Source organism: Zingiber officinale, chromosome 4A, assembly GCF_018446385.1.
Source record: "Zingiber officinale cultivar Zhangliang chromosome 4A, Zo_v1.1, whole genome shotgun sequence".
Lineage (NCBI taxonomy): Eukaryota > Viridiplantae > Streptophyta > Magnoliopsida > Zingiberales > Zingiberaceae > Zingiber > Zingiber officinale.
In genome coordinates this window covers 65,248,459-65,392,637 of record NC_055992.1, presented here as the reverse complement: position 1 = coordinate 65,392,637, position 144,179 = coordinate 65,248,459, and positions in this window count along the sequence as shown.

The window sequence follows — 144,179 nt, the reverse complement described above, 5'->3', positions numbered from 1 at the left end:
CCTGAATGTTAATACTTGACTATAAATGATTTAGAGTAGTGTTCCCTATATCATCTCACTATCGGTTTAGCTAACCGATTGATATAGTTAAGAACCTTCTACTCAAGGACGTTATTATACTTAGTTTATTTGGCACCAATACAAGTAAGTATAATAACCAAAAACCAAATGCCTTTATTTATATAGAGAATATGATACAACAAGTCCAAAATACAATCATTAAATGATTGGCTCTAGGGCTCTAGCTAACAGTATGGGATCACACGGCTGTGTGTTGCTCCTCCTCTGGACCGGACAGACGACCGTGAAGGATCACACGGCTGGTGCCAATATCTTTTGCTTGCTCTCTAGTTCGTTGATGATCACCTTTTTCGCTCCAAAAGTGATTCCTATCAACATCAATGCACACAAAGAGCAGATTTCTGATATAGAAGAGTAATTATATTGTAAATATGATAAGGAGTGCAAAAATGCATAAATCAATCATGAATAAAGTACGTGATTGTGCGTCAAAATATGCATAAAAGAGAATAAGATCAACGCACATCACCCCCTCATACTTGAACCTTTGCTTGTCCTCAAGCAAAATGCTGCAATCTAAATTCATGAGTTCCTATAGTGATTTATAATCCCTAGTGTAGTTGCCTAACTCTATCAACTAGTTTCATTAATAAGCATGATTGTGGAGTAACCTAATTATTATTGGTTGGTCCTAGGAAGATCGTACAGGTTTCACTGTACAAAAATTTTGTACAAGTGTCGAACCTTTCCTAAAACCTATTGTGTTCTTTAGAAATTAAATTCGGAATCACAAACGGAACTTAACATTATTGATTCCAAATTTAACTTATCTGTTTTTAGTGGTTTAGACTTGGATCACAAACGATACTTAACATTATAGATCCAAATCCACCTAGGTTACAAATTTAATTAAATATTTATTTCAGAAATTGGCTCCCAGGTCAAACATAGCGAGACACTTGACCTTCTTGGGTATGGGAACATCCACCACTGCCTCGACAAAGCCTCTTAACGAAATTCAATATTTAATTTCCTTATATAACCTTAGGTTTAACCAAAAGGAACAATCGAATCACAAGATCGAAAAATAAAATAAAAGAAACACAACTTCGAATTACAAATATGAAAATCTAGAATCTCTAGCCTCTTGTGTTTGGAAAAACAATTACTAGTTATACCTTTCTTTATAAGCAATAACCTCTTGATCTTTTACCATATTCCTCTTCTTATCTCGGACGTTGTGTGGGCAACGATCTAGCGGGATGAGAACCACCAACACCTTCCTTCTTGGAAGATTCAACCACCAACCTTCAAACTCCAAGGGATGCAAGAGCAAAGCCTCCTTTCTCTCCTTATTCTCCTAGCTAGAACCGGCCACCAAGGACTCCTCTAGTGTTGATGCCGTCGGCCACCAAGGAGGAAGAGAAAAGGAGAAGAGCAAGGAACTAGAGTCGGCCACCACCAAGGAAGAGAGGAGAGGAAAATAGAATAGAGTTGTGTAAGGTGAGGCACCTCTACCTCCTCTTTTATATTCCTTGGTCTTGGCAAATAAGGAAATTTAATTATAATTAAAATTCCATTATTCTCCTAGCCATTGGTTAATAAAGAAAATTTAATTAAACTTTCCTTTTAACCCTCATCATGGCCGGCCACACCACAAGCTCCAAATAAGGCAAGTTTTAAACACAAAATTAAAACTTCCTTATTTGTTTCTGGAAATTTGTAAAATAAAAATTTCTCTAATAATTTTTCCCTTCATGGTTGGTTATAAAAGGAAATTTTATAAATTAAAATCTCTCTATTAAAACATGTGGATGATTTCCAAAAAGGAAATTTTTCTCTAAAATTAAAATCTTCCTTTCAATCTACAAATAAGGAAAGATATCAAATCTTTTCTTAATCTTTTGTAGAAACTTATAAAAGGAAATATATAATTTTAAAACTCTCTTTTTAAATCATGAACATAGTTACAAAAAAGAAAAGTTTTATCAAAAATTAAAATCTTCCTTTTAAATACAAATAAGGAAAGATATCAAATCTTTCACTTAATCTTTTGTAGAAAGCTATAAAAGGAAAAATTTAAATTTTAAACTCTCTCTATTAAAACCATGATATCCACATAAGAAAAGATTTTAAAATAAAATTCTTTTAATTTTATTAGGGTCGACCACAACAAGCTTGGGCTCCAAGCTATGGCCGACCCCCCTTCACTTGGCTCATCCCTTGGCTTGGCCGACCCAAGCTTGGACTCCAAGCTTGCTTGGCCGGCCACCTAAGGATCGGTAGGAAGTGGGCATGTGGTGGATATAATTCTCTATATACAAGAGGCTACGATAGAGACCGAGAGGAGGAATTGGTTTTGGTCTCCCGATGAAATTAAGCTTCCCGTGTTCGCCCCGAACACCCAACTTAATTTCATCAATAATAATTCATACCACTAAAGAATTATTATTGAATTACCGCACCAATCCCAAATTACATTTTGGGCTCCTTTTTATTATGAGTATGTTAGTCTCCCTGTGTTTAAGATGTCGAATGGCCACTAATTAAATGAGTTACTGACAACTCTCTTTAATTAATATCTTAGTCCAAGAGTAATACCACTCAATCTTATTTTCATGTCGGACTAAGTCCACCTGCAGGGTTTAACATGACAATCCTTATGAGCTCCTCTTGGGGACATCATCAACCTAGATTACTAGGACATAGTTTCCTTCTATAAACAACAACACACATTATCTCATTTCCCAACTTATCGAGCCTTTTGATTTATCGAGCTAAATCTCACCCTTTGATAAGTTAAAGAAATGAATACTAAATATATGTTCTTGTTATTATATTAGGATTAAGAGCACACACTTCCATAATAACTAAGGTCTTGTTCTTTTATTAAGTCAGTACAAAAAGAACTTACCTAAAATGGTCCTACTCAATACACTCAGAGTGTACTAGTGTAATTTTATAGTTAAGATAAACTAATAGAAAATTACACTACGACTATTCCAATGGTTTGTTCCTATGCATCTTAGTCGTGAGCTACTGTTTATAATTTATAAAGAACCGATAACATGATCTTCTATGTGTGACACTACACACCATGTTATCTACAATATAAATTAATTGAACAACTACACTTAGCATATAAATGTACACATTTTTGACCAATGTGATTCTTTATTTCAAAATAAATGTTTACAAAAGTTAGGCTTTTAGTATACACTCTAACAATTATGGCCTAAACGTAAGTTCGTGTGCTTAGTGCAAAGAGTGGCTTAAGTTCTTCAAGTTTCAATTTCTGTCTTAGTTAAGTCATCATACAATTGAGTTCCTAATATTCCCGGCAATAGGCACTTACCTGTCACACACTTGGTTCATTTTCCTTAAATTACACAAAGTCTCAAAGGAGTACTCGGAATCAAGAGAAACATAACATTTATTTTCCTAATAACCTAACTTGGTCTCAAAGGGATAAATTATTAGTTTTCACTCACGACAACTATTTTTTAATCCCTTATTCATTTTTTATTTTATTATTTTTTTGGTGCTATACTATAGAGATGTAGCGCTAATCACAAATGCGAGTAAGATAAATGCAATTATAGGGATTTAGATTTTTCCAAATGAGCTGCCATGATCTGAGGTCATTCATTAACCAAAATGTAAATAAGAAATCACCATAGAAATAAGAGTACTAAACAATTTGAATGAATGATAACTATTTCAAAATGTATCTACTATTCAAGTATAAGTGAAGTGAAGGTAAGATCCTTAAGGTTAGGCCAAAACTCATACTTATCTCCGTACAATACTTAGCTTATTTCATGTTAGTAGAGATAGAGAAAAGAGGTATACTAAACATACTAGCACTATCTCTTCAATAGCATGAATTAAAAAATAAATGTGCTAGTCATTTTATTGTCGGACAAGTTAGCAGAAAAAAATGGAAGGTCTGATGCTCTTGATATGCCTCAAAACCATTTTTATTTTGCAAAACAAATAAACTGAAAAAACTATTAATAAGAAAAGAGATGCAATATGAAACTAACTTGAAAAGAAAATAATCCAAACAAACTAAAATGCAAGTAAGTAAAATGCAAGTAAGTAAAACAAACTAAAGTTGTAGAAATGAAAGAAAAGAAAATGAAAAAGAAACGACTCAGGTTGTGCAAACATAAACACCTCCCTCAGACCTAAACTTTTCATCGTCCCGATGAAATCAATATCGTTGATGTGGAGGTATATCACGGAATTCTAGAAGTTCAAGAAAAGACTTAAGGTGCCACTTTACTTCATTCCTCACAAATCTATGATATGAAAATAACTCATCGACATCACTTTGAATAAGTCTTATGTGTTGGATCGAAAGCGCTAGAGGGGGGGTGAATAGCGCTCGTGGCTTTCACAGTCAATTTTGGAATCGTAAAAGTAAACGCAGCGGAAAAGAAATAACACAAACACAGAAGACACGAGAAGTTACTTTGTTCGGAGCCTATCTCGACTCCTACTCGAAGGCCCGCGGTCGTTGACCGCTTTCGGTGGGCAACAACTATATAGCGCAAATCTTTTACAAGTGAATAAATACAAGTATTAAACTTTAAAAGATTATACCGACAAATACAAAGTTGAATGAAGTGGTTGTCGATTGTCGGAGTAGCAGAGTCTAGTTGAAGCTTTCGGAGCAGCGTACAAGATCACACGTTCTTCTGTTCGAATTGATGTTTTGATCTGCACCTCGAGGCCTCCTTTTATAGCTCTACAAAGTCTGATCCAGATCCCCAAGCTTCGGGATCAAGTTTGACTCGAGGCGGATCGGTAGATCGATCCCCTTTTCGGTCGACCAATCAGGTAATCTCTTCCTATCTGATCCGCCCGATCCTCTTGCTCTGCTTTGTTCTAGTCAAACTCCATCCGAGGTTCGGTCGATCGATAAACAGGTTCGGTCGACCGATAAGCTGTCCAGTCAACCTGATCCAGTCGACGCCCAACCCTGGTTCGATCGACCGATCCCGAGGTTCGGTCGACCGATCCCCTGGTCGAGCCGGGTCCAACCTCTGGAGATCTGATCTGCTGGTATGTGGGTTCGGTCGACCAATCCCAAGGTTCGGTCGATCGATCCCGGTCACTTCTAACTCTGCACAAAAAGGTTAGTCTCCTGCAAAACATAGATAGAACACAATAGATAATATGTAAACAAATGTATTGACAGCCTTCGGACTATCCGGGTCTGACTTCGGGTTTCCGACCAGAAACCCTAGGTCAACCCGACGCCTACTGTTCCCTCTATGGGGAACGCGTCCTCACCTACTCCACTCAAGAGATTTACCTGATGCCAGTGCGATCCTCCAGATCGATTGGACTTTTCGCCTAGGGTTACCACCCCCTAGGACCTAGGGTTACCGCCCCCTAGGGTTTTTCTCCACCTAGGGTTACCACCCCCTAGGACCTAAAGTTACCCCCTCCCCTCCCCCACTTAGGATTTTCCTCCACCTAGGGTTACCACCACCTAGGACCTAAGGTTGCCGCCCCTTAGGGTTTTCCTCCACCTAGGGTTACCTCCCCTTGGGACCTAGGGTTACCTCCCCTTGGGACCTAGGGTTACCACCCCCTAGGGTTTTCACCTGCTTAGCCACAGCTAGGACTTTTCTGAAACACTCAATCAAGCACGTTAGATCACAACAAGACTTAACTTTGAACCTTTTGCCATTATCAAAACTTGAGTTCGATCGTCGGATGCTTCCCGCACCAACAATCTGTAACGACCACCCTTCTTACTACTACTACTCTCTAAGGATGACCGTGTAATGACCCAATTTTCCCTATTTCGAGTTTTAAAAGTCCATAAAAATATTTGGAAATGCTTTTAAAATATTCTAGAGATTTTTAGAATTTTTTAGAGTATTTTTGCGTAATTTTTGGGAGGTCGTTTAGTATTTTTATGAAACAAAGGAAGTTTAGGCAAAAATCGTTGGAAGCTTGGTTCGAACCCACGACCTCAGGTCGGACGGAGCCAAGCCAAAACCGGCTTGACCAACTGAGCTAGGAGATTTTTGTTAACTCTATGTAGAAAGAATTAAGGATATAGTATAGTTTGGAATAAAACCCTAGTTATTAAAGGACCTAGTTCTTTTCCTTCCCGAGCCGAAAACCCTGCCTTCTCCCCGATCTCGACTCCGCGCAGCGCTCCTGCTCGGGCGACAACGAAGAAGAAGTCAGGCGTGGTCTTCGGCGCCGACGAAGTTTCTCCCGACCATCCTTCATCCGCGGGTGGTTGTCGCGACAGAGGAGAACTCGGGAGCATGAAGGAATCGCCGGGAAAAGTTAGCTACCCGAACTCTAGAAGCTTTCTTCCTCTCCTTTCCGGTTGTAAGTGCAAGAAACCCTAGGTAAGTACTACTCACCTGCAGTGGGATTGTTTCGGAATTTCCTGTTCTTTTAGTTCTGAATTTTTCTTTGAAGGTAGTGGAATTAGGGTTTGCTGCCATGTGTTGCTTGTTTGGTTTCCTCCTTGCTTGTTGAGATGCCATTCTCGGATTTTGCTATTGTACAGAAACATATGCTCAATTCTGTTTAGATTGGCTCTACCAAGTTGATAAACTAGAGTTGCTGTGTAGTTGGTTGTGTTGCTGTGGTAGCCTGCTTAGAGGATTCGTCCCTGTGCATGTGCAGATTTGTCCATTCCGGCTGCTGTTAAATAATTTAGAGAGAATACATTAGGAAATAATGTTTTTGAGAATTGCTCATTTATTGCTCGTTATGTATTAGAACACCTGAAGAAAGGTTGTTGGGTATTGCTCTTAATTGCTAACTACGTGTTAGAATGCTTTTAGAAGGAATTCTGAGTTATTCCAACAGTAATACGAGTATGAGCAGTATCCGCATAGCATGAACAACCCTGCACGGTTTAGTTTTCCTTGCCACTAAATGAGCATGCACAACTTAGTATACTAGTAAGTTTGGATAGATTATTTGTACTGTTTTAAGGGCGAGAACAACCTTATTATAACAGTTCAGAGTTAGTTTATTTTGCCCTACTTTATATCATGTTTAGAAAGTCCAAATTAGCTCTCTTTTGCTCTATTTTACAGCATGATTAGCAAGTTTGAATTAGCTTACTTTTGCTCTATTTTATAGCATGATTAGTAAGATTAGATTAGCTTTCTTTGCTCTTATCACAGCATGTTTTAAAAGTTCAAACTAGCTCTCTTTTGCTCTATTCTAGAGCATGATTAGTAAGTTCAGATGTGCTTCTTTTCCTTTGTTTTACAGCATGTTTAGAAAGTTCAGATTTGCTTTTCTGTTGCTTTGTTTTATAACATGCTTAGAGAGAGTCTAGATTTGTTTCCCTTGTATTGTTTTTATGGCATGCTTAGTTAATTGTAATCCTACACTTGTTAGGTATACCTAAAGGATTCCAATAAACTCTAATTAAGGATTATGAGAAAACTGAGTAAAAAGAAAAAGACCAAGATCTAGTTAAAAAGAGATAACAAGTAAACTAAAGTAAGAGGCTAGTACCCGACTTCCAAGGTTGTCGTTAAATAAATCCAGGTGACCAATTCCAAGATCTTGGCCCTGGTAAGACCAAGGTCTTTACCTCATAGGACTAGAGACTCGCTACCTCAGTCACTATTAGAGAGCGCGCAAAACAAAGATGGTACTAAGCCTGGGCCCAAAGAAAAGAAAACCAAAGAAGAAAAGAACAAAGAAAAGAGAAGAGAAGAAAAGAAAAGAAGAAAAGTAAAGTAAGAAGAACAAGAAGAAGAAAGTGAAAAAGAAATTAAAAGATTAATTTCTAGTATAAGGATATAAGAATATGAACAAGTTTATGCTTAGAATGAATAAAAGTTTAGTTCTTTAATTCTAAGCTTACAGTAGTTGTTTCATTACTTTCCTGTCAGTTAGTGAGCATGTTTAGTATTCAGTTTTATTCCTGTATACCATGAGTACATGCAGCTTTGCTTTAGCATTTCAGTTTCCGTATTATTGCATTACTTTTATGCACTTCAAAGTTTTTGTGAGATAGATTAGTACTTACTAAGCGTTTTCGCTTATAGTTTTGTTTTCTTTCCTCCTACTGCAGATAAAGGAAAAGCTAAGATATGAAAGGGAGTCGACAGGATGGTGGTGGTGATGAAGGTGTGTGATGACTGCGACTATGGAGAGATCCAGAGAGTGTTATCAAACCTGCAGGACCTGTTTGATTAGAGTTTATGCTTTAGTTCTTTTCTTTAACACTGTTATGAAGTTTGTGAGATTGTAGTTGAGTTTATTTCCACATATGCATTTAGTCACTTTAATTATTTGTGGAGTGATATAGTTGGTTGTTTTACTGTTATTTTTATAACTGCGTGGTTGTGAAAAATGAGTTCCAGCCGCCTGTGGCTGCGTATATATCTTATGCACTATGGATTTGGTCACCGGTACAGGGGAGACTCTGCTGAAATTTTTTGGTAGGAATTCCTCTGAACTGTGACAAATCTAAGTACTTACTAATAATAGCGTCAGTGACACTAGTAAGTAGAGTAGTAGTTAGGTAACGGTCGCCCTTAGAGAATAGTAGTAAGAAGGGTGGTTGTTACAGACCGTTACTTAACTACTAACTCTACTTAACCAGTATGATTAAATATCATATGGAAACCCTACCGAAAAATTTCGACAAAGTCTCCCCTGTACCGGTGACCAAATCTATAATACAAACATAGTATACGCAGCCACAGACGGCTGGAACATATTTTCCACAACCACGCAGTAATAAAAATCACAATAAAAACAAAGAAACTACTCTAGCAATAGCAATGACTACATCACTCCACAAATAATAAAAGAGACTAGCTAGACATGCGGAAATAAACTCAACTACAATCCCAAATTTAATATAACATTAACAGAGAACTAAAAGAAAGTCTTGACAATTTTGCCAGCTACTTCTGGATCTCTCCACAGTCCAGTCACCACACACCTTCATCACCACCACCACCCTGTCGTCTACCTTCATATCTTAGCTTTTCCTTTATCTGCAGTAGGAGGAAATAAAACAAAACTATAAGCGAAAACGCTTAGTAAGTACTAATCTATCTCACAAAAACTCGAAGTGCATAAAAGAAATGCAATAATATTGAAACTGAAATGCTAAAGCAAAGCTGCATGTACTCATGGTATATAGAAATAAAAATGAATACTAAACATGCTCACTAACTGACAGGAAAGTAATGAAACAACTACTGTAAGCTTAGAATTAAAGAACTAAACTTTTATTGATTCTAAGCATAAACTTATTTCATTTTCTTATATCCTTATACTAGAAATTAATCTTTTAATTTCTCTTTCACTTTCTTCTTCTTGTTCTTCTTACTTTTCTTATACTAGAAATTAATCTTTTAATTTCTCTTTCACTTTCTTCTTCTTGTTCTTCTTACTTTTCTTTTCTTTTCTTCTTTGGTTTTCTTTTCTTTTTTTCTTCTTTGGGCCCAGGCTTAGTACCATCTTTATTTTGCACGCTCTCTAATAGTGACTGAGGTAGCAAGCCTCTAGTCCTATGAGGTAAAGACCTTGGTCTTACCAAGGCCAAGACCTTGGAATTGGTCACCTGGATTTGTTTAACGACAACCTTGGAAGTCGGGTACTAACCTCTTACTTTAGTTTACTTGTTATCTCTTTTTAACTAGACTTTAATCTTTTTCTTTACTCATGCTTCTTATAATCCTTTATTGGAGCCTATTAGAATCCTATAGATGTATCTAACAAGTATAGCATTACAACTAACCAAGCATGCTATATAAAAATAACACAAAGGAAAGCAAACCTGAACTCTCTAAGCATGATATAAAATAAAGCAAAGGAAAGCAAATCTGAACTTACTAATCATGCTATAAAATAGAGCAAAAGAAAGCTAATTCAAACTTGCTAATCATGCTATAAAATAGAGCAAAAGAGAGCTAATTTGGACTTTCTAAACATGCTGTAAGAGAGCTAATTTGGACTTTCTAAACATGCTATAAAATAGAGCAAAAGAAAGCTAACTTGGACTTTCTAAATATGCTGTAAAATAGGGCAAAAGATAGCTAACTTGGACTTCTAAACATGCTGTAAAATAGGGCAAAAGATAGCTAACTTGGACTTTCTAAACATGCTGTAAAATAGGGCAAAAGAAAGCTAATCTAATCTTACTAATCATGCTACAAAATGGAGCAAAAGGAAGTGACTTTAAACTTTCTATACATGGTGTAAAGTAGGGCAAAATAAACTAACTCTGAACTGTTATAACAAGGTTATTCTTGCCCTTAAAACAGTAACAAATAATCTATCCAAACTTACTAGTATACTAAGTTGTGCATGTCATTTAGTGGCACGGGAAACTCAATCAGCATACTACTACATGCTATAATCCTTAACATAATTGGAAAGAAGCACCTTTCATGAAAATCGAGATATAAGAAGGGATACTGCTGTTATCAAACATCTACGCATGATATACTAAAGCATGTATCACTAAAATCTACTCATGTTGAATTATTTCCAATTAAGCAAAGTATAAGGAAAGGTTGCTTCTAGTGACAGTAAGGATGTATTCTGCACTTACTAACATAACAATAAAACTGCTCGAGTTTATAAAATAAACAAGCAACCAAATTTGCACTGCTATTAGAAACAACACTACAATATAAACGATTCTACACTTGTTTAAAGAAGCTAGACTAAGTTTGCACTTGCTAATAGGAAAAGTATAATCCGGTTCTGCACTTGCTAATAGGCAAAGTATAATCCGGTTCTGCACTTGCTAATAGGAAAACATAATCCTACTTTCTTAATTCTTTTACACATCATGTGCATTATATTTGCAGTTGATGTAGGGCTTCCAAAAATAGATATTTACGGGTTGTTTTGCTAATGTTCCTATAATGTGCTGTCAAGTTCAAATAGGATGCACTAAAATCTGTTAAACTTGAAACCTATACAAAACCTATTCGAAAAATCTGCTAGCTTCCATACAACCCGAACATGCTCATCAAGTCACCTGCTAACCGAACCTAGGGTTCACGGTGAGGAAACCATTCTAGGGTTCATGTGTGCTTCGGAACAAGGAGAAAAACAGAGTGATTCGGAGCTATCCTACCACAGGTTCGTAGTACTTACCCCATGTTCTTGCACTTACTGTTAGAGTGTATACTAAAAGCCTAGCTTTTGGTATAAATATTTATCTAGAAATAAAAATCACATTGGTCAAATGTCTACATTTATGATAAATGTAGTTGCTCAATTAATTTATATTGTAGATAACATGGTGTGTGGTGTCACATACAGAAGATCATGTTATCGGTTCCTTATAAATTATAAACAGTAGCTCACGACCAAGATGGAAAGGAACAAACCATTGGAAGGTCGTAGTGTAATTAGGTATTAGTTTATCTTAACTATATAATTACACTAGTACACTTAGAGTGTATTGAGTAGGACCATTTGAGGTCGTTCCTTTTATACTGACTTTATAAAGGAACAAAGACCTCAGTTATTATGGAAGTGTGTGCTCTTAATTCTAATATAATAACAATCACATATATTTGATATTTATTTCTTTAATTTATCAATGGGTGAGATTTAGTTCGATGAATCAATAAGCCCGATAAGTTGGGAAATGATATCACTTATAGTGTGTGTTGTTGATTATAGAAGGAAACTGTGTCCTAGTAATCTAGGTTGAGAATGTCCTCAAGAGGAGCTCATAAGGATTGTCATGTTAAACCCTGTAGGTGGACTTAGTCCGACATGACGATAAAGTTGAGTGGTACTACTCTTGGACTAAGATATTAATCAAATGAGTTGTCAGTAACTCGCTTAATTAATGGACATTTGACATCTTAAACACAGGGAGACTAACACACTCATAATAAGAAGGAGCCCAAAATGTAATTTGGGATTGGTGCGGTAGTTCAATAATAGTTCTTTAGTGGAATGAATTATTATTGATGGAATTAAGTTGTGTGTTCGGGGCGAACACGGGAAGCTTAATTTCATCGGGAGACCAAAACCAATTCCTCCTCTCGGTCCCTATCGTAGCCTCTTGTATATAGAGATTTATACCCACCACATACCTACCTTCTTACCCAACCAATAGGGGCCGGCCAAGCTAAGCTTGAAGCTCAAGCTTAGGGCCGGCCAAGCCTAAAGGTTGGCCTTAAGGTGGCCGGCCAATAGCTTGGAGCGCAAGCTTAGGTGGCCGGCCACATCATATTAAAAGGGATTTTTATTAAAATTATTTCTTATGTGGATATCATGATTTTAAAAGAGAGTTTAAAATTAAAATTTTCCTTTTATAACTTTCTACAAAAGATTAAGAGAAGAGATTAATCTCTTTCCTTATTTGTAGATTAAAAGGATGGTTTTAATTTTTGGTAAAAACTTTCCTTATTTGTAAATCATCTACATGTTTAAAAGAGAGTTTAAAATTTGAAATCTTTCCTTATTTGTTGATTAAAGGAGGATTTTAAATTTTAAGAAAACTTTCGATTTTAATCATGTTCATGATTTAAAAGAGAGTTTAAAATTAAATATTCTCTTTTATAAGTTTCTACAAAAGATTAAGAAAAGATTTGATATCTTTCCTTATTTGTAGATTAAAAGAGATTTTAATTTTTTAGAGATAACTTTCTTTTTATCCACATGTTTAAAAGAAATATTTTAATTTATAAAATTTCCTTTTTATTAACCACCATGAAGGGAAAAATTATTTGAGAAATTTTTATAAATTTCCGAAAGCAAATTAGGAAGTTTTAATTCTTGTGTGAATTAAAATTTCCTTGATTTGTGGAATGGTGTGGCCGGCCATTGTATTTGTAAAAAGGAAATTAGATAAAATTTTCTTTTTCATGGCAAAATAATTAAGGAAGTTTTTAATTAAATTTCCTTATTTGCCAAGACCAAGGATTATAAAAGAGGGGGTAGAGAAGGCTTCATGGTGAACAACCTCTATTATTTCTCTCCCTCTTTTCCTTGGTGTTGTGGCCGGCCAACCTCTCTTCCTCTCTTCCTCTTGGTGGTGGCCGAACCTTCTCTATTGGCTTGGAGCTCTTGTGGTGGCCGGATACTACTTGGAGAAGAAGAAGAAGAAGGAGAGATAGCTTGTATCCCTTGGAGCTTGGTTGGTGTTTTGTTCTTCGTCCTTGGTGAAGCTTCTTTGTGTTGGCCGAACCTAGCTAGGAGGAGAAGAAGGTGCTTGGTGGTTTCTCATCTCGGAAGATCGTTGCCCACACAACGTCCGAGGTTAGAAGAGGAATACGGTAGAAGATCAAGAGGTCTTTCTAAAAGGTATAACTAGTAATTTTTCTTTCCGCATCATGCTAGTTATTTATGGAAATGATACCAAATACAAGAGGCTTACGATTCTAGTATTTCGAATATGTTTTTCGAAGTTGTGTTCTTTTGTTTTATTTTTCCTTGTGATTTGATTGTTCTTTTCAGTTAACCTAAAGTTATTTTAGGAAATTAAATATTAGATTTCTATAAAAGGTTTTGTCTAGTCGGTGGTGGTTGCTCCCATATCCAAGAAGGCCATGTGCCTCGCCACGTCAGTACTGGGAACCAATTATGAAAATTAATATTTAATGGAATTAATAACTTAAGGTGATTTAGGTCAGTTCCGCAAGAGATCCAAGTCAAAACCTAAAAGAACAAATAGATTAAGTTTTGGATCAAACGTGTTAAGTTCCGCAGGCGATCCAAAATTTAATTTAAAAGAACACATGGTAGCTAGGAAAAGGTTCAGACCTTTGTACAAAATTTTTGTACAGTGGAACCTCTAGGCTTTCCGAGTATCAACCAACAATTGGTATCAGAGCTAGGGATTTGCCTCTGTGTATTTGGTATTAGTTTAATTATGCACATGTTATACATAATTTAGGCAGGATAATAGTAGGATGTGCTAACTTTGTGGATGCAGGATCCAACTATTATGGCTTATAGTTATTATGTGTGTGATTGGACCCTTGGACATGTCAAGGGCATTTTATTGTGTGTGCATGATTGTATTATAAAATACAGCAGGAGCTGTATTTAGTTTTATTAGGATTTTATTTTTTGATCTAGATACATGTACATTCCTTCGAGTAATATAGGATCGAAAAATGTAAAAATTCTATATATGTCACGAATCGAATCTTGCAAGGCATGGAACTTTTTGAGGACCAGAGGCACAGCAGAACAAGGAGCAAGATGGATGCGACAACTAGACCCGGTGGCAGTGGCCAAAGATGGCAGCAGCTAGGGTTGGTGACACACGGAGGACAACAATAGATAAAAGCCATAATAGTTGAAAATTAGATTTTCTATTTATTGCTTTTATATTGTACTGTGTGTGCATGTTAGTATACATAGACTAGTATAGTTAAAAATTCCTCGTTTATAAATAACTAAGTGGGAGAGGGATTTTTAAAAAAATCCCATAGTCTCCATTACTGGTTTGTAAATGATGCAAACAAGCTTGCGCGTTGGCTCTGAGTGCCTTCCTCCATAACGGATGAGCTTGTTTGTGGATCACTAGAACAGACTTCCAATTTTGGATGACTATAGGAAGTTAATTAAGAGCGTGTGATCTTCCCCAACGGAAGGGGCATAATCTTATTAATGGACTTAGTGTCAAGTAATGGTATACACTTAGGCATGTCTAATAGTATCCTCCCCATCGGAGTCAATGTTATTATTTGTGTGACCGAAGAAAACCAACTATTAATTTGTCAAATAAAAAGGTTGACAAGATAATAAAATTAAAAACCCCTCTTACAAATGTTTGATTTTGTATACGTCCACACTAACGTGGCATACAAAATTCACGGTGTTTGAGGTAATTTTATTTGTCATAAAGATTTATTGACAAGATAATTAATGGGTAAAACCCTCCTCTTACAAATGTTTAAATTTTGTATACGTCCACACTAACGTGGCATGCAAAATTCACGGTGTTTGAGGTGTTGGTGAATTTAAATAATATTGTTTGAGGAATCAATGTTATTTTAAATTCAAAGAGTTTTTGACCAAATATTTGATCAAAGACAGATCAACTATTAATTTTATTCGTCATAAAGTAAAGTTGACGAGATAATAAAATTAATGAATAAAATCTCCTCTTCGATTTTGTATATACAAAATTCATGGAGATTTTAAGGAGTTGATCTTGACCAAATATTTTTGTGATTCTTAGGATGTTTGTCAATCCCTAGTAGTCATACTATAGAAAAAGACTTAGTAGTCCCAATTGTAATGATTGGAAATAAGACTTGGACATTAAGGTAGACTGTCTTCTTAGAACTAAGAAAAATTTAGGTGTATTTAATTCATTAGTTGAAACATGTCTAGTGGTGTTATCTACCAGAACCTGAAGTGTAGATACAAGATGCCATTAATCATGTCTGCAATTCAGGGTTCCAGGAAACCCGACAACTAAATGAAAGGTAAATCACCATCCACATGAGCACTACTGTAAAAGTGGTAGTTGTTGCAGTGGGAGATGTTTATCCTTTGATAAGAATAAAATATGGATTTTAAGTAATTGTCTTTACGTACCAAGTTTAGAAAGAACCTGATTTCAGTTTCTAAACTATTATAGATATTGTGTCTATTTTGATAACAAAGATGTTATCAAGAAAAATAAGGAAATTATCTATTCTGGTATGATGGTTGACAATTTATAATCCAATAACTCCCACGATGCAACAAATGGAAATTAGTAACACATCTTCTAATTTTAAGAGAAAGCAACCTTCAGAAAAGAACCAATTATATCTTTGGCATCTAAAAGCTAGGTTATACTTGAGTAGGATTCATTGGTAGCTGATGAACTTTTGGGTTCATTGGTAGTGGAAATCTTTCCAACCTGCGAGTCTTACTTAGAAAGAAAATAACCAAGAAGCTTTTAAGGGGTATGGAGTCAAATATATGTTGAAATTGGTTCATTCTGATTTGTGTGATCCTATGACTATCCAGACAAGAGGTAGTATTGAATATTTTGTCTATTTTATAGACAACTATTCAAGATACAAATAAATTTACTTAATGTGCCGCAAGACTAAGTACTTTGATTAGTTCAAAGAGTACAAGGCTGATGCAGAGAAATGTTAAAGTAAAAGACACTATGGTAAGATCGTAGTGGCAAGTACCTCTTGGGAGAATTTAGGAGTCACTTATCAGAAGTTGGATTTCAATCCCAACTAACTGCATCTGGTACACCCCAACAGAATGATGTAGTAGAAAGAAGGTATAGAACTCTTATAGAATAATTAGATAGGTGATGAGTTATTCAGAAAATTACCAAATTTGTTTTAAGGATATGCTCTGGAAACAGAAGTGAACGTAGTACCTTCCAAAGTCATAATTCTCTACTCATATAGAGTTGCTGAATAGGCGTAAGCCTATTTTGAAGCATATTCGGATTCGGGTAATCCAGCACATATGAGAGATAATGATAAGTTGGATAGGAATTCACTTGTTTGTAAGTTATCCTAGATAAACAAAAGTAGGTTTATAGTCTTAAAAATCAGAAGGTCATTGTTAGACTGTTTTTTAGAAAAGGACTATATAATGAACCACGTGCTCATAAGTAAATTTGTTCTTAATGAAATAATAAAAGACATGTCTAATCTAGTACCAACTGTACAAGATGAGATACCACAAGGAAAACTGCAACACGTATCACAAATGATACACAATTAAAAAAAAATGCCTTGTCGTAGTGGGAGGGTTGTTAAGCAACCTTAAAAGATTCATGTTTTGGGAGAGTTTTTGGACTCGATGCCTGAAGGACATGAACCCGATCTCCGGACATGTGACGAAGCACTCCAAGATAAATATGCAGCATCTTGGTAAAGAGTAATGAATAATAGAATTAGAATATATGTATTCTAATAAAATCTGGAAGCTTGTAAAACCACCAAGTGGTGTAAAAGCCTTTGGGTGTAAAAGGTCTATAATAGGAAAAGAAGGATAGACAGGAAGGTAGAAACTTTCAAGGCAAGGCTTGATGAAAAAGGAAACTTTTTCACTGGTAACCATGCTTAAGTCTATCCGGATTCTTTTATCTATTTGGCAAGTGGATGTCAAGACAACATTCCTTAATGGAAGTCTTGAAGAAAGAATCCATATAAAGCAACCAGAAGGGTTCATTGCAAAGGGCTAAGAGCATCTTGTGTGTAAGCTCAATCAGTCTATGGACTAAGGCAAAGCTTCAAGGTCTTGGAACATCTGGTTTATTAAAGTAATCCAGATCTATGGATTTAGTAACCGGATAAGTCTTGTGTATACAAAAGATGTGATGGAAACGTAGTGGTATTTCTTGTACTATACTTAGATAACATTTTTTGTAGTTGGAAACAATATCAAAATGTTGTCAGAAGTAAGGGTATAGTTGTCCAAACAATTCGATATAAAGGACTTGGGAGAATGTATATATTCTTGAGATCAAAGTAATAAGGGATCGCAAGAAAAGAATATTTTACTTATCCCAAGCTTCATACATCGGAAAAATCCTTGCTCGTTTTAAGCATACAAAACTACAAGAAAGGTTTCTTACCTTTTCAGGATGGAGTAACTTTATCTAAAGATATGTCTCTGTAGACATCAAAGGAGATAAATGAAATAAAGGCAGTTCTTTATGCTTCGGCTATCGGAAGCCTAATATATGCTATGCACGAGATCAGAAATCTGTTTTGCCAAGGGCATAGTTAGCAGATATCAAAGTAACCCTGGACAAGGACAGTGAACTGCAGTAAATCATATATTGAAGTACCTTAGAGGCACTAGAGATTATATGCTAGCTTACAAGGCAGTTAATTTGGTCCTAGTGGGTTGCATGGATTTTGGCTTCCAATCGGATAGGGATAATAATAAGTCAACCTCGGGGTTTTGTGTTTACTTTAGGAGGTAAAGTCATAACTATGGAAGAGTGATAAGCATAGGTGTTTTTCTGAACTCCACCATAGAAGCTTAGTATATGGCAAGCCTCTGAGGTAGCCATAAAAGCTGAATGACTCAATAACCTCAAGATAGACTTAGATATGATTTCTGGTTTGTCCAAAAATTATTACAATTTATTGTAATAATGTTGGTGCAGTAGCAAACTCGAAGAAACCATAAGTCTATAAGGCAAGTAAACACAATAGAGCGCAAGTACCACCCAATACGAGGAATCGTATAAAACGAGGAGAAGTTGTTGCCGCCTAGATTACATCAGGTGATAACCTATAGATCCTTTCACTAAGGTCCTTAAGGCAATAGCTTTTGATGGGCGTGTTGAAGGGATGGGAATCAGATGTATGGCAGCAGATATGGCAGCTTAGTCTTTTAGTATAAGTGGGAGATTGTTAGAGTGTATACTAAAAGCCTAGCTTTTGGTATAAACATTTATCTAGAAATAAGAATCACATTGGTCAAATGTCTACATTTATGATAAATGTAGTTGCTCAATTAATTTATATTGTAGATAACATGGTGTGTGGTGTCACATACAGAAGATCATGTTATCGGTTCCTTATAAATTATAAACAGTAGCTCACGACCAAGATGGAAAGGAACAAACCATTGGAAGGTCGTAGTGTAATTAGGTATTAGTTTATCTTAACTATATAATTACACTAGTACACTTAGAGTGTATTGAGTAGGACCATTTGAGGTCGTTCCTTTTATACTGACTTTATAAAGGAACAAAGACCTCAGTTATTATGGAAGTGTGTGCTCTTAATTCTAATATAATAACAATCACATATATTTGATATTTATTTCTTTAATTTATCAATGGGTGAGATTTAGTTCGATGAATCAATAAGCCCGATAAGTTGGGAAATGATATCACTTATAGTGTGTGTTGTTGATTATAGAAGGAAACTGTGTCCTAGTAATCTAGGTTGAGAATGTCCTCAAGAGGAGCTCATAAGGATTGTCATGTTAAACCCTGCAGGTGGACTTAGTCCGACATGACGATAAAGTTGAGTGGTACTAATCTTGGACTAAGATATTAATTAAATGAGTTGTCAGTAACTCGCTTAATTAATGGACATTTGACATCTTAAACACAGGGAGACTAACACACTCATAATAAGAAGGAGCCCAAAATGTAATTTGGGATTGGTGCGGTAGTTCAATAATAGTTCTTTAGTGGAATGAATTATTATTGATGGAATTAAGTTGTGTGTTCGGGGCGAACACGGGAAGCTTAATTTCATCGGGAGACCAAAACCAATTCCTCCTCTCGGTCCCTATCGTAGCCTCTTGTATATAGAGATTTATACCCACCACATACCCACCTTCTTACCCAACCAATAGGGGCCGGCCAAGCTAAGCTTGAAGCTCAAGCTTAGGGCCGGCCAAGCCTAAAGGTTGGCCTTAAGGTGGCCGGCCAATAGCTTGGAGCCCAAGCTTAGGTGGCCGGCCACATCATATTAAAAAGGATTTTTATTAAAATTATTTCTTATGTGGATATCATGATTTTAAAAGAGAGTTTAAAAATTAAAAATTTCCTTTTATAACTTTCTACAAAAGATTAAGAGAAGAGATTAATCTCTTTCCTTATTTGTAGATTAAAAGGATGGTTTTAATTTTTGGTAAAAACTTTCCTTATTTGTAAATCATCTACATGTTTAAAAGAGAGTTTAAAATTTGCAATCTTTCCTTATTTGTTGATTAAAGGAGGATTTTAAATTTTAAGAAAACTTTCGATTTTAATCATGTTCATGATTTAAAAGAGAGTTTAAAATTAAATATTCTCTTTTATAAGTTTCTACAAAAGATTAAGAAAAGATTTGATATCTTTCCTTATTTGTAGATTAAAAGAGATTTTAATTTTTTAGAGATAACTTTCTTTTTATCCACATGTTTAAAAGAAATATTTTAATTTATAAAATTTCCTTTTTATTAACCACCATGAAGGGAAAAATTATTTGAGAAATTTTTATAAATTTCCGAAAGCAAATTAGGAAGTTTTAATTCTTGTGTGAATTAAAATTTCCTTGATTTGTGGAATGGTGTGGCCGGCCATTGTATTTGTAAAAAGGAAATTATTTTTAATTAAATAAAATTTTCTTTTTCATGGCAAAATAATTAAGGAAGTTTTTAATTAAATTTCCTTATTTGCCAAGACCAAGGATTATAAAAGAGGGGGTAGAGAAGGCTTCATGGGGAACAACCTCTATTATTTCTCTCCCTCTTTTCCTTGGTGTTGTGGCTGGCCAACCTCTCTTCCTCTCTTCCTCTTGGTGGTGGCCGAACCTTCTCTATTGGCTTGGAGCTCTTGTGGTGGCCGGATACTACTTGGAGAAGAAGAAGAAGAAGGAGAGATAGCTTGTATCCCTTGGAGCTTGGTTGGTGTTTTGTTCTTCGTCCTTGGTGAAGCTTCTTTGTGTTGGCCGAACCTAGCTAGGAGGAGAAGAAGGTGCTTGGTGGTTTCTCATCTCGGAAGATCGTTGCCCACACAACGTCCGAGGTTAGAAGAGGAATACGGTAGAAGATCAAGAGGTCTTTCTAAAAGGTATAACTAGTAATTTTTCTTTCCGCATCATGCTAGTTATTTATGGAAATAATACCAAATACAAGAGGCTTACGATTCTAGTATTTCAAATATGTTTTTCGAAGTTGTGTTCTTTTGTTTTATTTTTCCTTGTGATTTGATTGTTCTTTTCAGTTAACCTAAAGTTATTTTAGGAAATTAAATATTAGATTTCTATAAAAGGTTTTGTCTAGTCGGTGGTGGTTGCTCCCATATCCAAGAAGGTCATGTGCCTCGCCACGTCAGTACTGGGAACCAATTATGGAAATTAATATTTAATGGAATTAATAACTTAAGGTGATTTGGGTCGAACGTGTTAAGTTCCGCAGGAGATCCAAGTCAAAACCTAAAAGAACAAATAGATTAAGTTTTGGATCAAACGTGTTAAGTTCCGCAGGCGATCCAAAATTTAATTTAAAAGAACACATGGTAGCTAGGAAAAGGTTCAGACCTTTGTACAAAATTTTTGTACAGTGGAACCTCTAGGCTTTCCGAGTATCAACCAACACTTACAACCGAGAAGGAGGAAGGGGCGGCTAGGGTTCCGGGTGGAGCTCGAAATCTCGGTGCTTCTTCTGTGTCCGCGGGCTCTCTTCGACGGGAGGAACTCGGATTCGCAAGGTTCGCCGGAAGAAGCCTTCGCCGGCCGCCGGAAATGTAACGACCCAATTTTCCCTATTTCGAGTTCTAAAAGTCCTTATAAAAATCTAGAAATGCTTTAGAAAAATTCTAGAGATTTTTAGGAATTTTTAGAGTATTTGTACGTAATTTTTGGAGTTCGTTTGGTATTTTTACTGAACGAAAGAAGTTTCGACAAAAAATGTCCAAGCCGAGAATTGAACCGTGAACCTCGGGTGAAGCAGAGGTTCGCTTAACCAACAGACCAGCCGTGGGTTTGTTAATAAAACTCGAATCAAGTTGTATTTAAGCAGGAGTAGTTAATAGAAATATTGGAGTTATAAAGGGAGAACTTAGGGCTTGATTAGCGGTGACCTAAAACTCCCGAACCTCTCTTCTCTCCTCTCACGCTCGCAACGGCGCACAGCTGTGCTCTCAGGCGAAAGAGGCGACGGAACTAGGGATCGTCTCCGGCACCGGCCAGGGTTTCCGAGAGGTTTCCTTCACCTCCTTGAGGCCGGCTCGTCGAGGGGAGCACGCGGGCACAGAAGGATCGCCGGATTTGAAGCTTCATCCGAACCCTAGATTTCTCCCTTCCGGTTGTAAGTCCTAAAAGCAAGGGTGAGTTGCTACTCACCTGCAGTAGGAGTAGTTCTGCGATTTTGTCTTTCTTCTTTGCTTTGCTTTCGGATTCTTGTTTCCTTCTTTGTTTCCGGAGCATGCATGAAACCCTAGAAGTTTAGTTTCAGCAAGTTTTGGTTTTAGAACACCCCCAGAGATTCGGCTTAGATCTTTCTTTTGCTAATCATGGGGCAAGATCAGCCCTAACATTAAGTTCTTTAGGTTCTTTAGCTTCAGTTTGAGTCCCTTGCTAATTACCATAACTTGTCAACTTTCACCTTTGTTTTGTAGTTCATTACAGTAGGTCTTTAGTTGATGATTAATTGCCATGATTTGTCAGAGTTCACCTTTGATTCGTAGTTCATATCAGTAGGAATTAGTTGATGTTAATTGCCATGTATTGATTCTTATTTCTATTTCTTAGCTATTGAATATGCATGAGCAGACTTAATTCCTAGATTTATTTGCTATTAATTGGGCACGCACAGTTCTCATTGCTATTAGTTAAGCACCAGTAGCTTTTATTTGCAGATTTTATTTGTTGTTCCTTAGGTCTTGTTTTGCTGGAAACAATTCGTAATGTTAGGTTCCATTAAGTGCAGATTTTATTTGCTGCAGAATTTATTTTTCTTCCATACTATCCAATGAGTATGAGCAGTTTTATTTATGAGCATGCACAATTTGGAACGCTAGTATGTTTGGATAGATCTTTTGTGCATATTCATGGGCAAGAACAGCCACCAATTCATAGTGGTTTAGATCCTTTTGTGTTGATTTAGTAAGCATGATATTCTGTTAATTCCATGCAGCAATGATTCCTTTATTTTCTAAGATTCCTTTGTTATTAGAATAACATGAGCAGATTTTCTAGATTCTATTGCATGCCTAGTAGTTGAATTTGTTTTACTTTCACAACATGCTTAAGTTGTTCTAGTTTCCTATTTGCTATTGGAATAACATGAGCAGTTCCATTTTTATAGCATGCAGATTTTTATAAGTAAAGTATGCAGATTTTTAATAAGCAGATTTTCATAAGTATTGCATGCAGATTTTAGATAAGCTTAGTATGCAGATTTTGATAAACTTAATATGCAGATTTTTGTTAAGCTTTACATGCAGATTTATGTTAAGCTTTGTATACAAATTTTCAGTACGTAGAGTGTGTTCTAGTGCACCCCAAGTGCTTGATAAAATGCTTAGCTCAATATAATGCTACAGTAGGCATTTTAATAGCTCAGTAAATGCAGTAGAAGCATTTAAAATAACTTATTTAGTCTTGTTTCAGCTTATATGGGACAACGGTCTAATGGGTGGGCTCCCACAGTCGCCTCTAGGTTCAGATAACCTAGTTCTAGGTTCAGATAACCTAGTTAAAGAAAGGTAAGAAAATTAGCTATGAAATCAGTATTTTATTTTGGCACTGTACTGGATTAGATATCCATTGGGTTGGGCTCCCATAGTCGTCCCTAGGTTTAGATAACCTAGTAAACCCTACTAGACTCGGAACTTGCAATCTCGGGTTTAGTTAGGGATGCGCGCACAGCAAGTACAGTTGCCGGGCCCATCAACAGCATGATTATTATTTTAATCTATTATGTAAATAGTTTTCAAAACTTCACAAATTAGTTATGTGAATACAAGTTAGACTCAGTTTAGAATTAATTAGTTTAGCTTAGGTATCAATTCAGTTTCTTATTGATACACATGATAGTTATATGATTAGCTTTACATGTTAGCTTTTCAGTTAGTTTCTTCGCTATTTATGAGCATGATTAGTTGTACATGTTTAGTATTTCAGTTAGTATGATTCCTTTATTGGTTTATGAGCATGAGTAGCTATACATGTTAGCTTTTCAGTTAGTTGATTTCTTTGCTATTCATGAGCATGAGTAGCTTTACATGTTAGCATTCAGTTTTAGCATGTTTTTATTTATATACATGCATATCGAGTTTTTGTGAGTAGGATAGCGCTCACTAAGCTTTTAGCTTATAGATACTATTTGCCTCCTACTGCAGATAAAGGAAAAGTTAAAGTATAAGGAAGAAGGCGACAAGGAGATGCTGTGACGGTGTGTGATGTGTGGACTATGGAGATCCTTGAGACTTAGCTAAAGAACTCACTTAGTTTAAGAATTTGTTTAGCTTAATTTCTTATTAAGTTGATAAGAAAATTTTGTAGTAGGAAGTTATGTTTCCGCTTTTCATTACTTACATGATTTGATTTATTAAACTGTGTGGTTGTGAAAATATATGTTCCAGCCGCCTGTGGCTGAGTATACTCTGTATGTATTTACGGATATGGTCACCGGTACAGGGGAGACTCTGCCGAAATTTTTCGATAGGGTTTCCATGTGATGACTTTTATCATACCGGTTAAGTAGAGTTAGTAGTCAAGTAACGGTCATCCTTAGAGTGTAGTAGTAGCAAGAAGGGTGGACATTACAGGAAAGAAGCTCCAAAGTGGCTGCGTTTCCGCCCGAGACCAGCGACGCCGACGCACCCGAAGAGGAGAAGGAATAGAAATTAGGGCTTGGGAAGAAAATTAACCCTTTAAAACCTAGGTTTATTTCTGCCCTTTTCTATAACTTAAATTTATTTCTCTCCATATTGGGTTAACAAAACCCGCGTAGCTCAGCTGGTCGGCTGCGTCCGGTTGGGTTTGGTTCAGCCGGAGGTCACGGGTTCGAGCCTTACCTTCAACGGTTTTTGTGAAAATTTCTTTCTTTTTGTAAACATACTAAACGACCTCCAAAATTTACGTAAAAATACTCTAAAAATTTCTAAAAATCTCTAGAATATTTTAAAAGCATTTCCAAATATTTTTATGGACATTTGGAACTCAAAATAGGGAAAATTAGGTCGTTACATAATCTCCCCCTTTTTGATTATGGCAACCTAAATTCAAAGTTAAGTAAAAATAGGCATAAAGAAAGACAGTGATATCAAAAGCCTAAATAAATTTAGCATGAAAAACATATATAAAGCCCCCCCTTAATAATAGATCCCTTTTTAAATTTTCGAATTTTTTATTTTTGCTATGAATTTTTGCTTTGAATTTCCTTATATTCTCCCCCTTTACCATATATCAAAAACAAGGGAGTAACAGAGTGATAAATATCCTTAGTTAGTTTTGTGAAACTTCAACTTTTCATAATGAGTTTTATATTTTCAAAAAGATAAGCAAAAAGAAAGATAAATATTTAGCTAAAAACTACTTTTATAAGCACTTAGTCTTGTAACATTTTAGCTGAAAAAAAATCTTTTTCCTTTAAAAATAAGTTTTGAGAACTATTTCAGCTAAGAGAAGATAATAGTGATTTGAAAAAATAACGTAGCTAAAATATTTTTGAAAATCTTTTGAAAAGGAACAAAAGGAAATACTTTTGTTAAATCCTTGGTTTTTAGGAGGGGAGTTAATTTTTTTTTTTAATACTTAGTTAAAGTTTGAGAATCTTTTGAAAAAGAATACTTAGGAAAATTAGAGTATTTTATTAAATTCGAAAGGCTTTTTGAACAATATTTAGTTAAACTTGAAGAGCCTTTTCGAAAAAAAGGTTTGTTAATTTTCAAAAGATATTAACAATACTTAGTAAAAAAACAAAGTTTTGGAAGACTTAGATAAATATTTGAAAGAATTCCAAAATATTTAAAAGCAAAAGAAGGAGAAAAGGCTTTAAACCTTAATGCCCAAGCATGAGTTGAGTCAAATTGATTGCAAATTAACTAATTTATTTTAGTAAGGTATCAGAGCCCTAGTGTCCAAGCACGAGTAAGCCTTAAAAAATAGTTATTTTTCTAATTTTCCATCTAACCTATTCTAAGTTATCAAGCATGGTTAGCTTATGAGTGAGTGTGAGATGAAGTTTACTTTAATTTAAAAAATATATAAGTTAGAATTCCAAATAAGTGACCATTTTATTATTTTGAAGATTTAAAAATTAATTGAGTTTAGAATTTCAAAGAATTTAATAACTTCTGAAAAGGGTTTTGAAATTAATTTTTAAAGAATATTTCAAATGATTTCTCAAATAATTTTTCAAGTAGTTTTGAAATAATTTTGAAATTAATTTTTCAAGGGATTTTTCAAATGATTTTGAAATGATCATTTTTCAAATGATTTTACAAATAACTTTTGAAATAATTTTCTAAAGGATTTTGAAATCATTTTTCAAATGATTTTTGAAGTAAGTTTTCAAAGAATTTTAAAATGATTTTCAAAGTAAGTTTTTTTTAAGAAATAATTTTAAAATGAATTTTTAATGTATTTTCAAATATTTATGAAATGAATTTTCTAAAATATTTTTAAATAATTTTAAAAGTGATTTTTAAAAGATTTTAAAATAATTTTGAAAATAAGTTTTAAAATATTTTTAAATTGATTTTTAAAAGATTTTAATATAATTTGAAAATAAATTTTAAAAGATTTTTAAATAATTTTAAAAAGATTTTTAAATTGATTTTTAAATTGATTTTTTAAAAGATTTTTAAATAATTTTGAAAAAAAGTTTTAAAAGATTTTTTAAAAGATTTTTCAAATAATTTTGAAATTAAGTTTTAAAATATTTTTAAAATGATTTTTTAAAGATTTTTGAATAATTTTGAAAATAAGTTTTAAAAGATTTTTAAAAGGAATTTTAAAATATTTTTCAAATAATTTTGAAATTAAATTTTAAAATATTTTTAAAATGATTTTTAAAGTATTTTTCAAATAATTTAGAAATTAAGTTTTACAAAGATTTTTAAATAATTTTTAAATGATTTTTCAAAAAACTTTGAAATTAAGTTTTAAAATATTTTTAAAAGGATTTTTGAAATATTTTTCAAATAATTTAGAAATTAAGTTTTAAAAGATTTTTAAAGGATTTTTCAAATAATTTTGAAATAAAGTTTTTAAAAGATTTTTAAAATAATTTTTAAAGGATTTTTCAAATAATTTTGAAATTAAGTTTTTAAAAGATTTTTAAATAATTTTTAAAAGATTTTTAAATAATTTTGAAATTGATTTTTAGAAGATTTTTAAATAATTTTGAAATTAAGTTTTAAAAATATTTTTTAAAAAATTTTGAAAATATGTTTTAAAATATTTTTTAAAAGGATTTTTAAAAGATTTTTCAGATAAATTTGAAATAAAGTTTTCTAAGATTTTTAAAAATATTTTTAAAAGATTTTTAAATAATTTTGAAAATAAGTTTTAAAATATTTTTAAAATGATTTTTAAAAGATTTTTCAAATAATTTTGAAATTAAATTTTTAAAATGATTTTTAAAGGATTTTTCAAATAATTTTGAAATTAAGTTTTTAAAAGATTTTTAAATAATCTTTAAAAGATTTTTAAATAATTTTGAGATTTATTTTTAATAGATTTTTAAATAATTTTGAAATTAAGTTTTTAAAAGATTTTTAAATAATTTTGAAAATAAGTTTTAATAGATTTTTTAAAAGGATTTTTAAAAGATTTTTGAAACAATTTTTAAATTATGTTTTAAAAGAATTTTAAAAATATTTTTAAAAGAATTTTAAATAATTTTGAAAATAAGTTTTAAAAGAATTTTATAATGATTTTTTAAAGATTTTTCAAATAATTTTGAAATTATGTTTTAAAAAATTTTTAAAATAATTTTTAAATGATTTTTTAATAATTTTGAAAATATGTTTTAAAAGGATTTTTAGAAGATTTTTCAAATAATTTTGAAATTAAGTTTTAAAAGATTTTTAAAAGATTTTTAAATTATTTTGAAATTATGTTTTTAAATATTTTTAAAGTGATTTTGAAAAGTTCTAATTGAAAAAAAAAATTTTAGAAAAATATTTTTGAGTTAATTTCATTTGAAAAAATAACATTAATTACGAATTTAATTTGAATTTGAATTAACTATAATTATGAATTTAATTTTGAATTATTTTTACTTACTTAGTCATCTCACCTAATTTAAATTTTCAATCAGGAAATCCTATAATTTTTTGTGAGATGAATTAGGTTCAATTTTAGGATTATGTTTAACTTTGTGTTAGATTCATGTTTAGCTTTGAGTTCAACAAGTAGGCGTTTTTCGACAAACTTCTGGGCTATGGTGAGTCACAAGGACATCATTAAAGTAACCATACCTTCGAGGTTTTCCAAATAGTCCTACCCATTGAACTTAGTACCAAACTTTGGTCTAACAGTTAGGATCCATAAAGGGTAGCTTCGATTAGTCCACTTAGCCAAATGCACCAGGTCGAAGCCATATCTTCCTAGACATGCGATAACTAAGTTTCCCCAACGTACTATCATCCAATACTTCACTAGTACCGTGGGTCAAGTTAAACCTAGCCCATTTTATTCTATCTTTAATTACCTTGCCGAGTAGTCTACTCTTGGTTACTGTAGGACCGTGATCGTTCGATAGAGGGGGGGGGGGTGAATATCGATTCGAAAACTCGAGTGAAAAAGTACGCAGCGAAAAAGTAAATGAACACAATTGATTTTACTTCGTTCGGAGCCTGTGACGACTCCTACTCGAAGGCCCGTGGTCCTTGACCACTTTCGTTGGGCAATCACTAGCAATTCGAATGTGATTACAAAAAGAGTACAAGAAATGCTAATGAAACAAAACACAAAGCTGTATCGACAGAAAAGAAAACTTAAGGAGCAAGAGCGCGTTGTCGGAGCTTTGTCAGCGTCGCTGGAGCACAGAGCAGCAAAGCAATCTGGGAATTCTGAGAGTTGTGTTGTTTAAAGCTCCACCCCTGGGGTTTCTTTTATATGCTGCTCCGGGCGCCTGGATCCCTTCCGGGCACCCTGGTGCGACGTGGTAAGTCCAGTCAGGATGCTTCACGTGGCGAGGCGATGCAGAGGATAAAACTTGCCTCCGGGCGCCCGGACCACCTTTTTCCAGAGATTCCTTCTCCTGCAAAACAAGGTTAGTCCGAGGCAAAATATACCCTGCAACACAGATTGTTAGCACAATGAATTAGAGTATGACTTAGATTCCGTCTTTCCGAGACCGGAATCTAGTCAAGATCTCGACTTAGATATCCGAAATGGATCTAAGCCGGATCGACGCCTAATGTTCCCTTCCTGGGAACGCGTCCTCGCAGTCACTCCCCTCCAGTGACTTACCTCACTTACCTGCCAGACGTCCGGTCAGCCCGTCGACCCGTCTGGACTTCGTGCCAGCTATCCGGTCAGCCCGTCGACCTAGCTGGACTTCTAGCCAAGCGTCTGGTCAGTCCGTCGACCCGCTTGGACTTCTCGCCAGCTATCCGGTCAGCCCGTCGACCTAGCTGGACTTCTTGCCAGACATCCGGTCAGCCCGTCGACCTGTCTGGACTTATCCTGCACACTCGATCAGAGTGTTAGATCAACAATAAATCTAACTTAACCTATTTGTCATTCATCAAAACCTGGGTTAAATCGTTAGTGCTAACCGCACCAACAATCTCCCCCTTTTTGATGGAATGACAACCTGGTTAAGTTAGTGAAGACATTTGCAAGAAAAAAAACAGATAACATCGATATTTGGAGGTTTTTTAAGTTGGTTTGTATTTTCAATTGGTTTGGCTAACTTAACCCACCTAACCCTCCCCCTTTGACATTCATCAAAAATAAGCATGGATTAAGTAAGCATAAACATAGACTTCAGACAAAGTAAGGAATCATGTCAAGTTACTCTGGGGGAGTTAAACTTAGTAATTTATCTTTTGTAAAAGAGCTAAGTTTTGAGACAAGTTTAAAAGATCTATTTTTCAAAACTAGGTAAAATTGATTTTCTAAAACTGAGTTGGTAAAGGATTCAACTTTCAAGACTTAAGTACATAAAAGACTTGATTTTTTTTTTTTAAAGCTAGTTTTCAAAAATAGGTGTATATATAAAAAAAATCCAGATTTAAAGGCTAAGTTTTGTGAAAAATAGCTAATTTTTCAAGTATAGCTTCTAAGGTTAAGGTTTAAGAATAAGTTCTAAATTTCAAGAAAAACAATTTAAAACAGTTTTCAACTCTTTTCAAACATAAGCAAAATTTCAAAACTAAGTTTTAAAATATATTTCAAGATTTGATTTTAATTTTCAACACTAAGTTTGTAAAAAAGTTAAAAAAAAAAAACTTAGTTTATAAACTTACACTTAGTTTACAAAAATTAATTTTTGTAGAATTAAGTAAAATTAAGTAAAGTCAAATTCTCAGAACTTGATTTTAAATTCAATTTTCAAAACTACGTTAAATCTAATTTTGAAATTCAATAACTTAGTTTTCAAAAATAGGTTTAAGAAATTTTTAATAAAAATGTTTTTTTTTTAAACTGAAAAAAAATTTTAATTGACTCCTCCCCCTGGACCTGACATTAAATCAAATGTCTAACCAGTTAGTTACTGACTGACTTATCAAAAGATAGCAGCTTTCACTTGGTTAGTCAAGTTAAGGTCAATCTTAACTTGATTAATATATATTTTGTTTTGAAAGCCCAGACTTATGTCGATGCACTGAAATAAGCATCTTAAGTCTTAGGCAAGTGGCCTATACATCTCACCCCATTCTATTGTTCGGCAAACACAAGCAAGGTAAACCTAAGGTGTTGGTGAAATGCTCAAAAACTAGTCCTATGGTTACACGTTTTCTAAGGATTTTGAACTAGTCTAATGTAACGACCACCCTTCTTACTACTACTACTATCTAAGGATGACCGTTACTTATCTACTAACTCTACTTAACCGGTATAATTAAAATTCTCGAGGAAACCCTACCGAAAAATTCCAGTAGAATCTCCCCTGTACCGGTGACCTTATTCAACAATACATGACATAATATACACAGCCACAAGCGGCTGGAACACATATCAATCAACCACGCAGATTATATATCAAAAAGAAGCACAATACCAAGGAAAAATCAACTCTAACGAATACACGACAAAACAAACCAAATAATAACATGCACAAGTTCTAAATACGTTAAACACTTAAACCAAAACATTATAAATAAATTCTGGTTTAATCTTTTAGTCTACTCCATAGTCCAAACATCACACACCATCCGCGCCACCTTATCGCATTCCTTGCTATATCTTTTCCTTTCCTATATCTTCAGTAAGAGGAAGTGCAATCTATAAGCAAAATTTGCTTAGTAAGCGCTATCTAACTCACAAAATCTCGATATGCATGTACATATACTGAAAACTAAAACTGAATGCTCAAAAGGGAAACTACTCATGCTCATCTACTAGTAAAAGAAACAAACATACTGAAATGTTAAACATGTAAAGCTACTCATGCTCTTCTAATAGCAAAGAACAATAAGCTAATCTAAATAACATGCTAACATAAAAGAAAACTCAACTTGCTACTTTTAAAACAAAATGAAACTTATTTCATTTGTTCTAAACTTATTCTTTTATTTCACTTGTTTAAAAACTTCTTCTTTAATACTTTTATACTGATATAAAACTTACTTTACTTGTTCAAAAACTTATACTTATAATACTTCAAAATAATAATCAACTTCTCTTGGGCCCGGCAACTGTGCTTTTACTTTTGTAACGACCCGACCCATTTGGCGGCCCATTTGGCGGCCCATTTGGCGACCCTCGGGTCGTCGACCGTCGACCGTCGACCGTGCCGTTACTACTAGGTTATCTAAACCTAGGGACGACTATGGGAGCCCAACCCAAGGACAACTGAGAGTCCAGCACAGTGCCACTGATAAAAGTAAAATACTTGCTATCTTTTAATACTTCTATATAATGCCTTGGCATTTTAATAAGCACCTTGTGTGCCAAAATCCCTAAAGTCTTGACTTTGGGATCTACTTAAGGCCTTGGCCTTTTTCTTTCTTTTCTTAATATTTCTTATACTTTTCTTATAAAAGAATGCTTCTTACAAAACTGAAATGTTTAAACAAATTCTAACACTGAAATACTTAAACAAAATCTGCATACAAGTTTAAACAGAAATCTGCATATTAAGCTTAACTAAAATCTGCATATTAAGCTTATCTAAAATCTGCATACTAATCTTATCTAAAATCTGCATACTAAGCTTAACAAAATCTGCATACCAAGCTAATCTAAGATCTGCATACTAAGCTTATCAAAAATCTATATACTGGGCTAACAAAACTGCACTATAAGCTTAACGAAATTGCACTTGAAACTTTAAAGAAATTGCTACTGTATACAATTGATTAAATTCCAAACTTAACAATTCTACATTAAGTTCAACTACCCATAAACTCAACAGAAACTAATAGGGCACCCAACTACTCTGCTACACACTCATTTGGGTGGCTAGATAGGGTTGTTCTTACTCATTAAAGCAAGAGAAAATCAAACTAAGGTGCTACACAATGAAACTAAACTACATACTCCAATTTACACCATTCCAGCTCTAATAACTCAACAAAGATCTATAACTGATATGCAAAAGAAATCTAAAATCTGAATACCAAACCACACAGAACCCAATGTTCAACAGAAAGAACTAGATGCTTAGAAGGGATCTAAAATTCTGCACCTCTACTAAATATGGTACACGCCCAGGACTGCACTAAGATTCTCACATACCTTAAAGGCCTAATTTCCTGCCAGAGACAAACTGATTTAGCAGATGAAGGTAAATCCATAGAAACATGCTATAGAATTTCCCAAACAATCTATACATCATATTTAACCCAACGTGCATCAAGATCGACTCAACACCAATTCCAAAATTTTGATCTTTTAAGAATCCTTACCCCAAGAACACATCAAAATCTCAATAACCTTCAAACGTCATACTTTTATTCCAATAATACTTTAAGACCCATTCCTAATCAAATAAGTAAACAAAGGAAGAGGGGAAACAAAGAAACAAGTTTCATCAAAGTCAACTCCCACCAAAATCCAGATTTTGATCACCTTAAACTTTACACTAAACACCCCCACGAACATATCTTACAAACAATTTTATTTCCCATCGAATTAATCATCATCAAACATCATACTCATATCAATCTTAGAATACCTGCTTCACTTTTAAACTTTTTAAGATTGAATAAACCTGCACAAACCGAAAACGAAAGGAAAATAAAAGCATCAAATCCGAATTCAAGCTATAAAAACTCGAGGTATAAAACCCACATGCTTGATCTTTACCCATTTTGTTCTTTCTTTGAAGGTCACGGTAGTAAACCCTAAGCTAACCTTCTTCACAGAAAAATTCGGAACACAAAAGGAATAGAAATTCGGAACTATCCTACTGCAGGTGAGTAGTGACTTACCTATCCCTGGAATCAAAACCGAAGAAGAAACTCCTAGGGCTTCGAAGATGCTTGTGTTTCTGACACTTCCTTGTGCCCACGGTCCTCTTCGGCAAGGAGGACTCCTCTCCGAGAAGGACTCACGGAACCAGCCCTTCGCCAACCGCCGGAGACGAAACTAGGGCTTCGTTATTCTCTTCTGCCCAAACCAAATCGCCGTCGCTGTTCGTGCGAGAGGAGAAAGGTGAGAAGAAATTAGGTTTCGGGAAACCTAAATCCTCTCTTTATAACTAGGGTTTTTTTTTATTATCAACTATTGTAATGACCACCCTCCTTACTACTACTCTGAAGGTGACCGTTACTTAACTACTCATTCTACTTAACTGATATTGCTATACTTTACAGATAATAAACTTGACATGATATATATATTGTTTCATTTTTATTTTTTATTTTTTAAAAAAAAAACTATGAAGGCATGCCATAATACTACTAATTATTTCAGTGCTGCCATCAACCAAGCCTATCAATCATACCAAGATGTATTAGCATGTTTCCATAATAGCATTTAAAACTTGTATGCATGTGTATACCTTTGCATAATTCGGTCATGGCTGTTCTTTCTAATATTGCATGCATAACAATGCATTAACAGCCAAACCTTTAACCATTAATAAGGAAACATTAAACCAAGCTAATGTGAAACTTTAGCCTAAACCAATATACGAGTTGCCAATTCCAACAGAATCAATTTAGCATAATGTCAACATTAATAAAGGTAGCCAATTCCAGCAGAATCGAAAAGCTATTAGTCCAGCAACCAAAAATAGACCAATTTCACAATTTATGGCACTAATTAGAGTATTAAACAGATTATGGAACATGTAAGAAGGAATCAAACTAACAGGTGCAATTGGGAGGTACAAAACTAAACAAAAATCAAATCTGTATCTGCTTAAGGAAATTGAACTAAATCTGCACTTACTAATAGAAAAAGGTAAGACTAAATCAAATCCAGCAATATAAAATAACATGTGCGGTTCTCTAATTTCTTTAGCAATTAAAAGAAAACTTCTATTCAACTCTTATCAGATTCTTAACAAAAATTCATTTAAATCCTCTAGCGAAGTCCCAAGCTTCCATATCAGCCACCACTCACACACCATCAACGTCTCCTTGTCGCCTTCCTCTATAACACTTTAGCTTTTCCTTTACTTTTATCTATATCTGCAGTAGGAGGAAAATAGTATCTATAAGCTAAAAGCTTAGTAAGTGCTATCTACTCACAAAAACTCGATAAGAAATGCATGTGCATAAAAGAAAGCAAGAAATGCATGCTCCACATGAAAATAGCAACTAAAACTAAATCATGCATCTCTAAAAGGAACAATAGATTTAACTTGCTAAATTTTACAACTTAGATAAAAGAACTTGTCCCATTTGTTCCCAACTTATACTCTTATACTTTTAAAATAATAATCAACTTTTCTTGGGCCCGGCATTGTACCACTTTGCGCGCATTCTTAATAAGAATCGAAGTAGCTAATCCCGAAACTACTAAGATACTTCTAGGCCTTGTGCCTAGGGGCATCTTGGAGCCCATCCCTTGGACCTTGTGTCCGGTACATGCCCTTTAAAAGTAAAATACTTTTTATCTTTAAATACTTCTTATAATAAAATGCCTTGGCATTTATTTAAGCACTTAGTGTGCTTTGATTCTAAATTCTGGAATTCAGGATCAACTTGTGACTTTAGTCTTGCTTGCTTGTACTTCTCACATATATACATTATACAAGAGATTCTAAAACCATATTCCACTGATATATAAAAGTATATATTCAAAACAAAACTCAACAGCAATTAAAAACTACTTGGTCATAAGAAATGAATTTGGTCAAGCCCACGGCAGCAACAAATTCCGAACAGCAAGTTTGTAAAACCAACTTATTTCTGAACCTTAACAATCCTTTAATCATGTTGTGACTTGAAGGAAATATGACTACTTAGACATGCTTGAAATGTAAGGTAAATACATTTAAATTAACATACTGTAACAATCCAGAAAGACCCTTAAACATTCTGTCCGTGCTCTAAAAATATCAAAAGAACATGAACCAAATCTTAAACCAAATTGTTAGAGCAAGGGTTGAAATCAAAACCATATGCTAGAATGAAAAGCTGCTCCTGTTCATTACACAACAACAAAAAAAACGCAAACGAAAACCCCGAAAGCTACTCCTACCATAGGTGAGAAGCACTTACAATGGGTTCTTGGACTTACAACCGGAGAAAGAGATCTAGGGTTCAGATGAGGTGAAGGTTTCGGCTATCCCTTCCTATCCGCGTGTTCTCCTTGACGAGGAGACCACGAATCCGCGAACAACTCCCGAAAAGAAGTCCTCGCCGGCCACCGGAAACGAGCCCTAGCGCCGTCGCCCCCTTTTCGCCCGAGAAAGAAGAATCGCGCCGTCGGGAGAGAAAAGGAGAGGAAAGTTTTGGTTTAGGTCACGGGAAAAACACTTAACCCTTTATAACCTAGTTTTAATCCGATTCCAACTATGCTTTAATTTATTTCTCCCCATACTTAGTTAACAAAGCCCATATAGCTCAGCTGGTTGAGCCGTGTCCGGTTGGGTCAGTCCAACCCGAGGTCGTGGGTTCGAGCTTCGGTTTTGACAAATTTTTTGTCAACTTCCTTTCGTTTTGTAAAAATATCAAACGACCTCCAAAAATTACGTAAAAATACTCTAAAAATTCCTAAAAATCTCTAGAATATTTTAAAAGTATTTCCAAATATTTTTATGGACATTTGGAACTCGAAATAAGGAAAATTGGGTCGTTACAATTCCCCATACCTTATAAAAAGTTCATCCTCGAACTTAGAATAGTTCCGGATATTTCTGTCTCATACTGTCCTCCCGCTCCCAAGTGACTTCCTCGTGCTTCTGGTTCTGCCAGACGACCTTCACTAGTGGTACTTCTTTGCTTCTTAGTCTCTTGACCACTATCTGTGTAGGTCTACTCTCAAAACTAAGATCCTCTTGGATCTGCACTGACTGAGGCTCAATCACTTGGCTAGGGTCATGGAGGCACTTCTTTAACATGGAGACATGAAACACATTGTGTATTGCTGACATGTCTTGTGGTAATTCCAGCTTGTAAGCTACCTTCCCAATCCTGTCTGTAATCAGGTAAGGTCCTACATAGCGAGGACTTAATTTGCCCTTCTTGCCAAATCTCATCACTCCCTTCATAGGAGCAACTTTGAGAAAAACTGAATCTCCTACTGGAAATTCCAGTGGCCTACGACGTGTGTCAGCATAACTCTTCTGCGCAGTCTCAATTCTCTGTCTGATCTTCTGAATAGCCCGAGTAGTCTTATCTATCAGCTCTGTCTGAATGCCCAGCTCTACTTCCATTTCTTTCCTTTCACCTACTTCTTGCCAGCAAATGGGTGATCTGCATTTCCTGCCATACAACGCCTCGTAAGGAGCCATCTTGATGGTGGCCTGATAGCTGTTGTTGTAGGCAAATTCAGCTAAGCACAGGTACTTGCACCAACTTCCCTTGAAATCTAGTGCACAAGCTCTGAGCATATCTTCTAGAATCTGATTTACTCGCTCTGTCTGTCCATCAGTCTGAGGATGGAAGGTTGTGTTGAACTTGAGTTTGGTGCCTAGTGCATTCTGAATACATTCCCAAAGTGAGAGGTGAAGCGTAACTCCATGAAGTCCGATCACCTCTTTAGCATACAACTGTGCCAACTGCTCTATAGAGTGGGACACCTTGATGGCTAGAAAATGGGCAGACTTGGTCAATCTATCCACTATTACCCATATTGCATCATATCCATTCGTAGTTCTTGGGAGACCTGTTATGAAGTCCATGGATATGTCTTCCCACTTCCACTCTGGTATAGGAAGAGGCTGTAGAACTCCTCCTGGTCTCTGGTGTTCTGCTTTGACCCTCTGACATGTCAGGCAGGTACTGACATATTTAGCTACATCTCTTTTGAGTCCAGACCACCAGAATCTCTGTTTCACATCTTGATACATCTTGGTAGAACCAGGATGCATAGAGTACGGTGTACTGTGAGCTTCTTCTAAAATTTTCTTTCTCAGCTCTTCATCATTGGGAGCACAAAGGCGACTTCCCTGATAAAGAATTCCACTGTCTGATACTCGAAATTCTTCTTCTCGTATCCCTTGATTGATCTTCTGGATATCTGGATCTTCACTTTGCTTTCTTTGTATATCCTCAAGCAGGGTTGACTCTAGAGTCAATGCAGAGAGTTGCTCATAAATAATTTCAAGTCCGAAACCTGACAACTCCTTCTGCAGTGGCAGGGCTAATGATGACAAGGACATCAGGGATGCACTTGATTTTCTGCTTAGTGCATCTGCCACTTTATTAGCTTTGCCTGGATGGTAGAGGATTTCACAGTCATAATCTTTGACCAACTCTAACCACCTACGCTGTCTCATGTTTAAGTCCTTCTGAGTAAGGAAGTACTTAAGACTTTGATGGTCTGTGAAAATTCTGCACTGGACTCCATACAAGTAGTGTCGCCAGAGTTTCAATGCAAAGACCACAGCTGCCAGCTCTAGATCATGAGTGGGATAGTTCTTCTCGTAGTCTTTGAGTTGTCTGGAAGCATAAGCTATAACTTTTCCTTCCTGCATGAGTACAGCTCCTAAGCCCATCTTGGAAGCATCACTGTAGATGTCAAAACTCTTGTCACTCTCTGGAACAGTCAGAATGGGAGCACTGGTCAGTCTCTTCTTGAGTTCTTGAAAACTCTGCTCACATTTGTCTGACCATTCAAACTTCTTGTTCTTCCTGGTGAGGGCTGTAATTGGAGAGGCTATTCGAGAAAAGTCTTCCATGAATTTCCTGTAGTACCTAGCTAAACCAAGGAAGCTTCTGATTTCCCTGGCATTCTTGGGTCTCTTCCAGTTGCTGACCGCTTCTACTTTGGCTGGATCCACTTGAATGCCTTCTTTAGAGACGATGTGACCTAGAAACGCCACCTGCTCCAACCAGAACTCGCACTTTGAGAATTTAGCATAGAGCTGCTTTTGCTGAAGGGTCTGCAGGACTATTCTCAAGTGCGTGTCATGCTCCTCTGAAGTTCTGGAATAGACTAGAATGTCGTCGATGAACACAATGACAAACTTGTCAAGGTATTCTCTGAACACTCTATTCATCAAGTCCATGAAGACTGCAGGTGCATTAGTCACACCAAAAGGCATGACTACGAATTCGTAGTGTCCGTATCTGGTCCTGAAAGCTGTTCTGGGTATATCACTCTCCTTCACTTTCAACTGATGGTACCCAGAGCGCAGATCTATCTTGGAGAACACTGTTGCACCTTTCAATTGATCAAATAAATCATCGATCCTGGGCAGTGGATACTTGTTCTTGATGGTCACTTGATTCAGAGCTCTATAATCTATGCACATCCGCATAGATCCATCCTTCTTCTTAACAAACAACACAGGAGCTCCCCATGGTGAGTGACTAGGGCGAATGAAGCCCTTGTCAAGTAGCTCCTGAAATTGCTCTTGTAACTCTTTTAGCTCTGCTGGAGACATGCAATATGGAGCTTTTGAAATTGGACCGGTACCAGGAACCAGTTCAATCTCAAACTCCACTTCTCTGTTGGGAGGTAGTCCAGGTAGCTCTTCTGGGAATACCTCTGGATACTCACAGACTACCCGAACTTCCTCCTGCTTAGGTCTTTCTTCTTCTTCTGTACTCACAATGAATGCAAGAAAACCAGCACACCCTTTAGCTAGCATCTGGTGAGCTGTGAGGGAAGAGAGAAATTTCTGAGTCTTCCTCTTTGGCACTCCTGTGAATTCAAAGGATGGTTCACCTTCTGGACTAAAGATCACTTTTCTTCTGCGGTAGTCCACTGAAGCACTATACTTGCTAAGGAAATCCATACCCAAAATGATATCGAAATCCTGCATGGCGAGAACTACCAGATTAACACATAGCTCTCGGTCTGAAATTCTGACTGGTACAGACCGAAGCCACTGACTGGATTCCATGACTTCCCCAGAAGGTAGGGTTGTCAGGAACTTGGAATTCATGCCTTCTGTAAGTACCTGTAATTCTTTGGCAAAAGGTATGGATACAAAAGAATGGGTCGCCCCAGTATCAAATAGTGCAGTAGCTATGCTTCCTCTTTAGTAAGGGAGAATACTCTGGCATTGGCTGGAACTGGTGGAGCTTCCAACCTTCCTTGACTGATCTGAGGTCCTTCCAGAACTACAGGCATGTAATGTAACTGAGGCTTGCCTCCATATTGTATTGGCTGTGGCTGAGGTGCTTTGAACTTGTTAGGACACTGTTTAGCCATGTGTCCTTCCTGACCACAAGAATAACATCCAGTCTTACCCAAAAGACAGGCTCCTGGATGTGTTCTCCCACATTTGGAGCAGGGAGGGAAATTAGTCTGCTTGTTTTCTGGTTCTCCCTTCTGGTTACTCCCTGAATTCCACTGTTTCCTTTTAGTACCCTTGCCTTACCAGTTCTGATTATTTAACTGGGGTTTCTGACTTCCCCCAGTCTTGGTTTCTATCTTGATTGGCTTGTGCTGCTCTCGTTGTGCCTTCATGTTGTTCAGGTAATGCTCAGCTACTAAGGCTCTACTAACCAACTCTTCTCCAGTCAGGGGCTGATGAGCTCCACTACTCACATTAAGTGATATCACAGGCTTCAGCATTCTGAGCATTAGTCTGACTCGCTCCTTCTCTGTGCTTACTAGTTCTGGGCAGAGACGAGCTAGCCTGTTGAATCTTTTAACTGCTTCCTCCACTGTCAGATCACCCTGTCTGAACTCCATAAACTCCTCGTAGTGCTTATTGGTGATCCTTTGGCGGAAGAACTCGTCGTAGAACTCTGTCTCAAAATCAATCCATCTCATCTGATTGACTGCCCTCTTGCTCTTGACTCTCTCCCACCACATACGTGCGTCTCCAGTCAGGCAAAAGGAGGCACACTTGACCTTCTCGACTTCTGGTCAGTCAAGAAGCTCCATGGTGCTCTCCAGTGTTTTGAACCAAGCCTGGCATCCCAGGGCTCAGTCGTACTTGAGAAACTTTCTAGGGTAGCTGGTGGAACCTCAGTTACCACTGGAGTCTCCACAGTTACTGTTGGAGGAGTGGGAAGGACTGGCTGCTGATTCACCATCAGATTGACGATCACTTGCTGCTGCTCTGCCACCTGTCTCTGAAGTTGAGCAACAACTTCAGAGAGATTCGGTTCAGCTACTCTGGGCTCTTCATTCTCCTGTGCTCGGTCCACAGTACGAGCGGTACGGGGACGTCCTCTTCTTGACATCTAGTTAGACAGGGAAAAAGACTTGATATCTTCTCTATCCTTTTTAAACATAATCCTTTCTAAACATACATAAACATGAATAAAGAAAAGGGAAACTAAATCTTCTATCTTACATAAGCACTTATAAGCAATCACTCTATACTGCAAATAATAATAAAGGAAAGCAATTAAGAAAGAATTTAAATACTTTCTTACTTGAAGACGGCAAGGTAGATGCTGATGTGTGTGTGATGCTGGAGAATGGGAACTGCTCTGATACCAACTGTAACGACCACCCTCCTTACTACTACTCTGAAGGCGACCGTTACTTAACTACTCATTCTACTTAACTGATATTGCTATACTTTACAGATAATAAACTTGACATGATATATATATTGTTTCATTTTTATTTTTATTTTTAAAAAAAAAAAACTATGAAGGCATGCCATAATACTACTAATTATTTCAGTGTTGCCATCAACCAAGCCTATCAATCATACCAAGATGTATTAGCATGTTTCCATAATAGCATTTAAAACTTGTATGCATGTGTATACCTTTGCATAATTCGGTCATGGCTATTCTTTCTAATATTGCATGCATAACAATGCATTAACAGCCAAACCTTTAACCATTAATAAGGAAACATAAAACCAAGCTAATGTGAAAATTTAGCCTAAACCAATATACGAGTTGCCAATTCCAGCAGAATCAATTTAGAAAAATGTCAACATTAATAAAGGTAGCCAATTCCAGCAGAATCAAAAAGCTATTAGTCCAGCAACCAAAAATAGACCAATTTCACAATTTATGGCACTAATTAGAGTATTAAACAGATTATGGAACATGTAAGAAGGAATCAAACTAACAGGTGCAATTGGGAGGTACAAAACTGAACAAAAATCAAATCTGTATCTGCTTAAGGAAATTGAACTAAATCTGCACTTACTAATAGGAAAAGGTAAGACTAAATCAAATCCAGCAATATAAAATAACATGTGCGGTTCTCTAATTTCTTTAGCAATTAAAAGAAAACTTCTATTCAACTCTTATCAGATTCTTAACAAAAATTCATTTAAATCCTCTAGCGAAGTCCCAAGCTTCCATATTAGCCACCACACACACACCATCAACGTCTCCTTGTCGCCTTCCTCTATAACACTTTAGCTTTTCCTTTACTTTTATCTATATCTGCAGTAGGAGGAAAATAGTATCTATAAGCTAAAAGCTTAGTATGTAACGACCACCCTTCTTACTACTACTACTACTCTCTAAGAGTGACCGTTACTTATCTACTAACTCTACTTAACCGGTTTATTAAAAATCTCTAGGAAAACCCTACCGAAAAATTTCGGCAGAGTCTCCCCTGTACCGGTGACCATTTCCCATAATACAAACAAATAATAAACTATCAGCCACATGCGGCTGGTATAAATACTTCACAACCACGCAGTAATAATATCACAATAACTAAAAGGAAACTATTCTAGCAATAGTAAACAAATAGAACTCCAACGATAAGACATACCAAACTACAAGTGCGGAATAGACTCAATTACAATCTCAACTTCATCATAGCATTAAAAGAGAACTAAAATAACTAAACAGAAAAGTCTTGGCAATTTGCCAGCTCATTCTGGATCTCTCCATAGTCCAGCCATCACACACCTTCATCACCACCACCTTGTCGCCTTCCTTGCTAAATCTTTTCCTTCCCTTTATCTGCAGTAGGAGGAAGTGCAGTCTATAAGCATAAAGCTTAGTGAGCGCTATCTACTCACAAAAACTCGATATGCATGTATATAAATAAAAACATGCTAAAACTGAATGCTAACATATAAAACTACTCATGCTCATATATAGCAAAGGAAATCATGCTAACTGAAATACTAAACATGTATAGCTAATCATGCTCATAAGAATGAAACTATAAAAGAAGCATACTAAACATGTAAAGCTACTAAACATGTAAAGCTACTAAACATGTAAAACTACTAAACATGTAAAACTACTAAACATGTAAAACTTCTAAACATGTAAAACTACTAAACATGTAAAACTTCTAAACATGTAAAACTAAACATGCTCATAAGACTAAAACTATAACAGCATGCTGAAAGCAAATAAAACTAAACATGCTGAATAATCTAGTAGCAAGAAACAAATAAAACTACTACTGAATGCTTCAAACATCAAGAACTAAACTTTCTAATTCTAAACATATTTGAAGCTTGTTTCATTTATTTCAAAACTTATACTTTAATACTTCAAAATAATAATAAACTTCTTTTGGGCCCGGCATTGTACCACTTAGCGCGCATTCTTAATAAGAATCGAGGTAGCTAATCCCGAAACTACTAAGATACTTCTAGGCCTTGTGCCTAGGGGCAACTTGGAGCCCATCCCTTGGACCTTGTGTCCGGTACATGCCCTTTAAAAGTAAAATACTTTTTATCTTTAAATACTTCTTATAATAAAATGCCTTGGCATTTATTTAAGCACCTTGTGTGCCAAAATCCCTAAAGTCTTGACTTTAGGATCTACTTAAGGCCTTGGCCTTTTCTTTCTTTTCTTTAGCTTTTTTATACTTGTTAATACTTCTAAAAGAATACTTCTTTTAAAAGAAACTGAAATGTTTAAGCAAATTCTAACTTTGAAATGCTTAAACCAAAAATCTGCATACTGAACTAATAAAAATTATGCAATATTAATGCTCAACAGAAATCTTCACTAATACTTAATAAAAATCTGCTTATTAAAGTCTGCACACTATGCTTAACAAATCTGAAATCTTTAGACATGCTACAGCAGAAGTAAATCAAAGAAAGAAAGATCTGCATTCTTTAAAAGGAAAACTGCATACACTTAGAGAGTAGCTGTTCATGCTTGTTAAAGTAGCGAATAAAAACAACTTTGAGCTTACTAATCATGCTATAAAATAGAGCAAAAGAAAGCAACTTTAAGCTTACTAATCATGCTATAAATAGAGCAAAAGAAAGCAACTTTAAGCTTACTAATCATGCTATAAACAGAGCAAAAGAAAGTAACTTTAAGCTTTCTAAACATGCTGTAAAATAGGGCAAAAGAATGCAACTTTGAGCTTTCTAAACATGCTGTAAAGTAGGGCAAAATAAACTAACTCTGAACTATTATAACAAGGTTATTCTTGCCCTTAAAACAGTAACAAATAATCTATCCAAACTTACTAGTATACTAAGTTGTGCATGCTCATTAAGTGACAAGGAAACTAAACCGTACAGGGCTGTTCATATTCATGGAGGTAGCAAACAAAACAGAACTGCATACTAATAATTAAGGGCTGTTTATGCTCATTTGCACGGCCAAAATAGAAAGTAAACTTGCTGGAATGTATGGCAGCAGGTAGACCTACCCGGATTCAACATTTAAGAGCTAAAGGCGTGCTTAAAACACAACCACAGGCTGGAATTAGGGCTGTTCGGCTTAACAATGAATTCGAAACAGAAATTCTAGGCAAGAAATGCTCTAATCTACATGGTATAAAGAGCTAATAACATAGGCAGAACTTGCTATTACTTAACCGCATAAGGATATTAATAGCATAAGCAAGAAATGCTACAATCTACCCGCTTATAAGGGAACTAACAGCACAAGACAGCTACATATCAAACTCGATACAGCCAATCTTAACAGAATTGAGCATATGATTCAATACAATAGCAAAATCGAGAATGACATCTCAACAAACCAAGGAAGAAAAACCCTAGCATATTCTTCTACTCGGCACAACAAGATCCGGAAGCAAGGAAACGAAATCCGAAAATTCGGAGCAACTCCTACTGCAGGTGAGAAGCAACTCACCTCGCTGTTCTTGGACTTACAACCGGAGAAGAGGAAGACTCTAGGGTTCCGGAGCGATGGAGATCTCGGCTTCTCCCTCGTGCTCACGGCACTCCTCGTCGAGATGATCCCGATTCCGTGAAGCTCTTTCGAAAAGAGTCCCTCGCCGACCGCCGAAGTGAAGACCTAGGCCTGCTTCTTCATTTCCGCCGCGAGAAGAAAACGCCGTCGGGAGAGAAGGAGAAGAAAGAATCGGGTTTTCGGCGAGAGAGAAAACCTAATCCCTTTATAACTAGGTTTTTCTATTACTAACTATACCTTAAATATAATTTATTCTTTCCTTAATTAACAAAACTCGCTAGCACAGCTGGTTATCTGCGTTTCCGCCGAAACCCCAGGTCACCGGGTCGAGCTTCGGCTCAGCCATTTCTCTGCAACCTTTTTTTTAAATTAAGGTATTTCGGTATCAATTACAACTTAAATATATCTCGTTGTAGGTTTTATTAAGAAACATTCGGCTGGTCTGTTGGTTAAGCGAATCTCTGCTTAACCCGAGGTTTCCGGTTCAAAACTTGACTTGGACATATTTTTGTCAAAACTTCTTTCGTTTTGTAAAAATATCAAACAACCTCCAAAAATTACATAAAAATACTCTAAAAATTTCTAAAAATCTATAGAACTTTTCTATAGCATTTCTAAATATTTTTGAATTATTCTTGGGGCTCAGAATGAGGAAGTTTGGGTCGTTACAATTCCCCATACCTTATAAAAAGTTCGTCCTTGAACTTAGAATAATTCTGGGCATCTCTGTCTTATACTGTCCTTACGCTCCTAAGTGACTTCCTCGTGCTTCTGGTTCTGCCAGATGACCTTCACTAGTGACACTTCTTTGTTTCTTAGTCTCTTGACTTCTCTGTCCACTATCTGTGTAGGTCTACTCTCCTAGCTAAGATCCTCTTGGATCTGCACTGTTTGAGGCTGAATCACTCAGCTAAGATCGTGAATACACTTCTTTAGCATAGAGACATGAAATACATTGTATATTGCTGACATGTCTTGTGGTAAATCCAGCTTGTAAGCTACCTTCCCAATCCTCTCTGTAATCGGTAAGGTCCTACATAGCGAGGACTTAATTTGCCCTTCTTGCCAAATCTCATCGCTCCCTTCATCGGAGCAACCTTGAGAAAAACTGAATCCCCTACTTGGAATTCTAGTGGCCTACGGCGTGTGTCAGCATAACTTTTCTGTCTACTCTGGGCAGTCTCAATTATCTGTCTGATCTTCTGGATAGCCTGAGTGGTCTCATCTCATCTATCATCTCTGTCTGAATGTCTAGTTCTACTTCCATTTTTTTTTTCTCTTGCCTGCTTCTTGCCAGCAAATAGGTGAGCGGCACTTCCTGCCATACAACGCCTCATAAGATGCCATCTTGATGGTCGCCTGATAACTGTTGTTGTAGGCAAACTCAGCTAAGCATAGATACTTGCACCAACTTCCCTTGGAATCTGACAACTTCTACAGTGGCAGGGCTAATGATGACAAAGACATCCGAGATGCACTGGACTTTCTGCTTAGTGCATCTGCCACTTTGTTAGCTTTACCTGGGTGGTAAAGGATTTCACAGTCATAATCTTTGACCAACTCTAGCCCCCTACGCTGTCTCATGTTTAAGTCCTTCTGAGTGAAGTACTTAAGACTCTGATGGTCTGTAAAGATTCTGCACTGGACTCCATACAAATAATGTCGCCAGAGTTTTTGTGCAAAGACCGTAGCTGCCAGCTCAAGATCATGAGTGGGGTAGTTCTTCCCGTAGTCTTTGAGTCGTCTGGAAGCATAAGCTATGACCTTTCCTTCTTGCATGAGAACAGCTCCTAGACCCATCTTGGTAGCATCATTATAGATGTCAAAACTCTTGTCACTCTCCAGAACAGTCAGAATGGGAGCATTGGTCAGTCTCTTCTTTAGCTCTTTGAAAACTCTGCTCATATTTGTCTGACCATTCCAACTTCTTGTTCTTCCGGGTTAAAGCCGTTAGTGGAGAAGCTATCCTAGAAAAGTCCTCCACGAATTTTCTGTAGTACCCAGCTAAACCAAGGATGCTTCTGATCTCCCTGGCATTCTTGGGTCTACTCCAATTGTTGACCGCTTCTATTTTGGCTGGGCCCACTTAGATGTCTTCTTTAGAAATAATGTGACCTAGAAACGCCACCTGATTTAACCAGAACTCGCACTTTGAGAATTTAGCATAAAACCGCTTTTGCTGCAGAATCTGCAGGACTATCCTCGAGTGCGTGTCATGCTCCTCTAGGGTCCTTGAATAGACTAGAATGTCGTCGATGAACACAATGACAAATTTGTCAAGGTATTCTCTGAACACTTTGTTCATCAAGTCCATGAAGACTGCAGGTGCATTAGTCACTCCAAAATGCATGACTACAAATTCGTAGTTCGCATATCTGGTCTTGGGAACTATTATGGGTGTATTACTTCCTTTCACTTTCAACTAATGGTCCCCAAAACGTAGGTCTATTTTAGGGAACATTGTTGCCCTCTTTAGCTGATCAAATAGATCATCTATTCTGGAAAGAGAGTACTTGTCCTTAACTATCACTTTACTCAGCGCTCTAAAATCCATGCATATCCGCATAGATCTGTCTTTCTACTTAACGAACAACTCTGGAGTTTCCCGGGGTGAATGACTAGGGCGGATGAAACCCTTGTCAAGTAACTCCTGAAATTGTTCTTATAACTCTTTTAGCTCTGCTAGAGAAATTTGGTACAGAGCTTTTGAAATTGGCTCCACTTCTCTGTTGGGAGGTAGTCCAGGTAGCTCTTCTGGGAATACCTCTGGATACTCACAGACTACCCGAACTTCCTCCTGCTTGCGTCTTTCTTGTTATCTTTGTCCTTCCAGTTCTGATTACTTGACTGAGTTCTCTGTTTCCCCACTGTCTTGTCTTCTACCTTGACTGGCTCGTGTTGCGTTTGTTGTGTCTTGTTGCTGTTCAGATAGTGCTCACTAATGCCCTGCTGTCTAGCTATTCACCAATCTATGGTCGGTGAGTTTCATTACTCACATTAAGTGTTATTTCTGGTCTCAGCATTAGGAGCATCAGTCTAACTCGTTCTTTCACTGTACTTACTAACTCTAGGCAAAGGTGAGCTAGCCTGTTAAATCTTTTAACCACTTCTTCTACTGGTAGGTCACCTGGTCTAAATTCTATAAACTGCTCATAATGTTTATTGGTGATCCGTTGGCGGAAGAACTCTTAGTAAAACTCTATCTCAAAGTCAACTCAGCTCATCTGGTTGACTGCTCTCTTACTCTTAACTCTCTCCCACCACATGTGTGCATCTCCAGTCAGGCAGAAGGAGGCACACTTGACTTTCTCGACTTCTGGCCAGTCAAGAAGCTCCATGGTGCTCTCCAGTGTTTTGAACCAAGCCTAGGCATCCCAGGGCTCATTTGTGCCTGAGAATCTTTCTGGTTTCAGCTTCAGCCACTGGATGAGATATGCTTCTTGTCTTTTAGATGCTGTGGCGACTTCCAGGGCAACTGATGGGACTTCAGTCACCACTGGGGTCTCCACATTAATGGTTGGGGAAGTGGGAGGAGCTGACTTCTGATTGGCCATTAGATTGGCAATCACTTGCTGCTGCTCGCTACTTGTCTCTGAAGTTGAGCAACAACTTCAGAGAGAATAGGCCCAGAGATTCTGGGTTCTTCGTTCTCCTGAACTTGGTTCTCAGTATGAACAGTACGAGGATGTTCTCTTCTTGCCATCTAATTATGCAAAGAAAGAGACTTGCTATCTTCTCTATCATTTCTAACCAAACTTAGGTATATGAATAAAAGAGAAACAAACTTCTATCTTACTTAAGCACTTAAAAACAAATACTCTATACTGCAGTTAATAATAAGGAAAGCAGAATAAAGAAAGAATTTAAATACTTTCTTACTTGAAGATGGCAAGGATGATGCTGATGTGTGTGATGCTGGAGAATGGGAACTGCTCTGATACCAACTGTAACGACCACCCTTCTTACTACTACTACTACTCTCTAAGAGTGACCGTTACTTATCTACTAACTCTACTTAACCGGTTAATTAAAAATCTCTAGGAAAACCCTACCGAAAAATTTCGGCAGAGTCTCCCCTGTACCGGTGACCATTTCCCATAATACAAACAAATAATAAACCATCAGCCACATGCGGCTGGTATAAATACTTCACAACCACGCAGTAATAATATCACAATAACTAAAAGGAAACTATTCTAGCAATAGTAAACAAATAGAACTCCAACGATAAGACATACCAAACTACAAGTGCGGAATAGACTCAATTACAATCTCAACTTCATCATAGCATTAAAAGAGAACTAAAATAACTAAACAGAAAAGTCTTGGCAATTTGCCAGCTCATTCTGGATCTCTCCATAGTCCAGCCATCACACACCTTCATCACCACCACCTTGTCGCCTTCCTTGCTAAATCTTTTCCTTCCCTTTATCTGCAGTAGGAGGAAGTGCAGTCTATAAGCATAAAGCTTAGTGAGCGCTATCTACTCACAAAAACTCGATATGCATGTATATAAATAAAAACATGCTAAAACTGAATGCTAACATATAAAACTACTCATGCTCATATATAGCAAAGGAAATCATGCTAACTGAAATACTAAACATGTATAGCTAATCATGCTCATAAGAATGAAACTATAAAAGAAGCATACTAAACATGTAAAGCTACTAAACATGTAAAGCTACCTAACATGTAAAACTACTAAACATGTAAAACTACTAAACATGTAAAACTTCTAAACATGTAAAACTACTAAACATGTAAAACTTCTAAACATGTAAAACTAAACATGCTCATAAGACTAAAACTATAACAGCATGCTGAAAGCAAATAAAACTAAACATGCTGAATAATCTAGTAGCAAGAAACAAATAAAACTACTACTGAATGCTTCAAACATCAAGAACTAAACTTTCTAATTCTAAACATATTTGAAGCTTGTTTCATTTATTTCAAAACTTATACTTTAATACTTCAAAATAATAATAAACTTCTTTTGGGCCCGGCATTGTACCACTTAGCGCGCATTCTTAATAAGAATCGAGGTAGCTAATCCCGAAACTACTAAGATACTTCTAGGCCTTGTGCCTAGGGGCAACTTGGAGCCCATCCCTTGGACCTTGTGTCCGGTACATGCCCTTTAAAAGTAAAATACTTTTTATCTTTAAATACTTCTTATAATAAAATGCCTTGGCATTTATTTAAGCACCTTGTGTGCCAAAATCCCTAAAGTCTTGACTTTAGGATCTACTTAAGGCCTTGGCCTTTTCTTTCTTTTCTTTAGCTTTCTTATACTTGTTAATACTTCTAAAAGAATACTTCTTTTAAAAGAAACTGAAATGTTTAAGCAAATTCTAACTTTGAAATGCTTAAACCAAAAATCTGCATACTGAACTAATAAAAATTATGTAATATTAATGCTCAACAGAAATCTTCACTAATACTTAATAAAAATCTGCTTATTAAAGTCTGCACACTATGCTTAACAAATCTGAAATCTTTAGGCATGCTACAGCAGAAGTAAATCAAAGAAAGAAAGATCTGCATTCTTTAAAAGGAAAACTGCATACACTTAGAGAGTAGCTGTTCATGCTTGTTAAAGTAGCGAATAAAAACAAATTTGAGCTTACTAATCATGCTATAAAATAGAGCAAAAGAAAGCAACTTTAAGCTTACTAATCATGCTATAAATAGAGCAAAAGAAAGCAACTTTAAGCTTACTAATCATGCTATAAACAGAGCAAAAGAAAGTAACTTTAAGCTTTCTAAACATGCTGTAAAATAGGGCAAAAGAATGCAACTTTGAGCTTTCTAAACATGCTGTAAAGTAGGGCAAAATAAACTAACTCTGAACTATTATAACAAGGTTATTCTTGCCCTTAAAACAGTAACAAATAATCTATCCAAACTTACTAGTATACTAAGTTGTGCATGCTCATTAAGTGACAAGGAAACTAAACCGTACAGGGCTGTTCATATTCATGGAGGTAGCAAACAAAACAGAACTGCATACTAATAATTAAGGGCTGTTTATGCTCATTTGCACGGCCAAAATAGAAAGTAAACTTGCTGGAATGTATGGCAGCAGGTAGACCTACCCGGATTCAACATTTAAGAGCTAAAGGCGTGCTTAAAACACAACCACAGGCTGGAATTAGGGCTGTTCGGCTTAACAATGAATTCGAAACAGAAATTCTAGGCAAGAAATGCTCTAATCTACATGGTATAAAGAGCTAATAACATAGGCAGAACTTGCTATTACTTAACCGCATAAGGATATTAATAGCATAAGCAAGAAATGCTACAATCTACCCGCTTATAAGGGAACTAACAGCACAAGACAGCTACATATCAAACTCGATACAGCCAATCTTAACAGAATTGAGCATATGATTCAATACAATAGCAAAATCGAGAATGACATCTCAACAAAGCAAGGAAGAAAAAAAAACCCTAGCATATTCTTCTACTCGGCACAACAAGATCCGGAAGCAAGGAAACGAAATCCGAAAATTCGGAGCAACTCCTACTGCAGGTGAGAAGCAACTCACCTCGCTGTTCTTGGACTTACAACCGGAGAAGAGGAAGACTCTAGGGTTCCGGAGCGATGGAGATCTCGGCTTCTCCCTCGTGCTCACGGCACTCCTCGTCGAGATGATCCCGATTCCGTGAAGCTCTTTCGAAAAGAGTCCCTCGCCGACCGCCGAAGTGAAGACCTAGGCCTGCTTCTTCGTTTCCGCCGCGAGAAGAAAACGCCGTCGGGAGAGAAGGAGAAGAAAGAATCGGGTTTTCGGCGAGAGAGAAAACCTAATCCCTTTATAACTAGGTTTTTCTATTACTAACTATACCTTAAATATAATTTATTCTTTCCTTAATTAACAAAACTCGCTAGCACAGCTGGTTATCTGCGTTTCCGCCGAAACCCCAGGTCACCGGGTCGAGCTTCGGCTCAGCCATTTCTCTGCAACCTCTTTTTTAAATTAAGGTATTTCGGTATCAATTACAACTTAAATATATCTCGTTGTAGGTTTTATTAAGAAGCATTCGGCTGGTCTGTTGGTTAAGCGAATCTCTGCTTAACCCGAGGTTTCCGGTTCAAAACTTGACTTGGACATATTTTTGTCAAAACTTCTTTCGTTTTGTAAAAATATCAAACAACCTCCAAAAATTACATAAAAATACTCTAAAAATTTCTAAAAATCTATAGAACTTTTCTATAGCATTTCTAAATATTTTTGAATTATTCTTGGGGCTCAGAATGAGGAAATTTGGGTCGTTACAATTCCCCATACCTTATAAAAAGTTCGTCCTCGAACTTAGAATAATTCTGGGCATCTCTGTCTTATACTGTCCTTACGCTCCTAAGTGACTTTCTCGTGCTTCTGGTTCTGCCAGATGACCTTCACTAGTGACACTTCTTTGTTTCTTAGTCTCTTGACTTCTCTGTCCACTATCTGTGTAGGTCTACTCTCCTAGCTAAGATCCTCTTGGATCTGCACTGTTTGAGGCTGAATCACTCAGCTAAGATCGTGAATACACTTCTTTAGCATAGAGACATTAAATACATTGTATATTGCTGACATGTCTTGTGGTAAATCCAGCTTGTAAGCTACCTTCCCAATCCTGTCTGTAATCAGGTAAGGTCCTACATAGCGAGGACTTAATTTGCCCTTCTTGCCAAATCTCATCGCTCCCTTCATCGGAGCAACCTTGAGAAAAACTGAATCCCCTACTTGGAATTCTAGTGGCCTACGGCGTGTGTCAGCATAACTTTTCTGTCTACTCTGGGCAGTCTCAATTATCTGTCTGATCTTCTGGATAGCCTGAGTGGTCTCATCTCATCTATCATCTCTGTCTGAATGTCTAGTTCTACTTCCATTTTTTTTTTCTCTTGCCTGCTTCTTGCCAGCAAATAGGTGAGCGGCACTTCCTGCCATACAACGCCTCATAAGATGCCATCTTGATGGTCGCCTGATAACTGTTGTTGTAGGCAAACTCAGCTAAGCATAGATACTTGCACCAACTTCCCTTGGAATCTGACAACTTCTACAGTGGCAGGGCTAATGATGACAAAGACATCCGAGATGCACTGGACTTTCTGCTTAGTGCATCTGCCACTTTGTTAGCTTTACTTGGGTGGTAAAGGATTTCACAGTCATAATCTTTGACCAACTCTAGCCCCCTACGCTGTCTCATGTTTAAGTCCTTCTGAGTGAAGTACTTAAGACTCTGATGGTCTGTAAAGATTCTGCACTGGACTCCATACAAATAATGTCGCCAGAGTTTTTGTGCAAAGACCGTAGCTGCCAGCTCAAGATCATGAGTGGGGTAGTTCTTCCCGTAGTCTTTGAGTCGTCTGGAAGCATAAGCTATGACCTTTCCTTCTTGCATGAGAACAGCTCCTAGACCCATCTTGGTAGCATCATTATAGATGTCAAAACTCTTGTCACTCTCCAGAACAGTCAGAATGGGAGCATTGGTCAGTCTCTTCTTTAGCTCTTTGAAAACTCTGCTCATATTTGTCTGACCATTCCAACTTCTTGTTCTTCCGGGTTAAAGCCGTTAGTGGAGAAGCTATCCTAGAAAAGTCCTCCACGAATTTTCTGTAGTACCCAGCTAAACCAAGGATGCTTCTGATCTCCCTGGCATTCTTGGGTCTACTCCAATTGTTGACCGCTTCTATTTTGGCTGGGCCCACTTAGATGTCTTCTTTAGAAATAATGTGACCTAGAAACGCCACCTGATTTAACCAGAACTCGCACTTTGAGAATTTAGCATAAAACCGCTTTTGCTGCAGAATCTGCAGGACTATCCTCGAGTGCGTGTCATGCTCCTCTAGGGTCCTTGAATAGACTAGAATGTCGTCGATGAACACAATGACAAATTTGTCAAGGTATTCTCTGAACACTTTGTTCATCAAGTCCATGAAGACTGCAGGTGCATTAGTCACTCCAAAATGCATGACTACAAATTCGTAGTTCGCATATCTGGTCTTGGGAACTATTATGGGTGTATTACTTCCTTTCACTTTCAACTAATGGTCCCCAAAACGTAGGTCTATTTTAGGGAACATTGTTGCCCTCTTTAGCTGATCAAATAGATCATCTATTCTGGAAAGAGAGTACTTGTCCTTAACTATTACTTTACTCAGCGCTCTAAAATCCATGCATATCCGCATAGATCTGTCTTTCTACTTAACGAACAACTCTGGAGTTTCCCGGGGTGAATGACTAGGGCGGATGAAACCCTTGTCAAGTAACTCCTGAAATTGTTCTTATAACTCTTTTAGCTCTGCTAGAGAAATTTGGTACAGAGCTTTTGAAATTGGCTCCACTTCTCTGTTGGGAGGTAGTCCAGGTAGCTCTTCTGGGAATACCTCTGGATACTCACAGACTACCCGAACTTCCTCCTGCTTGCGTCTTTCTTGTTATCTTTGTCCTTCCAGTTCTGATTACTTGACTGAGTTCTCTGTTTCCCCACTGTCTTGTCTTCTACCTTGACTGGCTCGTGTTGCGTTTGTTGTGTCTTGTTGCTGTTCAGATAGTGCTCACTAATGCCCTGCTGTCTAGCTATTCACCAATCTATGGTCGGTGAGTTTCATTACTCACATTAAGTGTTATTTCTGGTCTCAGCATTAGGAGCATCAGTCTAACTCGTTCTTTCACTGTACTTACTAACTCTAGGCAAAGGTGAGCTACCTGTTAAATCTTTTAACCACTTCTTCTACTGGTAGGTCACCTGGTCTAAATTCTATAAACTGCTCATAATGTTTATTGGTGATCCGTTGGCGGAAGAACTCTTAGTAAAACTCTATCTCAAAGTCAACTCAGCTCATCTGGTTGACTGCTCTCTTACTCTTAACTCTCTCCCACCACATGTGTGCATCTCCAGTCAGGCAGAAGGAGGCACACTTGACTTTCTCGACTTCTGGCCAGTCAAGAAGCTCCATGGTGCTCTCCAGTGTTTTGAACCAAGCCTAGGCATCCCAGGGCTCATTTGTGCCTGAGAATCTTTCTGGTTTCAGCTTCAGCCACTGGATGAGATATGCTTCTTGTCTTTTAGATGCTGTGGCGACTTCCAGGGCAACTGATGGGACTTCAGTCACCACTGGGGTCTCCACATTAATGGTTGGGGAAGTGGGAGGAGCTGACTTCTGATTGGCCATTAGATTGGCAATCACTTGCTGCTGCTCGCTACTTGTCTCTGAAGTTGAGCAACAACTTCAGAGAGAATAGGCCCAGAGATTCTGGGTTCTTCGTTCTCCTGAACTTGGTTCTCAGTATGAACAGTACGGGGATGTTCTCTTCTTGCCATCTAATTATGCAAAGAAAGAGACTTGCTATCTTCTCTATCATTTCTAACCAAACTTAGGTATATGAATAAAAGAGAAACAAACTTCTATCTTACTTAAGCACTTAAAAACAAATACTCTATACTGCAGTTAATAATAAGGAAAGCAGAATAAAGAAAGAATTTAAATACTTTCTTACTTGAAGACGGCAAGGATGATGCTGATGTGTGTGATGCTGGAGAATGGGAACTGCTCTGATACCAACTGTAACGACCACCCTTCTTACTACTACTACTACTCTCTAAGAGTGACCGTTACTTATCTACTAACTCTACTTAACCGGTTTATTAAAAATCTCTAGGAAAACCCTACCGAAAAATTTCGGCAGAGTCTCCCCTGTACCGATGACCATTTCCCATAATACAAACAAATAATAAACCATCAGCCACATGCGGCTGGTATAAATACTTCACAACCACGCAGTAATAATATCACAATAACTAAAAGGAAACTATTCTAGCAATAGTAAACAAATAGAACTCCAACGATAAGACATACCAAACTACAAGTGCGGAATAGACTCAATTACAATCTCAACTTCATCATAGCATTAAAAGAGAACTAAAATAACTAAACAGAAAAGTCTTGGCAATTTGCCAGCTCATTCTGGATCTCTCCATAGTCCAGCCATCACACACCTTCATCACCACCACCTTGTCGCCTTCCTTGCTAAATCTTTTCCTTCCCTTTATCTGCAGTAGGAGGAAGTGCAGTCTATAAGCATAAAGCTTAGTGAGCGCTATCTACTCACAAAAACTCGATATGCATGTATATAAATAAAAACATGCTAAAACTGAATGCTAACATATAAAACTACTCATGCTCATATATAGCAAAGGAAATCATGCTAACTGAAATACTAAACATGTATAGCTAATCATGCTCATAAGAATGAAACTATAAAAGAAGCATACTAAACATGTAAAGCTACTAAACATGTAAAGCTACCTAACATGTAAAACTACTAAACATGTAAAACTACTAAACATGTAAAACTTCTAAACATGTAAAACTACTAAACATGTAAAACTTCTAAACATGTAAAACTAAACATGCTCATAAGACTAAAACTATAACAGCATGCTGAAAGCAAATAAAACTAAACATGCTGAATAATCTAGTAGCAAGAAACAAATAAAACTACTACTGAATGCTTCAAACATCAAGAACTAAACTTTCTAATTCTAAACATATTTGAAGCTTGTTTCATTTATTTCAAAACTTATACTTTAATACTTCAAAATAATAATAAACTTCTTTTGGGCCCGGCATTGTACCACTTAGCGCGCATTCTTAATAAGAATCGAGGTAGCTAATCCCGAAACTACTAAGATACTTCTAGGCCTTGTGCCCAGGGGCAACTTGGAGCCCATCCCTTGGACCTTGTGTCCGGTACATGCCCTTTAAAAGTAAAATACTTTTTATCTTTAAATACTTCTTATAATAAAATGCCTTGGCATTTATTTAAGCACCTTGTGTGCCAAAATCCCTAAAGTCTTGACTTTAGGATCTACTTAAGGCCTTGGCCTTTTCTTTCTTTTCTTTAGCTTTCTTATACTTGTTAATACTTCTAAAAGAATACTTCTTTTAAAAGAAACTGAAATATTTAAGCAAATTCTAACTTTGAAATGCTTAAACCAAAAATCTGCATACTGAACTAATAAAAATTATGCAATATTAATGCTCAACAGAAATCTTCACTAATACTTAATAAAAATCTGCTTATTAAAGTCTGCACACTATGCTTAACAAATCTGAAATCTTTAGGCATGCTACAGCAGAAGTAAATCAAAGAAAGAAAGATCTGCATTCTTTAAAAGGAAAACTGCATACACTTAGAGAGTAGCTGTTCATGCTTGTTAAAGTAGCGAATAAAAACAACTTTGAGCTTACTAATCATGCTATAAAATAGAGCAAAAGAAAGCAACTTTAAGCTTACTAATCATGCTATAAATAGAGCAAAAGAAAGCAACTTTAAGCTTACTAATCATGCTATAAACAGAGCAAAAGAAAGTAACTTTAAGCTTTCTAAACATGTTGTAAAATAGGGCAAAAGAATGCAACTTTGAGCTTTCTAAACATGCTGTAAAGTAGGGCAAAATAAACTAACTCTGAACTATTATAACAAGGTTATTCTTGCCCTTAAAACAGTAACAAATAATCTATCCAAACTTACTAGTATACTAAGTTGTGCATGCTCATTAAGTGACAAGGAAACTAAACCGTACAGGGCTGTTCATATTCATGGAGGTAGCAAACAAAACAGAACTGCATACTAATAATTAAGGGCTGTTTATGCTCATTTGCACGGCCAAAATAGAAAGTAAACTTGCTGGAATGTATGGCAGCAGGTAGACCTACCCGGATTCAACATTTAAGAGCTAAAGGCGTGCTTAAAACACAACCACAGGCTGGAATTAGGGCTGTTCGGCTTAACAATGAATTCGAAACAGAAATTCTAGGCAAGAAATGCTCTAATCTACATGGTATAAAGAGCTAATAACATAGGCAGAACTTGCTATTACTTAACCGCATAAGGATATTAATAGCATAAGCAAGAAATGCTACAATCTACCCGCTTATAAGGGAACTAACAGCACAAGACAGCTACATATCAAACTCGATACAGCCAATCTTAACAGAATTGAGCATATGATTCAATACAATAGCAAAATCGAGAATGACATCTCAACAAAGCAAGGAAGAAAACCCTAGCATATTCTTCTACTCGGCACAACAAGATCCGGAAGCAACGAAACGAAACGAAAATTCGGAGCAACTCCTACCGCAGGTGAGAAGCAACTCACCTCATTGTTCTTGGACTTACAACCGAGAAGAGGAAGACTCTAGGGTTCCGGAGCGATGGAGATCTCGGCTTCTCCCTCGTGCTCACGGCACTCCTCGTCGAGATGATCCCGATTCCGTGAAGCTCTTTCGAAAAGAGTCCTCGCCGACCGCCGAAGTGAAGACCTAGGCCTGCTTCTTCGTTTCCGCCGCGAGAAGAAAACGCCGTCGGGAGAGAAGGAGAAGAAAGAATCGGGTTTTCGGCGAGAGAGAAAACCTAATCCCTTTATAACTAGGTTTTTCTATTACTAACTATACCTTAAATATAATTTATTCTTTCCTTAATTAACAAAACTCGCTAGCACAGCTGGTTATCTGCGTTTCCGCCGAAACCCCAGGTCATCGGGTCGAGCTTCGGCTCAGCCATTTCTCTGCAACCTTTTTTTTAAATTAAGGTATTTCGGTATCAATTACAACTTAAATATATCTCGTTGTAGGTTTTATTAAGAAACATTCGGCTGGTCTGTTGGTTAAGCGAATCTCTGCTTAACCCGAGGTTTCCGGTTCAAAACTTGACTTGGACATATTTTTGTCAAAACTTCTTTCGTTTTGTAAAAATATCAAACAACCTCCAAAAATTGCATAAAAATACTCTAAAAATTTCTAAAAATCTATAGAACTTTTCTATAGCATTTCTAAATATTTTTGAATTATTCTTGGGGCTCAGAATGAGGAAATTTGGGTCGTTACATAGTAAGTGCTATCTACTCACAAAAACTCGATAAGAAATGCATGTGCATAAAAGAAAGCAAGAAATGCATGCTCCACATGAAAATAGCAACTAAAACTAAATCATGCATCTCTAAAAGGAACAATAGATTTAACTTGCTAAATTTTACAACTTAGATAAAAGAACTTGTCCCATTTGTTCCCAACTTATACTCTTATACTTTTAAAATAATAATCAACTTTTCTTGGGCCCGGCATTGTACCACTTTGCGCGCATTCTTAATAAGAATCGAGGTAGCTAATCCCGAAACTACTAAGATACTTCTAGGCCTTGTGCCTAGGGGCATCTTGGAGCCCATCCCTTGGACCTTGTGTCCGGTACATGCCCTTTAAAAGTAAAATACTTTTTATCTTTAAATACTTCTTATAATAAAATGCCTTGGCATTTATTTAAGCACTTAGTGTGCTTTGATTCTAAATTCTGGAATTCAGGATCAACTTGTGACTTTAGTCTTGCTTGCTTGTACTTCTCACATATATACATTATACAAGAGATTCTAAAACCATATTCCACTGATATATAAAAGTATATATTCAAAACAAAACTCAACAGTAATTAAAAACTACTTGGTCATAAGAAATGAATTTGGTCAAGCCCACGGCAGCAACAAATTCCGAACAGCAAGTTTGTAAAACCAACTTATTTCTAAACCTTAACAATCCTTTAATCATGTTGTGACTTGAAGGAAATATGACTACTTAGACATGCTTGAAATGTAAGGTAAATACATTTAAATTAACATGCTGTAACAATCCAGAAAGACCCTTAAACATTCTGTCCGTGCTCTAAAAATATCAAAAGAACATGAACCAAATCTTAAACCAAATTGTTAGAGCATGGGTTGAAATCAAAACCATATGCTAGAATGAAAAGTTGCTCCTGTTCATTACACAACAACAAAAAAAATGCAAACGAAAACCCCGAAAGCTACTCCTACCGCAGGTGAGAAGCACTTACAATGGGTTCTTGGACTGACAACCGGAGAAAGAGATCTAGGGTTCGGATGAGGTGAAGGTTTCGGCTATCCCTTCCTATCCGCGTGTTCTCCTTGACGAGGAGACCACGAATCCGCGAACAACTCTCGAAAAGAAGTCCTCGCCGGCCACCGGAATGAGCCCTAGCGCCGTCACCCCCTTTTCGCCCGAGAAAGAAGAATCGCGCCGTCGGGAGAGAAAAGGAGAGGAAAGTTTTGGTTTAGGTCACGGGAAAAACACTTAACCCTTTATAACCTAGTTTTAATCCGATTCCAACTATGCTTTAATTTATTTCTCCCCATACTTAGTTAACAAAGCCCATATAGCTCAGCTGGTTGAGCCGTGTCCGGTTGGGTCAGTCCAACCCGAGGTCGTGGGTTCGAGCTTCGGTTTTGACAAATTTTTTGTTAACTTCCTTTCGTTTTGTAAAAATATCAAACGACCTCCAAAAATTACGTAAAAATACTCTAAAAATTCCTAAAAATCTCTAGAATATTTTAAAAGTATTTCCAAATATTTTTATGGACATTTGGAACTCGAAATAAGGAAAATTGGGTCGTTACAACTATAGATTATATATTTGTCGCTGCCTATTTAATTAGCAACGATCGCTAGCCCAGTTGGTTCGTTGGGCTTTGCTTGAAGCCATAGGTTTGGGCTTCAATTCTTGGCCGTGCCCCTTTTTCTCCGATTTATTTTAAACGTTCCATCTACTGCATATATACATTTCGCTCCATATAAGGTTAACAAAAATTGTGTAGCTCAGCAGGTTGGGCTTGTTTTGCTCGAAGTCACAGATTGCAGGTTCAAATCCTGGCTTCAACAGATTCCTTTTCTTTTTATTAAAAACTTCTTCCTCTTGGTAAAAATACCAAACGAACTCCAAAAATTACATAAAAATACTCTAAAAATTTCTAAAAATCTCTAGAATATTTTAAAAGTATTTCCAAATATTTTTATGGACTTTTAGAACTCTAAATCATGAAATTTGGGGTGTTACAATCCTCCCTCCCTTATAAAAAGTTTGTCCTCGAACTTAGAATAATTCTAGATCTCTCTGTCTCATACTGTCCTTACGCTCCTAAATAATTTCCTCATGCTTCTGATTTTAAATAACTTTCACTAATAGTACTCTTTGTTCCTTATTCTCTTAACTTCTCGGTTCTCTATCATTCCTATCGAATCGTACCCATTAGTGGTCCTTGGAAGACTTATTATAACGTCTCTGAAGACCATAGGTGCATTAGTCACACAAAATGACATGACTACAAATTCGTAGTGTCCATTTCTGGTCCTGGAAACTATTCTGGGTGCATCACTTCCTTTCACTTTCAACTGATGGTTCCCCAAAACGCAGGTCTATTTTAGAGAACACTGTTGCCCCCCTTAGCTGATCAAATAGATCATCCATTCTGGGAAGAGGGTACTTGTCCTTAACCGTTACTTTGCTCAACGCTCTAAAATCTATGCACATCCGCATAGATCTGTCTTTCTCCTTAATGAACAACTCTGGAGCTCCCCGGGGTGAATGACTAAGGTGGATAGAACCCTTGTCAAGTAGCTCCTAAAATTGTTCTTGTAACTCTTTTAACTCTGTTGTAGACATTCAGTATGGAGCTTTTGAAATCGAACTGGTATCAGGAAACAACTCAATTTCAAACTCTACTTCTCTGTTGGAAGGTAGTTCAGGTAGCTCTTCTAGAAATACCTTTGGGTATTCGCAGACTACCCGAATGTCTTCCTGCTTGGTGTTTCTTGTTATCATTGTCCTTCTAGTTCTAATTACTTAACTGGGGTTTCTGACTCCCCACTATATTGTCCTCTATCTTAACATCTAGTTATGCCAAGAATAATACTTGACATCTTCTCTATCCTTTCTAAACATACTTATGTACATGAATATAAGAGAAACAAAACTAAAATTGTCTTTATTCTTCCTAAGCATGTGTATCAAAACATAGAAAATTAAAACATGAATTTTCTTCTTTCCTAAGCACATATAAGTAGATACTCTATACTGCAAATAATAAAGAAAGCATAAAAGAAAATTAAATACTTTCTTACTTGAAGACGGCAAGGATGGTGCTGATGTGTGATGCTGGAGAATGGGAACTGCTCTGATACCAAATGTAACGACCACCCTTCTTACTACTACTACTCTCTAAGGATGACCGTTACTTATCTACTAACTATACTTAACCGGTATAATTAAAATTCTCGAGGAAACCCTACCGAAAAATTCCGACAGAATCTCCCCTGTACCGGTGACCTTATTCAACAATACATGACATAATATACACAGCCACAAGCGGCTGGAACACATATCAATCAACCACGCAGTTTATATATCAAAAAGAAGCACAATACCAAGGAAAAATCAACTCTAACAAATACACGACAAAACAAACCAAATAATAACATGCACAAGTTCTAAATACGTTAAACACTTAAACCAAAACATTATAAATAAATTCTGGTTCAATCTCTTAGTCTACTCTATAGTCCAAACATCACACACCATCCGCGCCACCTTATCGCCTTCCTTGCTATATCTTTTCCTTTCCTATATCTGCAGTAAGAGGAAGTCCAATCTATAAGCAAAATTTGCTTAGTAAGCGCTATCTAACTCACAAAATCTCGATATGCATGTACATATACTGAAAACTAAAACTGAATGCTCAAAAGGGAAACTACTCATGCTCATCTACTAGTAAAAGAAACAAACATACTGAAATGTTAAACATGTAAAGCTACTCATGCTCTTCTAATAGCAAAGAACAATAAGCTAATCTAAATAACATGCTAACATAAAAGAAAACTCAACTTGCTACTTTTAAAACAAAATGAAACTTATTTCATTTGTTCTAAACTTATTCTTTTATTTCACTTGTTTAAAAAGTTCTTCTTTAATACATTTATACTGATGTAAAACTTACTTTACTTGTTCAAAAACTTATACTTATAATACTTCAAAATAATAATCAACTTCTCTTGGGCCCGGCAACTGTGCTTTTACTTTTGTAACGACCCGACCCATTTGGCGGCCCATTTGGCGACCCTCGGGTCGTCGACCGTCGACCGTCGACCGTCGGCCGTGCCGTTACTACTAGGTTATCTAAACCTAGGGACGACTATGGGAGCCCAACCCAAGGACAACTGAGAGTCCAACACAATGCCACTGATAAAAGTAAAATACTTATTATCTTTTAATACTTCTATATAATGCCTTGGCATTTTAATAAGCACCTTGTGTGCCAAAATCCCAAAAGTCTTGACTTTGGGATCTACTTAAGGCCTTGGCCTTTTTCTTTCTTTTCTTAATCTTTCTTATACTTTTCTTATAAAAGAATGCTTCTTACAAAACTGAAATGTTTAAACAAATTCTAACACTGAAATGCTTAAACAAAATCTGCATACAAGTTTAAACAGAAATCTGCATATTAAGCTTAACTAAAATCTGCATATTAAGCTTATCTAAAATCTGCATACTAAGCTTATCTAAAATCTACATACTAAGCTTAACAAAATCTGCATACTAAGCTAATCTAAGATTTGCATACTAAGCTTATCAAAAATCTATATACTGGGCTAACAAAACTGCACTATAAGCTTAACGAAATTGCACTTGAAACTTTAAAGAAATTGCTACTGTATACAATTGATTAAATTCCAAACTTAACAATTCTACATTAAGTTAAACTACCCATAAACTCAACAAAAACTAATAGGGCACCCAACTACTCTGCTACACACTCATTTGGGTGGCTAGATAGGACTGTTCTTACTCATTATAGCAAGAGAAAATCAAACTAAGGTGCTACACAATGAAACTAAACTACATACTCCAATTTACACCATTCCATGCTCTAATAACTCAACAAAGATCTATAACTGATATGCAAAAGAAATCTAAAATCTGAATACCAAACCACACAGAACCCAATGTTCAACAGAAAGAACTAGATGCTTAGAAGGGATCTAAAATTTTGCACCTCTACTAAATATGGTACACGCCCAGGACTGCACTAAGATTCTCACATACCTTAAAGGCCTAATTTCCTGCCAGAGACAAACTGATTTAGCAGATGAAGGTAAATCTATAGAAACATGCTATAAAATTTCCCAAACAATCTATACATCATATTTAACCCAACGCGCATCAAGATCGACTCAATACCAATTCCAAAATTTTGATCTTTTAAGAATCCTTACCCCAAGAACACATCAAAATCTCAATAACCTTCAAACATCATACTTTTATTCCAATAATACTTTAAGACCCATTCCTAATCAAATAAGTAAACAAAGGAAGAGGGGAAACAAAGAAACAAGTTTCATCAAAGTCAACTCCCACCAAAATCCAGATTTTGATCACCTTAAACATTACACTAAACACCCCCACGAACATATCTTACAAACAATTTTATTTCCCATCGAATTAATCATCATCAAACATCATACTCATATCAATCTTAGAATACCTGCTTCACTTTTAAACTTTTTAAGATTGAATAAACCTGCACAAACTGAAAACGAAAGGAAAATAAAAGCATCAAATCCGAATTCAAGCTATAAAAACTCGAGGTATAAAACCCACATGCTTGATCTTTACCCATCCTATTCTTTCTTTGAAGGTCACGGTAGTAAACTCTAAGCTAACCTTCTTCACAGAAAAATTCAGAACACAAAAGGAATAGAAATTCGGAACTATCCTACTGCAGGTGAGTAGCGACTTACCTATCCCTGGACTCAAAACCGAAGAAGAAACTCCTAGGGCTTCGAAGATGCTTGCGTTTCTGACTCTTCCTTGTGCCCACGGTCCTCTTCGGCAAGGAGGTCTCCTCTCCGAGAAGGACTCACGGAACCAGCCCTTCGCCAGCCGCCAGAGACGAAACTAGGGCTTCGTTCTTCTCTTCTGCCCAAACCAAATCGCCGTCGCTGTTCGTGCGAGAGGAGAAAGGTGAGAAGAAATTAGGTTTCGGGAAACCTAAATCCTCTCTTTATAACTAGGGTTTTTTTTTTATTATCAACTATAGCTTATATATTTGTCGCTGCCTATTTAATTAGCAACGATCGCTAGCCCAGTTGGTCCGTTGGGCTTTGCTTGAAGCTATAGGTTTGGGCTTCGATTCTTGGCTGCGCCCCTTTTTCTCCGATTTATTTTAAACGTTCCATCTACTGCATATATACATTTCGCTCCATATAAGGTTAACAAAAATCGTGTAGCTCAGCTGGTTGAGCTTGTTTTGCTCGAAGTCACAGATTGCAAGTTCAAATCCTAGCTTCAACATATTCCTTTTCTTTTTTTAAAAAACTTCTTCCTCTTGGTAAAAATACCAAACGAACTCCAAATATTGCATAAAAATACTCTAAAAATTTCTAAAAATCTCTAGAATATTTTTAAAGTATTTCCAAATATTTTTATGGACTTTTAGAACTCTAAATTATGAAATTTGGGGTGTTACATCTAAGGCTACAACTTTATTTGAAAATCTAAAAAGAAGGAGGGTTTTGAAAACACAATATGTTTCAACCTATAATTTGAGAAAGCCATTTTTGAAAATGTTTTTGAAATTTGAAACTCCTATTCTATTAAGAACATTCCTAATTTTCGACGTAAGTTGCTAAATTCACTTTCAGGGAGTGGTTTTGTGAAAATGTCAGCTAAATTTGATTTGGACTCAATGTATTTGAGTTCAATATCACCTTTAGTAACATGATCCCTGATAAAGTGGTGCCTAATTTCAATATGTTTGGTTCTTGAATGATGCACAGGGTTCTTGGTTAGGTTAATTGAACTTATATTGTCAATTAAGACTTTTACATTTGTGATATTTAAGTTGAAATCTTTTAGAGTATGCATCATCCATAATAATTGTGCAACACATTCGCCTATAGCTATGTATTCTGACTCAGTTGTAGATAGGGCAACACAATGTTGCTTTCTACTAAACCAGCTAACAAGTGATGAACCTAATAATTGGCATCCACCACTTGTGCTTTTGCGGTCTAATTTACATCCAGCATAATCTGAGTCAGAATGCCCTATTAGTTCAAAATTATTGGTCCTAGAATACCAAATTCCTACATTTGTTGTTCCCTTAAGATATCTAAAAATTCTTTTAACTTGTGTCAAATGGGATTCCTTAGCACAAGTTTGGTATCTAGCACACATACTAACTGCAAATAAAATATCAGGTCGGCTTGCAGTTAAGTACAGTAGGCTACCTATTGCACTCCTATAATATTTTAAATCAACTGGTTTTCCATTTGGGTCATTATCTAAGATTGTGTTTACTGCCATAGGTGTTTTTATTTCTTTTGTATTTTCCATTCCAATTTTTTTAAGTAATTCTTTAGTGTATTTGTGTTGATAAATATAATTTCCTTCATTTGTTTGTTTGATTTGTAATCCTAAGAAATAAGTTAATTTTCCTACTAAGCTCATTTCAAATTCTTTTTCCATTAGATTAATAAATTCTTCTAAAAAATCTGAATTTGTTGAACCAAATATTATATCATCTACATATATTTGTGCAATAAATATGTCTGTATTTAATGATTTAACAAACAAGGTTGGGTCAATTTGACCTTGGTTGAATCCTTTAGATGTTAAGTAAGATGTTAGCCTTTCATACCATGCCCTGAGTGCTTGTTTAAGTCCATATAATGCTTTCTTTAACTTAAAAACATAATCAGGGTGTTCTAGACTTTCAAACCTAGGAGGCTGACCTACATAAACTTCTTCTTTAATTAGTCCATTAAGAAAGGCAGACTTAACATCCATTTGGTATAGTTTGAATCCCTTATGGGCTGCATAACTTAGTAACATTCTAATGGATTCTAATCTGGCTACTGGGTGTAACGCCCCAATTTTCCCTATTTCAAGTTCTAAAAGTCCATAAAAATATTTGGAAATATCTTTAAAATATTCTAGAGATTTTTAGAAATTTTTAGAGTATTTTTACGTAATTTTTGGAGTTCGTTTGGTATTTTTACCCAGAGGAAGAAGTTTAAAAAAAAATAATAAAATAAAAGAAAAATAAGTTTGTAGAAGCTAGGGTTCGAACCCAGCTCCTCGGCCCTAGCAGAACTCGGCCCGACCAATCGAGCTATGCTCGATTTGTTAACTAGATATGAGAACAAATTGATTTAAGGTATAGTTTGGTTTAAACCCTAGTATAAGAAAAGGAATTTAGGTTTCTTTTCTGGAAATCAAACAATTTCTCTCAAAATTTTCTTCTCTCTCGCGAACGGCGACGGCGGCGGCGACTCCACTGTTCGGGCGGAGAAGGCGACGGAGCTAAGCCTTTTCCGGCCGGTCTTCACTCAACCGTGACCTTCTCGTCGTGGGGAGCTTGCGGACGCAAAGAAGCCGCCGGGATCTTCATCTCTCCGTAAACCCTAGAAGCTGCCGTCAGTTGTAAGTCAAGGAAAGCCTAAGGTGAGTTGCTACTCACCTGCAGTAGGATAGCTCCGAGGTTTATTTCTTGTTATTTTCTTTGTTTCCGAAGCTTTGCATAAGTTTCCTTGCTTACCCTGTTTTCGGATCATGCTGCCTGTGATCTCTGTGTTGTGAATTTGGATGAAATGTTTTGGCTTTGGTGTTTTCATGGCCTCCTTGAGATAGAGTTGTGTTCACAGAATCGGGTTCATGGGTGCTGCAACCGTGGGTTTTTAGGCTTTGGTAGTTCAACCCTAAAGTTTTCCTTACACTACTGGTTGGTTGAATCATGGTAAGTAGAGTTGTGGATTGGTGGTGTTATTATGAATTTTCAGTAAAATTTGATGCTAAGGATTTGGTTCTTCTCCCTTGCTTTCGGAACATAGTGTACAGAATTTAGTTGCTAGGGATTTAGCCCTCTTCCTTTGCTTTTGGAACATATGAAATCAAGATGAGTGGTTCGGCTTTGAGTTAAGTACATATGAAGTTTTATAAAAGAAGGGATCAGAGCATTTTTGCACGTAATGAACATGTAACAAGTCTATAGATCAAGCAAAATCTGATAGGAAAGGTACGTACTATAACAAGAAGGAGAACATGTTGTGCAGATTTGTTTTTAGTTGCTGTATAGAGTTTCCTTTGGTGGTGCAGCGTTGACTCCTTTGTTTTGGTTTTCCTTAGCTGTTGTGAGTATATGCAGATTTTTACTTGCTATTAGTTTTAAGTGGGGCATGTAGTTTAGTTTTGTGGTGTAGCACTTCAGATTTTAGATTCTTGGTTTGCTGCAAATATAAAAAAAAAGAAGAACATCCCTTATAGTTATCTTTTCAAACATAGATTTCTTTGTTACCTTAATTAGCATCTCAGTCTTAGCATACTAGTTTTATTTGCATTTCTGCAAGCATGAACAGCTCTGTTCAGAGCTTAGAACAGTTTCACTTTTATCGCATATTCGCAAGCAAGAACAATTTCCTTTAGGGCCTAGAACAACCTTTCTTTATTTGCATTTCTGTTTGTGTAGCAATAGATGTACATGAACAGATTTTCTAGTTTTAAGTTGCATTCTTTTGCCCTATTTTGCAGCATGTTTAGGAAGCTTAAAGTTGCTTTCTTTTGTACTATTTTAAAGCATGATTAATAAGTTCAGATTTGCTTTCCTTTGCTTTGTTTTGTAACATGCTTAGAGAGTTCAGATCTGTTTCCCTTATGTTATTTTTATATAGCATGCTTGGTTGGTTGTAATTCTACACTTGATAGATATATCTACAGGATTTTAATAAGCTTTAATCAAGGAGTATGAGAAGTATGAGTAAAGAAAAGAAAGAAAAAGGCCAAGGCCTTAAGTAAATCCCAAAGTCAAGATTTTAGGGATTTTAGCACACAAGGTGCTTATTAATATGCCAAGGCATTTAAAGAAGTAATTAAGATAATAAGTATTTTACTTTTAAGAAGAGGCTAGTACCCGACTTCCAAGGTTGTCGTTAAACAAATCCAGGTGTCCAATTCCAAGGTCTTGGCCCTGGTAGACCAAGGTCTGCTCTTTTAGGATTGGCGGCTCGCTACCCCAACCTATTAGGGAACGCGCATAAGATGGTACTATGCCTGGGCCCAAGAGAAGTTGATTATTATTTTCAAGTATTAAAGTATAAATTTTAAACAAGTGAAATAAAAGAATAAGATTAGAGTAAAAGAAGTAAGTTTCACTTTGTTTTAAAGATCAGCAAATTTAGCTTTCTTTTATGCTAGCAGCTTTTACATGTTTAGTTTCTTACATGTTATTTATTTGCTAGTTGATGAGCATGTTTTGCTTTATATGTTAGCATTCCAGTTAGTTTGCTTTCTTTATTAGTTTATGAGCATGAGTAGTTATACATGTTATCTTTTCTGTTAGTTGATTTCTTTGCTATTTATGAGCATGAGTAGCTTTACATATTAGCATTCAGTTTTAGCATGTTTTTATTTGTATACATGCATATCGAGTTTTTGTGAGTTAGATAGCGCTCACTAAGCTTTATGCTTATAGACTGCACTTTCTCCTACTGCAGATAAAGAAAAAGGAAAGCTAATATGAAGGAAGGCGACAAGGAGATGCAAGAGGGGTGTGTGATGTCTGCACTATGGAAGTCCTAGGGATCCTTGCGAATAAAATAAATTATGATTTGTTCTTTGAGTTAATTAAGTCTTTATGTGTTAAGGAAATTTGATAACTGTTTACAAGGACACTTGATACTGTGTTTGCTATTCAGTTGTGAGTATGGATTAGTTTTCCTTTATTGTTGCTGAGTTAGAATTATTATACTGCGTGGTTGATTGTTATGTGTTCCAGCCGCTTGTGGCTGAGTATATATACTGCATGTATTGTTGAATATGGTCACCGGTACAGGGGAGACTCTGTCGAAATTTTTCGGTAGGGTTTCCATGTGGTTTTTAATCACACCGGTTAAGTAGAGTTAGTAGTTAAGCAACGGTCATCCTTAGAGAGTAGTAGTAGTAAGAAGGGTGGTCGTTACACTGGGGCATAGGTCTCATCATAGTCAAGTCCTTCAACCTGACTAAACCCTTTGGCAACTAGCCTAGCCTTATTTCTAGTAATTTCCCCAGTTTCACTTAATTTGTTTCTGAATACCCATTTTGTTTCTATTATTTTCTTATTCATAGGTGGTGGTACTAGGTCCCAAACTTCATTATGCTTAAATTGGGCTAGTTCTTCTTGCATAGCTATAATCCAGTCTGGGTCTAGTAGGGATTCATCTACAGTTTTGGGTTCAATTTTTGAAATTAGAGAAATTTGACTTAGGTTTCTAAAGGACGATATGATTTGAACTCTCAAGTCTGGGTCACCAATTATTTGATCAGTTGGGTGATTTGGGTTAACTCTTATTGTTCTAGGGGGTTGACTCTCTTGATGTTGTTGCTCTTCTTCATGACTTAGAGTTTGGTTGGTTTCTGGAACAAATTCAAGTGGTTGTGTAAGTTCTAAGTTTTGTTTAGTTTCTTCAAATTTTACATTAGTAGTTTCTTCAATTTTTAAGGTAACCTTATTATAAATTCTATAGCCTCTACTATTTAGGGAATATCCTACAAAAATTCCATTTTCAATTTTAGAGGAGAATTTTCCTAAGTGTTCTCTTGTATTTAAGATGAAAACTGGGCACCCAAATACTGTAAAATATTTTATATTGGGTTGTTTATTATAAAACATTTCGAAGAAGGTTTTGTTATGTCTTTTATTTAATGTTGTTCTATTTTGCACATAGCAGGCTGTGCTAACAGCTTCTGCCCAGAAATATTTAGGTAGGTTATATTCATTTAACATAGTTCTAGAGGCTTCTAGTAAGGTTCTATTTTTTCTTTCTACAATTCCATTTTGTTGGGGGGTTTTAGGACATGAAAATTCGTGATGGTAGCCATTTTCAAGACAGAATTTGTTAAAATTATGATTTTTAAATTCTCCCCCATTGTCACTCCTAATTTTAAGATCTTTTTCATTTTCAATTTGTTTACAAAAGTTTGTAAAGATTTCAAAAGTTTCGTCTTTATGTTTTAAGAATTTTACCCAAGTAAACCTAGAATAATCATCTATTATGACTAAACAGAATAAATTTCCATTTATGGATTTGACTCCATGGGAGTCAAAAAGATCTAAGTGTAGAAGTTCTAATATTGAGTTGGTTTGTGGCTGATTTATTAGTTTGTGAGTGGATTTAGTTTGTTTACCTTGTTGACAAGCATTACATATGGTTGAATCTATGTTAGCTAATTTTGGTAAGCCTCTCACTAGTCCATTTAATTTGCTTATATTTCTAAAGTTGGTGTGAGACATTCTTCTATGCCATAACCATGTTTCTTCTTTTTGTGTTAAATAATACTTAATGGAAGAAGTGGTTAAGTTGATGACATAGATGTTGTCTTTTCTAAAACCTTTTAGGCTTATGGTAGGATTATCTAGATGTTTGATTAAACACTCTGTGCATAGAAATTTAACCTTATACCTAGTATCACATAATTGACTTATACTCAGAAGATTATATTTAAAATTTTCAACAAGTAAAACATTTGTAATTATAAAGTCTATTTTTAATTCAATATTACCGATACCAATTACCTTGAGTTTGCCGTTGTTTCCAAAGGCAACTGTTCCTAAGCTTTTGTAAGTGAGTTGAGTGAACTTGGTGTGATCTCCAGTCATATGTTTAGAGCAACCACTGTCTAAAATCCACTTGGTATCCTACAGTAAGTAGGATTAAAGTTAGTCTTTTTATTTTTGAGCAGACATTATTTAAGTTAAGTTTAAAATTAAAGTTTTGACATTAATTATTTCAAAATTAATTTTTAAGTTTAAAATTAAAATTTTGAAATTAATTTTTAAGTAAAAATTTTGAAATTAATTTGTAAGTTAAAAGTTTTGAAATTAATTTTTAAGTTTAAAATTAAAATTTTGAAATTAATTTGTAAGTTAAAAGTTTTGAAATTAATTTTTAAGTTTAAAATTAAAATTTTGAAATTAATTTTTAAGTAAAAATTAAAATTTAGAAATTAATTTTTAAGTTTAAAATTAAAATTTTGAAATTAATTTTTAAGTTTACAAATTAAAATTTTGAAATTAATTTTTAAGTTTAAAATTAAAATTTTGAAATTAATTTTTAAGTTTAAAATTAAAATTTTGAAATTAATTTTTAAGTTTAAAATTAAAATTTTGAGATTAATTTTTAAGTTTAAAAATTAAAATTTTGAAATTAATTTTTAAGTTTAAAATTAAAATTTTGAAATTAATTTTTAAGTTTTAAAATTGAAATTTTGAAATTAATTTTTAAGTTTAAAATTAAAATTTTGAAATTAATTTTTAAGTTTTAAAATTAAAATTTTGAAATTAATTTGTAAGTTAAAAGTTTTGAAATTAATTTTTAAGTTTAAAATTAAAATTTTGAAATTAATTTTTAAGTTTTAAAATTGAAATTTTGAAATTAATTTAACAAATTTAAGCCTTATTCATCTCACCCGATCTATATTGTCAATCAGGGAATCCTATGATTTTGTGCGATGAAATTGGATTTTTAATTATGGAGTTTTGGTTTAACTTGTGTTAGATTCCGATTTAGCTTTGGTCTCCACAAATAGGCAATCTTCGGATAAACTTCTAAGCTTGGTGAGTCACATGGACGTTATTAGTAGTAACCAACCTTTCGAGGTTTTCTGAATAGTCCTATCCACGGAGCTTAGTACTAAATCTTGGTCTAACTGATTAGGATTCATTTAAGGGTAGCTTTGGTCAGTTCCACTTGGCCAAATGTACCAGATCGAAACCATATCTTTCTAGACATGCGATGCCTAAGCTTCCCTAACGTACTATCATCCAAAAACTTCACTAGTACCATGATTCAAGTTAAAATTGGTCTCTTTTTAACTAATCCTAATTACCCTGCCGGGTTAGTTAATTTTGGAGGTGCCAGCTATTCTGGAGCCTCCCCCTGAATTATTGACCTTTAATTTAAATTTTCGTTTTAGGTTTGTGTCTGTTTCTTTTATAGTTATAATTAAATTGGTGATAGTTTAAATTTTGTTGAGTTTTAAATTTTGAATTTTTCGATTTAGGTTTGTATTTTGGTTTTTTATTTGGTTTAATCGAGTTTATGTAATATACTTTTTCTTTAGGTATATAATATTGATTAAGTCCTACTTGCGTGGTCAGACACGCTTTTGGAACCCAAGCTTGATTAGTTGATTTGTATTGAGTTATTAATGATTTAAAAGTTTTATTTGAGTTCGACTTGTATCCGAGTCCGGTTTTATTATAACATGCTTTTTGATTGTTCAGGATTAAGTCAAGATTTTTTGATCTTGTTGTAAATTTTTCTAGCATTTCTTTTAAATTGTTAATATCATTTTTTAATGATAAATTCTCCTCCTCAAGTGTTAGATCTTGAGTTGGATTTGAATATTTGATTTGTTCCTTGAGGTTTTGATTTTCCTCAAGAAGTGATTTGTTTTCATTTTCTATTTTAATTAATTTACTATTTAAACAGGAAATGATTCTAAAAAATTTTTTGTTTAAATTAAAATATACCTCATTCGGGCCTTCGGAAATGAGTACGGACTCGTCTTCATCTTCCGACTCGTCTTCTGTTTCAGCTTCGAGGGCCATCAGTGCAAGGTGGCTCTGATGTTTCTGCTCTTCTTCCTCCGATTCGTCCGAGGAGTCATCCCATGTTGCTTTGAGGGCCTTCTTTTTGGTTGGCTTCGGTTTGTCGAACTTCAGTTTTGGGCATTCGTTCTTGTAGTGTCCCTTTTTATTGCAGCCGAAGCAAGTCACATTCTTTTGTTCTGAGGGAGAACTGATCTTTTGAAGGTCCTTTTTGCTGAAGCTCCTTTTTCTCCTGGTGAACATTTTTCTTACCAAGTTCACCAGGTGTTCTTCGTCTTCGGAGTCTTGGTCGGAATCTTCTTCATATTCAGGCTTGCTCTTCTTTTCTTTGGAGGAACCTGCAAATAAAGCTATACCCTTCTCGGCTCCAGCATTAGTTTGTTCATGTAATTCTAATTCACAGAAAAGCTCGTCTAATTTTAACTTAGAAAGATTTTTAGAAATTTTGTAGACATCTACGATTGATGCCCACAAACTATTATGTGGAAAAGCATTTAATGCGTACCTTATTAAGTCTCTATTTTCCATCTGGTGGCCTATCGCATGAAGCCCGTTGAGGATGTCCTTGATCCTCGCGTGGAGCTGATTCACTGTTTCACCTTCCTGCATTTTTATATTAAGAATTTTATTTAAAAGCAGGTCTCGTTTTGTTACCTTGGCGTCGCTTGTTCCCTCGTGCAGCTCGATCAATTTGTCCCATAGCTCTTTAGCGTTTTTGTGTGGACCGACTCTGTTCAGTTCTTCTCTTGTTAATCCGCACTGTAGAGTGTTGATCGCTTTATTTTCTGTTGACGCCTTTTTCTTTAAATCTGCTGTCCAGTCTTCAGGATCCAGTATATTCCCGGAGTTGTCCGCTGGAATTTTATAGGGTCTCATAACGCTCATCCACTGGTCGAAGTATGTTTTGAGGTAAACCTCCATACGCTTCTTCCAGTACGGAAAATCGTCCCCGTTGAATAGTGGAGGTCGTACTGTGCTGAATCCTTCAGTCTGCGACATTTTAGTCCTACGCACAGAAGAAAGAAAAGAAAAACAAAAATCCCAAGACTTGGTCTTGGATTAGTAGTGCGGAAGAAGAAAAATAATTTAAGTATCTAAATTGGTGTCGCACCAATTTAGTTTTAATTGCAACGAAAAAAAAATTCAAAGCAGGTAATAATACCAGTTTGAAATTAAAAGTAAAACTGAAAACCGAAAAAAAATTAATTTTTTTTACCCCCTGTCTGATTGGTGGTTGCACCAAATCAGAGCGGTACCTGCTCTGATACCACTTGTAGGACCGTGATCATTCGATAGAGGGGGGGGGTGAATATCGATTCGAAAACTCGAGTGAAAAAGTACGTAGCGGAAAAGTAAATGAACACAATTGATTTTACTTCGTTCGGAGCCTGTGACGACTCCTACTCGAAGGCCCGTGGTCCTTGACCACTTTCGTTGGGCAATAACTAGCAATTCGAATGTGATTACAAAAAGAGTACAAGAAATGCTAATGAAACAAAACACAAAGCTGTACCGACAGAAAAGAAAACTTAAGGAGCAAGAGCGCGTTGTCGGAGCTTTGTCAGCGTCGCTGGAGCACAGAGCAGCAAAGCAATCTAGGAATTCTGAGAGTTGTGTTGTTTGAAGCTCCACCCCTGGGGCTTCTTTTATATGCTGCTCCGGGCGCCCTGGTGCGACGTGGTAAGTCCAGTCAGGATGCTTCACGTGGCGAGGCGACGCAGAGGATAAAACTTGCCTCCGGGCGCTCGGATCCCTTCCGGGCGCCCGGACCACCTTTTTCTAGAGATTCATTCTCCTGCAAAACAAGGTTAGTCCGAGGCAAAATATACCCTGCAACACAGATTGTTTGCACAATGAATTAACAGAAAAAGTATGACTTAGATTCCGTCTTTCCGAGACCGGAATCTAGTCACGATCTCGACTTAGATAGCCGAAATGGATCTAAGCCGGTTCGACGCCTAATGTTCCCTTCCTGGGAACGCGTCCTCGCAGTCATTCCCCTCCAGTGACTTACCTCACTTACCTGCCAGACGTCCGGTCAGCCCGTTGACCCGTCTGGACTTCGTGCCAGCTATCTGGTTAGCCCGTCGACCTAGCTGGACTTCTTGCCAAGCGTCTGGTCAGCCCGTCGACCCGCTTGGACTTCTCGCCAGCTATCCGGTCAGCCCGTCGACCTAGCTGGACTTCTTGCCAGACATCCGATCAGCCCGTCGACCTGTCTGGACTTATCCTGCACACTCGATCAGAGTGTTAGATCAACAATAAATCTAACTTAACCTATTTGTCATTCATCAAAACCTGGGTTAAATCGTTAGTGCTAACCGCACCAACAATTACCCTGCCGGGTAAGTTTGTTTTGGAGGTGCCAGCTATTCTGGAGCCTCCCCCTACATTATTGATAATTTTATTTAAATTAGGTTAGAGTTATATTTAAATTAAGTTTAGTAAATAAAAGGTACTTGATTATTGTAACGACCTAACCTCCCTACTACTCTCTAGAGGTGGGCGCTACTTAACTACTGACTCTACTTAACCGGTATGATCGAAACCACGAGGATTCCTTACCGAAAAATTTCGGCAGAATCTCCCCTGTATCGGTGACCATAAACTGAGATACAAACATAGCATACATCAGCCACAGGTGGCTGGAACATATAACAAACTCTCACGCAATTAAATAAGTGTCAAACACCAAAATAACTACTTATTAAACAAAACTCATCTCAGCATGCCATCTAAAACAAGGATGAACTCAAATGACATGGAGAATAAAATACAATCTCAAATGACCTGAACTATAAAGTACAATCTCAAATGTTTACAGCCCACTAAAACACGGAAAACTTAATAACGTCCCAAGTCTCTCACATAGTCCTGGCATCACACACCATCTGCGCCACCTTGTCGCCTTCCTTTGCTAAATCTTTTCCTTTCCTTTATCTGCAGTAAGAGGAAATGTAATCTATAAGCAAAATGCTTAGGAAGCGCTATCTAACTCACAAAAATCTCGATATGTATGTACATATATCTATAACATGAACTAACTGAATGCTTACTGAAGACTACTCATGTTCATCCAATAGTAAAGGAATCAAACAGGCTGAAATGCTAAATATGTAAAGCTACTCATGGTCTTCTAATAACAAAGAACAGTAAGCTAATCTAAATAACATGCTAGCATAACAGAAAACTAAACTTGCTGATTTAAAACAAAATGAAACTTATTTCATTTGTTCTAAACTTATTCTTTTATTCCACTTGTTTAAAACTTATACTTTAATACTTTTATACTTATGCGAAACTTATTTTACTTGTTCAAAAGCTTATACTTATAATACTTCAAAATAATAATCAACTTCTTCTTGGGCCCAGGCGTAGTACCATCTTATGCGCATTCCCTAATAGGTTGGGGTAGCGAGCCACCAATCCTAAAAGAGCAGACCTTGGTCTACCAGGGTCAAGACCTTTGAATTGGACACCTGGATTTGTTTAACGACAACCTTGGAAGTCGGGTACTAGCCTCTTCAAAGTAAAATATCATATTATCTTAATTACTTTTTCTTTAAATGCCTTGGCATTTTAATAAGCACCTTGTGTGCCAAAATCCCTAAAGTCTTGACTTTGAGATCTACTTAAGGCCTTGACCTTTTTCTTTCTTTTCTTTATCTTATATTTGTTAATACCTCTAATAAAAGAAAGCTTCTTTAAAAGCTGAAATGTTTAAACAAATTCTAACATTGAAATGCATAAACAAAAATCTGCATACTAGGCTAATCGAAATTCTGCATATTTAGCTAACAGAAATCTGCATACTGTGCTAACAAAACTGCATTATAAGAGATCTAAACTGCACTAGAGTTCTGCATATATAACTAATAAAAATCTACACTACATTCAGCTAATGGTAAATGAAAACTACACATGTTTAGCTAAGGGTAAATGAAACTACACATGTTCAACTAGTATCAAATGAAAATCTGCACATACTCAAATAATAGCAAATGAAAATCTGCTAAAGTTTAAATCCAATGTAAGGCTTGATATGCTAACTTCAAGGTTGTTCTTTTCATTGCAGCAAGGAGAAAAAAACAGCAAGAGCTATAAATCTACAGTGTTTCATGCTCTAATAATTCAACGAAAGGTCTATAACTGATATGCAATAGGGATCTAAAATCTGAAATGCTAAAATTAACTGCAATACTATAAAACAATTTCAGGTCATGCAGATAAGCAAGAATCAAACTGGAATAACCAAATAGAATATATGCCACAAGCTTCAGCCAATTACTGATCACGTACATGGATGGTAAGACAACTCTTATGAACTTCGAACTGATATAATGATCATGGCAGCAAGGAAAAACACAAACAACACTTCAAATTCAGAATTGAGTTCATGGCAGTAACCATCACAAACAACCCGAAACCACAACTCTTCCCCTGTTCAATATCAACTGCTCTATCTCAAAAGGAATAAAAATGTTCCACATACCTACCCTTTCATGTTCTTTCTTAGAGTCTCACGGCAACAAGCCTTAAACCCAAAAACTTCATAGCATACTCAAAAAAACAAGGAAACACCAAATTAAATTCAGAACTACTCTTACCGCAGGTGAGTAGCAACTTACAGAGGTGTTCTTGGACTTACAACCGAAGAAGAAGGACTTCTAATGCTTCTAGGTTTCGGATAACTTGAGTTTTCCGGCCTCTTCTTGCGCCTACGCGATCTCCTTGCCGAGAGGATCGTGAGGATGAAGAAATCTCTTGAAATCAATCCTTGGTCGGCCACCGGAGACGTGCCCTAAGTCTTCTTCGTTTCCGCCCGAGAGGAAAAACGTCGTCGCACGGGAAGAGGAGAAGGGAAAAGGTTTCGGGAGAGAAAACTTAATTTCACTCTTTATAACCTAGGTTTTTCTATAAACCAACTACTACTTATATACAATTCGCTCTTTCCTTAATTAGCACAGCCCGCTTGCACACTTGGTCAGCCAGATTCACTTAAGGCTTGGTTCGACCGGAGGTCATGGGTTCAAATCTCGGCTTGGACATTATTTTTGTTGAAACTTCTTTCGTTTAGTAAAAATACCAAATGACCTCCAAAAATTTCATAAAAATACTCTAAAAATTTCTAAAAATATCTAGAATATTTCTATAGCATTTTCAAATATTTTCAAATTACTTTTGGGACTCGAAATGAGAAAATTTGGGTTGTTACAATTCCCCATACCTTATAAAAAGTTCGTCCACGAACTTAGAATAATTCTGGACACTTCTGTCTCATACTGTCCTCACGCTCCCAAGTGACTTCCTCATGCTTCTGGTTCTGCCAGATGACCTTCACTAGTGGTACTTCTTTGTTCCTTAGTCTCTTGGCTGCTCTGTCCACTATCTGTGTAGGTCTACTCTGATAACTAAGATCCTCCTGGATCTGCACTGACTGAGGCTGAATCACTTGGCTAGGGTCGTGGAGACACTTCTTTAGCATGGAGACATGAAATATGTTGTGTATTACCGACATATCCTTTGGTAAATCCAGCTTGTAAGCTACCTTCCCAATCTTCTCTGTAATCAGGTAAGGTCCCACATAGCGAGGACTTAATTTGCCCTTCTTGCCAAATCTCATCACTCCCTTCATAGGAGCAACCTTGAGAAAAACTGAATCCCCTACTTGGAATTCAAGTGGCCTACGGCGTGTGTCAGCATAACTTTTCTGTCTACTCTGGGAAGTCTCAATCCTCTGTCTGATCTTCTGGATAGCCTGAGTGGTCTCATCCATTATCTTTGTCTGGATGCCCAGCTCTACTTCCATTTCTTTTCTTTCACCTGCTTCTTGCCAGCAAATGGGTGATCTGCACTTCCTGCCATACAACGCCTCATATGGTACCATCTTGATGGTGGCCTGATAGCTATTGTTGTAGGCAAACTCAGCTAAGCATAGATACTTGCACCAACTTCCCTTGAAATCTATTGCACAAGCTCTGAGCATATCTTCTAAAATATGATTTACTCGCTCTGTCCGTCCATCAGTCTGAGGATGGAAGGTTGTGCTGAACTTGAGTTTGGTGCCTAGTGCATTCTGAATACACTCCCAAAAGTGAGAGGTGAAACGCCCATCTCTATCAGAAATAATAGATTTAGGAACTCCGTAAAGTCTGATCACCTCCTTAACATATAGCTGTGCCAACTGCTCTATAGAGTGGGACACCTTGATGGCTAGAAAATGGGCAGACTTGGTCAATCGGTCCACTATTACCCATATCGCATCAAATCCATTAGTAGTTCTTGGAAGGCCTATTATGAAGTCCATGGATATTTCTTCCCACTTCCACACTGGTATTGGGAGAGACTGTAGAACTCCTCCTGGTCTCTAGTGCTCTGCTTTGACTCTCTGACATGTCAGACAGGTACTGACATATTTTGCTACATTCCTCTTGAGTCCAGACCACCAGAATCTCTACTTCAAATCTTGATACATCTTGGTGGAACCAGGATGCATAGAGTATGGCGTACTATGAGCTTCTTCTAGAATCTTCCTTCTTAATTCCTCATCATTACGAACACAAAGAAGATTCCCCTGATAAAGAACTCCACTATCTAATACTCGAAACTTTGTATCCTCTTCTTTTTGTATCTCTTACTTGATCTTCTGGATATCTATATCTTCACTTTGCTTTCTCTGTATATCCTCAAGCAAGGTTGACACTAAGGTCAATGTAGAGAGTTGCTCATAATTAACTTCAAGTCCGAAATCTGACAACTCCTTCTGCAGTGGCAGGGCTAATGATGACAAAGACATCAGGAGTGCACTGGACTTTCTGCTTAGTGCATCTGCCACTTTGTTAGCTTTACCTGGGTGGTAGAGGATTTCACAATCATAGTCTTTGACCAACTCTAGCCACCTGCACTATCTCATGTTTAAGTCTTTCTGGGTGAATAAATACTTTAAACTCTGATAGTCTGTGAAGATTCTGCACTGGACTCCATATAAGTAGTGTCGCCAGAGTTTCAGTGCAAAGACCACAGCTGCCAGCTCAAGATCATGAGTGGGGTAGTTCTTCTCATAATCTTTGAGTTGTTTGGAAGCATAAGCTATAACCTTCCTTCTTGCATGAGAATAGCTCCTAGGCCCATCTTGGAAGCATCACTGTAGATGTCAAAATTCTTGTCACTCTCTGGAATAGTCAGAATAGGAGCACTAGCACTACAACAAAAACCCTCATAGACATCGATTTTCCACCGGTGTCTATTTCATTTTCGACCGATGTCTATGAAGCCGATGTTAAAAGTCTGCCATTTTAGACATCGGGTTAAAACCGGTGTAGTATCACTAAACGACACCGTTTCATCAACGGTGTAAAACCGATGTAATATTGTATGTTAATAACACCAGTTTTGGCAACTGTAAATGACCGATGTAATATTAGTTAATAACACCGGTTTTGCAACGATGAAAAATCGATGTAATATGTATATTTTTTAACAGCACAAATTTGATTTCCGAAACAATGAAAAATCGGCAATAATAAAAAAAAACACAAATATTCACAAATTATACAAATATTCTTCATTCAACAATATCCATAAAATACACAAATATTCATAAATTATATAAATAATCTTCTTACAACAGTATCCATAAAATATCCAAGCATTCTTTTTACATCAAAAGCTAGCTAATAGATATAAAAATCAAGGTAGAACATTCTTTTAATAACACATCAAGGTAGAACCGCACTTCAAATGTAATCTAGCATGCATTCAGCCCACTCGAACCGCACTTCATCAATTTCAACTCTGGAGTACTTGAGATTTGTAAACTGTAAAAACACATAAATAATATATTAGTAAACCAAGACTAAAAATCATAGTTGAAAAAATAGTAAGAGCACCAAGTAACAAGATGACTAATTGGAATGCTTAAAAAGAAAAACATTCATCATTTATCTCAACCACATCATATAGTGATAGATCTATCATTCCTGGGAACTTAATATAATCTAAACCAAAACTTTTAATCTAACTACATAAACAGCAATTTAATCTTTCAAATTCAATTCATTAGTAGTCGGCCCAAATGGCATAACTGTTTACCACTAAGAGTACAGGAAAAGTAAATAAATTTACTTTTAGTTTGCAAATAATAAATTCACTTTTATCACTAAGAGTACATGGAAAGTAAATAAATTCCTCAGCAGCAATAAAGATGAGTAACATCAATTCATTTATATGATTTCCAATGAGATATATATATATGCACCTTAGATGATAATCTATGTTTCAGAAGTGAAGCAACAGAGCATAAAGCAACAATAGTCAATAACCACACCGCATCGCCAATGTCATTCATGTAAAGATTCAGCCATAGCAAGGACTTAGTTTTCTTAACAAACTCAGCGATGCTAAAGGCGCCTTTGGGACCAATCTCATTGTTGCCAATATCTAGAAGTGTTATTTTTCCTAAACAAGAAGAAGTATAGTTTTACATAATTGCTGAGAAGTAGTACAATCAATAAATACTGGAAAGCCAACAGATCTGATGAAGAAATTAAATCTGCAAGAAAGAACTGCATGGATAGAAAATCTAAGTGTGTGTAAGTCTTATTAGCTTGAGATGTATAGATCGAATTGCCTTATTCTCAACTAGTGCTCCAGCAAGACTTGCAAAACCCTATAAAATTTCACATGGAAATAAGGTGTAAGGAGTAAGGACACCAGAAACAAAGTGTAAAAGATCTAGGAATTTCATAAAAAAACATGAAAGATTGCCCAAGAATAAGGTCATACAGAATATTCAATCATATTATTGTTAAGTTCCAGTACACGTAAAGTTTGATTTTCTTTCAGCATATCTGCAATAACCCTTGCACCTTACATAACATATTTAGCATTCAGACTTTACCAGAATCAAGAATCATTTTCTTCCTCAAGACATCGGGCAATGATTGAAAACCGATGTCTATGAGGGTTTACATAACAATGATTGGACACTGCGTTCAAAAATTAATCAGTACTTTAGAGCCTTCAAAAATTCCCACTGCGTTCTTCACAGACTCAACATCAATGTCTATTAGCTTTCCTGTGCTTGATGCAATGATTCAACACCTCTTTTCTCGGGCATTAGGAACAATGGTGTTTGCTTTTTCTTCAGAAGAAAACAATGCAATTCATGGCTAATTGTTAATTGTTATTATTGACACTCGAACGAAATTCTAATATAAGAAACACTGTTGACAATATGATGCAAACACACATCCAAGAAAAAATAGAACCATGCTTGCTAGATTAAAGAAAAACCGGAAAGTGATTTACCAATTTCATAGAATATATCGTTGACATTGACTGCTATTTTAGCAGAAGTTTCCATGAAAAAAAGACCATTCTCCTGAGCATAGCTCTGGGCTTCCTGCAGTATCACAAATGCATTACTAGTTATGCACCTTATAAAACAAAATTGTAATGCATATATCCATATTTCCATCTTGGCACCTACTTAATGGCATACGTATACTGTTGAAACTCAATATCATCAGCCAACAACTGGCATGGATAATATACTAATCCTGATGCGACGTTCCATGATGAAACTAGGATTTTCAAAGAGGTGACCCGAGCACAAAAATCCAACTACTATACTTTTAACACCACAAAGACATGGGAACAATGATATCCACTGTGTTAGCTAAAACCAAAAATGCGTTAGTCTGAAGAACGAGTAGGAAAAGACAAACAGTGGACTTGCTCCATTATGGCCAGGGAAAACTAGGATTTAATGAACACCATAGCAACCTCCTGCCGGTTGTGAATTTTCACCACTCAAGATAAATTCAGACGAAACTAAAAATATATTAAACAGTCAATTTGGCAATCATGGGATGCCCATTTTCTTGGCTAAAAAGTAAAGTTACAACTTTGACTAGTCTACCATGTATTTATCGACCACTTCCTCAATTAGAGTAGGTGGAAATGAACTTGGTTTAGTCACAAACAAGTAGCAAAAATGTAGGCCAATCACGGAACAGACGAGTATAAAATAGGGAAGCCTCTTTGCATAAGCCACTTGAGAATTCAATAGATCAACTTATAAGCCCAGGGATGAGCAAGAGGCGAGTGTTTTTTTTTTTTCAAATAGTTGGAAACAATAAATGACCAAATAAAGAGATGATAAAGGACCAATAATGATCTATGTTGATCAGAAGGCAATCGAATGAAAATGAGACAAATTCATGGTCTGAATTACCACCTAGGTGATTTGACTATCTTGAGGTTTTTCAAGTTAAACAACAGAACTAGTGAATCTAAGCAGAATAATCATTTGATATAATCCTGCTGGCCACTCTTGACTCTCAAGCTTGATTTATTTAGTATATACAGCAGCAGAAAAACCAATTAATCTGGAGATAAGCTTAAAGTTGCAAAATACAAACTATCAAATATATGATTTTAGGTTAACTTCTTTCCTCCTAATCAGAAGCATATTTCCTTTACTGCTACAGGTTCAGCTTTAGATAAGATGGCAGTAGCCCGCCTCAAAGAACAAGGCCTCAAAACATATTATTAGCAAAATGTGTTACAATATGATATGAAATAGCAGTGATGATGGAATAAACTTGCCTCAGCAAAAACCTGTCTAGATTCCAATAGGTCAGCTTTGTTACCAGCAAGTGCAATTATAGTGTTTGCGCTACCTAACACAGTATGTGGCACCGTCAACATTCCATAGATTAAATAAGTGAGAATCGTGTAACACATAAAATTTAGAAATTAACAAATTCTGATGAGAAAATAACTTGGCCAATTGTAAATGCTAGTTGCTTCTGTAAAAAAAATTGCAGATGGCTCAGTATTATAATCAGTACTGAAAATAGCAACATCATGTTCATGCATTTGTGTTAATATTACTAGTGTTTCTATTACCAATCGTTCATTATTTGAGGTACTATGTCTTGCAACAAAATATTATTGCTTATGTAGATCTCTGAAATGTGTCAAAATAATCTGAATTGCTTGTCAGACACACAATAAGGACTTAGTGGAGCAATTTCTTTCCCACTAGTAAAGATGCAAGGCTTTGTTAGTACTGCAACTTTAGCTAACCTCAGAAAAGCTTAGGAAAGCTGAGTTGGCCTCATAACTGCATATCTTAAATTTCTAATGCCATCGTGAAAAGAATTCGGTCAAACCAATCTAGCCAGAAAAGTGATGCTTCATTACTACTGGTCATACCAATATCTAATTGTGAGTATTTACCTGGTCACCAAGTATGTATCTACAAATAAGACTTGGAAATTCACATATCATCCATTTCTTCATTAGTTTATCAATAAGTTGGGAGTACGTGATGTTGCCAGACCATGCCAAAGGAAAAAAAAATGCCATACAACTTATATGACAGCATAACAATTCAACTCAATCAAAACAATATTTAAATTATGACATACCAAATTTTAGGGCATATACTGAATGTATCTAGAAATTTTACTAGTAGTTTCAAAAATAAATATTAACTTTGAGAACTTTAGTCCCAATTCCAATTGAGCTAGCCTTAAGAGAAAGGTCGAAAATTTCAGATTCGTAGACGATAGACACAGCAACAATCTACAGATTATATATTTCACAAACAAAAGGAAAAAAAATAGAAAGGACTACCTGCGCGTTATTCGTAAGAAAGTTAAAGACTTAAAGTGTACCTTTTAGCCGAAACTACGTTCGAACGGCTGAAATCTCCCCCGAGATCGCCGTGCAGACGCTCTTTGATAGATCTCTTGCTCCCCGATGATATCTGATCAGCATACATCGAGATGAGATAAATCAGATGATTCAATAACAATTAGGGGAGATTTGACCCTCCGGGACGAGCTAGGGTTTGCGGCGAGGGAGGAGACGAGTGGCGGTGCCGTGCCCAAGGAAATAAAAAAATAATAATAACCCACGTTCACTTATCTAGTGTTAATCTTACGAGTACTGAAAATAGCAACATCATGTTCATGCATTTGTGTTAAACTTACTAGTGGCCGCGACCTCTGCAACGGCGAGCGAGGCATCCGCCACAAGCTCCAGCAGACCACCATGGAACAGCCACCTTCGCCTCCTCTCGCCTCCCCACCTGCTCCTGTCCCGCCTTCTGCCTCACCGGAGGCTTCCCAGGCGGCGAAAAGGGCCTTAAAGACTTCATCTAGCGGAACCCCTCTCCTTTCGAGGCAAAGGCAAGGGCGGGCGGCGAGGAGAGCATCGCGGTGTTGCTGGCGCGGGCGAAGCCGAAGCTCCCCGAGCTTCCCCTTTTCCTGCCCGAGATGATCGTGATTGTGAAGAACCCCAAGAACCCTTTCCACATGTGCAGTGGGATCGTGCAAAGTCACCGATGAGAAGGCCGGTGTGCTCTTCGAAGGGGGTCATTTATGTTGTGGTTTTGCTTAGGACCGAAGCAGGTTGTTTTGATCCTGATCGGGAGAGGCAGGTACGCTAGAAGGAGAAGAGGGAGATGAGGGGCTGAGAGAGATGGCCCGAGGAAAGTGGTGGTGCCGTAGCAACGATATAGGTTTAGGGCTAAGTATGGGTGGACGACGCGATATAAGTTTAGGTTTAGAGGGAAGAGTGAAGTGTTGCAAATTTCGACTAAGTATTGGCGGGAAAATTATATTATTTTATTTTATCATAGACACCGGGTTTTAAAAACCGTTGTTAAAATTGGTGTCTATTAACGAAAAAAAGGCGCTCATAGACATCGGCTTAAAAACTGATGTCTATGAACAAAAATCAGCCCTTATAGACACTAGTTTTTGGAAAAATCGATGTAAAATACTCAAAGACATCGGTTTTTGTTTAAAACCGTTGTTGTTCCACCGATGTCTATGTGGGTTTTTCTTGTAGTGTAGTCAATCTCTTTTTCAATGATTGGAAACTTTGCTCACATTTATCTGACCATTCAAACTTCTTGTCCTTCCTCGTTAGGGCTATAAGTGGAGAGGCTATCTTGGAAAAGTCCTCCACAAATTTTCTGTAATACCCAGCTAAACCAAGGAAACTTCTGATCTCCCTAACGTTCTTGGGCCTATGCCAATTATTGACTACCTCTTTCTTGGCAGGATCCACTTGAATGCCTTCTTTAGAAATAATGTGACCTAAAAATGCCACCTGATTTAACCAGAACTCGCACTTCGAGAATTTGGCATAAAGCTGTTTCTGCTGTAGGGTCTGCAGGACTATTCTCAAGAGCATGTCATACTCCTCTAGGGTTCTGGAATAGACTAGAATGTCATTGATGAACACAATGACAAATTTGTCAAGGTATTCTCTGAACTCTCTGTTCATCAAGTCCATGAAGACTGCAGGTGCATTAGTCACACCAAAAGGTATGACTACGAACTCATAGTGTCCGTATCTGGTTCTGAAAGCTGTTATGGGTATATCACTTTCCTTCACTTTCAACTGATGGTACCCAGAGCGTAGTCTATCTTAAAGAACACTGTTGCCCCCTTTAACTGATCAAATAGATCATCTATTCTGGGAAGAAGGTACTTGTTCTTAATTGTCACTTTGTTCAGCACCCTATAATCTACGCACATCTGCATAGATCCATCTTTCTTCTTGACAAACAACATTGGAGCTCCCCATGGTGAATGACTAAGGTGGATGAAACCCTTGTCGAGCAGCTCCTGGAGTTGTTCTTGTAGCTCTTTCAGCTCTGCTGGGGACATTCGGTATGGAGCTTTTGAAATTGGACTGGTACCAGGAACCAATTCAATTTCAAACTCCACTTCTCTGTTGGGAGGTAGTCCAGGTAGCTCTTCTGGGAATACCTCTGGATACTCACAAACTACCCGAACATCCTCCTGCTGTCTTGTCTTCTATCTTAACTGGCTTGAGTTGTGTTTGTTGTACTTTGATGTTGTTCAGATAGTGCTCAGTGATTAATGCACTACTGACCAACTCTTCACCTATCTATGGCCGGTGAGTTCCACTTCTCACATTAAGTGTTATTTTTGGCCTCAGCATTCGGAGCATCAGTCTAACTCGTTCTTTCTCTGAACTTACTAGCTCTGGGCAGAGACAAGCTAGTCTGTTGAATCCCTTTACTGCTTCTTCCACTGACAGGTCACCTTGTCTGAATTCTATAAACTCCTCATAATGCTTATTGGTGATCCGTTGGCGAAAGAATTCTTCGTAAAACTCTGTCTCGAAATCAGCCCAGCTCATTTGATTGACTTCTTTCTTGCTCTTAACTCTCTCCCACCACATACGACCATCTCCAGATAGGCAGAAAGAGGCACACTTGACCTTCTCAACTTCTGGCCAATCAAGAAGCTCCATTGTGCTCTCTAGTGTCTTGAACCAAGTCTGAGCATCCCAGGGCTCAGTTGTGCCTGAGAAACTTTCTGGCTTCAGCTTCAACCACTGTATCAGGTATGCTTCTTGTCTTCTAGGTGCTGTGGTGACTTCCAGGGTGGCTGGTGGAACCTCAGTCACCACTGGAGTCTCGACATTGATAGTTGGAGGAGTGGGAGGGACTGGCTGTCGATTCACCATTAGGTTGGCGATCACTTGTTGCTGCTCTGCTACTTGTCTCTAGAGTTGAGCAACAACTTCAGAGAGATTAGGTTCAGTTATTCTGGGCTCTTTATTCTCTTGAGATCGGTCCCCAGTACGAGCGGTACGGGGACGTCCTCTTCTTTCCATCAAGTCAGGCAGAGGGAAAGAAAACTTAAAATCATCACTATACTTTCTAGATATAAAAACTTTTATCTTTAGCATGGTTCTCAACTTTAAACACATATGAATGGGCACTTCTAAACATTTCTCTATACTGCAAGCACTAAAGGAAAAACATAAAAGAAAGTATAAATACATTCTTACTTGAAGATGGCAAGGCTGCTGCTGATGTGTGTGTGATGCTGGAGAAATGAGAACTGCTCTGATACCAACTTTAACGACCACCCTTCTTACTATACTACTCTCTAAGGCTGGCACTTCTATTTGTGATGCTAGGACTATGGGAGAGACTTGGGACGTTATTAAGTTTTCAGTGTTTTCGTGGACTGTAAACATTTGAGATTGTACTTTATAGTTCATGTCATTCGAGATTGTATTTTATTCTCCATGTCATTTGAGTTCATCCTTGTTTTAGATGACATGCTTAGATGAGTTTTGTTTAATAAGTAGTTATTTTGGTGTTTGACACTTATTTAACTGCGTGAGAGTTTGTTATATGTTCCAGCCACTTGTGGCTGATGTATACTATGTTTGTATCTCAGTTTATGATCACCGGTATAGGGGAGACTCTACCGAAATTTTTCGGTAAGGACTCCTCGTGGTTTCGATCATACCGGTTAAGTAGAATCAGTAGTTAAGTAGCGTCCACCTTTAGAGAGTAGTAGGGAGGTTGGGTCGTTACAATTATAGTTTGGTTTGTAGTGTTTAAGTTTTACTTTAGACTTGTAATCTAAGTCTAGATTTTGTGATTTGACTAAATTATTAACAATCTTCTCTAATTTATCAATTTTATCTTTTAAAATATTATTTTTTATTCCTAATTTTTTTAAAGTTAATTTCTTATTTTTACTTAATAATTTTGAGTTATTCTTGTTTAGATATGAATCAAATTTAATCATGGTATTATTAGCATGCGTATCTAATTTTGAAGAAAAATATATACTAGAGCAAGCAAGATTAGTTGAACTACTACAATCATGTGTTGTAAAAACTGGATTTTCATATAATGTAAATTTATTTACTTTGATTTCTCCCTCTGGATTATTGGGTCTTTTTTCTAGGCATTGTCTTTTGCAATGACCCATTTGTTTGCTTTGGAGCATTTAATTTGTTCCTTCCCTCTTTTGATCATTTTCTCCTTCTCCTTCGATTGTACCGGCCGAGTCTTATGAGTAGGACACTCGTTTTTATAGTGCCCTCTCTCCCTACACTTAAAACAAGTTATGTGACATTTGCATTTTGAATTTACAATCTTACCTCTCAAATTCATGACAGGATCCTCCCCCTTGACTATTGCCACCTCAAATTCAGACTCAGATTCAGCAATTTCCTCTCTGGCCATTAGTGCTATGAAATCGGTCTGATCTGATTCTTCCGAGTCTGGTTCGGAGGTTGACTATGGAGATTCGTATTTGGGTTCACAGTCTTGTTTAATTTCTGACTCTGAAGGAATCTCATGAAGTTTGAGTAGTTTCTCCCGAAGCTCTTTAGAAGTGTTGAACCTTCCGACTCGATCAAGCTCTGAATTTGATAGTCCGCTTAGGAGAATACATGTTGCCTTTGCATTTGTCTCAAAGTTTCTTATTGTTTGTGCATCCCACTTGTCACAGGTGATGGATACACCTTCTTCAATTGGGAGAATGAGTCCGATCTGGACTATGGTCCATGTCTCCACTTGGGTTTTCAGTTGGTGCTCCATCTGGTCTTTCCAGTAACCAAAATTTTCGCTAGACAAGAGTGGTAGGCTTACGGTGTTGTATCCATCTTCATAGGCCATTTAAAAACCTAGCACACAATATAAACAAAAAACTTATTCCAAGACTTGGTCTTGAATTAGTAGTGCTGAATAAAGATAGAAATAACAATTTACAAACTTTGAGAAGAAAAATAATAAAATAATAAAAATATTATTAAAATAATATTAAAAATTATTATTTCAAAATTTGCTAAAAGCGATATTTCATTAATCGCTATCAATTGTGAAAAGATGAAAATGAATTTTTTGAAAGCAGTTTTGGAGGGGAAAAACGAAAGGCGTTTTATTTTTAGCCTAAACAGACGAAAAAGCCAAAAAAAAAAAATGCTCGAACGGTGGTTTCACCTATTCGAAGCGACTCCACTTTGATACCAATTGTTGGATCGAAAGCGCTAGAGGGGGGGGGTGTAACTGTTGGTTGCTACTCGAAAAACCTAGAGGTTCCACTGTACAAAAATTTTGTACAAAGATCTGAACCTTTTCCTAGCTACCATGTGTTCTTTTAAATTAAAATTTGGATCGCCTGCGGAACTTAACACGTTTGATCCAAAACTTAATCTATTCGTTCTTTTAGGTTTTGACTTGGGTCTCCTGCGGAACTTAACACGTTCGCCCCAAATCGCCTTAAGTTATTAATTCCATTAAATATTAATTTCCATAATTGGTTCCCAGTACTGACGTGGCGAGACACATGGCCTTCTTGGATATGGGAGCAACCACCATCGACTAGACAAAACCTTTTATAGAAAGCTAATATTTAATTTCCTAAAATAACTTTAGGTTAACCAAAAAGAACAATCAAATCACAAGGATAAATAAAACAAAAGAACACAACATCGAAAAATATACTCGAAATGCTAGAACGTAAGCCTCTTGTATTTGGTATTATTTCCATAAATAACTAGTATGATGCGGAAAAGGAAAAACTACTAGTTATACCTTCTAGAAAGACCTCTTGATCTTCTATCGTATTCCTCTTCTAACCTCAGACGTTGTGTGGGCAACGATCTTCCGAGATGAGAAACCACCAACCACCTTCTTCTCCTCCTAGCTAGGTTCGGCCACAAAGAAAGAAGCTTCACCAAGGAAGAAAATCAAAACACTAACTAAGCTCCAAGAGATGCTCGCTTCCTCTCCTTCTTCTTCTTCTTCTCCAAGTAGTATCCGGCCACCACAAGAGCTCCAAGGAAAGAGAGGGGTTCGGCCACCACAAGAGGAAGAGAGGGAAAGGATGGCCAGCCACACCAAGGAACAAAAGAGGGAGAGAAATAAAATAGAGGTTGTTTCATGAAGGCACCCTCACCCCTTCTTTTATATTCCTTGGCCTAGGCAAATTAAGAAATTTAATTACAATAAAATTTCCTCAATTTCCTTGACATGATTTAATTGAGAAAAATAAAATAAAATTTTCCCAATTGAAATCTTATGGCCGACCACATTAATGAAATCAAATTGGACAAGTTTCAATCAACAATTAAAACTTCCTAATTTATTTCCGGAAATTTTAAAAAATAAAATTTCTCTTCAAAATCTCTTCATGGTTGATGATCCTGTCCGAACCAAGAGTCAGCGGATGCTGGGCACGTGGCGCTCTTTGCTGGATCCTCGAGTGCTCCGGCGAACCTGCAACAAAACCGAGCCGGGAGGGGTGCCCCGACGACGGTCCTCCGACGCTCAAGTCAGGTAAGTGGTGGAGAAAGTGGCTGCCAAATTTGTATTATGCGTACCTTTGGCGAAGTAATAGCCTCTTTATATAGGACGGAGAAGGAACTGATGCACGCCCACCGAGGTGCGTACGTGTCAGCAACCCATACCACGGTATGCACTTGTCAGAGAGCTTACCTGACACCATGCTGCCATAGTCCGAGCATGTTCTTTGATGGGACGGCAGGACCACCCGTTGTCAGACTAGAAGTATGGCACAGCCATACGACTTGACGGCTGTCAGAAGATGTCCCCGTCTTTTACCCACCGTCTGACTGGGGTGCCCGGCCCGCCGGGCGGGCGATGAACGTCGCCCGGACGGCCTTGATTCTTTGCGCCGTCCGGGCGGCACCTCCTTCCGCTCGGTCATTACGCACTGCTTTATTTGAGCGTCGGACCCCTGGTCCCTACCAGGGTGCCTTTTACAATCAGATTTCCCTTTCTTCTGAGTCCGGTCGGCTCGCCCTTTTCCGGCGAGCCACTGGACCCTTTGACCTCCCCTCAGCGTTGACTCCTTATGGGGTTCCGGATTTTTACCGCCGGATCACTTGCCTTCCTCTCGAGTCTAGTCGAAGGAGGCAAAGTCCGACTGACAGGACTGCCGATCTGTCGAACAATGATCATTGCCTTAGGCCGCTCGGCCAGGCATAAAGATGCTCATCCGTGCGGCGATATCAGTCTGTCCGGCGATACTTTGTCCATGCCTTGTATTTTCTGGGAATCGATGTCCGTTGTTCTCCCACACTACCCCTCACGTGCTCTGCGCACTGTAAGGGGAGCTCATTAAATGCGGCTAATAACCGGCTGACACGTGGCGACCGTGCATTTGTCAGAGTATGGCGGTTACGTCACTTCCGATGGGACTGCTGCCGTTTGAAACAGACGATCCGATGACAACCTCGATATCGACGACCTGGATCGGACGGTGGAGATCGTTTCCGGGCGGCGATATAAGACCCTTGACTTCGTTTCCGCCGCATTTCGTCTTCTTCGTTTCCAAACTCCTGTCATTCCCCCTCTCGCCGGCGACTTTGTTCTCAGACTTTCCGACGATCACACGGCTTCTTCCGGTCATCTTCCTCGCCTGTAAGAGCCTTTTTCTCGCTTCAGACGCATTCTTCTTTCTGTTAATCATCCTTTTCAGCCGGTTTTCTTCCATTGCTTGAACCATCCTCTTCTATCCCGCATTCTGGCCTTTCGATCATGACCAGTACCTCGCAGTCAACCGGCGGTGCTCCGGGTCTTTGGTACTCGAACATGGAAAGTCGGTTCGACGAGGAAGACGCCATGCGCCTTATTCGAGCATATGACCTACCGACCGACCACGAAATAGTGTTAGCCACGCCTTCCGATCGGCCTAACGATCCTCCGTCCGGCACTGTTGTCTTCTTCCGGGATCAATTCCTGGCCGGACTACGTTTTCCTCCTCACAAGTTTTTCTTAGAAGTTTGCAACTATTTCCGCATTCCGCTCGGCCAAGTAGTTCCTAATTCTATTAGGTTGCTGAGCGGAGTGGTAGTTTTGTTCAAACTGAACGGCATTCCCTTAACCCCAAAAATCTTCCACTACTTCTACTATCCCAAGCAAGCCGAGTGGGGCACCTTTGTTTTCCAATCTAGGATAGGCTTCGTCCTTTTCGATAATATGTCGAGCTCCAACAAACACTGGAAGGAGCATTTTTTCTATATACGCTTTCCCGAGCGGCCCACTTTCCGCACCAAGTGGCAGACGGCTATGCCTGCGCAACCGGAGCTCGGCAAGTTTAGAGGTGACGCAGACTATCTCCATGCAGCCGAACAGCTAGTCGGTCAGCGCTACCACATTGACAAGATGCTTCTCCCAGGAGTAATGCATATATTCGGCTTGTCTTCTACACCAGCCGATCTGCCTTGTAGCATGAGTAAGCTTCCCTATCTTCCCCTTTATTTTGTTCTAACTGATTTATTCTCTGCTTCTGCAGCTGAGGTCATGTGGCGGGCCAGAGCCACCGAGAAGCTCAAACTGAAGGCCGCTCGGATTGAGGCGGTGACGAGCCAGGAGGCCGCCGAACGGGGCATTGCTCCGGCTGATCCGGCCGGCGAAGAAGGTGAGGGGACGCCAACGGTCCCAGAAGCCCCGGACGCCCCTGCCCCTCCTGATGAGGCCACGGGCAATATAGAACCTGCGAGTGAAGCTGAAGTGGAGGGCCGTTCGGCCGATGATGTGCCGCTGCGCGCTCGGAAACGCCGGCGACCGGAATCCGCACCTGCCTCTACACTTGATGAGCCACAGCCTGAGCGGGGTGCAGATGCGCCGGTGCTGTCCGGGACAGTTTCTCTCGAGAGTACCCCGACTCCTCAGGATTCTCCGAGGGCCAGCTTGGAAGTGCCGCCGTCCAGCCCTTCGAGGACTCGACGACGTCTCAAGCGTTTAGGCGAGCTACCCACCTCTTCTGCTGGCGGGCCATCTCAGAGCGGGCCGAGCGGCCAGAATTTACTTAAAACCGTTCTGCGCCTCCCTTCAGAGGCGTACATGACTGCCGCCGATCGGCCGGTGTTTCCTGAGCAGATGATCACCCTGACGGGCCCTCTCGCACAAGCTTGGATAGATGCTCGGAGTCGGATAGCTAAGTTGACTCCCGGGCAGCTCGGCGACAGCAACCTTCAATCAGCCACCGGGGTATAGCCCTTCCCCCTCTTCTCTCTCTTATTTGAAGTTTTTACCCTGTTCATGTTTGCTAGCAGAACTGGGTGGAGCAGATCGCCATTAGCGATCGGTTGGCCGAGCTGGAGGAGGAACCGAAGAAACAAAAAACAGCGGGGGATGCCAGGCAGTCGACGACCGCTCTGGAGAAGGCCAAGAAATCGCTAGAAGCCGAACGAAAACGAGCTTCTGATCTGGCTAGCAAGGTCGTTCGGCTTGAAACAATGATTAAGCAGCGAGACAAGGAGATCCAGACGACGATCACTCGGAAGCAACAGGCCATCAACGATATGGACCACATGAAGGTGGAGATCCGGGGGCTGGAGCAACGCATCAAGGACCTGGATGCTCTGCTGGCCACCGAAAAAGAGAGCCGCTCGGCTGATCTCCAAAGATTCGATGGAGACTTGAAGGATCTCCAAGCTGCTAGCGACGCTGCCCATGCCGCGCTCAAGGAGTATCAAGAGGGGGAGTCGGCCCGCTCGGACGAAGTGAGGAAGGCATTCCTCCGCTCGGAAGGCTTCGGAGAGAAGTTTACCGACAAGATATCCCTCACGTTCGAGGAGGCCATCAAGGCGGCGGTGGGCTATCTGAAGACCAAAGGTCACCTGTCTGCCGAGCTGACTATCCCCCCCGAGGATCTGGCGAGCGTGATGGACGCCATCCCCGACGCTCTTTTTGATTTCGATGTGTGAGGAGCGTTTCTGTAAACTTTTTTGAATTCCCGCCGTTCGGCCCCGCTTATCTATGTAATGACTTTTTTGGCTTGCATATTAGATAATCTTCTGCTCCTTTCTATTTTAGCAAGAAATTTTTCCCTCGTCCCAACTTTAAGTGTCTCTCGATATTTATCGCCGGAGCTCGACGGCGCGGATATTTATAGCCGGTCGGCGCGGCTCTCGATTTTTAACGACGGGGCTCGTCGGTTTTCCGCTCGGTTTTTATAGACGCCGGCTCGTCTCTCGATATTTATCGTCGTCGGCGCGGCTCTCGATTTTTAACGACGGGGCTCGTCGGTTCGTCCGCTCGGATTATTTATAGACGCCGGCTCGTCTCTCGATATTTATCGTCGGAGCTCGACGGCGCGGATATTTATAGCCGATCGGCGCGGCTCTCGATTTTTAACGACGGTGCTCGTCGGTTTTCCGCTCGGTTTTTATAGACGCCGGCTCGTCTCTCGATATTTATCGTCGGAGCTCGACGGCGCGGATATTTATAGCCGATCGGCGCGGCTCTCGATTTTTAACGACGGGGCTCGTCGGTTTTCCGCTCGGTTTTTATAGCCGGTCGGCGCGGCTCTACGGTTTAACGTCTGGGCTAGACGGCGCGGATATTTATAGCCGATCGGCGCGGCTCTCGATCTTTAACGACGGTGCTCGTCGGTTTTCCGCTCGGTTTTTATAGCCGGTCGGCGCGGCTCTACGGTTTAACGTCTGGGCTAGACGGCGCGGATATTTATAGCCGATCGGCGCGGCTCTCGATTTTTAACGACGGTGCTCGTCGATTTTCCGCTCGGTTTTTATAGCCGGTCGGCGCGGCTCTACGGTTTAACGTCTGGGCTAGACGGCGCGGATATTTATAGCCGATCGGCGCGGCTCTCGATTTTTAACGACGGTGCTCGTCGGTTTTCCGCTCGGTTTTTATAGCCGGTCGGCGCGGCTCTACGGTTTAACGTCTGGGCTAGACGGCGCGGATATTTATAGCCGATCGGCGCGGCTCTCGATTTTTAACGACGGTGCTCGTCGGTTTCCAAGTGAGACTACACACCCGGCCGAACGGCTCGGGCCTTCGTCGTCGAGCGCTTGGCTCGGAAAACCATATACCCGGCCGACCGGCTCGGGCCTTCACATCGAGCGCTTGGCTCGTATATAATCCTCCCCGAGGTAGTCTCGGCTAAAATGTACCTGGCCGAGCGGCTCAGGCCTTCGCTCCCTGAGGTAGTACTCAGCTATAATGTACCTGGCCGAGCGGCTCAGGCCTTCAGGTTCGAGCCCCTGGCTCGGATATAAACCTCCCGGCAGAACGGCTCAGGGGCCTTCGTCTTCGAGCCCATGGCTCGGATATAAACCTCCCGGCCGAACGGCTCGGGGGCCTTCGGCTTCGAGCTCCCGGCTCGGATATAAACCTCCAGGCCGATCGGCTCGGGGGCCTTCGGGTTACGATGATAATGCCTTATATTCGCTCTTTTGACTTTTCATCTCTGCATTTCAAGTATTTAGTCGAAAAATGAAATGCACAGGGTGATTTACAGTGATACACCTTTCACCCCGCCCGGTACGTCCTCCAGATAATACGCGCCCGAGCGGAGCTTTTCGATGATTTTGAAAGGGCCTGCCCATGGAGCTTCAAGCTTGCCGACGTCGCCGACCGGCTTGACTTTCTTCCAGACAAGATCGCCGACTTGGAACGATCTGGGAATTACGCGCCGGTTGTAGTTTTGCTTCATCCGCTGACGGTATGCCATCAGCCGAACGGACGCCTTTGCCCTCTCCTCTTCTACCAAGTCCAGCTCCATGTTTCTTCGTTCGACGTTGTCATCATCATAGCTCTGGATCCGGGCTGACTCAACGCCGACTTCGACCGGTATGACAGCCTCACCGCCATATACCAAATGGAACGGTGTGACTCCCGTCCCTTCTTTTGGCGTCGTTCGGATGGCCCACAAGACGCTCGGCACTTCATCCGGCCAACTTCCTCCCAAATGGTCGAGCCGAGCACGCCGGTTGGCGACTTCAGCTTGACCGTTGCTCTGAGGATAGGCCACGGACGTGAAATGTTGCTCAATGCCGTAGCTTTTGCACCAATCCTCTAACATCTTCCCTGTGAACTGCCGCCCGTTGTCGGACACTAGTCGGCGAGGGATGCCGAACCGACAAATGATGTGTTGCCAGATGAATTTTTTAACCATTTGTTCAGTGATCTTTGCCAGCGGCTCGGCCTCCACCCACTTGGAGAAATAGTCTACCGCCACTAGTAAAAATTTCCTCTGCCCGGTCGCCATCGGAAATGGACCCACAATATCCATTCCCCATTGATCGAACGGACATGAGATGGTTGATGCCTTCATCTCCTCTGTCGGTCGGTGGGAGAAGTTGTGATACTTCTGGCATGAAAGGCATGTAGATACTGTCCGAGCGGCATCTGTTTGTAAAGTTGGCCAAAAGTATCCGGCCAAGAGGATCTTCTTGGCCAATGAGCGTCCGCCCGGATGACCCCCGCATGATCCTTGATGTACTTCCTGGAGGATGTAAGCTGAGTCCTCCGAGCTTACACATTTCAGCAAAGGGCGCGAGAAAGCTTTCTTGTAAAGCTGATCTCCGATGAGCGTAAACCGACCGGCTCTTCTTCTGAGGAGCCGGGCTGCATATTCATCGGATGGTGTGGTGCCCGAACGGAGGAATTCTATAATAGGTGTCCTCCAGTCACTTGGAAACGCGAGGCCTTGCATCCGATCGACATGCGCCACCAGCAGCGTTTTTTCAATTGGTTGCTGAATGGCGACCGACGTTATTGAGCTCGCGAGTTTGGCTAACTCATCGGCCGCCTGGTTCTCCGTTCGTGGGATCTTCTGAATAAGCACCTCTCGGAAAGTAGCTTTGAGTTTTTCAAAGGCCTCAGCGTAGAGTTTGAGCCGAACACAGTTGATTTCAAAGGTGCCGGAAAGTTGCTGAGCGGCCAACTGTGAATCAGACCTGCTCCCACATGCCGTGCTGCCTGCAATCCGGCTATGAGGGCCTCATACTCTGCTTCATTGTTAGTAGCTTTGTAATCTAGCTGGACGGATAGGTGCATCTTTTCTTCCTGAGGTGAGAGTAGTAATATTCCGATCCCACTTCCGAGCCGAGTGGAGGATCCATCCACATATATTCTCCACATAGCTTCAGGCTCTGGCTTTTGTACTTCGATCACAAAATCAGCCAAGGATTGGGCTTTAATCGCCGAGCGGGGCTGATATTGGATGTCAAATTCACTTAATTCTGTCGTCCACTTGATAAGCCGTCCGGACGCTTCTGGATTCAACAGCACTCTTCCGAGTGGACTGTTCGTCCGGACAATAATGGTGTGAGCCAAGAAATACGGTCGCAGGCGCCGAGCGGCTAGAACCAAAGCAAAGGCCAACTTCTCGAGCCCAGTGTAACGAGATTCAACATCTTTTAAAATGTGGCTTAGAAAATACACCGGCTGTTCTTCGTCGTTCGCCCTCACAAGTGCTGAGCCTACAGCATGCTCAGTTGACGACAGATACATATAAAGTGACTCACCCCCGACCGGCTTGGCTAACACTGGCAGAGAATTAAGATATGTCTTCAACTCTTCAAATGCTCGGTCACATTCTTCATCCCACTGGAACTTAGTGGCCTTGCGCAGGATCTTGAAGAATGGCAGGCTCCGGTCGGCGGTTCTGGAGATGAATCTGGATAAAGCAGTTATCCGACCGGTCAACCTTTGCACTTCTCTTGTATTTCTTGGGGGCGGCATGTCTTGCAGTGCTTTAACCTTGCTGGGATTTGCTTCGATTCCCCGCTCGGTCACTATGTACCCCAAGAAACGCCCTCCTTTGGCTCCGAACAGGCACTTTTGGGGATTTAGCTTGACTCCATATTTGCGTTCGGAAGGTTTCTTCCATATCCTTGAAAAGATCGGCCGCTCGGACGGATTTGATAAGAATGTCGTCCACATAAACTTCCAGATTCCGCCCGATCTGCTCCTTGAACACCTTGTTCATCAAGCGTTGATAGGTGGCCCCGGCATTCTTCAATCCGAACGGCATCACATTGTAACAATATGTGTCGTCGGCCGTTACGAAGCTTACTTTTTCTTGATCTTCCCGGGCGAGCGGCACTTGATGATATCCGCAGCTGGCCGTAGAGTCCACCAGCTGATCTATCCGGGGCAGAGGATAAAAATCCTTGGGGCATGCCTTGTTTAAATCTCGAAAGTCGATGCAGACCCTCCACTTGCCGCCCGGCTTGGAGACCAAGACTACGTTGGCCAGCCAGCTCGGGAACTGCACCTCGCGTATGTGGCCGGCCTTCAGAAGTTTTTCCACCTCCGCCCGGATAATGGCATTCTGCTCGGCGCTGAAGTCCCTTTTTCTCTGCTTCACTGCTTATGTTGGGCTATGCTGGGGGAGATTCCGGGTAACTCATGTGTCGACCAGGCGAAGACGTCATGATTCCTCTGGAGGCATTTGACCACCTCTTCTTTCTGTTCGTCCTCCAGGTCGACGGCAATAAAGGTTGTGGCCTCCGGTCGGCTCGGATGAATCTGCACTTCCTCCTTTTCATCATAAATTAAGGCAGGAGGCTTCTCGGTTATGGCGTGCACCTCGATCCGTGGAGACTTTCGAGCGGCGCTGGATTCAGCTCGGACTGTTTCCACATAGCATTTCCGAGCGGCTAATTGATCTCCTCGTACTTCGCCGACTTTGTCCTCGACCGGGAATTTGATCTTCTGGTAGAATGTCGACACAGCAGCTCGAAATTCGCTTAACGCCGGTCGCCCCAATATCACGTTGTAGGATGAAGGGGAGTCGACCACCACAAAGTTTGTTGTCCTCGTTCTCCGGAGCGGTTTTTCCCCTAAGGAGGTAGCCAGTCTTACCTGTCGGCTCGATCAATTTGCAGCTGATCGAACGCCTTCTTGAATATGATGTTGACCGAGCTCCTGTGTCAACAAATATGCGGTGGATGGTGTAATTTGCTATTACCGCTTTAATGAGCAGCGCGGGACACTTCTACTCCTTCTAAGTCCCGGGTCGAAAGTGATTTCGGTCCACTTGCAGCTCTTGGTGCGGTGCGTGGATCTGCGGACGCCGCCTTTACGGCTCGGTTGGAGTATCCTCGGTCGGCCCCGATAACGCGTTGATCTCGCCGAAGTATTGCTCCTATTTTCCTCCTCCCGAGCGTGACCGTTCTCTGGACGCCCGGCGATTCTCCTGCCTCGGAGATCGGTGCCGATCGGGTGTCTGCTGATGTCGCCCCTCGGTGCGGGTCCGGTCAGCTTCATGAGTCCTACGTCTCCTGCCGATGGGAGGCGACTGTCGTTCGGCTTTCCTGGGAACAGGATTGGACACAAAGGGAAGGCTTCGGCAATCCCTCGTGTTGTGCGTATCCGTCTGGTGGAAGGTGCAGAACATAGGGGTCCACCTCTTCTTTGGCTTGGGCCGAGCGGCAGCCACTTCTTGTACGTGCGATCTGGCGTGAGGGGATCGAATTGCTTCGGCCGCTCGGCATGAACAGGTGCGCGCTCGGCTGGAGTTTCCTTTTTCCGAGCGGCTTGCGCTTCTTCCACATTTATATATTCGTTGGCCCGATGTAGCATGTGATCATAATCTCGGGGCGGCTTTCGGATGAGCGACCGGAAGAAGTCCCCATCCACAAGGCCTTGCGTGAAGGCATTCATCATCGTCTCCGATGTGGCCGTGGGGATATCCATCGCCACTTGGTTGAATCGCTGAATATAACCTCGAAGCGATTCTCTCGGCTCTTGCTTGATGGCGAATAAGCTGACACTTGTCTTTTGATAACGCCGACTACTGGCGAAGTGGTGGAGGAAGGCCGTTCGGAATTCCTTGAAGCTCGTGATGGATCCGTCCGGCAACCTCCGAAACCACCGTTGAGCCGATCCCGAGAGGGTGGTAAGGAAGACTCTACACTTTACTCCATCTGTGTACTGATGGAGCGTGGCTGTATTATCGAACTTACCCAGATGATCATCCGGATCTGTTGTTCCATTGTATTCGCCGATCGTCGGAGGCACGTAGTGCTTGGGCAGAGGGTCTCGTAGGATAGCCTCCGAAAATTGGCGATTGATCCGCTCGGGGGAGGAGTCCGCTCGGGAAGCTTTCCCCTTCCTGTCATCCCGCCTTGGCATTTCATCTGAGGAAGATCCTCTATCTCTTCGAGCTGGTATGGCTTCAGGGATGCGAAATAAGGCCCGATGGAATGCGACGGTGGCTGGAGGTGCTTCCGCTCGGCCACTAGACGCAGATGTTGCTTGTTGCTCCGCCCGCTCGACAGATGCTTTTTGTTTTTGCTCCATGAGTTTGGCGGCCCTCATCTCGACCAGAGCGTCGAGTTCTTCTGTTGAAAGCGCCACCGTGTGTTGTCGTCCAGCCTCGTCCATTGTTCTTGTTCGAATGCAGGAGCGTTCCCACAGACGGCGCCAATTTGATCCTGTCCGAACCAAGAGTCAGCGGACGTCTCTGCTGGATCCTCGAGTGCTCCGGCGAACCTGCAACAAAACCGAGCCGGGAGGGGTGCCCCGGCGACGGTCCTCCGACGCTCAAGTCAGGTAAGTGGTGGAGAAAGTGGCTGCCAAATTTGTATTATGCGTACCTTTGGCGAAGTAATAGCCTCTTTATATAGGACGGAGAAGGAACTGATGCTCGCCCAAAGTGCGTGCGTGTCGGCCCATACCGGTATGCACTTGTCGAGCTTACGACACCATCTTGCCATAGTCCGAGCATGTTCTTTGATGGACGGCAGGACCACCGTTGTCGAGACTAAGTATGGCACGGACCATACGACTTATTGTCGGAAGATGTCCCGTCTTTTACCCATCATTGGGGTGCCGGCCAGGCGGGCGATGAACGTCGCCGGGCGGCCTTGATTCTTCGTCGGGCGGCACCTCCTTCCGCTCGGTCATTACGCACTGCTTTATTTGAGCGTCGGACCCCTGGTCCCTACCAGGGTGCCTTTTACTATCAGATTTCCCTTTCTTCTGAGTCCGGTCGGCTCGCCCTTTTCCGGCGAGCCACTGGACCCTTTGACCTCCCCTCAGCGTTGACTCCTTATGGGGTTCCGGATTTTTACCGCCGGATCAGTTGATAAAAAGGAAATTTCTATGATTTTAATTTTACAACATGTGAATGATTTTTAAAGAGAAAATAAAATATCTCACCAATCTACAAATAAGGAAAGAGATCTAATCTCTTTCTTTAATATTTTATAGATCTTTTACAAGAGAGATATTTTAATTTTAATTCTCTTTAATTATATCTCCCACATAATAAAAATTAAAATTAAAATCCCTTTTTAAATAAATTTGGCCGACCCCCACTAGCTTGAGTTCAAGCTAGGGCTGGCCACCCAATTTATACCTAGGCCGGCCCTAGCTTGGTTCCCAAACTAGCTTGGTCGGCCCCCTATTGGTGGGTATAGAAGGTGGGTATAGGTGGGTATAGTACTCTATAAATAAGAGGCTACGATAGGGACTGAGAAGAGGAATTGGTTTTGGTTTCCCGATAAAATTAAGCATCCCGTGTTCGCCCCGAACACACAACTTAATTTTATCAATAATAATTCATTCCACTAGAGAACTATTATTGAACTAGCGCACCAACCCCAAATTACATTTTTGGGCTCCTTCTTATTATGAGTGTGTTAGTCTCCCTGTGTTTAAGATATCGAATGTCCACTAATTAAGTGAGTTACTGACAACTCATTTAATTAATATCTTAGTCCAAGAGTAGTACCACGCAACCTTATTATCATGTCAGACTAAGTCCACCTGCAGGGTTTAACATGACAATCCTTATGAGCTCCTCTTGAGGACATTATCAACCTAGTATCTCTAGGACACAGTTTCCTTCTATAATCAACAACACACACTATAAGTGATACCATTTCCCAACTTATCGGGCTTATTGATTTATCGAACTAAACCTCACCCATTGATAAATTAAAGAAATAAATATCAAATATATGTGTTTGTTATTATATTAGGATTAAGAGCACACACTTCTATAATAACTGAGGTCTTTGTTTCTTTAAAAGAAACGACCTCAAATGGTCCTAATCAATACACTCTGAGTGTACTAGTGTAATTATACAGTCAAGATAAACTGATACCTAATTACACTACGACCTTCTAATGGTTTGTTCCTTTCCATTTTGGTCGTGAGCTACTGTTTATAATTTATAAGGTACTAATAATATCATCTTCTGTATGTGACACCACATATTATATTATCTACAATATAAATTAAGTGAACAACTACAACTAAAAGTAGACAATTTGACCAAATGTGATTCTTTATTCATAATGAAAGTTTACAAAGCTTAGGCTTTCAGTATACACTTCAACAATCTCCCACTTATACTAATGACTAAGCTGCCATATCTTCTACCATACATCTGATTCCCATTCCCTCCACATGCCGATCGAAAGCTTTCACCGGAAGGGCCTTAGTGAAAGGATCTGCCAGGTTATCCGCTGATGCAATCTTGGCGATTACAACTTCTCCTCGCTTCACAATATCTCGTATCAGGTGGTACTTGCGCTCTATATGTTTACTTGCCTTATGAGCTCGTGGTTCCTTCGAGTTTGCAACTGCACCGCTATTATCACAATAAATTGTGATGATTTTGGGCAAACCAGGAATCACATCTAAGTCCATTAGAAAGTTCCTGAGCCATACTTTCGCTGCTTTAGTGGCTGCTACATACTCAGCTTCCATGATTGAGTCCGAAACGCATTGCTTAACACTCCTCCATGAAATGGCTCCACCTCTAAAGTAAACACATAGCCCTGTTACTATCGTCCTTATCTCGATTGGAAATCAATCCGTGTAACCCACGGGGAGTAAATCGTTCCTTGGTAAACTAGCATATAATCTATAGTCTTTCTCGGGTACTTTAATATATGCTTTACAGCAGTCCAATGTCCTTGTCCAGGTTACTCGATATCTACTAACCATGCCCACAGCAGATATCGGGTCTCGTACATAACATTGCATACATAAGGCTTCCTACAGCCGAAGGAACTGCTTTCATGTCTTCTATCTCCTTTGACGTCTTTGGAGACATCTCTTTAGATAGAGCTATTCCATGCCTAAAAGGTAAGAAACCTTTCTTGGAATCCTGCATGCTAAAACGAGCAAGGATTGTATCTATATATGAAGCTTGGGACAGACACAACATTCTTTTCTTGCGATCTCTTATAACTTTGATCCCAAGAATGTGTGCACATTCTCCTAAGTCCTTCATATCAAATTGTTTGGACAACCATACCCTTACGTCTGATAATACCTTGACATTGTTGCCAATTAACAAAATATCATCTACGTATAGTACAAGAAATACCACCACGTTTCCGTTACACTTCTTATATACACAAGACTCATCCGGACTTTGAATAAATCCGTATGACTGGATTACTTCATTAAACCGGATGTTCCAAGATCTTGAAGCTTGCTTCAGTCCATAAATAGACCGATTGAGCTTACACACTAGATGCTCTTTGCCTTTTTCAATGAACCCTTCTGCTTGCTTCATATGGATGTTTTCTTCAAGACTTCCATTAAGGAAAGCTGTCTTGACATCCATTTGCCAAATCTCATAATCCATATGAGCAGCAAAAGTATCCGGATAGACTTAAGCATGGCTACCGGTGAAAAGGTTTCCTCATAATCGATTCCCTCTTTCTGAGTATACCCTTTCGCAACAAGCCTAGCTTTGAAGGTTTCTACCTTCCCGTCTGTCCCTCTTTTCCTTTTGTAGATCCACTTACATCCAACGGCTTTTACACCATCAGGTGGTTCTACAAGCTCCCAGACTTTATTAGAGTACATAGACTCTATTTCAGAATTCATCGCCTTTTGCCAAGATGCTGCATCTATATCTTGGAGTGCTTCGTCATATGACCGGGGATCAGGTTCATGTTTACCCGGGATCAAGTCCGAAGACTCTCCCAAAAACATGAATCTTTCAGGCTGCCTCACAACCCTCCCACTACGACGAGGCACTGTCTGTTGTTGTGTATCATGTGTGACACGTGTTGCAGTCTCTTGTGGTACTTCATCTTGTACTGTTGGTACTAAAGTAGACGTGTCCTCTCTTAGTTCTTCTAAAACAAATTTACTACTGGGCTTGTGATCCATTATATAGTCTTCTTCTAAAAACTGGGCATTGGTGCTAACAATGACCTTTTGGTCTTTAGGACTATAAAATAAACCACCTTTCGTTCCTTTGGGATATCCTACAAACACGCGAACTTCTGTACGGGATTCTAACTTATCAGCATCTGGTTTCAGCACATGTGCTGGACTACCCCAAATCCGAATATGTCTTAGACTGGGTTTTCGCCGATTCCACAATTCTATGGGAGTAGAAGAAACTGATTTAGAAGGTACTAAGTTCAAAACGTATACTGCTGTTTCCAGAGCATATCCCCAAAACGAATTTGGTAATTCTGAATAACTCATCATCGATCTAACCATCTCCATAAGAGTCCTATTCCTTCGTTCTGCTACACCATTCTGTTGGGGTATTCCAGGTGCAGATAATTGGGATTGAATCCCGGCCTCTGATAAATAATTCCTAAACTCTCCTAAGAGGTATTCACCACCACGATCAGATCGTAGTGTCTTGATACTTTTACCTAATCGTTTTTCCACATCAGCCTTGTATTCTTTGAACTTATCAAAGCACTCGGACTTGCGGTGCATTAGGTAAATATATCCGTATCTTGAATAATCATCTATAAAAGAGACAAAATATTCAAAACCACCTCTTGCCTGGACAGACATAGGACCACACAAATCAGAATGAACCAATTACAACACTTCTTTGGCTCTATACCCCTTGGCCTTGAACGACCTCTTGGTCATTTTACCTTCCAAGCAAGATTCACAAGTTGGAAAATTTTCCAACTCAAATGAACTCAAAAGTCCATCGGCTATAAGTCTCTGAATCCTACTTAAGTTAATATGACCAAGCCTTAGATGCCAAAGATATGCTTGGTTCATTTCCGAAGGTTCTTTTCTCTTATTAGAGTTAGAAGATGAGTTATAAATTTTCATGTTTTGCTTTGTGGAAGAAATTGGATTTAAAGTATACAAATTGCCAACTAATGCACCAGAACAGATAATCACTTTATTTCTTTTAATAACTACATCGTTACTGAAAGAAACTGAATATCCATCTAAAAACAGTTTAGAAACTGAAATTAAATTCTTTCTAAAACTGGGTACATAAAGACAATTTCTTAAAATCAAATTTCTATTTCTACTAAAAGATAAGTAGACGTCTCCCACTACAACAGCTGCCACCTTAGTAGCATTGCCCATGTAGACGGTAATCTCTCCTTCAGATAGTCGTCGGGTTTCCTGGAACCCCTGCAAGGAATTGCAGACATGATCAGTGGCTCCCGTATCTACACACCAGGTGCTGGTAGATAACACCGCTAAACATGTTTCAACAACTAGAGTATGAGATATACCTTTGTTTTGGTTCCTACGAGGACAATCTGCCTTCCAATGCCCTGACTGCTTGCAGATGAAGCACTTGCCCTTCGGCTTCTTCACTCCAGTTTTAAATCCTGTACTTTGAGATTTATTCACTTTCTTTGCTGAGCCAGCTTGTTTCTTCTTCTTCTTTCCTCTCGGTTTAAAAGTAGAACCATTTTCAGCATAGTGAATTTGAGCATTGTGACGAAATAATCCTTCTGCTGCTTGAAGTTCTGTCAGTAGTTCCGCTAATGAATAAACCCTCTTATTTATATTATAGTTCAGGCGAAACTGCTCAAAACTTCTAGGTAGCGTTTGGAGGATCATATCGATCTGGGTTTCCCCATCAATTTCTCCTCCAAGGATCTGTATCTCGTTCAGATAAGCCATCATTTTTAGGATATGATCCCTCACAGGAGTACCCTCTTGCATGGTGGCTGTCATTATCTTTCTCATGGCTTCTTACCTAGAAGCCCTATCCTGATGACCAAAGAGTTCCTTGAGATTGTTCATAATAGCATAAGCTGTTGGTAAATCCTGATGCTGATGTTGTAATACATTTGATATTGAAGCCAAAATGTAACACCGCGCCATCTCATCAGCTTTTACCCATTTCCTATGATATTCAATCTCCTCTTGAGTAGATTCACCAGTAGGGGTTTCAGGGCACTGCTCAGTCAGTACAAATTTATAGCTTTCAGCAGTAAGAACAATGTCTAGGTTTCTTTTCCAATCTATGTAATTAGGTCCAGTAAGTCTATTTTGTTGAAGTATGATGGACAGTGGGTTGAAAGTCATCCTAAGAATCACAAATAACTTTTGGTCAGAACTCTAAATTTAGAATAATATTGATTCCTCAAACAATACTATTTTAAATTAACCAACACCTCAAAGCACCGTGAATTTTGTATGCCACGTTAGTGTGGACGTATACAAATTCAACATTTGTAAAAGGAGGGTTTTATCCCATTAATTTTATTATCTTGTCAACCTAACTTTTTGACAAATAAAATTAATAGTTGGTGTCTTTTGGTCACACAAATAATAGCAGTGACTCCGATGGGGAGGATACTATTAGATGTGTCTAAGTGTATACCATTACTTGACACTAAGTCCATTAATAAGATTATGCCCCTTCCGTTGGGGAAGATCACACGCTCTTAATTAACTTCCTATAGTCATCCAAAAATGGAAGTTTGTTCTAGTGATCCACAAACAAGCTCATCCGTTATGGAGGAAGGCACTCAGAGCCAACGCGCAAGCTTGTTTGCATCACTTACAAACTAATAATGGAGACCATGGGATTTATTTAAAAAACCCTCTCCCACTTAGTTATTTATAAATGAGGAATTTTAACTATGCTAGCCTACTAGTCATGTATACTAACATGCACACACAGCATAATATAAAAGTAATAAATAGAAAATCTAATTTTCAACTATTATGGCTTTTATAGTTGTCCTCCGTGTGTTGTCATCCCAAGCTGCTACCGCCACCGGGTCTAATTGTCGCATCCATCTTGTTCCTTGTTCCGCTGTGCCTCTGGTCCTCAGAAGGTTCCACGCTTTGCAAGATTTGATCCGCGACATAAATAGAATTTTATAATTTTGATCCTATATTCCATAAAAGGAATGTACATGTATCTAGATCAAAAATAAAATCCTAATAAAACTAAATACAGCTCCTGCTGTATTTTTAATACAATCATGCACACACATATAAATGCCCTTGACATGTCCAAGGGTCCAATCACACACATAATATCTAAAAGCCATAATAGTTGGATCCTGCATCTACAAAGTTAGCATATCCTACTATTATCCTGCCTAAATTATGTATGACATGTGCATAATTAAACTAATACCAAATACACAGAGGCAAAACCCTAGCTCTGATACCAATTGTTGGTTGCTACTCGGAAAACCTAGAGGTTCCACTATGCAAAAATTTTGTACAAAGATCTGAACTTTTTCCTAGCTACCATGTGTTCTTTTAAATTAAATTTTGGATCGCTTACGGAACTTAACACGTTTGATCCAAAACTTAATCTATTCGTTCTTTTAGGTTTTGACTTGGGTCTCCTACGGAACTTAACACGTTCGACCCAAATCGCCTTAAGTTATTAATTCCATTAAATATTAATTTCCATAATTGGTTCCCAGTACTGATGTGGCGAGGCACATGGCCTTCTTGGATATGGGAGCAACCACCACCGACTAGACAAAACCTTTTATAGAAAGCTAATATTTAATTTCCTAAAATAACTTTAGGTTAACCGAAAAGAACAATCAAATCACAAGGATAAATAAAACAAAAGAACACAACATCGAAAAACATATTCGAAATACAAGAACGTAAGCCTCTTGTATTTGGTATTATTTCCATAAATAACTAGTATGATGCGGAAAAGGAAAAACTACTAGTTATACCTTCTAGAAAGACCTCTTGATCTTCTATCGTATTCCTCTTCTAACCTCGGACGTTGTGTGGGCAACGATCTTCCGAGATGAGAAACCACTAACCACCTTCTTCTCCTCCTAGCTAGGTTCGGCCACAAAGAAAGAAGCTTCACCAATGAAGAAAATCAAAACACTAACCAAGCTCCAAGAGATGCTCGCTTCCTCTTCTTCTTCTTCTTCTTCTTCTCCAAGTAGTATCCGACCACCACAAGAGCTCCAAGGAAAGAGAGGGGTTCGGCCACCACAAGAGGAAGAGAGGGAAAGGATGGCCGGCCACACCAAGGAACAAAAGAGGGAGAGAAATAAAATAGAGGTTGTTTCATGAAGGCACCCTTCTTTTATATTCCTTCTTTTATATTCCTTGGCCTAGGCAAATTAGGAAATTTAATTACAATAAAATTTCCTCAATTTCCTTGACATGATTTAATTTAGAAAAATAAAATAAAATTTCCCCAATTGAAATCTTATGGCTGGCCACATTAATGAAATCAAATTGGACAAGTTTCAATCAACAATTAAAACTTCCTAATTTGTTTCCGGAAATTTTAAAAAATAAAATTTCTCTTCAAAATCTCTTCATGGTTGATAAAAAGGAAATTTCTATAATTTTAATTTTACAACATGTGAATGATTTTTAAAGAGAAAATAAAATATCTCACCAATCTACAAATAAGGAAAGAGATCTAATCTCTTTCTTTAATCTTTTGTAGATCTTTTACAAGAGAGATATTTTAATTTTAATTCTCTTTAATTATATCTCCCACATAATAGAAATTAAAATTAAAATCCCTTTTTAAATAAATTTGGCCGGCACCCACTAGCATGAGTTCAAGCTTGGGCCGGCCATCCAATTTTATACCTAGGCCGGCCCTAGCTTGGTTCCCAAACTAGCTTGGTCGGCCCCCTATTGGTGGGTATAGAAGGTGGGTATAGGTGGGTATAGTACTCTATAAATAAGAGGCTACGATAGGGACCGAGAGGAGGAATTTGTTTTGGTCTCCCGATTAAATTAAGCATCCCGTGTTCGCCCAGAACACACAACTTAATTTTATCAATAATAATTCATTCCACTAGAGAACTATTATTGAACTACCGCACCAATCCCAAATTACATTTTTGGGCTCCTTCTTATTATGAGTGTGTTAGTCTCCCTGTGTTTAAGATATCAAATGTCCACTAATTAAGTGAGTTACTGACAACTCATTTAATTAATATCTTAGTCCAAGTGTAGTACCACTCAACCTTATTATCATGTCGGACTAAGTCCACCTGCAGGGTTTAACATGACAATCCTTATGAGCTTCTCTTGAGGACATTATCAACCTAGTATCTCTAGGACACAATTTCCTTCTATAATCAACAACACACACTATAAGTGATACCATTTCCCAACTTATCGGGCTTATTGATTTATCGAACTAAACCTCACCCATTGATAAATTAAAGAAATAAATATCAAATATATGTGCTTGTTATTATATTAGGATTAAGAGCACACACTTCCATAATAACTGAGGTCTTTGTTTCTTTATAAGTCAGTATAAAAGAAACGACCTCAAATGGTCCTACTCAATACACTCTGAGTGTACTAGTGTAATTATACAGTCAAGATAAACTGATACCTAATTACACTACGACCTTCTAATGGTTTGTTCCTTTCAATTTTGGTCGTGAGCTACTGTTTATAATTTATAAGGTACTGATAATATCATCTTCTATATGTGACACCACATACTATATTATCTACAATATAAATTAAGTGAACAACTACAACTAAAAGTAGACAATTTGACCAAATGTGATTCTTTATTCATAATGAAAGTTTACAAAACTTAGGCTTTCAGTATACACTCCAACAGTAACACCCACTAAGCTTTTAAGATAAATATGAGAATGATGAATTTGCCTTAGAAAAATATTAGTAGAATGTTGAACCAAAAAGAAATAAAAAGATTAAAAATAGGGAGTGGTCAAGGATTGAACCTTGAACCTCTCATGATGTAAATGATAGGATTAATGGGTAATAAACTGTTGGGATAGGAATGATATATTGATAGCAAAGGAGGGAAACTCATGATAAGGATGAGAGTAAAAGCTAGCCAAAAGAAAGTAAGAAAAGAGCAAGAGAAAGGCAACTTGCCTTCCTTCTTTTCTCTCCCTCTTCCTCTCCCTTTGCCGTGACTTAAAGAGGACAATTAAGGGGATTCATTCCCCCTTGTTTCATCATGAATGATGAGAACAAATAAATAAATAAAATAAAAAGAAAAAAAAAGGGCTAAGGGAGAAGGAAAGCAAAAACCAATTTTGCTACCTCTTCCCCCTTAACATAAAAGGGAGCATGTAAAGAGAAGATTTTATTTTTCTCTCATTTCTCTCATTCTCTCCTCTCCACCACCGAGAGCCTCAGCCCCCTCTCCTCCATTTTCGTCCCCCAAAACAAGGTTCCTCCAAGGATACAAGGAAGGCTACCAAGGGAAATCAAAGGAGGAGAACAAGAAGAAGAGACCCTTTCTTCCATCACCACACTTTAGAACCACAAGCGAAAAGGAAGTAAGTATCCCCTCACCTGTGGTACAAGTGGTTTTAATGTGTTTTTGGATTTTATGAGGATTTTAAAACCTAGAAACAAAGTTGTGAAAATTCGGCCAAAGAAAGGACTTGTTGATCCTAGGAATGTTTAATATAAGCCTTGATTCATGATAATTTTTCTATGCTTTGTAAGAAGGTTTTCTCTCATATTTTTATATATATGTGATGCTGGATTAGAGATGTACCTAACCCTAGAGTTTCGGCCAAAAAGGTTTTATAAGGGCTAGGGAATTTATTTGTTTACCTAACTTGCACAAAACCCTCTAAATAAATGGTTAAGGATCCATTATTGTTTTCATACTTGAAGGTTACTTGGAACCAAAAGTACCCCACTCACAAGTTTCGGCCAAGGAAGGGTTTAGGGTTAGGAAGACTTTGAATTTAAACTCACCATGTTTATATGATAGAATATAGAGTTTCTTAAAGAGTTGCATGCTTGTATGTTGATAGAAACTCATGAACATCACTTTTAATGTTTCAGCCATGGTAAGGAGGATGGTTTAGAATAGCTTAAACAGATTTTTTAACATGCTCAAAACCTCCATGACAATAAGATATGAAAGTTGTTTGATGCTCCCATGCTTAATTAGAGTATAGGAAAATTGGTTGCATGATATATGATAATTATGACCACAAGGGTCCTAGCTTGTTTGTGAACCAAACTTATATGTATAGTTTCTTTGATATTTTTTCCATAAAACTTGTTTAGGTTTTCCATACTTTAGGCCACCTAAAACCTAGTTTAAAGACTTGGAAGGTTTCGGCCAAACATATGCTATGAGATAAAGAAAGGAAAAACCTAGGAAACCTAAGACACAATTTAAATGTATGCTTATAGTGCTTGACTTTGATACATGTTATGAAATGTGTTATGACTTTCTATACTTTTATGCCATTTGAACAAATTCCATGCTTGATGAGGTTCGGCCATGTAGGGTTTAAAGACCTAGAAACCTTAAAATTTAGACCTCATGTGTTAAAGATGCTTCTTATGAAATTGAGATAACATGTTGATTGTGTTCACATGCTTATACAATTAACTATGATTCAAATGGACACCATAAAGTCTCGGCCATGAAGGGATACATGCCTTAGAAACCCTAGAACTTACATTGAACATGCTCATGTCACTCTCCATGAAATATGAAATGTAGAAAGCTAAAAAAATTCACATGCTATATGTTGTTAGTGACCTAAATTGATGCTAAGGGAAGTTTCGGCCATGACCTCTTGTATGATGCCATTTATAAATTTATACATGATGTTAGAGTAAGTTCACATGCTTGTATGCTTGCTTGAAAACCTAAATGAGTACTTGTAAGTTTCGGCCATGACATAATTTTAAGGGCTTAAAGGATTTAGGAACTAACTCAATTGTGCTTACCATATTCCTTGAAACAAATGCTATAAATATGGTTAAGGTTTCCATGCTTTATGTCATTTAGAACCTTGTTTCACACTTGTTAAGGTTCGGCCAAATGAGGTTTAAGGACTTGGAGAACTTAGAGTCCAAGTAAATCTTGTTTATAATACTTCCTATGAAAATGATATGTAGATGAATTAGGTTCTACATGCTTGGATGTTGTTTAAAACCTGAATTGGCACCTAAGAGGGTTTCGGCCAAGATAAGAACCCAAAGGATTAGGAAGCTTAGTACCCAAATTAATCATGTTACATTGTTCCTTATGATTGGATGAGCACATGATACACTTTTATGCTTAGACATGTATGCTTGTGAGCTATACAAGATGAGAATTTCTACGATATGTTATGAGTTCAAAATATGCATGCTTTATGTTATGATATGTGGGTAACTTTTACATGCTTTGATGATATGATATGAGCTGAAAATATGCATGCTTATGTTATGATATGTGGTTAAATTATGCATGCTTTGATGCTATGTTTAGTGCTTAAAATATGCATGCTTTCATGATATGCTATGTGGTTAAATTATGCATGCTTGATGATATGCTTTATGCTTAAGATATGCATGTTTTTATGATCTATGCCTAAGTGATGCATATTGTTATGATATGATGTATGCCTAAGTGATGCATACTTTTTGTTGGGTTCTTCGGGCCGCGAAAACCGCTTTTTCGCGTCGCGGAAACCCCGAGTCACCCAAAGCCGTAGATCCGTGCAAAGATTCGTAAACAAAACTTTTCGAAAAACCTTTTCTTGTACGAGTTTGTAAAACCTTTAGATCTACACTAGATAAGGGTTATACCTTCGAAGCGTGCCTTTCGCTTATCCCGCTCGTCCAAGGAGTTGCCGGATCTCTAGACCGTCAAGCGCCGGTCCTCTAGAAGTATCCACACGGACACGTAGGTGGAGAAAAACCTCACACAAAGGTGTGCTAGCACCTTGGTGAGATTCGGCCAAGCAAGGAGGAGAGGGAGAGGGAGAGCTTGAGAGGAAGAAGGAGGAAGATTCACCCCACTTGAATGAAAAATGAATTCACATTCATTCACAAAGTGGCCGGCCACTTTCTTCTAGTGTAACTCCCCATTAAATGCAATTAATGTGAAGTTAATAAGAAAATGGCTTTGTAACTTCCATGAGGTGGCATCCATGATGATGTGGAATATCATCATTGGTCCACCTAATGCCAACTCACCAATGAGGTGGCAAAAGGTCAAGTCAAAATTGACCTTTGGTCTTCCTTCTCTAGTCAAGTCAAACTTGACTCAATCTCTACCATGGTTGATCTAATCCAACCATTTGATTCGAGCCAATTTAATATAATGAATCTAATTCATTAAATTAAATTGATTTAATAAGTCATAATCTAAATTAGACTCATTAAATACATGAATCAACTTGAGTCGAACTCAAGTTAGCCCAATTAGGATTACTCTTAATCCAATTTGATTCATCAAATGAATCTAATCCTCTTGGTTCATCATATGAACCTAATCTCCATCTAATTGTCCTAAGTGTGTGACCCTATAGGTTCTTGTAACGTTGGCAATGCCCTAAACCCATTTAGGAGCATAAGTAATGAGCGGTATCTAGCAACACATCATTACTACCCAAGTTACAAGAATGTCGAGATCCGACATCACCTTGTGACTACCAATTGTGACTACTCACAAAATAATGACAAGTGTCCTTCTATCCTAGACATCTAGATTGATCAATATGAGGCATAGACCGTGTCATCCTCTAATCAATCTAAATCTTGAACTCCAAGTAGACTCACTCGATCAAATGAGCTCAACATCTAATGTTGACTCATTTGGGCATGACCATGCACTTAGTGGTCTCACTCTATCAAGAATACCGATGTCGCTCCCGTCATATGGGAGGGATAGATCCCATCTACATCACTCACATCCCTCTACATAATTCGTTATATACCCAGTAATCGCCTTTATAGTCCACCCAGTTACGGGTGACGTTTGACGAAACCAAAGTACATAACTCCTTATGTAGGGATCCATGGTGACTTCAGGTCTAAGGACTAATAGTCATACTAATAGCCACATGAGAAAGTATATGACACTCATATAATGATCCATGATACTTTCTCATGGCGGGTCATTCAGTATACATTCTCTAATGCATACCCATGTGTCAGCTTGATATCTCTATATCCATGACTTGTGAGATCAAGTCATCGAGCTGACCTACATGCTAGTCTTATTGTATTAACATTGTCCCTGAATGCTAATACTCGACTAGGAATGATTTAGAGTACTGTTCCCTAATCTCTACCATGGTTGATCTAATCCAACCATTTGATTCGAGCCAATTTAATATAATGAATCTAATTCATTAAATTAAATTGATTTAATAAGTCATAATCTAAATTAGACTCATTAAATACATGAATCAACTTGAGTCGAACTCAAGTTAGCCCAATTAGGATTACTCTTAATCCAATTTGATTCATCAAATGAATCTAATCCTCTTGGTTCATCATATGAACCTAATCTCCATCTAATTGTCCTAAGTGTGTGACCCTATAGGTTCTTGTAACGTTGGCAATGCCCTAAACCCATTTAGGAGCATAAGTAATGAGCGGTATCTAGCAACACATCATTACTACCCAAGTTACAAGAATGTCGAGATCCGACATCACCTTGTGACTACCAATTGTGACTACTCACAAAATAATGACAAGTGTCCTTCTATCCTAGACATCTAGATTGATCAATATGAGGCATAGACCGTGTCATCCTCTAATCAATCTAAATCTTGAACTCCAAGTAGACTCACTCGATCAAATGAGCTCAACATCTAATGTTGACTCATTTGGGCATGGCCATGCACTTAGTGGTCTCACTCTATCAAGAATACCGATGTCGCTCCCGTCATATGGGAGGGATAGATCCCATCTACATCACTCACATCCCTCTACATAATTCGTTATATACCCAGTAATCGCCTTTATAGTCCACCCAGTTACGGGTGACGTTTGACGAAACCAAAGTACATAACTCCTTATGTAGGGATCCATGGTGACTTCAGGTCTAAGGACTAATAGTCATACTAATAGCCACATGAGAAAGTATATGACACTCATATAACGATCCATGATACTTTCTCATGGCGGGTCATTCAGTATACATTCTCTAATGCATACCCATGTGTCAGCTTGATATCTCTATATCCATGACTTGTGAGATCAAGTCATCGAGCTGACCTACATGCTAGTCTTATTGTATTAACATTGTCCCTGAATGCTAATACTCGACTAGGAATGATTTAGAGTAGTGTTCCCTATATTATCTCACTATCGATTCAACTAATCGATTGATATAGGTATGAACCTTCTACTCAAGGACGCTATTATACTTAGTCTATTTGGCACTAATATAAATAAGTATAATAACCAAACAAATGCCTTTATTAATATATAAGAATATGATATACATGAGTCCATACAATCATCAAATGATTGGCTCTAGGGCTCTAGCTAACACTTTTATCGTATGATGTATGCCTAAGTGATGCATACCTTTATGACATGATGTATGCCTAAGTGATGCATACCTTTATGATATGATGTATGCCTAAGTGATGCATACTTTTATGATAGGATGTGTGCCTAAGTGATGCATGCTTTTATGATATATGATATGTATAAGTATGACATGTACTTTACTTTATATGGCTTGTACCAAGGGTGGGCTCCATAAGCGCCCCGGGGTCGATGGAATAAGACTCGGGCCTCGTTAGGGATGGGCTCCTAAGTGCCCCTAGGTCGATGGAGTAAGACTCGGGCCTAGTATGTTGCCTTGTAGGGTTCAAGACTTGCTACCTTGGACCTACATAGGTTGCGCGCAATATGTAAGTGGTACATAGCCGGGATCCCCTTTAAGTTGAGATTATGTTCAAGTATATATGTAAGAAGAAATGGTTTTAAAGATCATGAGACATACACATGTTTTTCGGATACATGTTTTTCAAAATCATATTGCATATACCTTATGATGATTTATGATATGCCATGGTTAGATATGATTATGTTATGTTCCATGATATGTCCATGTGTAGGATATGCCATGACTCCTTATGACGATATGCCATGATTAGATACGATTATGTTATGCTTCATGCTATGCTTTACGCTATGATATGCCATGACTAGTTATGATTTCTTCATGTTGCATGATATGCTTAAAAGAGTATGTTACATTATGTCATGACTAGTTGAAATGATGCCATGTTGAGACATTCTTTGATTATACTATGATTTTTGATTTTAGTGAGTAGGAAAGGAACTTACTGAGCCATGAGTGCTCACAGCTTACTGTCCTTGTACCACAGATAAAGGAAAAAAGCTGGATGAGCTAGAGGAGTAGCAGGAGAGGCAAGGAGATGTGTGTGGCAGTGGCTAGGCAACCAAATAAGAACCTGCTTAAAAAAAAAACTTTTAAAGAACTATGCTTTGGTATCATGAATTGTAGTACCGTATGTGTGACTTGATGTTATGTTTCTACTAATTTTGATATCATGTTATTGAGGCCATGATAGTGTAGTTCGGATTTGATGAAAGGGAAAACAAAAGAAAAGTTTTTATTAAACTAAGAGAATTATTTTAAGTCTTCCGCTGTTTAAAAAAAAAAAAAAGAAAAATTTGTACATAGAGTATCGTAGCCCCGTCCCTTAGGGTTAGCAGGGAGGGCGGGCGTTACAGGGGGGGTGAATAGCGCTCGTGGCTTTCACAGTCAATTTTGGAATCTAAAAATAAACGCAGCGGAAAAGAAATAACACAAACACAGAAGACACGAGAAGTTACTTCGTTCGGAGCCTATCTCGACTCCTACTCGAAGGCCCACGGTCGTTGACCGCTTTCGGTGGGCAACAACTATATAGCGCAAATCTTTTACAAGTGAATAAGTACAAGTATTAAACTTTAAAAGATTATACCGACAAATACAAAGTTGAATGAAGTGGTTGTCGTTTGTCGGAGTTGCATAGTCTAGTTGAAGCTTTCGGAGCAGCGTACAAGATCACACGTTCTTCTGTTCGAAATAATGTTTTGAGCTCCACCTCGAGGCCTCCTTTTATAGCTCTGCAAAGTCTGATCCAGATCCCCAAGCTTTGGGATCAAGTTTGACCTGAGGTGTAACGACCCGCCTTCTACTGACTAGGCTGCATGTAAGGCCGGGGGTTACATTAAGCTAAACTAATCTTGGGCTATCACTGAATATTAAGGTGCGAAAAAGTTGAACTAATTAAAAATTCTACTATTTGCTATAAAATATGGGATTTATATTCAGAATACACTTCTAAAGTTGTACATATGCTAAAGAAGGGAACCTAAACTTTCTATTTGATTTAAAAGCTGAAATCAGACACTTCTAGCTGAAATCAGACTTTCCAATCGATCGGCTGATCGATTGGAGTTATTTGATCGATCCACTGATCGATTGAACGTGCTACTGTGCACGGAGGTCAATTCTGGATCTATTGGATGATCGATTCATCCTGGCCAATCGATTCGATAATCGACTCAGAGGCTCTCTGTTCGCGGAATTAAATTCCCGATCGATCGGCTGATCGATCCATGGCCAATCGATCAGCTGATCGATTCAACAGCTCTCTGTACGCAGCAGATTACCTCCCAATCGATCGGCTGATCGATTGGGGATCCTCCAATCGATCGGCTGATCGATTGGAGCTCTCATTTCTGCTCCATTTCAGTAATTTCGTGTACCACACAAATGTATCACCCAATAAACACTGGAATATTACTAAGCATGTCATGATTCATAATTTACTGACTAACATCAAGGTAACTAGAAGTCTAGGCATAACATTTAGAATCTAAAAAGGTGCGGAAAATAAAATATAAGGAGTTCTAATCCTTTAAGCTTGCTAGTCCCCAAGGGTCTTTATTCCAAGTTCCTTCTTACACACATCAGGTCGCATTGCCCTCCAGCCTCCGCTAATCCATCTTCCCTTTACCTTTATCTGCAGTATAAGGAAAATGAAACTATAAGCTTGGGAGCTTAGTAAGAACCATCTACCTCACAAAACATGCATTCGAAGAAATTATGCTTTCAAAGGATGCTATTTGAAATACAGGCTGATGATCATGCTGAAAATGCTAAAACATGGCATATGGACATACAAGTCATGGCAATCAAGGACTGAACATAAAGCTATTTGTTATATCTATAAGAAAACTAAACTGAAGATGAGTTGTATTCACATATCTGGTTTGTGAAGTTTGAAAACTATTTTCATAAATAGATAAAAATAATAATCATGTTGTTGATGGTTCCGGCAACTGTACTTGCTATGCGTGCATCCCCAACTAAACCCGAGGCAGCAAGTCCCGAATCTAGTAGGGTTTATTAGGTTATCTAAACCTAGGGACGACTATGGGAACCCAACCTGTAACGACCCGCCTTCTACTACTAGGCTGTAAGGTCGAATCGCTACAGTTATGCTGTGCTATACTGTGCGGAAAGCTGGGCTAATTAAAATTTTGCTAACTATTATCCTTTAAAAAAACTAATCTGAATGTTCTAGGTGTACCTAGGAGTTGTACACATGCTAGGGGAGGGAAACTGAACATCCCAACTGAGCTAGGGACTAGAAACTAACCTTCTCAACTACCTACAAACCTGCCGATCGATCCACAGATCGATCGAAGTTGGGGAGCGTTCTGTTCCCAACTGGATCGGTCGGCAGACCGATCCAAGTGAGGCTGGATCGGTCGACCTGGAATCCTCCCGGGATACTACTGTATCACGCTGGATCGGTCGGCTGACCGATCTAGGAGGATACAGTAGCGTACTGCATCCGTCTGGATCGGTCGGCTGACCGATCCAGTGGCACTCCTCAGGCCTTGATCGGTCTGGAGACCGATCAGAGTTCTGATTTCGCCCGAGAACTCTGATTTCAGCACTTTGGCGTGCCAAAACATCACACAACAATTCTAAAATCCATAAAATATGTTCTAGTGGCATAAAACTAGCATTCTACCGAATATAAACCTTGGTCTACTAGTTCATAGTATTTAACAATTAAAAGTGCGTAAAAATAGAAATGTTAAAAGTTCCATTGTTTAAGCTTGCTAATCCCCTAAGGATCTTTTATTCCAGTTCCTGCCACACACACCATCCTTGCATTGAACTCCAGCTTCCACTACTAGTCCATCTTTCCCTTGCCTTTATCTGCAGTATAAGGAAAAACAGTATCTATAAGCTTTCGCTTAGTAAGAAACCATCTATCTCACAAAAATCATGCAACGATGCAAACATGCTTTTAAATCATGCTGTTTGAAAACATACTGAATATGCAAGCATGACATGGCATGGTATCATACAAAACATGGCATAACATAAGCTGCACATAAAATGACACTGATCATAACATGTCAAGAACTATATATGAAGATATCATATTTAACAACTGGAATAAGCTGAGTTGACACAAAAGTGAGCTAAGGTGAAGCTGAGCTAATACTGAATTCCATTTTGATTTTAAAACTGATTTGGAAAACTATTATACATAATAGATAAAAATACTAAACATGCTGCTGTAACTGTACTTACTATGCGCACATCCCTAACTAGACCCGGGATTGCAAGTTCCGAATCTAGTAGGGTTTACTAGGTTAGCTGAACCTAGGGACGACTATGGGAGTCCAACCCAGTGGATATCTAATCCAGTACAGTGCCGCTGCTGAAAGTAAAATACTGAAATGCTAATTAATTGAATCTAGGTTATCTGAACCTAGAACTAGGTTGTCTGAACCTAGAGGCGACTGTGGGAGCCCACCCATTGAACATCTAGTCCCATAAAGATGAAATAAAACTGATATGCTGGTTTAAATGCTTCTAAGCATTTAACTATACTGTTAAAACTGTCTAATGTTGCGCTAAACGTTTTATCGAACACCTAATGTGCTCTAACTCTCCTCTCTAATAGGGGGACTACCTCTAGGCACCCGACGACGTCTAGAACCTCTATCTGAAGAGGAAAAACGTGTCCGGCCCATCCAGAGATACTCAACTAACACCTAAATCTGCGAAGAGAATTAAATACACTCTAGATATCATAAAAATCTACATATAACTAAATTATAAGCATGCAATCAAATGAGAGCTACTTATACTGCAGGTGAGGGGTTTCTTACCTCCGGTTCGTAATTTCTTACGATTTTATTCGCTAGAATTCCGGTGGAGTCGACTTCTCGACGATCCGCTCACGTCTTCGCGTTCCTCTCGCGGAGAAGAACCTTTTTCGTGTTGGAGTCGTCGCCGGAAGATGATCCGATGGTCCTTGGGCTTGGGCGCCGAGAGAGGAGGAGGAGGAGGTGTGGGCGGCGGTGAAGTTTTGGAAGAGGAATAGGTCACGGTGAAAATAAAACCAAATAACTCTTCACCCTATTAATCTTCCTATTTAAATTAAGTGATTAATTCGGCCAACCCAACTATAAATATACTTGATTCCCTTTTCTTTCAGCATGGCCCTGCTGGGTTCAACCAGTTACTAACCTTATCCCTAAACCATAGGTCTCGGGTTCGATTCCCGCCTAAGCTATTTTACGGTTCCAATTATTTTTGTTACTTCCGCTACTCGGAAAATTCCGGAAAAATATCTAAAAATTCCTGAAAAATCATAGAATAATTTTAAAATAGTTTTGAGAATTTTCGGGCGTTACAATCCCCCATACCTTATAAAAAGTTCGTCCTCGAACTTAGAACAATTCTGGGTGGCTTCCGTCTCCCAAGTTGCCTCTTCTGTGGTGCCAAATGACTTTGACTAATGGTACTTCCTTGTTCCATGATTTCTTAAGCTCGGTCTATTATCCGAATAGCCGACTATCATGAGCTCTTCGGATCTGGGGCTCAATCACAGGTGGCATCGGGGTATGCTTCTTGATAGAGACATGAAATACGTTGTGGGCAGTGATTCTCGGGTAGCTCTAGCTCATATGCTACCTTGCCCACTCTTCCGATAAGGTATGGTCCCACATATCCGGGAGCTAGCTTGCCCTTCTTCCCAAAACGCATGACTCCTTCATGGGAGCTACTCGAGAACACCGTATCCCGATCGAGAACTCTTAGATTTTCTGGCGGCTCTGAGCTCTCTCTATCCTCTGGCGGATCTGCTCTGTGGTATCTGCGACTAGATCTATCTGAAGCTCTAGTTCCTTCTGCTCACCACTCTCATACCAACAGATTGGAGATCTACACCGCCCATAGAGAACCTCGTAAGGTGCCATGCCGATAGTCGCATGATTGTTGTATGCAAATTCTGCTAGACTCGGATATTTGCACTAACTTCCTTGAAATCTAGGGCACATGCTGGAGCATATCTTGATGCACGATTTACTCGCTCTCGACCATCATGCGAGGATGGAATGTCTTGAACTTTAACCGTGCCCAATCTTGATGTACACTTAAGTGTGATGTAAATCTTGTCTCTCGAAATGATGGTTCGTGGGACTCCATGTAGTCGGACGATCTCGAGATACAATCGAGCTAGCTTCTCCATGGAGTAGGATATCTTGATAGCTAAAAAGTGGGCTGATTTAGTCAACTGCCGACTACCCAGATGGCATCAAAACCATTCATGGTTCGGTAGTCCCACTATGAAATCCATGGAGATATCCTCCACTTCCATTCTGAATCAGATAGGTGCGAGAACTCCTCACAGTCGCCGATGTTACGCCTTGACCCTCAGCAGGTGTGGCAGATGCTAACATATCTGGCGATGTCTCGCTCATCCGGACCACCAAAATGGTTCTTGGTCTTGATACATTTGGTGGAACCGGATGCATCGTATAGGAGTCCTGTGAGCCTCATCTAAAATCCTCCTTCAGCTCCTCCCGATCCGGAACACATAATCTGTCACCACCCGCTATCGGACACTCTGAATTCTCTACTCTCTGATTCTGCTAGCCCTTGCTTGATTTTCTGAATTTCAGGGTCCTGCTCTTGAGCTGACCGAATATCACCAAGCAAGGTAGACTCTAAGGTCATAGTAGAGAGCTGTCCCACGATGAACTCGAGACCAAATCTACGATCTCCTTCGAGGGGTGGTGACATGGTCAGAAGAGATAATAAGGTAGCTGGATTTTCTCGCTAAGTGCATCTGCTACCTTATTGCTTTCCACTGGATGGTAGAGGATGTCCACATCATAGTCCTTGACCAGCTCAAGCCACCTGCGCATGTTCAGATCCTTCGAGTGAAGAAATACTTGAGACTCGATCATACACTGAGCTCCATATAGGTAATGTCTCCAAATTTTGAGAGCGAACACTACTGCTTCAAGGTCATGAGTAGGGTAATTCTTCTCATAATCCTTGAGTTTTAAGGCATAGGCGATCACCTTGCCATTTTGCATTAGTACTGCTCCTAGTCCCAACTTAGAGGCATCACTAAAGATGTGTTGTCTGGTAGAGCCAAAATGGGAGCATTGGTCAATCTCCTTTTTAGCTCACTGAAGCTGTTCTCACAGTCCTCTGTCCACTGAAATTTCCTGGGGAGGCTATCTGGAGAAGTCCTCTACAAACTTCCTGTAATATCCTGCTAATCTCGAAAGCTCCTGATCTCACTGGCGTTCTTAGGTCTCTTCCAGTTACTTACTGCTTCTATCTTCTTGGGATCTACCATAATACCATCCTTTGAGATGATGTGACCCGGAAGGACACTGTCTAGCCAAAATTCACATTTCGTGAACTTGGCTACTGAAGGGTCTCAATACTAGTTTCGGTGCTCTGGTGTTCTTCCCGAGTTTCTGAGTAGATAAGAATGTCATCGATAAATACAATAACAAACTTATCTAAATACTCCTGAATACTCTGTTCATGAGATCCATGAATGTAGCTGGAGCATTTGTCACGCTAAAAGGCATGACTACGAACTCGTAATGTCCGTATCTGGTCTTGCTCTTCTTATATCACCTTCACCTGATGATATCACGATCTGAGGTCAATCTTAGAGAACACTGCTGCTCTTTAGCTGGTCGAACATGTCATCTATTCCGGGAAGAGGATACCTGATCGTGACTTGATTCAGTGCTCTGTAGTCTATGCATAGCGCATGCTTCCATCCTTCTTCTTCACGAACAGCACCTGTGAGTGACTAGGGCGTATGAAACCCTTGTCAAGCAGCTCCTGTAGTTGCTCATGAAGTTCCTTTAGTTCTGCTGGAGCCATAGGCGCCTTGGAAATAGGATTGGTGCCGGGGAAAAGCTCTATCTCAAATTCAATCTCCCTGACTGGTGCTATCAGGGAAGACTGCTGGGTAGTCACATACAACTCAGACCTCTGCTAGCTGTTGGTCCTTGTCTGGCTGGTATTGACTACATGTGCTAGGTACCCGTACATCCCGAATCCATCAACTGTGCCTTCATTTGAGAGAAATTTTACGGCTTTTCTCTTTGGTTCTCGAGGTATTCAAACCGTATTTACCGGTTGGAATCGACTTTACATTCTGACACTCTATGGAAGCACCGTATCGATCAGAAAGTCCATTCCAAGGATGACGTCATAGTCGGTCATTTCTAGCACTATCGGATCACAAAAGCTGCTATAATGACTGATACTGCTCTGAGCCAGTGCGTGGATGCCATGATCTCTCCTGAAGGTAGTGACTGAGTACCTCTGGGAGTATTTCTAATTTTTCGGAGAACATCCTGGCTATATATGAATGGGTCGCCCAGATCAAATAAAAGTAGCACTATCTTTGAAAATGCTAATCGACTGTGACAACCTGCCGAGGCATTGGCTCGTCCTCTCTTGTGAGTGAGTAGATCCTTGCATTCGCCATAGCTGGAGGGCTTCTAATCGCCTGGATGATATGTGGACCCTCTAGAGCGGCCTGCATATGATGCTGGCCTGCATACTGAATCTGCTGTGGTCGAGGAAGACCGGTCTTGTTGCTTGGCCATGTGCCCTTCTTGTCCACATTCAAAGCATCCTCGTGTGCCCTTGCGACAAACCCCAGGGAGGAATTTCCCACAAGTGGCACACTTTGGATAACTGGGTCGCTTGCTAGATGGTCCTCCTTTTGAGTCACTCCCGATTTGCGCTTGTTGTTGGAGTTCCCTTTCCAGTTGGAGGTGGCCTTGCTGCTTTTGAGTGTGAGAGTTTCCTTGGCCTTTGGACTCGAGGGACTTGCTTATGCTATTCTGGTAATGCTCTGTGGTCAAGGCACCGCTCACTAACTCCTCCGTGGTTTGTGGCCTATGTATGCCACCAGCCACGTTCATCGCTATCTCTGGCCTCAGCATTTTGAGCATCAACCGGATTCGTTCCTTCTCTGTGCTGACTAGCTCTGGGCATAGGCGAGCCAACTGTTGAATTTCTTCACGGCTTCCTCAACTGATAGGTTACTCAGTGAACTCGTCGTAGTTGCGGTTTGTAACCCGCATATGAAAGAATTCCTCGAAGAATTCCTTCTCGAAGTCAGCCCATGTCATCTGGTTCACTGGGCGCTTCGTTCTGATTCTTTCCCACCACATGCGTGCGTCTCCTGTCAGGCAGAAGGAGGCACACTTCACCTTCTCATGTTCTGGCCAGTCCAGAAGCTCCATCGTGCTCTCCAGTGTTTTGAACCAGGCTTGTGCATCCCATGGTTCACTAGTGCCTGAGAAGCTCTCTGGCTTGACCCGCTGCCACTGAATCAGATAGGCTTCCTTTCTTGGCTCAGCTGCTTAAGACTACCGGAGTCGTCAAATTCGGTTTCGGGGTGATTGTGGGGGTATTCTGCTGGTTAGCCTTTAAGGTGGCTATTTCCTGTTGCTGTTCAGCTAGCTGCTGCTGTAACTGAGCCACTAATGCTGTAAGGTCAGGAGGAGGCACTGAACTGCCTGCCTCTTGCTGGGGCTCAGTAGCTAGTGCCCTTCTAGCTGGGCGTCCTCGTGCCATTTCTAACGACATAGAGAACATAACATAACTAAGGTAATTGCAGTTATATAACTACTGATATCATGTTAAAAGACTAGCACAGACTAACAGGCAATAGACATATAAACATGAACTGTAACTAGAAAGCAAGAAACAATAAAGAGAGTAGAGGTATTCTTACTTGGAAGCTGCAGGTACAATGCTGATGTGTGTGTAGGAAGTATGGAACACTGCTCTGATACCACTCTGTAACGACCCGCCTTCTACTACTAGGCTGTAAGGTCGAATCGCTACAGTTATGCTGTGCTATACTGTGCGAAAAGCTGGGCTAATTAAAATTTTGCTAACTATTATCCTTTAAAAAAACTAATCTGAATGTTCTAGGTGTACCTAGGAGTTGTACACATGCTAGGGGAGGGAAACTGAACATCCCAACTGAGCTAAGGACTAGAAACTAACCTTCCCAACTACCTACAAACCTGCCGATCGATCCACAGATCGATCGAAGCTGGGGAGCGTTCAGTTCCCAACTGGATCGGTCGGCAGACCGATCTAGGTGTGGCTGGATCGGTCGGCAGACCGATCCAGAATCCTGGCATACTGCTGGATCGGTCGGCAGACCGATCCAGAGTCTGATGGCCTACATCCGTCTGGATCGGTCGGCTGACCGATCCAGTGGCACTACTCAGGCCTTGATCGGTCTGGAGACCGATCAGAGTTCTGATTTCGCCCGAGAACTCTGATTTCAGCACTTTGGCGTGCCAAAACATCACACAACAATTCTAAAATCCATAAAATATATTCTAGTGGCATAAAACTAGCATTCTACCGAATATAAACCATGGTCTACTAGTTCATAGTATTTAACAATTAAAAGTGCGTAAAAATAGAAATGTTAAAAGTTCCATTGTTTAAGCTTGCTAATCCCCTAAGGATCTTTTATTCCAGTTCCTGCCACACACACCATCCTTGCATTGAACTCCAGCTTCCACTACTAGTCCATCTTTCCCTTGCCTTTATCTGCAGTATAAGGAAAAACAGTATCTATAAGCTTTCGCTTAGTAAGAAACCATCTACCTCACAAAAATCATGCAACGATGCAAACATGCTTTTAAATCATGCTGTTTGAAAACATACTGAATATGCAAGCATGGCATGGCATGGTATCATACAAAACATGGCATAACATAAGATGCACATAAAATGACACTGATCATAACATGTCAAGAACTATATATGAAGCTATCATATTTAACAACTGGAATAAGCTGAGTTGACACAAAAGTGAGCTAAGGTGAAGCTGAGCTAATACTGAATTCCATTTTGATTTTAAAACTGATTTGGAAAACTATTATACATAATAGATAAAAATACTAAACATGCTGTTGTAGGGCCCTGGCAACTGTACTTACTGTGCGCACATCCCTAACTAGACCCGGGATTGCAAGTTCCGAATCTAGTAGGGTTTACTAGGTTAGCTGAACCTAGGGACGACTATGGGAGTCCAACCCAGTGGATATCTAATCCAGTACAGTGCCGCTGCTGAAAGTAAAATACTGAAATACTAATTAATTGAATCTAGGTTATCTGAACCTAGAACTAGGTTGTCTGAACCTAGAGGCGACTGTGGGAGCCCACCCATTGGACATCTAGTCCCATAAAGCTGAAATAAAACTGATATGCTGGTATAAATGCTTCTAAGCATTTAACTATACTGTTAAAACTGTCTAATGTTGCGCTAAACGTTTTATCGAACACCTAATGTGCTCTAACTCTCCTCTCTAATAGGGGGACTACCTCTAGGCACCCGACGACGTCTAGAACCTCTATCTGAAGAGGAAAAACGCGTCCGACCCATCCAGAGATACTCAACTAACCCCTAAATCTGCGAAGAGAATTAAATACAATCTAGATATCGATAAAAATCTACATATAACTAAATTATAACCATGCAATCAAACGAGAGCTACTTTTACTGTAGGTGAGGGGTTTCTTACCTCCGGTTCGTAATTTCTTACGATTCTATTCGCTAGAATTCCGGTGGAGTCGACTTCTCGACGATCCGCTCACGTCTTCGCGTTCCTCTCGCGGAGAAGAACCTTTTTCGTGTTGGAGTCGTCGCCGGAAGATGATCCGATGGTCCTTGGGCTTGGGCGCCGAGAGAGGAGGAGGAGGAGGTGTGGGCGGCGGTGAAGTTTTGGAAGAGGAATAGGTCATGGTGAAAATAAAACCAAATAACTCTTCACCCTATTAATCTTCCTATTTAAATTAAGTGATTAATTTGGCCAACCCAACTATAAATATACTTGATTCCCTTTTCTTTCAGCACAGCCCTGCTGGGTTCAACCGGTTACTAACCTTATCCCTATTTTACGGTTCCAATTATTTTTGCTACTTCCGCTACTCGGAAAATTCCGGAAAAATATCTAAAAATTCCAGAAAAATCATAGAATAATTCTAAAATAGTTTTGAGAATTTTCGGGCATTACACAACCCAAGGACAACTAAGAGTCCAGTACCGTGCCACTAATAAAGTAAAATACTGATTCATAAGCTAATTTATCTTATCTTGTTCTGACTAAGTTATCTGAACCTGGAGCTAGGTTATCTAAACCTAGAGGCGACTATGAGAGCCCACCCATAGGACCGTAGTCCCATATAACTAAAACAAGATTAAGCATGCAATTTAAAATACTTCTATGGCATTTAACTGAGCTATAAAAATGCCTACTGTATCATATAGCTGCACGAGTCATTTTATCGAGCACTTGGTGTGCTCTAACTCTCCTCAACTTAATAATCATGCATGTGGCTGAACTAAAAGCATAAAAACGCACGATTAACTACTTATACTGCAGGTGAGGTGTTACTTACTTCCTGCACTAAGTTTTCTTACAATCCGATCGCTAGGTTTCCGGAGAAGAAGATCTCCTCGGCGATCCTCTTACGTCTAAGCGTTCTTCTCGCGGAGGGGAGCGTCCTCGTGCCGGAGTTGACACCAGAAGGTGCTCCTATGACCCTAGGGATGGAACCCTAGTTCTCTTGGGCTTGGGCGCCGAGAGGGTGAGGAGGAGAGAGGGTGGCGTCAGGTGAGGGTGAGGGATAGTTGTGGATCAAAAATACTAAATCCCCACTTAAATTCCCTATTTATATTAAGTGATTAATTCGACCCAGCTCAATCATAAATATAATTCCTCTCCTCTTCTTTCAGCACACCCCTGCTGGGGCCCCTTGGTTACTAGAGTCACCCTATAAGTCATAGAGTCCATAGGTTGCGGGTTCAATTCCCGCTTAGGATGTTTTAAGTTTTTATTTAATTTTGCTACTTCTGCTACTCCAAAAATTCTATAAAAATATTCTAAAATTCTAGAAAAATAATAGAATATTTCTAAAATTTATTTTAGAATTTTTGGACGTTACAATCCCCCATACCTTATAAAAAGTTCATCCTCGAACTTAAAATAACTCTGGGTACTTCTGTCTCATATTAGCTTCTGTCTCCCAAGTTTCCTCTTCTGTTCTGTGATTTTTCCAAATGAATTTTACTAATGGTACCTCCTTGTTCCGCAATTTCCTAACTGCTCGGTCTACTATCTGAATAGGCCGATTGTCATAGCTGAGGTATTCGCGGACTTGTATCGACTGAGGCTCAATCACCTGGGTGGCATCTGGGATATGTTTCTTCTGCATAGAGACATGAAATACATTATGGATAGCTGACATCTCCTGGGGTAGCTCTAGCTCATATGCTACCTTGCCAACTCTTCTAGTGATAAGGTATCGTCCCACATATCTGGGACTTAATTTGCTCTTCTTCCCAAAATGCATTACTCCCTTCATGGGAGCCACCTGGAGAAATACTGTATCCCCAACTGAATATATCAGCATAGCTTTTCTGGCGGCTCTGAGCTGTCTCTATCCTCTGGCGGATCTGCTGTATAGCTGCTGTGGTATCTGCTACTAGATCTGTCTGAAGTTCTAGTTCTTTCTGTTCACCACTTTCATACCAGTAGATTGTAGATCTACACCTCCGCCCGTAGAGAGCCTCGTAGGGTGCCATGCCGATCGTGGCCTGATAGCTATTGTTGTATGCAAATTCTGCTAACCACAGATATTTGCACCAACTTCCCTTGAAGTCTAGGGCACATGCTCGGAGCATGTCTTCGAGTACCTGATTTACTCGCTCCGTCTGACCATTTGTCTGTGGATGGAAAGCTGTACTAAACTTTAACCTGGTGCCTAATGCTGACTGTACACACTCCCAGAAGTGTGACGTGAATCTACTGTCTCTGTCTGTAAAATGGTCCGTGGGACTCCATGCAGTCTGACAATCTCCTTGAGATACAACTGAGCTAGCTGCTCCATGGAGTAGGATATCCTAATAGCTAAGAAGTGGGCTGATTTAGTCAATCTGTCGACTATTACCCAGATGGCATCAAAACCATTCGTGGTTCTGGGTAATCCCACTATGAAATCCATGGAAATATCTTCCCACTTCCATTCTGGGATCTGAATAAGCTGCAAAACTCCTCTGGGTCTCTGGTGTTCTACCTTGACCCTTTGGCAGGTCAGACAGGTACTGACATATCTAGCGATGTCTCTTTTCATCCCAGGCCACCAAAAACATCTCTTGAGGTCTTGGTACATCTTGGTGGAGCCAGGATGCATCACATAAGGAGTCCTGTGAGCCTCGTCTATGATCTTCCTCCGTAGTTCCTCCTGATCCGGAACGCATAGTCTGTCACCAAAATATAATACTCCACTATCGGATACTCTGAACTCTCCACTTTCTGATTCTGCTAACCCTTGCTTGATTTTCTAAATTTCAGGGTCCTGACCTTGAGCTGTCTGGATGTCACCAAGCAAGGTAGATGCTAAGGTCATAGTAGAGAGCTGTCCAACTATAAGTTCGAGATCAAAATATGTAATTTCCTTCTGTAGGGGCGGTGACAAGGCTGCTAAGGATAGTAAGGTAGCACTGGACTTCCTGCGAAGTGCGCCTGCCACCTTATTGGCTTTTCTTGGGTGCTAGAGGATGTCTATGTCATAGTCTTTGACCAGCTCGAGCCATCTGCACTGTCTCATATTCAGATCCTTCTGGGTGAAGAAGTACTTCAGACTCTGATGATCTGTATACACTCTACACTGAGCTCCATATAAGTAATGTCTCCAAATTTTGAGGGCGAAGATAACTGCTGCAAGCTCAAGGTCATGAGTAGGGTAGTTCCTCTCATAATCCTTGAGTTGTCTGGAGGCATAGGCGATCACCCTGCCATTTTGCATCAGTACTGCTCCTAGTCCCAATTTAGAAGCATCACTATAAATATCAAAGTTGTCTGTGTTTTCTGGTAGAATCAGAATTGGAGCACTGGTCAATCTTCTTTTTAGCTCGATGAAGCTGTTCTCACAGTCCTCTGTCCACTGAAATTTTTTGTTCTTCCTGGTGATAGCTGTTAGTGGGGAGGCTATCCTAGAGAAATCCTCTACAAATTTTCTGTAGTAGCCTGCTAGTCCCAGAAAGCTTCTGATTTCACTGGCGTTCTTAGGTCTTTTCAAGTTACTCACAGCCTCTATCTTACTAGGGTCTACCATAACACCATCCTTGGAGATGATGTGACCCAGAAAGGATACCTGATCGAGCCAAAATTCACATTTCGTGATCTTGGCGTACAGCTGGTTCTGCTGAAGGGTCTGCAGTACTATCTTCAAGTGCTCTGCGTGTTCTTCCTGAGTTCTGGAATAGATAAGAATGTCGTCGATGAACACGATAACAAACTTATCTATGTATTCTCTGAATACTCTGTTCATGAGGTCTATGAAAGTAGCTGGAGCATTCGTCACGCCAAAGGGCATGACTATGAACTCATAATGTCCGTATCTGGTCCTGAAAGTTGTCTTGGGTATGTCACCTTCTTTAACTTTCACCTGGTGCTATCCTGATCTGAGGTCTATTTTAGAGAACACTGCTGCTCCCTTTTGCTAATCAAATAGGTCATCTATCCTGGGAAGAGGATACCTGTTCTTAATCGTGCCTTGATTTAGTGCCCGGTAGTCTATACACAGGCGCATGCTCCCATCCTTCTTCTTCACGAACAATACAGGAGCTCCCCATGGTGAGTGACTAGGGCGTACGAAACCCTTGTCAAGCAGCTCCTGTAGTTGCTCCTGAAGTTCCTTCAGTTCGGCTGGAGCCATGCGGTAGGGTACTTTGGAGATGGGATTCGTACCGGGGATGAGTTCTATCTCAAATTCAATCTCCCTGTCTGGTGCTAGGCCTGGTAACTACTCAGGGAAGACTGCTGGGTGGTCACATACAACTCGGACCTCTTCTAGTTTTTGGTCCTTGTTCTGACTGGTACTGACTACATGTGCTAAGAATCATGTACATCCTGAATCCAGTAGTTTCTGTGCTTTCAGAGCTAAGAGAAACTTCTTGGCCTTTCTCTTTGGTTCTCCGATGTACCCAAACTGCACTCCTACTTCGGGTTGGAATACAACTTCCTGTTTACGACACTCTATGGAGGCACCGTACTTGATCAGAAAGTCCATTCCCAAGATGACATCGTAGTCAGCCATATCTAGCACTATCAGATCGCCAAAAAACTCTCTGTCTGCTATAATGACTGGCACTACTCGGAGCCAGTGCGTGGATGCCATAATTTCTCCTAAAGGTAGTGTTTGTTAGAGTGTATACTAAAAGCCTAGCTTTTGGTATAAACATTTATCTAGAAATAAGAATCACATTGGTCAAATGTCTACATTTATGATAAATGTAGTTGTTCAATTAATTTATATTATAGATAACATGGTGTGTGGTGTCACACACAGAGGATCATGTTATCAGTATCTTATAAATTATAAACAGTAGCTCACGACCATAATGGAAAGGAACAAACTATTGGAAGGTCGTAGTGTAATTAGGTATCAGTTTATCTTGACTGTATAATTACACTAGTACACTCAGAGTGTATTGAGTAGGACCATTTGAGGTCGTTTCTTTTATACTGACTTTATAAAGAAACAAAGACCTCGGTTATTATGGAAGTGTGTGCTCTTAATCCTAATATAATAACAAGCACATATATTTGATATTTATTTATTTAATTTATCAATGGGTGAGATTTAGTTCGATAAATCAATAAGCCCGATAAGTTGGGAAATGGTATCACTTATAGTGTGTGTTGTTGATTATAAAAGGAAACTGTGTCCTAGAGATACTAGGTTGATAATATCCTCAAGAGGAGCTCATAAGGATTGTCATGTTAAACCCTGCAGGTGGACTTAGTCCGACATGATAATAAGGTTGAGTGGTACTACTCTTGGACTAAGATATTAATTAAATGAGTTGTCAGTAACTCACTTAATTAGTGGACATTCGATATCTTAAACACAGGGAGACTAACACACTCATAATAAGAAGGAGCCCAAAAATGTAATTTGGGATTGGTGCGGTACTTCAATAATAGTTCTCTAGTGGAATGAATTATTATTGATAAAATTAAGTTCTGTGTTCGGGGCGAACACGGGATGCTTAATTTTATTGGGAGACCAAAACCAATTCCTCCTCTCGGTCTCTATCGTAGCCTCTTATTTATAGAGTACTATACCCACCTATACCCACCTTCATACCCATGAGAAAGGGGACGGCCAAGCTAGCTTGTGGTTCAAGCTAGGGTCGGCCAAGCCTTGGTTCATGGGCCTAGCTTGAACCCAAGCTTAGGTGGCCGACCCCCATTAAATTAAAAAGAATTTTAATTTTAATTTTTATTATGTGGAAGATATAATTTATTACAGAGAATTAAAATTAAAATATCTCTATTTAAAAAGATCTACAAAAAGATTAAAAGAAAGAGATTAGATCTCTTTCCTTATTTGTAAATTGGAAAGATATTTTATTTTTTCTCTCTGAAAAATTATTCACATGTTGAAAATTAAAATTATATAAATTTCTTTTTATCAACCATGAAGGGATTTTAAAAGGAAATTTTATTTTTTAAAATTTCCAAAGACAAAAAAGGAAGTTTTAATTGTTGATTAAAATTATCCTATTTGCTCTACATGAGGTGGCCGACCACATACAATTAATTAGGAAAATTTATTTAATTTTTTCTTAATTAATTGTTGTCAAGGAAAGTTAAGGAAATTTTATTATAAATAAATTTCCTTATTTGCCAAAGCCAAGGAATATAAAAGAAGGGGTAGGGGTGCCTTCATGGTGAACAACCTCTATTATTTTTCTCCCTCTTTTCCTTGGTGTGGTGGCCGGCCCTTCCCTTTCTCTCTTCTCCTCTTGTTGGCCGAAACCTATCTTCTTGGCGGAGCTTTTGTTTGTGGCCGGATCAAGGAAGGAGAAGAAGGAGAGAAAACAAGTCTCATCTCTAGCATCCCTTGGAGCATTGGTGGTGGCCGAAATTATTCATCCTTGAAGAAAATTATTGTGGCCGGCCATCCTCTTCCTTTCTTCCTCTTTTGTGGTGGCTGAAACTTATCTCTTGCTTGGAGTTCTTGTGGTGGCCGGATACTACTTGGAGAAGAAGAAGAAGAAGGAGAGAAAGCTTGTATCCCTTGGAGCTTGGTTGGTGTTTTGTTCTTTGTCCTTAGTGAAGCTTCTTTGTGTTGGCCGAACCTAGCTAGGAGAAGAAGAAGGTGCTTGGTGGTTTCTCATCTCGGAAGATCGTTGCCCACACAACGTCCGAGGTTAGAAGAGGAATACGGTAGAAGATCAAGAGGTTTTTCTACAAGGTATAACTAGTAATTTTTCTTTCCACATCATACTAGTTATTTATGGAAATAATACCAAATACAAGAGGCTTACGATTCTAGAATTTCGAATATGTTTTTTGATGTTGTGTTCTTTTGTTTTTTTTTCTTGTGATTTGATTGTTCTTTTCGGTTAACTTAAAGTTATTTTAGGAAATTAAATATTAGCTTTCTATAAAAGGTTTTGTCTAGTCGGTGGTGGTTGCTCCCATATCCAAGAAGGTCGTGTGCCTCTCCACGTCTGTACTGGGAACCAATTATGGAAATTAATATTTAATGGAATTAATAATTTAAGGTGATTTGGGTCGAACGTGTTAAGTTCCGCAGGAGATCCAAGTCAAAACCTAAAAGAACAAATAGATTAAGTTTTGGATCAAACGTGTTAAGTTCCGCAGGCGATCCAAAATTTAATTTAAAAGAACACATGGTAGCTAGGAAAAGGTTCAGACCTTTGTACAAAATTTTTGTACAATGGAACCTCTAGGTTTTCCGAGTAGCAACCAACAGTGTTGTCAAAAACTGACCACTGAGTACCTCTGGAGATATTGCCAACTTTTCGGCGAATGTCCTGGATATATAAGAATGGGTTGCCCCAGTATTGAATAAGACAGTTAGACTTTACTGTAAAATACTGATCTGACCTGTAACAACTGTCGAGACATTCGCTATGTCCTCTCGGTGAGTGAGTAGATACTCGCGTTCGTTGTGGCTGAGGGGGCTTCTAGTCTGCCTTGGCTGATGTGTGGACAATCTAAAGCAGCCTGTATCTGGTGTAACTCGGCCGGTTTGTCTCAGTACTGAATCGGCTGTGGTGGAGGAAAATTGGTCTTGTTCGGGCATTGCTTAGCCATATGCCCTTCCTGGCCACATTCGAAGCATCCTCGTGTGCCCTTGTAACAAACTCCGGGGTGGAATTTCCCACAAGTAGAACACTTGGGATAGCTAGGCTGTTTACTAGCTGGTCCTCCTTTTGCGTAACTCCCTGGTTTACGTTTGTTACTGGAGTTCCTTTTCCAATTAGAGCTGTGGCCCTGGTGTTTCTGAGTACCTAAGCCTCCTTGGCCTTTGGACTCTAAGAAGGCTTGCTTCTGCTGCTTGATGCTGTTCTGGTAATGCTCGGTGATCAGAGCACTACTTACTAGTTCTTCAGTGGTTTGCGGCCTATGAACGCCGCTGGCCACGTTCATTGCTATTTCCGACCTTAGCATTTTGAGCATCAACCGGACTCGTTCTCTTTCAGTGCTGACTAGTTCGGGGCACAGACGAGCCAACCTGTTGAATTTCTTTACTGCCTCCTCAACTGAAAGGTTGCCCTGACGAAATTCAGTGAACTCGTCGTAGTGGCGGTTTGTGTCCCGCATGTGAAAGAACTCCTCAAAGAATTCTCTCTCGAAGTCTGCCCATGTCATCTTGTTCACTGGGCGCTTCACTTTAATCCTCTCCCACCACATACGTGCGTCTCCTGCCAGGCAGAAGGAGGCGCATTTCACCTTTTCATACTCTGGCCAGTCTAGAAGCTCCATCGTGCTCTCCAGTGTTTTGAACCAGGCTTGAGCATCCCATGGTTCACTGGTGCCTGAGAATTTCTCTGGCTTGATTTTTTGCCACTAGATCAGATAGGCTTCTCTCCTTACCACTGCTACTTGGGCTATTGGTGCTGTAGGTTGGACTGGTGGAACCTCTATCACTACTGGGGTTGCTAAGTTAGGTTCTGGAGTGACAGTGGGAGTGTTCTGCTGATTAACCCTTAGGGTGGATATCTCCTGTTGCTGTTTAGCTAGTTGCTTCTGTAACTAAGCCACTACCTCTGTAAGGTCTGGGGGAGGCACAGAGCTGTTGGCCTCATGCTGGGGCTCAGTAGCTGGTGCCCTTCTAGCTGGGCGTCCTCGTGCCATTTTCTAAGGAAAAAGAGGACATACATAACTAATACAATCATGTTTACATAACTACTATTATCTTGTTAGATGCTATCATATATGAACATGCTTTAGTTATCTATAAACATGAAAGCAAGAAACATAAATAAAGTGAGAGATATTCTTACTTGGAAGCTGCAGGTTCAATGCTGATGTATGTGTGGAGGAAGTATGGAACTTGCTCTGATACCACTCTGTAACGACCCGCCTTCTACTGACTAGGCTGTAAGGCCGGGGGTTACATTATGCTAAACTATTCTTGGGCTATCACTGAATATTAAGGTGCAGAAAAGCTGAACTAATTAAAAATTCTACTATTTGCTATAAAATCTGGGATTTATATTCAGAATACACTTCTAAAGTTGTACATATGCTAAAGAAGGGAACCTAAACTTTCTATTTGATTAAAAAGCTGAAATCAGACACTTCTAGCTGAAATCAGACTTTCCAATCGATCGGCTGATCGATTGGAATTATTTGATCGATCCACTGATCGATTCAACGTGCTACTGTGCATGGAGGTCAATTCTGGATCGATCGGATGATCGATTCAGCCTGGCAAATCAATCCGATAATCGACTCAGAGGCTCTTTGTTCGCGGAATTAAATTCCCAATCGATCGGCTGATCGATTCAACAGCTCTCTGTACGCGACAGATTACCTCCCAATCGATCGGATGATCGATTTGGGACCCTCCAATCGATCGGCTGATCGATTGGTGCTCTGATTTCTGCTGCATTTCAGTAATTTCGTGTACCACACGAATGCATCACCCAATAAACACTGGAATATTACTAAGCATGCCATGATTCATAATTTACTGACTAACATCAAGGTAACTAGAAGTCTAGGCATAACATTTAGAATCTAAAAAGGTGCGGAAAATAAAATATAAGGAGTTCTAATCCTTTAAGCTTGCTAGTCCCCAAGGGTCTTTATTCCAAGTTCCTTCTCACACACATAAGGTCGCATTGCCCTCCAGTCTCCGCTAATCCATCTTCCCTTTACCTTTATCTATAAGGAAAATGAAACTATAAGCTTGGGTGCTTAGTAAGAACCATCTACCTCACAAAACATGCATTCGAAGAAATCATACTTTCAAAGGATGCTATTTGAAATACAAGCTGATGATCATGCTGAAAATGCTAAAACATGGCATATGGACATACAAGTCATGGCAATCAAGGACTGAACATAAAGCTATTTGTTATATCAATAAGAAAACTAAACTGAAGCTGAGTTGTATTCACATATCTGGTTTGTGAAGTTTGAAAACTATTTTCATAAATAGATAAAAATAATAATCATGATGTTGATGGTTCCGGCAACTGTACTTGCTATGCGCGCATCCCCAACTAAACTCGAGGTAGCTAGTCCCGAATCTAGTAGGGTTTATTAGGTTATCTAAACCTAGGGACGACTATGGGAACCCAACCCAAGGACAACTAAGAGTCCAGTACAGTGCCACTGATAAAGTAAAATACTGATTCATAAGCTAATTTATCTTATCTTGTTCTGACTAGGTTATCTGAACCTAAAGCTAGGTTATCTAAACCTAGAGGGGACTATGGGAGCCTACCCATAGGACCGTAGTCCCATATAACTGAAACAAGATTAAGCATTCTATTTAAAATACTTCTATGACATTTAACTGAGTTATAAAAATGCCTATTGTATCATATAGTTACACGAGTCATTTTATCGAGCACTTGGTGTGCTCTAACTCTCCTCAACTTAATAATCATGCATGTGGCTGAACTAAAGCATAAAAATGCATGATTAACTACTTATACTGCAGTTGAGGGGTTACTTACTTCCTGCGCTAAGTTTTCTTACAATCCGATCGCTAGGTTTCCGGAGAAGAAGACTCCTCGGCGATCCTCTTACGTCAAGCGTTCTTCTCGCGGAGGGGAGTGTCCTCGTGCCGGAGTTGTCGCCGGAAGGTGCTCCTACGACCCTAGGGATGGAACCCTAGTTCTCTTGGGCTAAGGCGCCGAGAGGGTGAGGAGGAGAGATGGTGGCGTCGGGTGAGGGTGAGGGAAAGTTGTCGATCAAAAATACTAAATCCCTACTTAAATTCCCTATTTATATTAAGTGATTAATTCAACCCAACTCAATCATAAATATAATTCCTCTCCTCTTCTTTCAGCACACCCCTGCTGAGGCCCCTTGGTTACTAAAGTCACCCTATAAGTCATAGAGTCCATAGGTTGCGGGTTCAATTCCCGCTTAGGCTGTTTTACGTTTTTATTTAATTTTGCTACTTCCGCTACTTCAAAAATTCTATAAAAATATTCTAAAATTCTAGAAAAATAATAGAATATTTCTAAAATTTATTTGAGAATTTTCGGGCGTTACAAGAGGCGGATCGGTCGACCGATCCCCTTTTCGGTCGACTGATCAAGCGATCTCTTCCTATCTGATCCGCCTGATCCTCTCGCTCCGCTTTGTTCTGGTCAGACTCCATCCGAGGTTCGGTCGACCGATAAGATGTCCAGTCAGCCTAATCCAGTCGATGCCCAACCCTGGTTCGGTCGACCGATCCCAAGGTTCGGTCGACCGATCCCCTGGTCGAGCCCGGTCCAACCTTTGGAGATCTGATCTGCTGGTATGTGGGTTCAGTCGACCGATCCCAAGGTTCGGTCAACCGATCCCGGTCACTTCTAACTCTGCACAAAAAGGTTAGTCTCCTGCAAAACAGAGTTAGAACACAATAGATAATATGTAAACAAATGTATTGACAGCCTTCGGACTGTCCGGGTCTGACTTCGGGTTTCCGAACGGAAACCCTAGGTCGACCCGACACCTACTGTTCTCTCTATGGGGAATGCATCCTCACCTACTCCACTCAGGAGATTTACCTGATGCCAGTGCGATCCTCCAGATCGACTGGACTTTTCGCCTAGGGTTACCACCCCCTAGGACCTAGGGTTATCTCCCCCTAGAGTTTTTCTCTACCTATGGTTACCACCCCCTAGGACCTAAGGTTACCCCCCCCCCCCTTAGGATTTTCCTCCACGTAGGGTTACCACCCCCTAGGTCCTAAGGTTGCCGCCCCTTAGGGTTTTCCTTCACCTAGGGTTACCTCCCCCTAGGACCTAGGGTTTCACCTGCCTAGCCGCAGCTAGGACTTTTCTGAAACACTCAATCAAGCACGTTAGATCACAACAAGACTTAACTTTGAAGCCTTTGCCATTATCAAAACTTGAGTTCGATCGTCGGATGCTTCCCTCACCAACATTATGTATCCCCTAAAATCCTCATTTGACATCATTCATTTTCTATGAGCTTCCATAAATTCAGTCATCTTCTTGCACAATTCTCTCCCACTCTTAAAACAATCTTGTAAACATTTAAATTGATCAACCGCCATGCATATGCCCCTTGTAAACATCTTACTGTGTAGGTGCATACCAAGATGAAGGTTATCAATAATAGGATGAAACTCTTGGAAATTAAATCGAAGAGTATCCCAAGTAATCGAAGGTATGTCTTTAGAAATGGGAGAGGGAGGTAGTTTAGATTGTTGATTTGCCAAAGTCAAACACCAATTTTCTCTAACACATATTGTGGTCAAATTTGGGTTAGGCAGTTAAAGGGAGAAACTATTTTTGATCACAGGACTATACCCGTATTCCTCACAACGAATCATATGAGTTTCTAAGCAAGAATTTAGATCGAATCGATGAACATCTTCAATCATTTCTAGATCATTAAGGTCATATCCTAGTACTATTGCTATATGAGTGAGCAGTCCTCTTAAAACAATAGGGGCAGTAGAAGAGACCTTTCCTAATGTTACCAAATACCTTAACAAGAAATAGCCAGAATTTATTGACACATTTTCTACCATAACCCAAAAATAATATAAACCTGAATGTTTCACTATTCCTTCTTTACCTCCCCTTCCAAATATCATATTTTTCATAATCAACTGAACATATCAGAAAATTAGGTTAATGATACTAGTGCTCTTGGAAGCAAGGGGGTTAAAATGAGATTGCTCAAAGATTAGTTGCCATATGTTTGAGTTGTCAAAAGCGGGGAGAATTATATATATTCCATGTCACGCCCCGGGGGAGTCTCTGTCCGAAGAAATTTCGGCAGCATCTCCCCTTACGACGGACAATCTGAAACTTCTACATCACCATATACCTCAGCCACATGCAGCTGGATTAATAACAATAATAAACAAAACAATAACACAGACATCCACACAGTTTATATCAATTTCAGCCTCTGGCTTACACAACCACGCAGTTTAATAGTAAACAAACTGAACAATGATAATATGACTCAAAATCCACCCAACTCAACTACACTCATAAAGCTCAAATCCGACGATAAAATCAACTTACCTCTTCTACCGTCTAGACAGGCATGTAGTAAAACAAATTCAAATTCAAACCCATCGATAAGTAAAACAATCCATACACAAGATCCAAGTATCAAAACGTAACAAGTCTAAATACAGTCTAATAAAGAAAACCACAAGATCAACGCTCATCATCGTGGACTACAGGGAACTAGCAACTGGAACTCTCTCCTAACAGCATCAACCTGAAATAACAACGGAGGCGGGTGTGAGTCCAACACTCAGCAGGTACAACTGATATACATAGTAGGGAAATAACATTTAGCAGTAATCATGCGTACAATCCCCTGATATAGAAGGAATAAATGCCACTGAAATAAACAGGAGAAAACTGTACAAACTAGGACCTGGTACAAGGATAAACAGTCCGAGAGGTATAGAAATCCTGTATGCACGTCAAGCATAGCCATCCAACCAAAAGGCAGCAAATAAATGCAGAAACCACAATCACAAGAAATAAATGATCAATGCGTATGATGCCAACGATGTGTCCTGGTCACCCCTGACACCAGTCAACCATCTCACACACAATAGTGAGACAGACTGCGTAGGGCTGTGAGAACCGTGCACTCTGTCGTCACTGCTCCTGATGAGTGACCGAGTGGATGGGATGCTGTCGGAGTACACCTATCCTCCTACCCCAAATCATAAATGGGGTAGCGCAATGCTCTCATCTCCCGGTACACGATGACGGGGAGGAATCTCTGCCGGCCACCACGCTCGTCACACTACCCATGAGTGGACCAACGGAGCCAAACAAAGTCCCTACTGTAACACAGTCTGCCTGAATCGACCACTAGCCCATGCGTGGTGGTGTGTGCAGATCTATGTAACTGGCGATGTGCTCAACAATAATGGACCGGACTATCGCACAGAATGTAATCATGCAAATAGTGCATGACACTAACCATGGAAATATCCTGAGCTAAACCATATGTATATACAAGGTGCACCTTAGGTCAATGAATCAAATCAAAGGTACACATATAAGATAAGGTATAAAACCTAGGTCCTGAACATGATGAAGCATGGTATATCACTACCCCCTATAAGCATGTATAAGCAGGTAAGGAATAACATGAGATGCAAAACAAGTATCAACCAAGCATGTAACAAGTATCGGGTAGTGACTAACCGAAACAGATAAGAAACATAATTATTGCAATTTGTTAAATTCACTACTATGCATATCAAACGACATAAAGTCAGAAGTACCCGCCTCCGATCAAAAAGGTCCAATCCGACGTCGAGATACTCGTCTCACGTCAAAGTCCTGTATTACCAATTTAAATATATTTTATTTAGCTATAATTCTCATAAATAGCTAAATAAAATCTCTAACCCTAATTAGGGTAAAACTTTAAATCAACACATACACATAAACCTAATTCACACATCAATTATTAAAGTCAACAAGGATCTTTGCCTAATTTTCCTCTTTTCAACGATGGCAGCAGATCCGATCAAATGCTGGGTGGTGACATTAGGTCAAGTTGCTGCCCAACAGATCAACATTCCTAAAATCAGGCACCTAGCATTGTTTAAATGCCTAAATTCACAGTGAATTCCTCAACTAAATAAGACTAAATCAATGTTTACCCTAAACTTGTGTCGGTAGCTTTCTTCCTGCCGGCATCTGATGACGAAGAAGGATGACCCGATAGAGAGGTCTAAGGCACGGCTTAGAGGGCTTCGACAGATCTAGGGCAGATCAGAAGGGGGCTCTGCCCGGCAGTAAAGAACTAGGGCAGTGGTAGACGCGGCTGCGCTGGGATCTCCACGGCAAGGGGTGGCGGGCGCCGGTGACTAGCTAGGCACGAGTACAGAGGAGGAGGCCGGCGATCGCCTAGTTTCGTGCGGGAAGAAGGCTCGGCCGGTGGCAAAGATCTAGGGCACGCGGCTGGTCGGAAGAGGAGATGGTCTCCTGTGCATGAGGGCAGCGACGCAACGAAGAGGAGAAGAAAGGGCCGACACCAAGGGGAAAATCTCCCACAAGGGAGGCGGCCTACCGGCGGTGGCTTGTGCATCGCCGGCGCGTGGGAAGATGAAGAGGATAATCGGGCGGAGGATGGCTCGACTAGGGCATAAGGCGATTGGGGGCGGCAGAGCAGAGGAGAAGAGAAGGGAACAAACCCTCGATCACGACTTTAATCGCGAGGAAACCGCTCGGCGCCGGTTAGGGCAAGGGGAGAGGGCTTCGGTTGAGAAAGAAAAGAAACGAAGAAAATAAAATAAAAAGGAAATATAAATATAAACATTTCCTAACTTAAATGGGGTAGCCTAAACAGGCCTTCCTAGGACCCTGTTTTTATTCCCGTAAACTTGTTCATACGAGCTACGAAAAATTTCAGAAAAATTCCCAAAAATTTTAGAAAATTCCCTTATCATTAATCGTCATTTTTCTGATATTTTACATTCTCCCCCACTAATAAAAATTTGGTCCCCAAATTTCGTTATCTACCATCCGTAAATACTAACAACAGATAGAAAGTATAAATGCTGAACGGTAAATTAAATCACATACCTCAAGTGAAAAGATGAGGATATCGAGCTCGGATCGTATCCTCGAGCTCCCAAGAAGCCTCCTCGTCTGAATGATGCTGCCATCCGACTTTAACCAGTTGGATTGTCTTGTTCCTCAGCTGACGCTCTTTCCGGCCCAGAATCCGTATCGGAATCTCCTCATAAGTGACGTCAGGCTGAACTGGAACTGAGACATCTGTCAGCACATGTGTCGGGTCATGCACGTATCTCCTCAGCATCGATACGTGGAATACATCGTGAACGCCTGACAGGGATGGTGGTAGTGCCAGTCGGTAAGCTACCGCTCTGATCCTCTCCAAGATCTCGAAAGGGCCAATGAACCGTGGAGCTAGCTTACCTCTGAGGCCAAATCTCTTAACCCCATGGTCTCCAACAGAGAACTGTAGTGGTCTGCATCTCCGATCAACATAACTCTTCTGGCGGTCCTGCGCCTCTGACATCCTCCGTCTGATAGTATGGACCAACTCTGCATCCTGCTGAGCTCTATGAGGTCCCAACATCTGGGCCTCTCCAACCTCATCCCAGAGGACGGGTGTCCGACAAGGCCTACCATACAACGCCTCAAACGGTGCCATCTGGATAGCCGAATGAAAGTTGTTGTTTTAGGCAAACTCTACCAACGGCAGATGGTCCTCCCAACTACCTCCGAAATCCATAACACATGACCTCAGCAGATCCTTTAAAGTCTGAATGGTCCGCTTTGACTGTCCATCTGTCTGTGGATGGAAAGTTGTACTGAAACGGAGCTGTGTGCCCAAGGCCTGCTGCAGACTCTGCCAGAAACGAGACGTGAACCGTGGATCTCTATCCGAAATGATACTCAACGGAACACCATGTAGTCTGATGATCTCTCGGCAATATAGATCTGCTAATCGATCCAGGGAATCAGTCCTCCGGATCGCTAAGAAGTGTACGGATTTGGTTAATCGATCAATGATTACCCAAATCGCGTCATGGCCTCATCGTGTCCTCGGCAATCCCACCACAAAGTCCACTCAGGAATAGGAATCCTCTGAAGTAATATATCCGGCAGGTCTCTGGTGCTTAGCCTTCACCTGCTGATAGACAAGACATCTAGCTACAAATTCCGTGATGTCTTTCTTCATATCGTTCCACCAGTAGGAACGCCTCAAATCTCGATACATGCAGGTCCCGCCTGGATGGATCGCAAATCGAGAGCGATGAGCCTCCTGAAGTAGCTTCTATAAGACCGGATGAGACTGAGGTACACATAATCTGCCTCAGAAGTATATAACACCCTCCTCGTCTCGTGTGAACTCGGTCTACTGCCCGAAAGCTATCTGGCTGCCTATAAACTGCAAATGCTGATCACCAGCCTGGGCCTCTCGGATCCTCGTCCTGATCGACGACTGAGCAACCATGGTAACAATAATACCCTGCTCTGTAGGTCCCTGCT